At 34.5% G+C, this 123,174-nt stretch overlaps 4 protein-coding genes, 1 long non-coding RNA gene and 3 pseudogenes across 7 annotated transcripts; 6 read left to right on the top strand and 2 right to left on the bottom strand.

The window, feature by feature from the left end:
* Nucleotides 1-8,708: 8,708 nt before the first annotated feature.
* Nucleotides 8,709-12,210, bottom strand: LOC146914249 (putative ubiquitin-conjugating enzyme E2 38). Its single transcript, XM_085721028.1, has 6 exons — nt 12,160-12,210; nt 10,959-11,366; nt 10,802-10,865; nt 10,563-10,702; nt 10,184-10,474; nt 8,709-8,997 (listed from the first exon to the last, which is right to left on the bottom strand). Exons 1-6 carry the CDS (start codon nt 12,208-12,210, stop codon nt 8,782-8,784), a joined length of 1,170 nt encoding a protein of 389 aa, XP_085577154.1. The 3' UTR covers nt 8,709-8,781.
* A 26,287-nt stretch (nt 12,211-38,497) lies between these two features.
* Nucleotides 38,498-41,562, top strand: LOC146914248 (putative ubiquitin-conjugating enzyme E2 38). Its single transcript, XM_085721027.1, has 6 exons — nt 38,498-38,548; nt 39,623-40,045; nt 40,188-40,242; nt 40,328-40,467; nt 40,541-40,846; nt 41,253-41,562. Exons 1-6 carry the CDS (start codon nt 38,498-38,500, stop codon nt 41,352-41,354), a joined length of 1,077 nt encoding a protein of 358 aa, XP_085577153.1. The 3' UTR covers nt 41,355-41,562.
* A 13,549-nt stretch (nt 41,563-55,111) lies between these two features.
* Nucleotides 55,112-57,023, top strand: LOC146914247 (cationic amino acid transporter 8, vacuolar pseudogene; annotated as a pseudogene).
* Nucleotides 57,024-57,664: 641 nt separating this feature from the next.
* LOC146914246 (cationic amino acid transporter 8, vacuolar pseudogene) lies at nt 57,665-60,220 on the top strand (annotated as a pseudogene).
* A 7,242-nt stretch (nt 60,221-67,462) lies between these two features.
* MFL1 (Mitochondrial substrate carrier family protein) lies at nt 67,463-68,964 on the top strand. The gene has a single exon (XM_085717118.1). It carries the CDS (start codon nt 67,509-67,511, stop codon nt 68,634-68,636), a length of 1,128 nt encoding a protein of 375 aa, XP_085573244.1. The 5' UTR covers nt 67,463-67,508; the 3' UTR covers nt 68,637-68,964.
* Nucleotides 68,965-75,218: 6,254 nt separating this feature from the next.
* Nucleotides 75,219-78,604, top strand: LOC146914244 (receptor-like protein EIX2; annotated as a pseudogene). The gene has a single exon (XR_015014047.1). The product of XR_015014047.1 is annotated as a receptor-like protein EIX2 (transcript).
* Nucleotides 78,605-84,182: 5,578 nt separating this feature from the next.
* On the top strand, nt 84,183-89,958 carry LOC146914243 (receptor-like protein EIX1). 2 transcript variants are annotated; one of them, XM_085717132.1, is made up of 2 exons: nt 84,183-87,584; nt 89,778-89,958. In XM_085717132.1, the coding sequence occupies exon 1, from the start codon at nt 84,228-84,230 to the stop codon at nt 87,579-87,581; it is 3,354 nt and encodes a 1,117-aa protein (XP_085573258.1). In that variant the 5' UTR covers nt 84,183-84,227; the 3' UTR covers nt 87,582-87,584; nt 89,778-89,958. The 2 variants fall into 2 exon arrangements, with proteins under 2 accessions (XP_085573258.1, XP_085573257.1); XM_085717131.1 differs by lacking the exon at nt 89,778-89,958 and adding an exon at nt 87,974-88,165.
* Nucleotides 89,959-90,802: 844 nt separating this feature from the next.
* LOC146914242 (uncharacterized) lies at nt 90,803-91,674 on the bottom strand. Its single transcript, XR_015016497.1, has 2 exons — nt 91,552-91,674; nt 90,803-91,428 (listed from the first exon to the last, which is right to left on the bottom strand). It is a non-coding gene; the product is annotated as an uncharacterized LOC146914242 (long non-coding RNA).
* Nucleotides 91,675-123,174: the final 31,500 nt, after the last annotated feature.

Below are 123,174 nucleotides of genomic sequence, written 5' to 3'. Positions count from 1 at the left end.
GTTTTTCACTAATTTGGATTATAAAATTTCAACATAATACGTAGTTTGGATTTTATAATCCGAACACCCCAAATAGTAGAGCGCGTTTTTTTTCTTTGGATTATAAAATCTGAACACTCCATATAAATTCCTCTTGTGTCAATAATTCATGGAAAACTAGTTCAGATTATATCATCAATCATATGTATTGTATCAGCACAAAGATTATGCCTATTTATAACATGTATAGTCAGTTTATGGACCATACTAACTATCCTAACCCCAACCCTTTTGTTTTAGGCCATTATTAGTTGTTCCCGTTGAATCCCAGACCGAAATCTAGTTTCAAGAGTATTTTATCGTAATACTCTGAAACTTTATTAGAAAATCAGAAGAAAAAAAATCAAAACTCCCATAAAAGGGACTTCTTATAGGACTCCTGATGAAGTAGTTTTGCATCAAACAAGATAAGTATTTGTGTATCGTCTCCACAGGGAATAGTGCGTTATCAAGGACATTTCCACATCAATTATCATTCCAAGTATTAAGAGTACTTGTTTGTTTGAATTGTAATTAGCTAAACTAAATTGCAAAAGTAAAAGTTTGAGATTAATAAGGATTGAAACTTGTTAGGAGTAGAGTTCCTTAACCAAGCGTCACACATAACCTGCCGATCCATACGAATTCTAGCTTTATAAACAACATTATCACAATCAATTCTAAACTATCCTTCGTGTCCAAAGCGATATAATTAACTCTAAGGTATCGTTTAAACATTCATGTCCAAATCTCTTAAACGATAACAAAGTCGATCGGATAACTTAATCGACCGTGTCCAGCCTGATTAAGTATCCGAAAGCATTAAACTCTTGATTATGGTGATTATCAAAGATTAACAAACTTGTCAAGAATGAAATAACCTAAGATAGATTGCTACTCTAGCTCTAGATTCAAGAGTTTGTGTCCAAAGCATCTTGAATCTCATTGAAAGCATTAACACAAGAATAACAACAACATTGAATATAAATTGCTAGAACCATATATTGTAAGATCAAAAGATTACATGTTTAGCAAGGATCAAGTACCTCTCATCCTAACAAAGAGTATTTAGCTACACATCATCATGGAAGCCTTGCAAGGATGGATTGAAAAGGAAGGAACCATTACACCTTGTGATATCTCAACAAAGGAAGAAAGATCCAACTTCCAAAATCACTCTCACTCTATGAAGAACTACCCTATTTCTCTCTATAAAATATCTTACAAGTGAAGAACTAAGAAAAGCTATGAAAAACTAACTGAAAAGGAATATCTAAGATAATCCCAACATAATATACTCAAGGAATAGCAAGTGGGCCATTTATAGAGGTCTGCTCTGCCTGAGCTCACAGCTGCGAGCTACACCACTCGCAATTGCGAGTTGAGAAAATACAAAGGTCTCCAAAGAGATACGCTATTGGCGTATCTGGTCAAACCGCCCTAACTCGCAGTTGCGAGTAAGGGAGCTCGCAGTTGCGAGTTGCTCGCATTGGCACTCGCAGTTGCGAGTTGAGTGCGAGTTGCTATGCCTCCTGGATCAGCTTCTGCCCAATTGCACTTTTTCATGATTTTTGGTCTTTGATTAGTGTCTTGGGGTAAATTCCTGCATAAAAGGATAGAGTAAGATATATAAAGCGTAATAAGGCATTTAACACTTATTTCTCGGCTTTTCCTTCAATAACTTGTAAAACAAGTAACAAAAAGTGCATGAAATATAACATGAAATTAACACTTCTTGGCACTTATCAAACTCTCCCCAACTTAACTCTTTGTTTGTCCTCAAACAAAAGATTGAAAATCAAACAAATTAACAGGACAAGACACAAGTACAAAAGGCTTTTGAAAATTATTTCAGATGAGTGATTTAAAAGTGAATGCGCGGGCAAGTCTAAGTTTCCAACTAATCTAAAATTCTACTACCAACATGGGATGAGTCCTAAGTAAAAAGTTCATGTCAAAAATTTCAAGACAATAATACATTTATTTACGAACCACACCTAACACACTTCTTTGAAAGTAGATAAACAATTGAAAACATATAAATGAGGGTTATGAACACACATCCGGAAATCAAGTTTACATTCCCAATCAAGTTATCTGTCCATCCAAATATCATTTCAAAAGGCATAAAAACATGGATCAAAAAGATCTTTGAGGGTTATAACTTGGCTTGGCTACAAAAGAAATGTCATATGTGGGGCCATTGAAATCAAAAAGCCTATCAAAGAGGAACATTCCTTGTATCAACCATTAAATTCCACAATCTTTCCTACCAATCATTACAACCCTTGGTGTTTACACATGAAGCACTTTGATCTTGACAACTTATTCTATTTTTGGATTTTTCTTTCTTTTTCTTTTCTCTTTTTCTTTTTCATGTACACAATGTTTTCTTTTCTTTTTCTTTTTGTATATACAACAACATGTCGTCTTGATCAAAGATAAAATTACACCATAGTACTTGACAAAAGATTTACATCTACCTTCTCTCCCCAACTTGAATCAAAATACCCTATTTGAATGTTCCTCTACTCTAAGGCAAAAGGGACAAATAAACAATGAAATTTTAGGGTTCAACAATTAAAAACATATCAGAGTCTTAAAGTGCGTCAAGAATGAACTGAATTTTGAAAAATTTAAAGGCAACTTCATCAAGCATTGTGCTTATGAATTGACAGTTCATAATTGATGACTCCGATTCATTTGGCTCAAGTGGGTTAGCAAGTACTCGCTCTTCTCACAAGGTAGGCTATTTGTGGTCAAGTATGTTTCTCTCATTAACAAAAATGTGCCTTGATCACTTCCATGCCTTCACACAATTTAAAACAATTATTGGATTTAAAATAACACAATCGAGTTAAACAATGAATTCCGGTCTCCTTGCATATGTACAAACACTTGAGGTTTCCTCACTTTTAGGCTAGAACTAAGTGGTTCAAAAATAAATATATTATTGTGAAGAACTAAATGGAATGAAATTTGCACAAAGTACTCGTTCCATATTCGAGTAAAAACCTAGAAAAACTGGAAACTTGTACCTTGGCTTTGCGCTTTAATCACAACTATGAATCATTATCAATCATCTGAGAGTTGAAAATTAAGCAAGAGTGATACGCAAGAAACTTCCACAATTTTTAAATTAAAACCAAATGAAGTACTTGAAAAATGCTAACACATTATTTTACTACAAAATAAAATTAAACACTACTAATATAAATACGAACATCACAATACTAATTAAAAACAAATGTCATCAAACATCGATATCCAAAATAATTAAACAACGTACTAATAAAACAAAATACAAAATGAGTCCATGTGCTAAAATGAAACAACAACCGAAACAAAATATTGTTCAAAGCTAACAAAAGAGAAAGCAAAATAAAAATAAGGAAGACAACAAGAATTGATTGAAAGCTTGATAAAATATCACTCAAAAAGGAATAGCTTTCAAATCTTTTCTTCCTCCTCAAGACTGCATATCATCATCTGAGCCATCATGAGTTGATGTAGCACTCGGAACTCTATCTGGATCATCTCGGTCATCATCATCACCTACACCACCAATATCCTCCTCCATGTTTGCATCCTCCTGACCTGCAAAGAAACTACCCCCTCCATAGGGACCTGGCATGCCCTCAGGCCAATTCACGTAACTCTGAAAAGCGGGAGGTGTCATAAACTGGTCCATGATCTCTGGAGGGTAGCCAGACTGCTGCTGCATCAGATACTGAGACTGCTGGAAGTACATATTTGCTCGGTTAGTGGCTTCCAGCATCTTCCAAGTGTGCATGTTGCTCTGATGTTGCCACTGAGCGTAGCTAGCAAAGTCAAAATCAGCCGTGGGCTGCTCGGAGTGTAAGGGAGGTGCCCTAGAAGATGAAGCTTGCTTACCCTTACCCTTATCCTTCTTAGATTCACCCATGATGTAACGGGTGATGAAAGTATCATTGATGGGGTTTTTGATCTCTTCATGAAAATCAGAGGGCATCCGCATGTGGGTATCTTTGATCAGACCCATGATTAAACCAGGAAAGGAGAGGCGGGTTTTTGGCTCACCATGGCCTTGAAGCACAACCAACCTTATTTGCCAAGCAATGGTTCGGGCTATGTCTACCTTGATGCCTTTGAGAATGTAATAGATTAATGGGCATACATCAACGGTGCAATCGGTCATATGGCTATTAGGTTTGACATTGTGGAGGATGAACCGAAAGATAAGTTTGGTCGGTTTAGTCATAAGCTTCTATTGGGCTATATGCTCTCTCCCCGCCTCACTTTTATCATAGCTTTCCCCCTCTAACATTATGTACCTCTTTATTTCCTCATGGGTGGCATCATCTAGAAAGTGACCCAAGTTTTGCTTCTTATGAAATTCATCAATCCCATCCTCAGCCTCAACATCTAGGTCAAAAGGATTTCCTAGGAAAGTGTTTATGGCATCACGATCAAACTTGATTTTCCGACCTCTCACAAAGGTTTCAAAAGTGAATGGGTCGGTTTGGGGATTCTCTGGAAGGGCGTTAGCATAAAATTCTCTCACCAATTCTTGGTTGATTTTGGTTATTGGGTTTAGGAGCCTAGTCCACCCTTGCTCAAGGAAAAGTTGGTGAAAGTTGCCATATGGTCCATCCGGTTTGATTTGAAATACCCTCTCAGTCCACAAGGACTGTTTGAGCAAGGCATTGTACCTATTCTGGTGGTATCTGGACCTAAATCTCTCCCTATCAAAGGACTGGTTTTGGGGTGGGGGTTGAGTTGCGGATGTTTCGCCTTGCTTATGTTTACCGGTGTTAATTCTTTTTGGTGCCATGAATGCAAAACAACCAAGAAAATGCCATACAACATAGAATATATAATTAAAACCAGTATGGAACAATATAAAACAAATGCAGGTTGAATCACAGAAACATGCAGCAAGTCCTGCTCTAACTCGTAGTTGCGAGCAGTGCCACTCGCAGTTGCAAGTTCAGTGAATACTCACTGATGCAAGTTGATTCACTCGCAGCTGCGAGTTGCCCAGAAAACTGTAGAACTCAAATTTTTTCAAAATTTGTTCAGTGCTGGCATGTCCTAACCCTAATTAAAGCCTTTGCGACCCTGGTGTTAATAATGAGATAAGCAAAATCATGTGTTAGGCTTTGAAATTCGAATTGGTCCACAAACCCTAATTTTATTGAATTATTTTTACAAAAGGGTTAACCAAAAACAGTGGATGAAAGGAAAATGAATCTGCATGATTTTTGGCTCATCTCAAACATTTGGGCATTTTTTTACAGATTTAGAATCAACAAAACAGTCATCTACCCTAGGGTTTGGATAAATATTATGAAATTAAAGAATAAAGGAAAAAGAATCAACAAACCTAGTGATGTTACACAGAAGTAGAATGTAAGTGCAGAAAAAGAAATTGCAATGGACTTGACTTGACTTGGTTTGAATGAATCTTTGAAGCTTTGAAAATTTTAGGGTTAGTGTTTCATGTTGGTTCACCAAAGTTGAGAGAAAAATTTGTGATTTGTTTGATGAGAGAGAAAGCAAAACGAAAATGATAAGGTAATTGGTGGTAATGGGTGGTTAAAGTGAGTTAATGGGATTGGATTTCGTAACTGTCAGAACTGCAGCTACTCGCAGTTGCGAGCAGCTTTACTCGCAGTTGCGAGTGAATTGGTGGTCAACCTGGTCAAAGACCAGTTTGCTCGCAGTTGCGAGTTATGACATTCCAGAATTATGCTCTCTGTTTGCTTTTGTTTTGGGGTGTTGTAATGCATGCACATGACTCTAATACCTAATATGCCTCAAAAACACAAAAAAAAAAAGACTTACAAAGTTGGGTTGCCTCCCAACTAGCGCTTGTTTAACGTCGTTAGCTCGACGCCTTTTCCGTTAGGGTGGCCAAAATGACATGGACAATACATCATCCTTTGAAACCCTACGCTTTGGTAAAAATTCCATGAACTTTAGGAACAAATGACTTAGAGTCCATAACCTCCCTAATTTTGGTTTGTTGAACAAGGTGCATATTTCATCAATTACCCGATCGATTTCTACCTTGCTCATCTTCTTCCCCCTTACTTCCATTAAATCTTCCTTGATTAGTAACCGTTCCTCTTTCTCAACCACCATTACTTCTTCAATATCAACAATTTTGGCATCTTCACTAAGTGACCTTTCTTGAGGAAGTTCTATTTCATGTGATGCACCACATTCTAATGTTGTAACTTCCTCATTTTGAACAACAACTTCTTCAACAATCTCTCCGACTCTCTCAAACATATTTGGATTATTTTCTTGTTCTTCAAGAGTGGATTGATTGTTGGCTTGGTTATCCATGATTTGTGCTTGAATCAACCCAATTTGAAGTGATAAATTCTTCAATCTTTGGTTGGTGTCTTGCATGTTTATCATGGATTGTTGCATGAAGATGTTCAAAGTATTTTCTATCACCAAATATCTCTCATCTTCATAAGAATGTTGCTGATACTGTTGATAGGATTCATACTCGGGTGGAGTATAGAAGTTGATGTAACCATGATCAGCCATGATTTTGGCTAGGTGATGATCCTAAAACGGAAACAACTAACAAGAAACTTTTCTTTGTTCATCAATAAGAGGTTAGTACAAACAACTATCAAATAAAGAAAACAATTTACGGATTATGTACGAATGCTTAAAATGATAAATCAATCGTTCTATCTATGATAACTAAACACCATTCCCCGGCAACGGCGCCATTTTGATGAAGTAGTTTTGCATCAAACAAGATAAGTATTTGTGTATCGTCTCCACAGGGAATAATGCGTTATCAAGGACATTTCAACATCAATTATCATTCCAAGTATTAAGAGTACTTGTTTGTTTGAATTGTAATTAGCTAAACTAAATTGCAAAAGTAAAAGTTTGAGATTAATAAGGATTGAAACTTGTTAGGAGTAGAGTTCCTTAACCAAGCGTCACACATAACCTGCCGATCCATACGAATTCTAGCTTTATAAACAACATTATCACAATCAATTCTAAACTATCCTTCGTGTCCAAAGCGATATAATTAACTCTAAGGTATCGTTTAAACATTCGTGTCCAAATCCCTTAAACGATAACAGAGTCGATCGGATAACTTAATCGACCGTGTCCAACCTGATTAAGTATCCGAAAGCATTAAACTCTTGATGATGGTGATTATCAAAGATTAACAAACTTGTCAAGAATGAAATAACCTAAGATAGATTGCTACTCTAGCTCTAGATTCAGGAGTTTGTGTCCAAAGCATCTTGAATCTCATTGAAAGCATTAACACAAGAATAACAACAACATTGAATATAAATTGCTAGAACCATATATTGTAAGATCAAAAGATTACATGTTTAGCAAGGATCAAGTACCTCTCATCCCAACAAAGAGTATTTAGCTACACATCATCATGGAAGCCTTGCAAGGATGGATTGAAAAGGAAGGAACCATTACACCTTGTGATGTCTCAACAAAGGAAGAAAGATCCAACTTCCAAAATCACTCTCACTCTATGAAGAACTACCCTATTTCTCTCTATAAAATATCTTACAAGTGAAGAACTAAGAAAAGCTATGAAAAACTAACTGAAAAGGAATATCTAAGATAATCCCAACATAATATATTCAAGGAATAGCAAGTGGGCCATTTATAGAGGTCTGCTCTGCCTGAGCTCGCAGCTGCGAGCTACACCACTCGCAATTGCGAGTTGAGAAAATACAAAGGTATCCAGAGAGATACACTATTGGCGTATCTGGTCAAACCGCCCTAACTCGCAGTTGCGAGTAAGGGAGCTCGCAGTTGCGAGTTGCTCGCATTGGCACTCGCAGTTGCGAGTTGAGTGCGAGTTGCTATGCCTCATGGATCAGCTTCTGCCCAATTGCACTTTTTCATGATTTTTGGTCTTTGATCAGTGTCTTGGGGTAAATTCCTGCATAAAAGGATAGAGTAAGATATATAAAGCGTAATAAGGCATTTAACACTTATTTCTCGGCTTTTCCTTCAATAACTTGTAAAACAAGTAACAAATTGTACATGAAATATAACATGAAATTAACACTTCTTGGCACTTATCAACTCCCCTCAAAAATCATTGTAGTAATTAAAAAGTTTAAACTTGTTACCAACCCTTGATTTTTTTATCCTGCTAGCATGTCCCATGGAATAATGTATTAATGTCATGCTTTTTTTCTTCTAATTTTCCAAGTATGACAAAGGTGGCCATTTATACAAAGGATGACAAAAAAACAAACATCTAAACGTTTTAAAGATGGCGACCAAGAACACAAAATTATGACATTTTCAACATTTGAAACAATAATGATAATATGTAAAACTAAAATGAATATGGTAACCCAAAAAAAAGAATATGAATGAGTTCAGATCCATACGTAAATGATGAGCCACTCATAATATAGTATAATTTAGGCAAAATACCTATTTTAGTCTGTAAGTTTGACAAAAATACTAGGTTAGTCTTCAAGTATTTTATGTTTCAAATAGATCCTTATTACGTCTTTAAGGACCTATTTGAAATTCAGAAAAATTTAAAGGACCTATTTGAAGTTTAGAAAAACTTAAATGATCTATTTAAAACTCAAAAAACTTGAAGAACTAACCCAATATTTTTGTCAAACTTAAAGTACCAAAAAAATATATTTTGCCTATAATTTAACAGTGTTACATGCCAACATTATTTAATTACTAATTAATAGTTTTTTTTAGGATTAGAAAAATAACTAAATGGAAGATCTGTTAACTAAGGAATTGCTCACATTCCTTAACTCCAATTCTCGCAAACTCTCTAACAAGCTCTTTCATACGTTCTCTTAAATTATTCTTAAACTTGAAGCTCTTCTCTTTGTCACGCTCAACAACAACATGAAAACCACCTTCCATGCATCCCTTGCATGCCTTCAGAATATCATGAGCTCGGTCGACAAAATGATTCACAACAAAGTCCTCAAAGTACTGAAACCAAAAATAACATATATGAATTGTATGGCGAAGGAAACAAAGTCCTCATACAATAAATTTTATTGTATGAGAAGGAAACAAAGTATGAGGGAATCATTGGTTTCAATTGTAATATAAATTGTTGCACTCAAGTAATGACATATATATATGGCGACTTAAAAATTTATGAAATAAAAGTTTGCAATGCAATGTTTTTTTGTTGAAAATAGAGAAATAATTTTTTATTGTATCCTAGGGACAAGGTAGTATGATACTTGGGATTTGATAAATTGGATTGCTAAGGAATTCAATATATGATTTCCTTTTTATTATCCTAAACTTGGTCATGATCATGAAAAGCTATATATGTATATGATAGATATAACCTCCTAATATAATACATGTTTGTAAGTCTAAAAGTGAATGACGGTTGAGTATTAGAGATCTAAGATTGGTTAATCTTGCCTTTTTGAGAAAGTGGCATTCGAGGTTGATTATTCCGAGGTGAGGCTTTGAGAAAAGATATAAAAAGGGTATCAGTGGGATCATCGTGGAGGATGGGTGGTGGGTTTAAGAGGTGTCTAAAACTGGTGGAAGGAGATCTCCTTATTGGGAATCTTCAGGAAGGTAGTTTACTAATTTTTAGAATAATTCATGGTTGAGTGCTACTCCTTTGAGGATTCATTTTTTCATGTCGTTTCAGGTTTCTATTAAAAAAGAAGTTAAAGTGATTGATATGATTGTGAGATAGGGATATGGGGGGTTATCTTGTTGAGTGTGGGATTGGGGGTTATCTTGTTGAATGTGGGATTGTGATTTTGGGAGAGTTGTTCCAAATTTATAGAGTCCGATCATTTCGGAAAGTGTAAACTTATCATTATATTCTCTAAGGTCAGATTATAGGTTCCTTCGTAGAAGAGTTGGTGAGGTGGATAGGAGGTCAAAAGAAATTGTGTCCCTTCATTCGAGGGTGTGAGTGTCTTGGTCTCCTCTCAAGGATAAGATTCTGACTCGTCAGAATCTCTCTTCACGGAGGATTATAATTGACCCTAGGGATATGGAGTCAGCTTGTCACCTTTTCGTCAGATATCATTTTTTATCTGGACGTATGATCTATCTTTATAATATATATCTCAAAGATACACAACAACAACCAAATGTGGTAAATATAAAAAAAATTGAACCAAAATTAGAATCAAACCTTTGGCGGGCGTCTTAACATATAGGTCATTCCCCGCAATGTACTAAGGAACACCTCCTCGTTATAACATCGGGATTCATTTGGAGCTACTCCTCTTTGACTGTCCCAATTATTTAGGGAAGGATTTGCAGTCAATACTAGACCTTGTATGGAAACCAGAACCTGTAGAGTTGTGGAAACATGTGGAATCCATGTTTCCGTCCCATAGCTTGGATGAGTGTGAAGTAGACTAAGGCATATACTATGGGGACCAACCCATGGATTATTTACACCTGATTTGAAATTGACTAGCTGCCATAAAAAAAGTCACTTTTATCATAATACAAAAAGTGTGACAACAACATAATGTAAGTATGATATAGTTTCCACAACCACTTACCGGCGGTACGATGGGATAATTACTCGGAAAGTAAAGATCTAAAACGAAAAGACCGTCATGGTAAGGAGTCCCTTCTGCTCCAATAATAACAGCCCTCAACAGATCCATCCTTGATTCATAAACTCGAACAAATATTGAATCTGATGAGGATAAAATAAAGAGTCAAAGAAACGACGAGATTAATTGAATAAATGTGAATATTACAGCCTATTTATAACAGAAATTCTAAACAAACTAACCTGGCAAACAATCCTCCAAAATCTTCCATTCTTTCTGGATGATTTTAGCCCACTTCTTTGTACGCTGATCAAGAAATAGGTTAATCTTAAACTGATATAAATAAAAGAAGACAATAAACAAATTTTTTCTTTTAAAGTATCAAGAATATAAAGTTACCGGCTTCGTCGAGGATTTTTCATGAACATAGTAATGGTCAAACGTATCACTAATAGTGTCAAATTGTTTAAAACTTTGGAATTTCCTCGTTTTTTCATCTTCGAAATTTGCATTACATGAACTGCTACTTCTACCTTCTTTATTATCACTTTTAGATTTGGTGGCAGCCGGTTTCTTGCCTGCATGTAGAAGCTTACCGACATTTGGATCGTCGACCAAGCTAGTAGACTTGGACGCTTCTACTCCAAATGAAAGATTAAAATCATGATCATTGTGTTGTGATGCAACTTGATGTGTGGCTTCAATTGTCTTCGCCTTGATATTTTTACTGACTTTTTCACCGATTATAACAAGGTCATCAGAGTCATTATCTTCGTCGTCAATGACAATCACGTCGTGTAAAATGGCCTATAAAATTAAAATACAGTTATGCTGCAAAATAACGCTCATTGATGAAATAAGAAGTATAGTTATTCCAAAAAGCAAATATTATTTTCAAATTGAAACAATCAACCATAGGCCTGTTTCAACTTATTTTCATAAACTCTACAAGATAACTCTTTTTAAGTCCATGTTAGACCTTTTTGGTAAAAAAAAACTCAATTTTTAAAATAAAATTTTCACTTTTGGAAAATGAGAATCGAAAAAAAATGTAAAAACACTTTTGGCTTTTATTACAACTGAATTTTTTTTTTCTTTCTAAAGAAGTGATTTCCATTATGACATAAAACAGTTTCTGTTTTTTTAAAAAATCTCTAAGATTAAACTCTAGATTATTATAATCCATGGAAATAGTTTATACATAAAAAGCACTTATGCTATAAGTTATAGATTGATTCCATCATCCCAACAAGACCTATGTTGCCCCTAATCCTTAAATTTAATCATCCCACCAGTCCTAAATAAAGTCTTTTTTTGGCAGTATCCTACCATTCCCTACCAATGGAAATTTTTGGCAGTCAAGGGATTCAAACCTAACACCAGTCAACTTATTGTATTTAAAACCCTAACTAAATTATAAGGACACAAAACAACTTTCTAAACATATGACACAGCAGTGGAATCACTGATAATCCAACCGAAACTAGATTTAGTGACGAGAAATAAAAGCCATGTATTGCAGTTATCTCATAATAATGAAATTTAAAGAACAGTGAAAGTAAAACGCAAAAGCAATGAAAATAGAAGCATGCATGCATACAGGTTTATGCTTTTTGAAGGGATGAATCTCAACAATGTCATCTTCATCCATTTGAAACTGTCGCTACCACCGTTCTTCTCAAAGTCTCTTGATTAGGGTTTCCATTGAAAAAACCTATAAAAACATGTATGAGGGAGGACGAAAAATTATTGAAATTTATTTCTTAATTCAATTTTTTTAAAAGATTAGGAAATTCAAAGAGTGGAATGGATATACACTTGCAATGTAAATTCAACTTTACACTATCATTCAATCAATGTTTCTTTTGAATACATCAGCATCCAATATGGAAAATTATTTTACTTAAATAATATAATTACCCAGATCAAAGTTCCATATTGTTTCGCAAATATGGAACTATTCCTTACTATATTCTCTTTGTCGCGATGCTGTTGTTAATGGTACAGCACGAAAATAAGTACGATTATCTCAAGTGAGTAAAGCTACGATTTTGAAGAAAAGAAAGACAAAAAAACATACCTTGAGAAAAAAGAGGGATGGAAACGGTGAGCAACCCTAGAGAGAGAGAGGGAGAGAGAGACAAGTATATTCAAATGTGAGCTAAATGAAATTTTAGAGCCGCCCAAAGCCTCCCTCTATATAAATTTAAGGCTGTTTGCGGTGCGGTTTGGTTCGGTTTTGAGCATAAAAGTCATCCAAACCGCGAGATAAAAAAGCATGCGGTTTGGTTTAGTTCGGTTGATTTTTAAAAAGTCATCTAAATCAAACCAATGCAGCTTGGATTGGTTCGGTTTCTGCAGTTTATCGCGAGATAAAAAAAATTACATTAACTCTAATATTGCCAACTTGTTATAAAATAAACATATGACATTTTATTTTGTTGTTTATATGATAAAATATTAGGTAAAACTTATATCAAAATAGGTAAAATTAAGAAGAAACATAAGCATGAAACAAATTATTGGGAAGTAAAGGAAACAAATTCATCACTTGAAATGAATTGAAAGAGATGGAAAGGAATTAGAATCGAACTTGATGGTGCAACAATGGAAAAATCGAATTGAAAGAAATTATTCTTGAGCTATGTAATTGGGCTAGTACATGTTTAAGAATATTCATTATTCTTGCGGTTTGGTTTGGTTCGGTTGCTGAGATGCAAACCGCAAACCGAACTCAACCGCGCGGTTCAGTGTAAAAGTTATCCGAATTCATCTGAACCAAGTGCGGTTTTTTGCGGTTTCGGTTTGGTTTGGTCTGCGTTTTTCTTATTGGGTTGGTTCGGTTTTGAACACCCCTATATAAATTAAGGCTTACTTTTCCTACCCATTTTTCGCGCGCCTGTGTTTCTTCCTAAAATACACTTTGCTTGGAGAATAAATTCCGAACCGCATTTCGAACTGTATTTGCTGAACTGTCCCAAGGTTAGCAAACTGCATAGTATGATTTCTTGTATTTGTGGATTCAGCAATTTTTCAATATATAAAATAAAATAAAAGACAATGAGATCATAAATATATCAAAAAATAATCATATATATCATTATATAAAAAAAGTTGACTTTATAACACAGCACATTTCAACTAATGATATATATTTCAACTAATTTATCCCAAAATCTATGCTACGGTCATCAAGATTTAGGATTTCATCCTTTTCAATCTCAACTTCATCTCCAACCTTCTTATCATCAACAACCTTCTCTTCAGGATCAAGGTTTTCAACATACAAATCATCATCTCCTAATACCTCACAACCCGCCGCCCTTCATCAAATTTTCTGCGTTTGTCGAAGGTGTTGTCTCCATAATGGGTAAGTGGAAGAAATTGGTCAATTATCCTTCAAATATATCGTCATAAAATGGTTGTCATTCACATGTGTTAAACACATCATTCGGTTTCTATGCCACGGTGCACCGGATAGAGGGAAAAAGATTTCTGATCGCCCTTTCTTGATGGACGGTAGAACAACCACATGTTTGTATCTTTGTGCAATGAGAAAACATTACCAGTGTCCCGAAATCATATGCAATTGATCTAATACTCCTCTGTTTTGCTGGTAAAATGTACTAAAATAGACTAAAAAACATGATAAGAATAAACGTAAAATGACATGTCATCAAGGTGTTAAACTCAACGTGAGTTAAGTCACGTTGACCTGTAATGAGCGTGAGTTAGCTCATGTTGGAGTTCAATGTGACTTAAGTCACGTTGGGTTTAATATCTGCTTGACTTAAGTTACGTTGGGGGTATTTTTGTCGGTTTGTAAGGGAGTGAGCAAATCTTGATGGGAAAAGAGTAATTTTTTATTTGTGGCTCGTCATTTAATGAATATAGCTGTCACCCTTCATCTTCTCTATTTCTTTCCGGTCTTATTTTCCACTCCTTTGACTTCTTCTTCCAACATGTTAATTGCCAAACAAACTTCACTTCTTTTCTTCTTATTTTTATTTCTTTATGAGAGAAGTAGTGAGCCACGGGTGCAAGATGAAATTTCCAGGCTGTGCAAATTGCAATAACTATAAGGTTATCTTGGAAAATTTTGAAAGTTCATAGTGTGCAGGTGTACACCCTCACCTGCATGTAAATCTGCCCCTACACATGTTAGCACAATAAAAACAACGGGAAAGATGGGGCGCTCGTTTGAACGCTAGTATATATAAAGGGAATACATTATTTTGAGGTAGTTTTTTAACTTTCAATTATTCACGTGAGCAAATTTACTTACAAGAATGTAATTTATATGAGAGTCTTTTTCTAAAAACCAGAGGGTTGACAAAAAAAGTAAGATTTTCTGACAGTGTAAACCACTTTACAGACTTGTGCAATAGTATTCTACCACGTCACTTATTTTTTAAAATATGTTTTTTGATTAATAAAAAGAGTAAATTACACTTCCATCCCCTAATAGAAGCTTGAATTACACTTCCCACTCCTCTTATGTTAAAATATAGAGTAAATTACACTCCCCTACCCTCAAAGAAGCTTGAATTACACTTCCCACTCCTCTTATGTTAAAATATAGAGTAAATTACACTCCCCTACCCTCAAAGATGCTTGAATTACACTCCCCTCCCCTCTTATGTTAAAATATAGAGTAAATTACACTCCCCTCCCTTCAAGGGTGCTTGAATTACACTCCCCTCCCCTCTTATGTTAAAATATACACTCCTCTTCCGTGAAAAGTAAAATTTATACTCCCCTCCCCTAAAAGATGCTTGAATTACAACTCTCTCCCCTAATAATTAAATATGGACTACAATTTAATCTATTTTAACACAAATAAATATTTTATAATATATATTAATTTTGAATCACCATTTAAAAAATATAAATTCGTTTCTTTATGTTCTTTTTTTTTTTGAACAAATCATTTCTTTATGTTCTAAATGTCAATGATAATTAAATTTAAATATTTTGTGATTAATTTTATAATTTAGATCAAAAAATTCACATTTAAATAACCATACTTAATCGACTTTAGTAATTTTTCATATATTTTAATTTTATTTTGAGTTGTTTCATATTTTATAATAGGATTTAAAACTATATGTTAATGAAATTGTGAATAAAAAAATAGAGAAATATATGTATTCAAAATTTAATTATATTAAAATAAACCCACATAGTTATTTTTCTTAGATTATTTTTTTGCTAGATTATTAGAAATAAAAAAAATTATGGAGGGACTAAAGCGTAGATTTTAACATAAGAGGGGAGAGGATGTAATTGAAGCTTCTTTCAAGGGAGGGAAGTGAAATATTTTCTGAAATGTTTTGAATAAGAGGGGAGGGAAATGTATATTTTAACATAAGAGGGGATGAGGGATGTAATTCAAGCATCTTTGAGGGAAGGGGAGGGTAATTTACTCTAAAATATACAATTTCCTCCCTTTAAAAGTAAAATTTATACGCCCCTCCCTATCAAATGTTTGAATTGCAACCCCTCCCTTAACAATTAAATATGCGCTACACTTTAATCTATTTTAACGTATATAAATATTTTTATAATTTATACTAATTTTGAATCACCATTTAAAAAAAAACAAATTTGTTTCTTTATAATTTAAATGTCAATGATAATTAAATTAAAATATTTTGCAATTATTTTTATAATTTGGAGTGTAAAATTCACTTTTAAATATCCATACTAAATTTAATTTTGAAGGTCTCAAGATTCCCATAGGCTTTGCGGTCTCCTTCTTGTCTTTATGGTCGCCTTTTTTTCAGTTTATAAATACAAGTCGAGATTCTGATTGTGTTTTGATAGGTTTTTTTTTTCTTTTTCAAATTAAACCCTAATCAAGAGACTTTGAGAAGAACGGCGGTAGCAACCGTTTCAAATGGATGAAGATGACATCGTTGAGATTCATCCCTTCAAAAAACATAAACGTGTATTGATGCATGCTTCTATTTTCATTGCTTTTGCGTTTTTCTTTCACTCTTCTTCAATTTCATTATGAATTAACTGCTATAAGTGATTCTCTAGCTTGCTATGTGTTGTATGCTTAGAAAGTTGTTTTGTTACCTTATAATTTAGGGTTTAAAATAAAATAAAAGTTCACCGGTGTCGCGTCATTTTTCGGAGATCAAGGCTATTTGGTTAGCGTTTGACTCACCTTTTATTTCACGACTTTAAAAAAAATTATTTAAATTGGGGGGTCCGGGGGTTGGTTATATTTAGGGAAGGTATTAGCACCCTAAATATTCGTAGTACTCTACGAGAACCTCTTGATTTTATTTAACTTTTTGTGCTATAAACTTGCTTGCTTTTTTAAAAAATGAAACTTTGAAATGATTAAAAAAGGAAGACCTAATTATCTACATTTTATTGATTTGGAAGGACGAGTGTCCTCTGCCTACGTACCCGTGAGGGATCAAAACCTCGTAGTTCGGGGTTAAAAAAATGACGTTTGATTTGTTTTGTGTTTTTTATTGGTTTTGAAAAAAGGTTTTAAAATAAAAAGCCAAGTGGCAAATGAGAATTGGTTTGTATTTTTTATATTGAAATAAAAATGGACTCAAGGTATGATTAAATTGATTGAAGTTTGATTAAGAAATAAAATAAAAAAGAACGATCACTTGATTGAAAATCAAGGTTTATTATGAAAATATTTTTGTGATTTTTGTTATTTGAATGTTTTTGTTGTTTTGGAATAATAAATGAAAATTAAACTAACGGAGCAATAAAAAATAAAAGCGCGTGGATTTTTGTAGTGACGTTGGGTCACCACAAAATCCCTAATCTAATTTTTTTGTATTTTTTTGATATATATAAAGCGGTAAGGAAATAAAAGACACACACACACACTTTTCTCATTTATATTTACATTGGACATAAATACATTCTAATTGATGGAAAATAAATGACAATAATTAAAATGCTAAATAGAAATAAAATAAAATGCTAACAAGAATAAAATGCAAGAAAATAAAAGAAAGGGACAACCGAAGGGACAAAAATTACCGAAGGGACAATTTTCCGAAGGGACAGAAAAAAGAGGGAGAAGAAAAGAATAGCTCGTCAACACAAGCTAAATGAAGGAGAAGAGAGAAAAGTTCTTTGACAACTCAAGAGAACTTTTGGTGTCCAATTGTGAAGGATGAGAGCTCTATTTATAGGTTCTAAGGTTGATGAAAAATGGAAAATTGGTTTAATGCACTTTGATGGGGATTTGAATGAGATTGATGGTTTTGGAATGTGATTTGAATGATTTTTTAAATGGGAGAGTTGACATGTAAAAATGGCATGATTGGTGGCACACTTGAGAAAGAAAAAAAAATTGGACCTTGACACTATATTTTTTGACAATTTTTGGACTCATTAAAAAAAAGTTAATAAAAACCTAAAGAAGTAATTAAACGAAAAAAATAAAAACAAAATGATAAAATGGAAAAAAAAAAAAAATCAAGACTGAACAAAAATGAAAGATAAAAATAAAAACTAAAAGTTTAAAAAAAATGACTAATAAATTAAAAGAGTGAGAAGATGTATTGATGATGAAACGCGTTCCTGATGAAAAATGGGAAGAAAGTTTTGACTCTGCACTGATTATGGCATGGCTTGGAGGAAAAATATTTTGGACCCCTGGTCACTTAATTTTGGACTCATTGACACTTTGGTTTTTTTTACTTGGACAATAAAATAAAAGTGACTAAAATAAAATATGAAAAATGACTAATTAAAAGCTAAAATAAAAATTGGAAATAAAAACTAAAATTATAAAATTAAATAAAAGATGGAAATTAAAGAGTAAATAACAAATAATAAAAAAATAAAGAAAACTAAAATTATAAAAATATAAAGAGCGAAGAGGGCTCGACTCGGAACCAAACATGAGGTATTTTAAGATACCTTTCTGCTGAAATTTCCTTTGAAAAGTCAAAGACTATTCAGGGTCAGAGGACATGTGTCAGTGGGACCTTAGGTCAAAAATTGGGGTATGCAGATGCCCCTATTTAAGTTTCTTCGTCCGGAGATTTGAAGATGAAATCTTTGATTTGACGGAACGAAGAGACTTAAATACAAAAGTACACCAATTTTTGACCTAAGATGCTGTGAAATGCTCATGATGCAAGTATGAATGCAGGACGACAAAGACGATTTGACTGGGGTGGAAACAACAATGGGATACCCAAATTCATCAAAGAAAGGGATCCGACTCTGCTGGGGAATTACAGTTCCACTGTGGAAGAGATTGTCTACTACCGTATCGGTTTGGAACGATAGCTTAATGAAGACAAAACTTTTTGGCGACATCACTTGAACAGATAAACTGGGGATGACACTGGAGAGAGAAAAAAATGTGATTTCAAACTGAAACTTGGCGAAAGGTAAACTCAAGCGGTCCGTTGTTTAGGACTGGCAGCTTAAAATAAGACAAAAAGGAAACTCAAGCGGTCCGTTGTTTAGGACTGGCAGCTTAAAATAAGACAAAGATGAAACTCAAGCGGTCCGTTGTTTAGGACTAGCAGCCTGAAATAAAACAAAATGTAGAATCAAGCGGTCCGTTGTTTAGGATTGACAGCTTAAAATAAGACAAAGAGGAAACTCAAGCGGTCCGTTGTTTAGGACTAGCAGCCTGAAATAAGACAAAAGGTAAACTCAAGCGGTCCGTTGTTTAGGACTGACATCCTGAAACAAGACAAAATGTAGACGCAAGCGGTCCGTTGTTTTGGACTAGCAGCTTGAAACAAGACAAAAAAAGGTAAACTCAAGCGGTCCGTTGTTTAGGACTGGCAGCTTGAAACAAGACAAAAAGGTAAACTCAAGCGGTCCGTTGTTTTGGACTGGCGGCTTGAAACAAGATTAAAAGGTAAACTCAAGCGGTCCGTTGTTTAGGACTAGCAGCTTGAAACAAGGGAAACGTTTGCGAGAATCCACCCGGCTTTTGATAAACATTTGCGAGAATCCACTCGGCTTTTGATAAACACTTGCGAGAATCCACTCGGCTTTTGATAAGGTTTGCGAGAATCCACTCGGCTTTTGCGAGAATCCACTCGGCTTAGTAAACATATGCGAGAATCCACTCGGCTTGGTAAACATATGCGAGAATCCACTCGGCTTTTGCGAGAATCCACTCGGCTTTTGCGAGAATCCACTCGGCTTTTGCAAGGTTGTGCCGGAATCCACCAGGCTTTGTAAAAGATTGTCGGAATCCACCGGGCTTTGTAAGAGTTGGCCGGAATCCACCGGGCTTATAATGAGTGACATCTCTGGACCAGACACACTGGGGATGACACTTTTGATGATAAGAAGGTAAATGTCAGATGTTCATGTGTAGAAACTTGCGGCTTGACGCAATGATAAGTAAAGACCGAACAGAGAAGACATGACCGAAACAAGATTTTGGTGACTAATGCAATCATGTGTGAATGATGCCGTGTGTATGTTATGTATGCATGAGTGTATGAATGTGTGAAAGTATTAACGTATGAATGTATGATTGTATGAATGCATGAATGTATGAATGTATGGACTGGATTGTGACAGGTGACTTGACAAACAAGACAAAACAGGTAAGATGGGAGGCGGACTGACATCGTAGTACAAACACTCGGCAGACTTCCTTGGGGATGATAGTATTGCGAACAAATCGAGCCATTGACGGGTTAAAACCTGGCACAAGGTAGCAACTGATGCCTCCTGGGGATAAAGCCCATTGTTAACCAAAAGTCTGGAAGAAGTCGCCATTTGTAAATCAGGGAGTGCTTTTACCCTGGCATGCTTCAACAGTCATTTTTTTGTATATTTTTTTGTTTTGAAAATCCCTAACTTTTGCCTGGACCGCCCTTTCAGGTTTTCAGTCCACCGGGAGTATATTCTTTTTTATGCCCCTAATTTTTGCCTGGACCGCCCTTTCGGGTTTTCAGTCCAACGGGACGCTCTCTATTGCCTAAGCCGCCCTTTCGGGTTTTCAATTTAGCGAGCTTTGATTTTTTTTATTATTTTTTGTATATGACTGCGTCTTGCAAAAGCAGGAGTCCTCTCCATTGTGCGAAGCCATGTTTCTCTTTCGGAGTGTAACCGTTTTCGAGGCGGATGCTGATGTACGCTTCAACTACTCACAAGTTCAAAGAGAGTGTGCTTGTTGTTCACACTTTTCAAAAGATATAAAAAGTTTTTGTATATTTTTTTTTGAAAATTTTTGCTTCAGGTATTGCCATCAAAAATAGAAGAAATTTTGCAAATAGAATAAATGAGAGTTCCAAATAAATGGGCACAGGCTCAAAGTTTGATGAATTGAGTGGTGACCTGCCAATAGCATGGCTCCACGGATCTTTGAAAAATTTAGAAAATGGTAAATATATTTGGAAGGTACATTGAACACAATAACCGTTATACTCTCTAACAACTTTGAATGCCCCTGATTCGAGTCTTTGAATGCAGATGCTTTGAATCGAAGGTTCTTTTGATAGCTGGATGCCCCAAGCTTCGAATTGGAGGTTCTTTGATAGCATGTATTCCCCAAGTGGACTGTGCTGACTGATGCAGTTACTTGTCATGATCCTTAATTTTTGCATAGATCTCCCTTTTGGGTTTCAATCTATCAGGATAATCATCATCATTTTTTTTTGTCTCTAATTTTTGCCTGGACCGCCCTTTCGGGTTTTCAGCCCACCGAGACGCTCATTTTTGCCTAAGCCGCTTTTTAAGATTTGCGACTTACCGAGCTTGTATTTTTTGATAGAGTATTTCTTGACTGCACCAGCATTCATAGGATGTGCGAGTTTGTCACCATCCATAGTTGTAAAAGTCATTGCACACGAGCCTTCATAGATAGACGCCCACTTGCCCCTGGAGTCTGGTGGGAAAGTAGTACATTTTTAGGCATGAAGTCTCCTTGAATTTCATGGGGACGAACCTTCTTGTTAGAAGCTTGTTTCAAACTTCTTTTGATATATTTGCACCAGGTCGTCATTCGTTTAAATTCGATGAAGCTTGGACTTTAGCAGAACTCCTATTGACGGGACTTCGACTTCCATGAGAAGCACGACCTCCATGTTGCATATTGGGGAAGGAGGGGGGGTTGCCCCTGTTGAAATGTGTACTGAAGTACGATATCCATGCGAGGCAACGGTAACATCTCATGTCAGTCTTTGAAAGTGACCACCATCTTCTGGACAATATTTTTGTTTGTAGCTTCAACAGCCAAGATGCCCCAGCATGCGAGAGATCTCATCGGGAGTGTCTTTATTCTTCCCTTCAGCTTCGGATACAAGGAACTCAAAGTTGGAAGAGAGTACATGGTTAATGTGTTCAACGGGTTTATTGATGCATGATTCGATTAATGATTTTGACAAGTAAGTATAAGTTATGACTATGCAGATATTTGAGAATGATTAAAGAAGAATTTTTTTTGGTTTTTTTGTATTACCATTTTTCCAGAAAAGCATAAAATAAAAACAAAGTCGGGATCAAAACGACCTTTTTATTAATGATGGAAAATACATGAAGCAAAAAGCCCTACACAAGTTCACTTTCGTCTCGGGCGGGACAAAAAGATTTTTTTGAAAAGCAGTGAACAATAAACATATCATTTAAACAAATCGAGTAGTGGAAGAAAACATCAACATCGACTCAATTGCAGCTAATTCCTCTTTGTGTTGCAACATCAGACACCATGATCTAGTAGTAGATTGGCTTGCACATTTGGAGTCAAGACTTAGAAAGTCAGGCGGTTGGTCCGGATCAAATTCTGGACTTCTTTCTTCAGTGCATTACAATGTTCAATATCATGGCCAGGTGCCCCTTGATGGAAGTTACAGAAAAGGTCAGGTCTCCACCTAGCCGGCAATTTCTTAGGTATCGGCGGAGGTGGTCTGGACAAGGTTCCTTTTAAGCAAAAACGGAAGCAACTCTGCGTACTTCATAGGAATCGGATCGAATTGCAGTGCTTTTGGAACCTGTTGGTGAGGCTGTTGCATGTACAGTGATTGAGGTTGTTGTTGAGGCCTTTGCTGGACAAGTAGCTGACCCTCAGGGGACAGGGTGTTATCTTGGATTAACCTCTGGACTACAGTCCTGAAAGCAAAACATTGCTCGATATCGTGACCTGGTGCCCCTTGATGAAATGCACAAGAAAGGTCAGCTCTATACCCCATTGACAATCTTTTGGGCACCAGAGGAGGTGGTCTAGTTTGGATTAGGTCCTCCTTAAGCAGTGTGGGAAACAGCTTCGCATATTTCACAGGGATTGGATCAAACTTCGGTGCCCCCTGAGCCTGATTTTGAGGAATAAACTGTTGCAGAGCCTGTTGTCGAGGTTGTTGGGGACATAGTGGCTGAACTTGTGTAGCCATCAGTGAAGATACTAAGTTAGTTAACTTCTCTACCTCGGCCCGAAGTGTTGTTACCTCTCTGCGAAGTTCGTGGACCTCTTGCTCAAGCTGATCCGTCTTTTGTGTTTGCACGAATGTCTGCATATGCGGACTGAAGTTGAAGGACGACATCGGACCACTTTTGAAATGGGTTGACCTCTGTTGGAAAAGACAACTTGTGTGATACTTGGGTTTGAAACTTATGAATGCAAAATGATGCATGATGTTATGCAAAAAAGAACACATTTTTATTTATCGAAGGACTTGTTAAAGTAATTGTAAACATCATAAGGAACATTTAAAATATTGCAAACAATTCCTTTTTTTTTTAAAGCAGAAGCAAAATCAAGGGGAAAGTCCCTAACAAAGCTAAAGTCTAGTTAAGACTTTTGAAATTGTATTACTTGATGTTCCTTTTTACAAGGTCCATACCTCTGATGTTTATAAAAACTTATCTAAGTCCTTCGGTATTTAATGAGAAAAAGTTTATGAATGAATGCATGTATGCATGATTATGCAACAAGAACGGTGAAAACATGGTGAGGTTTAAGTCCATATGTTGGAGTCAAGGGTAACAACGCCATTTGGTAAGGACTATGGTTTCAAATGTACCTGTATCACGGGTTCTACCAAGTTCCCAAAATTTTCAACCACTTCCGAATATTGGTTAGGTGACGAGAGTACTCTCGTTCCAACAACATTCGTAGGTTAGTCTCGTTTGGGTGTAGTATCGCGTGTCAACCAATACGAGAGTACTCTCGACTAGCCACCGCACTACGTCCTAGAAGGCCAAGATGGGTTAAGGGTTACTTAAGGTTCTCAACTTCGACGGTCACTTGAAAGTAACATGCCATACGCGAGTACTCACGACGACAAAAGTATACCTCCAAGATCCCTCCATTGAGTGGGTTATCACATGTACCAATACCGAAGAGTACTCTTGGCATGGAAACTATGATTATACCCGGTCCTATCTTAATTTCCCTCAAGTCCGGGTGTAGGACTTATCTCACCACTCACGTTAAGAAAAGAAGAAAGAAGAAGGGAGAACATATACACATGTATTTCCATCTTTTTTTTTTTAGCAAGTAATAGCACAAAAATTTAGATAAAACCAAGTTAGGCTCAACCCTCTCAGGGGGACCCCCAGCGGAGTCGCCATTTATGTCGCGTCATTTTTCGGAGATCAAGGCTATTTGGTTAGCGTTTGACTCACCTTTTATTTCACGACTTTAAAAAAAATTATTTAAATTGGGGGGTCCGGGGGTTGGTTATATTTAGGGAAGGTATTAGCACCCTAAATATTCGTAGTACTCTACGAGAACCTCTTGATTTTATTTAACTTTTTGTGCTATAAACTTGCTTGCTTTTTTAAAAAATGAAACTTTGAAATGATTAAAAAAGGAAGACATAATTATCTACATTTTATTGATTTGGAAGGACGAGTGTCCTCTGCCTACGTACCCGTGAGGGATCAAAACCTCGTAGTTCGGGGTTAAAAAAATGACGTTTGATTTGTTTGGTGTTTTTTATTGGTTTTGAAAAAAGGTTTTAAAATAAAAAGCCAAGTGGCAAATGAGAATTGGTTTGTATTTTTTATATTGAAATAAAAATGGACTCAAGGTATGATTAAATTGATTGAAGTTTGATTAAGAAATAAAATAAAAAAGAACGATCACTTGATTGAAAATCAAGGTTTATTATGAAAATATTTTTGTGATTTTTGTTATTTGAATGTTTTTGTTGTTTTGGAATAATAAATGAAAATTAAACTAACGGAGCAATAAAAAATAAAAGCGCGTGGATTTTTGTAGTGACGTTGGGTCACCACAAAATCCCTAATCTAATTTTTTTGTATTTTTTGATATATATATAAAGCGGTAAGGAAATAAAAGACACACACACACACACTTTTCTCATTTATATTTACATTGGACATAAATACATTCTAATTGATGGAAAATAAATGACAATAATTAAAATGCTAAATAGAAATAAAATAAAATGCTAACAAGAATAAAATGCAAGAAAATAAAAGAAAGGGACAACCGAAGGGACAAAAATTACCGAAGGGACAATTTTCCGAAGGGACAGAAAAAAGAGGGAGAAGAAAAGAATAGCTCGTCAACACAAGCTAAATGAAGGAGAAGAGAGAAAAGTTCTTTGACAACTCAAGAGAACTTTTGGTGTCCAATTGTGAAGGATGAGAGCTCTATTTATAGGTTCTAAGGTTGATGAAAAATGGAAAATTGGTTTAATGCACTTTGATGGGGATTTGAATGAGATTGATGGTTTTGGAATGTGATTTGAATGATTTTTCAAATGGGAGAGTTGACATGTAAAAATGGCATGATTGGTGGCACACTTGAGAAAGAGAAAAAAATTGGACCTTGACACTATATTTTTTGACAATTTTTGGACTCATTAAAAAAAAGTTAATAAAAACCTAAAGAAGTAATTAAACGAAAAAAATAAAAACAAAATGATAAAATGGAAAATAAAAAAAAATAAAAATCAAGACTGAACAAAAATGAAAGATAAAAATAAAAACTAAAAGTTTAAAAAAAATGACTAATAAATTAAAAGAGTGAGAAGATGTATTGATGATGAAACGCGTTCCTGATGAAAAATGGGAAGAAAGTTTTGACTCTGCACTGATTATGGCATGGCTTGGAGGAAAAATATTTTGGACCCCTGGACACTTAATTTTGGACTCATTGACACTTTGGTTTTTTTTACTTGGACAATAAAATAAAAGTGACTAAAATAAAATATGAAAAATGACTAATTAAAAGCTAAAATAAAAATTGGAAATAAAAACTAAAATTTTAAAATTAAATAAAATATGGAAATTAAAGAGTAAATAACAAATAATAAAAAAATAAAGAAAACTAAAATTATAAAAATATAAAGAGCGAAGAGGGCCCGACTCGGAACCAAACATGAGGTATTTTAAGATACCTTTCTGCTGAAATTTCCTTTGAAAAGTCAAAGACAATTCAGGGTCAGAGGACATGTGTCAGTGGGACCTTAGGTCAAAAATTGGGGTATGACAACCGGTATGAAAGTTCTAAGCCTCAAGTTGGAATACAACGACTGCCAAAAATTCCCCTTACTACTGAACGGTGGGATTGGTCTCTCGGATTAGTTGGTCTTTGTGTCGGTACTGAGTTTCTGAAAGAAAAAAAAAAAAACTACTTTATTTAGGTCGGTTGGGATGATGGAATTTAAGGATTTTGGGGTAACATAGGTCCTGTTTGGATAAACATTTTAATTTGTAGCTTATAGCATAAATGCACAAAAGCACTTGTTGTTATAAACTATTTCCATGGATTATGTAATAGGAGAATTGATTAGTTTTAGAAATATTTTAAAAAGCAAAATCTATTTTATGTTGTTTAGCGTAGTGAAAATCACTTCTTTGAAAGATTTTTTTTTTTTTTTTAAGAGTAGCAGCCCTAAGCAACTTCTCATTACTTGTCACTTTTGTTTAGGTTTGTGGAAATTTGTTAATGGAGATTCCTTTGGGACTCCTTTTTTTTTTCTTTTCCAAAGCTCTGATTTCTGTAGAAACTACAAGCTGAATTTTAACCATGTGTCCAATTTATTTATTTATATATTTAATTGAAATACCAATAGAAAACTTACTTGTAGTATTTATATTTAAAGCAAGTGGGGTGCATTGACAAAAATACAATATAAGAAAGATGATCTTACCAAAGAAGTATTATGCTTTTTTGTTTATTCTGAAAGATGCACAATCACTGCAAATTTCTTTATCTAAACCAGCCTTTTTAGTTTGTCTACGCTTACAAGTGTTTCTGAAGTTTCAATTATTCTGAAAGAAGTTTCAAGTGGTCTTATATTATATGAAGAATGTATTTTACATTTGCAGGCCATTTTGCATATTGACAGTTGTGATGACTCTAAGGATTTAGTGATAATTGGTGAAAATGTTGGTAAAAGTAACAAGAGGGAGGCAGTGGCGGATCTTGACTTAAATTTTTGGGGGTGCCAAACTTCTATGGAATATATATTAAATGGTTTCAAACAATAACAATAATTAATAATTGGCCTGGTGGTATGAATTGTTTGAAAGTAGAAGGAGAATGTGGGTTCGAATCCCATCAAAATCGTTATTTTTAATACAGTTTGTAAAAATATGTGAAAAAATATGTGAAAAAGAAGCCATGCAGTGTCGAACCAGCGACCATTACCACCACTTTACCACATTGTGGCACCCCCAATACCACTGCAGCGGATAGAATATTTCGTTATTTTTAATACAGTTTGTAAAAATGAAGGAGAATGTGGGTTCGAATCCCATCAAAATCGTTATTTTTAATACAGTTTGTAAAAATATGTGAAAAAATATGTGAAAAAGAAGCCATGCAGTGTCGAACCAGCGACCATTACCACCACTTTACCACATTGTGGCACCCCCAATACCACTGCAGCGGATAGAATTTGTTGGACATATTACATCTAATATACTATATAAGCAAAACCTGGGGGATGCCGTGGCCCCCGCCGGCCACTGAAGAGATCCGCCACTGGAGGGAGGTAATTTAAACCATTCATCAAGTTGTGGTTTGTATACGATGTTATTTTTCGCTTCTTGCAATAGATTGATGTTATCTTTTCGAACTTGTTGGGAAAATATTTGGAGCAATAAGTGGAATTGAATCTTCTAAGTGTAACTCTTTGGTATCATATGAAGATGATGATTGCATTAATATATAAATGTAGATTAATATGCTTTATCACAAGAACACTTATATAATATAAGACCACTTGGGTTGGTCTGGTCGTGATGACTTGGGTTCTTATAGTGTGCTCCTCTTCGAGATATAGGGTTCGATTCTCCTCGGCGTCAAAAAGTGTACTAGTTTTGATGTGGAACTATTGTTTTCTAATTCTTTAATATAATTTTATGCTCTTTTATTTTCTTTATTAGGCCTTATGAATGTGTCCCATAATATATCCTTTTTGTTTCTGATAAAATGTGATTGTAATTTGATATTGTAGGGGATTCAGCATGATGTGATTGACATCGATGACAGCGACGACTCTGATGATCTTGTGATAATTAGTGAAGACGTTAGTAAAAGTAACAAGGGGAAGACAATTGGAACCATTCATAAAGTTGTGGTATGTATACAATAATATCATTCATAAAGTTTAATTATATGTTTTGCTTCATGTTCTTGAAACCTGGTTACCCTTTGATAACTTATCATAAGTATGCTTTATGACAGGCACACTCGGATAATGTCGACATATCTCTTGGAATTGCGGCACCAGAATTTGACCTAATCGTAAAGGAAAGTAAATTTGAAATGCAACCAGAAGCTACAAAAAGTCATGTGAAAGATATCCAAGTACCTAAAGAGGACAATGTTTCTCAATCCTCTAGAATAGGGTTGGCTACTCAATTATTTTCACGAGCAGGCCCTAGTAAAAAGAAATCAACTACATCAAAGCGCAGAGGGGATGATTCGAATACTCCATTAGGAGATCTAATTGCTAAAGCATTGAATTCCAAGACTTTTTCGAAATCTTTACAACTCAAACACAAAGCTGTTCAAAAGATGAATAGAAATGTCTTTGGTATTAACTAACCGCAATGGCGAAGATGAATGAATTTATAATGTTTTCTTTCTTTACTGTTCTTCTGATATACGCTTCTCGGAATTTTCTATTCAATTAATTGGCAGAGAAAATACTGAGGCGTATGATTTACATTTTACTTGACGATCACTTTTAACTGTTTTCCAATACTTTTGCAATGTTGTTGGTTACAACATTTATGCTCGATGTCATCAATTCCTCCAATCTGTTTCAATCACATTATTGGAAGCTTGGTTCATTTGTTTAGTTTTTTAGTTTAATATTGTCTGTCACAAAGTTTATTGCCAACCTTTATTCACACAAAGAAGAACTGAGTTTTTATTTTCAAGCTTTATTGACGTGGGACACCAAAGTTTATCAATTCAATTATTCATTTATTTGATTTGGTTAAGAAGAATAAAATTCCTCTCAATTTGGTTTGCCATTGACATAAAAAATGTCCCCTCAATTTTGCTGCTCATGTTGGCTTGTACTAGCAAACTCTCGTTTCTAAGTTAAGGGTTTTACTTTTCTCACCACATTCATTTCTCATGCGTACTATTTTGTTCCGAAAATGCCTTTGGATTTTTCAGATTATTGAATCCGAAATGAGTTTTTCGCCTATTTTTTTATTTTTTTAATTCAAGTAATTTCAGGCGTGACTTTAAAAATAAAAAATGAAAATCAGGATATACACATTTGGCCTGCCAGCGCGTTTAATGAGGTGACAAATCAGCGTTGTCTTGGTCAAAATTGGCCAAAAGGATCAAAGTTGCAAAAGAGCTAAATTTTAAGGGGCCAAAATTGTAGTTTTTGTTCATAGGAGGACAAAATCGCAACTTTTTAAAAGTTAGGGGTGGAAAAGTGCACTTCAGCCTACATAAAAAAATGCATCCAATAATGTATTTCTATATCAACTAATAAATATGAAAATACAGGAGTTGTCACATTCATTAAATGATGTGTATGTGTGCAAAATAACTATACACTGAAGGAGAAAACTAATTAAACTCCTAATAATATGAAAATTTTATTATTCAAATAAGAGTTTTTATTTGCACATCTTGCAACTTGCAGAGAGTAATCCCTCGAGCTTTGCAGGACCTAAGTGAGCAGCAAAGAGTTTTAAAGTTTCAGCATGTCCAAGACTGAATTTGAACTTGAGATCTTTGTTAAGCTAGAATAGACAAGTGTTGTGTCATCTCATCTAAACACTCTTGAGTATTCAAAGAAGTGTTTAATTAAACAAAGTAATTTTTTTTACAATTAAACAAAGTAATTTTTTTTTGTTGTACCAAAAAAACAAAGTAATTTTTTTTTTTTTACAATTAAACAAAGTGTGACTAAACTCGAGTGGTTAATAAGCTCCCACTAAAACGAATTGTTTAAGAGAACTCGTTTCTTACTTAACTCCGGATGATTATAGTTTCTTTTCCGAAAATTGTTGATGACACATTTGATAAGGCTGATAAACACTGGTAAAATAGTGGTAGAAATTCTTGTCGTTTGAAAGAAGATAAAAATAATAATAATAATAATAATAATAATAATAATAATAATAATAATAATAATAATAATAATAATAATTTTTATACAGTGTAAATGTCACTAATATTTATTTATTTTTGAGCAAGCCACTAATATTTCTTGACTTATAACAATTTATTTCATGAGTTATTGTTTTCCAGTTTATCCGTATGATCCTTCAAGATTTATCAAATTTCTTCCATTCTTTTTCGTAAAAATCCTTCAAGAATAACTTGGCTTTGACTTCTCTTAATAATCCATTTATTTTCTTTATACATGCAAGTTGACATGGATGGAATCAAGAGAATTAATTCTGATTGATGCCATTCAATGGGTGAATTAATTCTGATTATTGCCAAAAAAAATCAATTATCACTTTAGTAAGTAGAGCAATGCTACTTAACAAGAAAATGAATTCACGGGATTCACGAAACATTCACAATATAACTACAATAAACATCATTTTATGCTAAGTATAGCGAAAGAAATTATGCCGAATGCTTCACGAATGCATTTTATTGGTTAATTAACACCAACTGCGGGGGTGTATTCCACAAATACCGGAATTAAACCACAAAAGCTGTTTTGCCTATTTCTTATTTTATTTTAATAATTACCTATTCTATGTATTTTAAGATGCCCACGTCATAAAAAGTTACCAGCTTTGCTTCGTGAAAATCCACGAAAAACATATTCGCTATGTATAGCAACGCCCTTTTAATATTTAAAAAAACAAAATCAAAGACGTTTTTGGCGGAAAAAACGGCAAGGCTAGTGTTATTCTTGTTTTTCGTTGTACCACTGTTCATGGTAAACAGCATTTTCCTAGTAAATAATATTAAAATAAATTTTTTTTGAATAAATTAAAATAATTTTTTTAATATGGTCAAATATGGTTCATGTTTTTATTTTTTATTTTTTTGACAAAAGTAAACGATATTCATTCATTCAAATTGATAGAGTACATCGATACAATACAAATCCAAATTTGCTAAAAACAAAAAGGATGAATCTGTGAACAAACTCACAACATCCATGTTAATAGCATAAAACGGTAAAGTATCTATGCCTACAAATATGACTAATATGACTATATTCAAGTCTCCGAAATACTCATGTCTCCGGATCTGCAACGTTGACGACGCCAAAGTCATTGTCATTGATCGGATCTGCACTTGCTCAAAGCTAATTTATCAACCTGAATCAAATAAACACCGCACTAGGACGGGAAATCAAAAACACACCGCACAAAAACGGGAAATCAAAACAAACAGTCGTTCAGAGACGACGAAATCACAAAAACAAACGAAAGAAAATAGAAAATATGTGAAATCACTTATTTAATTAGGATAGAAGGAAAAAACAAATCGGAGGGGTGATTTTTGGGTCAAAATTGACCCTAAATCACCCCTCTGACAAGAAGAAGAAGAAAAAAAGGGTGACGACTAAGGCTTGAGAAGGAGAGGGGAGAGAGAGAGGAAGAAAAAAAATTAAAATGAAAACTTGGTTCATGTTTTTATTTGTATGTGATTTAATTGTTTTTAATTAATGATTTAAATTGTCCTCGTGAGCTTAGCTCAGTTGGTATGGACAATGCATAAAAATATGCAAGGTCCAAGGTTCAAACCCCGGCCACCACAAAAAAAAAATTAATGATTTAAATCAGCAAAGATATACAGCCTTGATTGATAAAATCGAGTATTATTTCTTTGAGTCAAATTTTATTTTCATTACACTTCTTTGAGTCAAATTTTAATTTCATTACACAATATATACATCCTTGATTGATAAATTAATTGATAAAATCGAGTATTATTTCTTTGAGTCAAATTTTTTATTTTTTTTTTGGATAACAAGAGGGCCTAAGCCCAACAAAGAAAGAAACTACCGCCTAACAATACGCGGAGTACAAACACCAGTTAAATCAGCTAAAAACAACATACTAATTTTAGCAGGACAATGCTCATATAACATCAAAGTGCTTTTATTGTTTAATGTAATCTTTATACTAACAATTTAGAGTTTTTAGAAATAGCCTATTCTTCTCTCAAAAAAAAAAAAGAAATAGCCTATTCTAAAATCCTCTCCTCTAAAGATGTCCACATCATCATAATCCTACTTGGCCTTTGTTCCAAAAATTCCTCCTAATTTTTAATACAAGCTTAATAATTATAATTATTATTAAAAACCATTTTTTATTTAACATTAAATTGTACATAAAAAAGATAGTTGGTTACAATCAAATAATTATTAATATAATTATTGTTTCGATTAAAATTTATATGTTACATTAAAAAATTGGTACGTTACAATCCAATAATTATTAATAAAATTATTGTTTTGATTAAAATTTATATGTTACTTTAAAAAGTTGGTACGTTACAATCAAATAATTATTAATATAATTATTGTTTCGATTAAAAGTTATATGTTACATTAAAAATTTGTACGTTACAATCAAATAATTATTAATATATTTAGTATTCGATTAACATTTATACGGTACATTAAAAATTTGGTAAGTTACAAAATTATAATAAATAACTTGAATAAATTATATTTTGAATTTTGGTCCGTTACACTATAACAGTAACCTACTAATTAAAAATTTAATTGTAGTAATTAGTTTTTAAGGTTATATAATTAATTTTTATTCGTTACAAAATTATATTACTTAATATTAATAAGATATTATTAAATTTCAAATGTTATAAAGTTAATTTTTTGTTGGTTACATGAAATATAATCTAATCTTTAATGCACATTTTATAATATTAAAGACGTTGATAATATTAATTTTAAAACGGTCAAATTAATAATTAATAGATATTAACCGTTATGGAACTATTTTTCTATATAAATAGTAGCACTTTTGGGTACGAGTACACAACAATCACAAAATATAGTTCTTCTTTTACTGTTATCTGATATCTATATTCTAAGTTATTTCTGTAATTTTTTCTATTGCAATGGAAAATGTCTACGAAACACGACTTCTTCTTTGATGTTTCGCCAAGAAAACAATCGTGGACATTAATTGTGAGGGTTGTTCGTGTTTGGTTTGTTCAAGACTACAAAAATAAAAAACTACCATTTTCCATGGAGTTGGTTCTAATGGATCGAAAGGTATTTTTTTTCATATCGTTTTTGTTTTTTTTGTATTTTTTTGTTTAAGGTATAATGTTTTAATCTTTGTTATCTAGGGTGATCGAATTGGTGCGTCTATACGAAGAATATTGATCTACAAGTTCATGGAGCAACTCCAAGAGGGAATGATGTTCACGATTTCCTCATTTGATGTTGCATGCAACAGTGGTTCATATCGACCATCAACTGAATTTCACAATCAACAAAAAAGTCAAACTATCTAAAACTGCTTTAGTCCCAACAAACGTGTATTCATAACACATGCATCTGATGTTTTCAATGATTTTTACAACAACTACTTGGTTGGTAAGTGACTATCCCTTTCTTCGTATCAATTGGATTATTTGATATTGTTTATTTACAATAATACAATAATAAATTAATTACTTTTTGGTGAAAATAGTTTTATTTTTCAATATATTTTTTTTTCAACCTTGATTTTTCTCATTCATATATATTTTGTTTTTTAATGATATTTCAATGTTACACATTATTTTTAAACGTTGTATAATTACCTTAAAGGTTGAATTAATAGGTTTAATAATTAAGTAACCGTTTAGATCTTTTTTTAATGCTAATAAAACGTTTTGTTTAATATGATTCAAGTATACATTATATTCTTATAATATTAAATTGTAATTTAATCAATATTTTAATTTGTGTTATATATGCAGATGTAATTGGAGTCATGACTAGAGTGAGTGTTGAAAGAGAATATGAAGAGATGGTGGAAAAACTAAAATGAATGTCATTGAACAGGATTCAAATTGCTAAGCTTTATTTTTTGTATGTTTTTTTTTTTAAACGTGTATTATTGGTAAGCTTAAATGTACTCTTTTGACAATTTTTATGATAGGATTTAATGGATAAGTTTTCTGAAACAAGTCCCACAACTCCACAGGATGTAAACGCGAAAGATGTTATTGACTCATATTCTTAATCATTTGCACCTCCTAAGAAGAGAACGTTGCCAATAAACGAAGATCGCGGGACATCTGACGCAATTGTTCAACTGGTCAAAAAGATTGTGTAGATAGAGAAATAATATTTACAAGTGACTTGGTTACGTTTAAGTTGTTTATCCATTATGTCAATGTTATGTGTCTGTTTTTAATGTAGTAGAATAAAGTCCATGTTATAGACAACGGAATTACGATTTTCAATTGAATAAATCAATATTGTTGCATGTATTGACACTTCAATGAAAAATATTTCAGTTTTCATATTATCAATTTACGTTTTACTTATGTCTTAAACTTTACACAAATTCAAAAATAAATATAATAATTAAATTAAGGATTCTATGGAAAAAGTTATATATTGAACAAGATACACCTTATCTCTCTTAATCCAATTAACCTTTCTAGATTCCTTACTCCCTCCTCACAAAAATAAAAACAAAAAAAAATAAGGATTCAATGGAAGAAGTTATACTTGTGGGAGCCTTAAAGAATGAAATAAATTAAACCAACTGAGGTGGTATTGAAATAGAATACAAAAGATATAATACAAGAACTAAAATGAATGTCATTGAATTGAATTCGAATGAGTGACCTTTATTTGTTTTTATTTTTTATTTTTAATATGGAATAGACTATGGTATTTAATTATAATTTTGATTATTTGTCAATTTCATTTTAAGATATATCGGTTTGAATGTACTCTCTGTAGATATTATGTTGAGGAATTAAACTCTTTGTTTATAATTATCAACTTGATTGTTTAATATGATTGGAAAGTAAAAATCTATTCATTTACTTAAATCGTTTTATTTGTTTCTTTAGGGATAGGAAAATCAATATTATAAAATCTTTTTTCATCAACTAGGATCACGTTCAACCCTGAAATTATAGAGACAAATGAACTAAAGAAAATGTATTATTATTTTAGTAGAGAGAATTTTTTGGTCACACTTTACTTATGTCTTTTTTATGCTCCATATTTTGGTCACACTTTAACTTCAAAAGGTTCCATATAGATTATGATATTAGATGAGTTCAGTCTTTATAATGAAAAACAATTCTACATTCAATCGAGGGAGTTGACACATATCTTATACCTTTTTATTCCCCGCGTTTGGGTTTGTCGGTTTCAATTAGGAACTTTGAGAAGGAGGGATTGTTCTTTTTGAAAAATGGAAAATAATGATTGGAATATCAGAATTACGGTAAAGTAAAAGGACATTAATTTAGAGTGTTTTAATTTGTGACCCTTTGATCTCCAATAAAATAAAATTGAGGGAAGATATTAAAGAAAATTGTTTTCTCATTTTCTCTCTCTTCATAGATAAGTTGTTTCTGAGAAAAATACTATCTCCAATATTTTTTTAGGGACTCTTTCCAATCTTAAATATAAATAAATAATTAATTTTTTTAATCTCAAATCAAATATAACTTACTTTGTCTCTATTTAATGTTGTTTATCCTATGTGGTATTGTAGAAATAACCAAATTCAATAATTCAAGACTTTTGTAACCAAAAAAAAAACCAAGACTTGCTAGAAATGCAATTATTGCTATGATCACAACTCAGGCTTCTCTATCTGGTAGGACAAAGCTAACAAATGGTCCAACTATCTTTGATTTTGTTATTTTGAAAGCTTTTAAAATGGATACTCATCATCAAAGAACACAAAAATTATTGAGGTTATTTGACAACCACCTATCCATAGTTGGATAAAGTGTAATACTGATGGCATAACTTAAGGCTATCCAAGACCAACAGCTTCTGTAGGCATCTACAAAAACAATCATGGAGAGAGTTTTGGTTGTTTTGTTTCAAACCTTGCAATTTGTAATGCTCTGTTTACTTAGATTATGGCAGTCATTCTTACAATGGAATGTGCTTACCAGAAAAATTGGCATAATATTTGGATTGAAAGTGATTCAAAAATGGTTACCTTAGGCATCAAGTAATTCAAATTGTTCCTTGGCATATCAAAAATAGATGGTTTAACTGTCTTACTCCACTGCAATCAATGAATTTCATGATGTCATGTTCAGATAGGAAAACTGTTACGCAGATAAGTTGGGTACTTTAGGTCAGTCTATCAATGATTTTATTTGGTGGTCTTTCACACATGTTCAGATTAGTGAAGATTTAGTTAAGAATATACTTGGTCTTCTATGTTATAGACTGTCTTAACATTTTGAGGGTTTGGTTTGCGCGCGCACACCCCCCCCCCCCCCCCCCCCCCCCCCCCCCCCCCTCTTATCCTACTTTTTATTTTAACACATCTATGGCGTGTCCTTCATAGGCCGTCAATTTATCCTAAAATATATTTTAATTCATGTAAGTTTATTTTTAATGACTTTTACATTCTCATGAAAGAAAGTTTTAATAGATTAACTTTTGAGAATGTTGTATTATTTATGAAATCCAGAATAATAATTGATACAACTAAATTTTTGAATTTAGGTATTTTTGTTTATAATTGAGATCTGAGAGAGTATTGAAATTAAGTATTTTTTTTTATTATGAGTGGAAAATTAAAACATAGGTAATCAAATCCATTTGATAAATGGATATATTGAATGACTGATAAATCAAATCTAATATGAACTCTTACTAATTTCCCTTAAAAAAATGAACTTTTACCAATTGGTTAATTTTTTGGGAATATATTAATTATTTATAGTGTTTTTATCTTTTAGGCTTAATTGTACTTTTGTTAAATATTTTATCCCTTTCACAAAAATAATCATCGCTTTATAAAATTTAACATTTTTTATCTCAATAAATGATGATTTATTGTTTCAATTTTAAATATAAAGATAAAATACCACATGACGCCGAAATTATGGATGAAAAGAAACAAAAACAATAATATTTAAAAAATATGTTAATATGTAAAACCTGTTAAATAATTTTAAATAAAATGTATCTCGTGCTTGGCACGGGGCATTACACTAGTGCAAGACAAAAGAGTGTTGATTATGTTTCCTCACAGAATCACAATGAATTAAATAGTATTAAAATCAATAAATATTAATGATGACAATATAAGGTTTTTGTAAAAAAAATAAAATAAAAAAACTAAACTTATGGTCTCCTCTCTCTTTGTGGTCGCCTTTTTTCAACTTATATTCTTTTTTTTAGGAATTCAATTCAATTTATATTCGGGATGTGATTCACTGCAGTCATAAAGCTGATGCAGTCATGCAGTCAAAATAAATACAGTCATTTGATCAAAATAACCGTCAGGATTCAACTGCTCTTTTTTTTCCACTTTAAACTCAAAACACAGGATTGAAAAAAGAGAAAACTCAGAACGCATACTTCATCTCCTCACTTTTAAAGATTCTTCTTCTTGCTTCCACTTCTCCGGCACCTCCTTGACACCTCATAATCTTCCTTGGTGAACATGAATGGTCAATTCATCAAGCTTTATAACTCCGGCGGATGCAATACGATCCACCTCCGCCAACAACCGCTCCACTGTCAAATTCCATACCAACAGTGGGTGTTGTAATGATTGTCATTATTATACCAAACCTGTGGAATTCAAATAAAAATAAAATTAATCAAAACATAAGTAACACTATCTGCTAGTGATAATGGAAAACTATATCAACGTGATAAAACTACAAGAAAAGAGAGTAAAATATGGAAATAGAAAGCTATGGCAAAAACAAAGTCATCCATGTTTAAAGAAACAAAATCGATGGCAAAAACAAATTCACCCATGTTTAAACTAACAAAATCAATGGCTATACAAAAAAACAGCCATGAATGCACAAACAAAAATAATCGAAAAAGGATGTGATGAAACATAACAAACCTGGAAAAAATCACAAAGCTTTGAGTTTAACCAACTGGCGTAGAAGAAGGTGAGGTTCATTTTTGGCTTGAATCTCAGAACAGATGTGAAGAAACGCTGTTTTGAATCTCAGAACAGATGTGAAAAAAATCACAAAAGGGCTTGAATGCGCCAATAATATCTCTGTATTGGAAAGTGGAGTTTTGCTTCGTTAGCCTGTTTTGTGCATTTTAAGGGGAAATGAATCTGGACCACTATTTTGATCAAATGGCTGTATTTAATTTGACTGCATGACTGCATCAACTTTATGACTGCAGTGAATAACGTTCCTTTATATTCATTCATCGTTCTTCGTATGTTAAACTTATTTTTCACTACCAAAAAAATGTTAATACAAGTCGAGATCGTGTTTTGATATTTCCTCAAAAAAAAAAAAAGATCGTGTTTTGATAGGTTTTTTTTCAAATGAAACCCTAATCAAGAGACTTTGAGAAGAACGGTGGTAGCAACAGTTTCAGATGGATGAAGATAACATCGTTGAGATTCATCCCTTCAAAAAGCATAAACCTGTATGCATGCATGCTTCTATTTTCATTGCTTTTGCGTTTTTCTTTCACTGTTCTTCAATTTCATTATTTTGAGATAACTGCAATACATGCATGGCTTTGATTTCTTGTCACTAAGTGATTCTCTTGCTATAATTTGTACAGGTTCTTTTGTTTCCTTTTAATTTAGGGTTTAAAATAAAATAAAGGTTCACTGGTACGGAAGCCTGGGACCTAGGAGTGTACTCATCTTTAAGCCTCATGTTTGAATACCTTGAGTGCCAAAAATTTCCCTTACTATTGATTGGTGGGATTGGTCTCTCGGATTAGTCGGTCTTTGTGCCAATATTGAGTTTTAGAAATGAAAAGAAAAAAATGACTTTATTTAGGTCTGCTAGGATGATGGAATTTAAAGGATTTTAGGGTAACATAGGTTATGTTTGGATAAACACTTTAATTTGTAGCTTATAGCTTAAACGCGCACAAGTGTTCATTATGTATAAACTATTTCCATGGATTATAAAATAGGGAAATTGATTATTTTTAGAGATTAGTTTTAGAAAATTTTAAAAAGGAAAATCTATTTCATGTTGGTTTACCTTAATGAAAATCACTTCTTTGAAAAAAATATCATTTTTATGAGAAGCCGCCCTAAACAAGTTCTCACTTGAATATGTTTTAAGATTTTCTTTTTTAATATATGTAACAAATAGATGAAAACTCCTAGAAGTGATTATTTTACTTTAGAATGTGATTTTCTTTTTTTAGAAAAAAAGGCGTAACATGGGCTCAAAATAAGATTAAACTATTTTGTATTATCTATAAACTGTTTTTCATATGCTATCTAGGAGAGTTAATGAAAATAAATTGAAAACAACTTATGAAAACGTCATAAGTTGTTTTTATAAGTTCTTCCGAACTCTGTAACAACAAGTGCTTATATTAATTAGTAGATAAGTTCAAATAAGACAATCCAAACAAGCCTATAGTTGATTTTTTCAATTTGAAAACAACAGTTGCTTTTGGAATAACATTACGTCATTGTTGATCAATGATTGCTATTTTACAGCTTATAATTATTGTATTTTAATTTTTTAGGCCATTTTGCACGATGTAATTGTCATTGACGATGAAGATAAGGACTCTGATGATTTAGTGATAATTGGCGAAAAAGTCTGTACAAGTAACAAAGGGAAGGCAATTGAATCCACTCGTGAAGTTGAATCAGTTGAATCACAACCCAGTGGTCATGGTTTGAATCTTTCATTAGGAGTAGAGGCATCCGAGTATGAGAATTTGTCGAAATCTTTCCAGAGTAAAATAAAGTCTACTAGCTTGGTCGATAATCCAGATGTCGGGAAGCTTCTACATGCAGGCAAGAAACCGGCTGCCACCGAATCTAAATGTGCTAATCAGGAAGGGAGCAGTAGTAGTTCATGCCATGCAAATTGCAAAGACGAAATTACGAGGAAATTCCAAAGTTTTAAGCAATTTGACATTATTGACTACTGTTACTCTTATGTCCATCACTATGCTTATGAAAAATCCTCGACGAAGCCGGTAACTTTATATTTTTTATACTTTCAAAAACCCATTTTGTTTATGCTCTTATCTTATTTATACCAATCTAAGAATGTACCTATTTCTTGATCAGCGTACAAAGAAGTGGGTTAAAATAATCCAGAAAGAGTGGAAGATTTTGGAGGATTGTTTGCCGGGTTAGTTTGTTTAGAATTTCTGTTATAAAATAGCTTGTTCAATTAATCTCGTCGTTACTTTGACTCTTTATTTTATCCTCATCAGATTTAATATTTGTTCGAGTTTATGAAACAAGGATGGATCTGTTGAGGGCTGTTATTATTGGAGCAGAAGGAACTCCTTACCATGATGGTCTTTTCTTTTTCGATCTTTACTTTCCGAGTAATTATCCCATTGTACCGCCGGTAAGTGGTTGAGGATACTATATCCGACTAAGATTATGTTGTCGTCACACTTTTTATATAAGTCTGACAAAAGGGCCGCATCTTTTTATGGCAGCTCGTCACTCTCAAATCATATGTATATAATCCAGTTTTCACTACTGATGGTATTATATGCCTTAGTCTACTTCACACCACGAACAAGGGCTTCGGGACGGAAACATGGATTCCATATGTTTCCACAACTCTACAGATTCTAGTGTCCATTCAAGGTCTAATCTTGACAGAAAATCCAACCCGTACCCTTGGACTCGTAGCTGCACTAGTTCTTCAGGACAGAATGTTCCATAGTTTCCTTAGTTCGTTGGAGACAATGATATCTGCGTTAGAATCCCCTCCAAAGGTTTGATTCTATCCTTGGTTCAATTTTGATATAATTTAACAAGTTTTCTTTGCCATGTTCACCTGTAGTGCGTCGTAGAAAGATGACAAAAAAAATACTGGAAAATGTAGGGAACACAATCTTACATGTATTATATTAGGAGGATACATCATATACAAATAAAGCTTTTCAAAACCTATTTTAGGATAGTAAAAAGGAAATCATATGTTAAATTCCTTAGTATTCCAATTTATCAAATAACAAGAATCATACTACTTTTGTTCCTTGGATACATTAAAAAAATTATTACATAATGTTATACGTCAGTAGCATATATATTTCACTTACTTAGTGCAAAAATATATATTACAAATCAAACCAATGATCCCCTCATACTTAAAATTTAAACTCTTATTTTTGGTTTCAGGAATTTAAGGACTTGGTTGTGGATCATTTCGTCAGCCGAGCTCATGATATTCTGGGGGCTTGCAAGGCTACATGGAAGTTGTTCCTGATAAGAATTGGTTAAGTTCATGCATGAAAAGCCTTGTTAAAGAGTTTGCAAGAATTGGAGTTAAGCAATGCGAGCAATTCCTTAGTTGAACAAGAACAAAACATTCTGTGTGAAAACCCAAATTTTGAGACTTCACTCAAAACTACTAATTAGTAACTAAACAATGTCGGTATGTGACACTTTGTTGGGTCATCATTTGCTTATCGATCTGAACTCATTCGTATTACTTTTAGTTTTACATATTATCATTAATTGTTATTGCAAATGTTGAACACCGTCGTAATTTTAGACCGAGTCATGTACTTTAGGTCGCCATCTTTCAGACGTCTAGGTCGTTATCTTTGAGACATTTTGATGTTTGTCTGAATCCAGCATAAGTGGTCACCTTTGTCATCCTTGGCAAAGAAAATGTGTAGAAGTATTCTCTACATGAAAGAGAACTCAACTGAAGTAAAATAATATCACAAGAAAGGAGGTTGAATTGTGATCTATTAAAAAATTATCGATCAAACTTTTTCAAGTATGACTTGGAATTGATGTCAGCAAAAAATATAGCTAGTGTGATGTGTGTGTTTTTTGGAAATTAAATGAGATTTCGAAAGAGAGATCATACACAAAAAATTATTCTGATTCACCCAACGTGGGCTAGTCTAATCTTCACAATTTTGTGAGATTTTCTACTAGATAGTTGAGTTTTAAATTAAATTTCGAAATTGTATATATGCTTTTAAAAAATTGTTGTATTCTTGCTTGTATTCATTCACTTGAGAACGATTTCTTGGAGAGGTTGAGACAAGGCTTTAAAGAAAAGGTGTTTTGATGTACTATTGAGAGTTGCACAAAGAGGAAGACTTTTTGTTGTACCTTTGTCTTCCATCATAAAAAGTTCTTCCATCACTTTAATGGTGCCTTGGATTTTTTTTTCCATCACTTTTTTACTTCTCCTTCGGTTTGGAACAAGAAAGTTGTTGCTTTTTAAAGTGGTGTGTGGGTTCGCCTCTATCAGGTACCGTTGCATGCATGGAATGAGAGGTTTTTTAAATTATGTATTTTTGAGTGTGGTCGTTCCTTAGGACGGATAGTCGAATGCCGGATAAAGAAAGGTTTGATTATGCACGTATCTTATTGGCTATTTCATCTTTGGAGGTGGTCAATGTGGTTGATAAGATAATGGTTGATGGAGTTTTGTTGGAGGTGAAAATTGTTGAAGAGTGGGGATTCTTTTTGGTCGAAGACACTTGTTCGTTCGAAGATGAAAATGATTCCGAGTCCGCTCATATTCAACACGTTTTGGCCAAGGCGCACCATTGAGAAGTTGTATTACATAAAGTGTGCTCAGCTGATGTTAACTTTAACAAGGTGTTGCATCACGTTAGCTCTAATTAACTTGCATGGGGTGGACAAGAGCAGTAAGTGTCGGTAATTAAGGAAGCTTTTTCTTCTTGTAGTGTTCCGCATGTGCATTCTAGAGTTGAGACTTTTAAGCGTGTTTAGCGAACTAATTCTTGTCCTCCGATTGGGTCTCGTCGTGGTGTTGGGCCGTGGAGTTTGGAATGGCTCAATGTAAGGTTTTACAACTTGAGAGTTTACCTCAACTCGTTTTACTTATGTAAACTCGAATCGTAGATTCGTAAACTCGTACGAGTTTATCTAAAATTAAAATTATATAAAATTTATTATATACATGATATATGTAAACTAATATAATATTATAACTAGGTTAATAGTGCAAAATATGACTTAATTATCAAGACAAAGTATACATAACCTTCATAATAAAGAGTTATGTTCAACTTAACATCAAAATACAAAATTAACTTGCAAAATCATAAGTTTCATAAGAATCTAAACAATCCAAAAAAGCAAGTTTCATAAGTTTCTGAAGTTGTTAATAAACCTATCCAAAACCATCATATACCTCCCCTCTGTTACATTCTATTAAGTCTCCGCTAGAAATCAGCATAATTAGGTCATGTGGCCTTTGTGTTTCCTCTCTCTCAAAACCGCCAAAAATCATGCGATTCTAATAGAAACCTTTTGTCTTCTCTCCATAGTTGTTCATCTTCACCCTCACTTGTCATTGCCATCTCTGATCATCCTTCTTCATCACTCACTACTGACCACTGTTCCTGTGTATTCTCTCTATCGATGTCTTCGTCGCACTCAATGGTTATTGCGACATTGTTCTTTCTGGTTTCTGGGGTGTTGTTTTCGCTCACAATTCTTTTTTTTTTTTAGTTGTCGATCGCTGTCATATCACTGTTTCGTGTTTGCTCTCCATAGTTCTCGTACTCATCTGTGTTTAAATATATATTTTTTTTCATCAGAAATCGAGCTTCATAAACTCTTAGTTATGAATTGATTTTTCGTAGTATTGGTTATGAAATTGTTATCTATATTTTGTTGTGTGTTTATACTTATTTTTCATTCACAATTTCTTCTTATTCTATTAGGTTATGAATTGATGTATTTACTCAATCTTTAATGTGATTTTATTCCAGAAAAGCTCGGAAAATGGAGAACAATGGCTATGGTTCACCTAACACAGGATGTTTACATTTGTCGGTTCATTTTGGTGGAGAAAGAAGTATATCTTTGTTGAATGCTGATCTTGATCAATACTCTTATTTGGATTCGGTTGATGACATTAGTGAATCCCCATCAAAATTGATTATCATGTTCTTGAGATATTCAAGCTTTATAAGATGTGTATTTGTATCCATGTTTATTCAACATTGCTTAATCATGAGCGTGTTGAAGTTGTTAGTCATGTCCATGATACTATAATTAGCGAGTCTTATGCTGAATGGGAGTGGTGAGCCTCATAAAAATGAAAGTGATAAAATTCACTTAGGTTCTAGTTACATAAATGAAAAAAAAAAAAAAAAAAAAAAGGATAATGAGACTAATTTTGATGAACTTAGTGATTTTAAAGAAAAACACGATCTTATTGCTTCTGAAAATTCTAATAAAGTGTTGATTTATTCTGATAGCGGTATCAAAGGAAAAATATTTGCTCATGACTTTGATCGAAAAGGGAACCTTGAAGTTGGTCTATTATTTAGTGATGTGAACCGCTCTTAGAGATTTTGTTATACAAGAGGGGGTTCGAGATTATTTGTTATACTAGTATTTCAGAGAAGTTAATGGTTTATATAATTTGGATAAGTTTTTTTTTTTTTTTGAGAGAGTAATTTGGATAAGTTATGTTATACTAGTATTTCAGAGTATTTTATAAGTTATGACAATATTCATTATAGAAGTGCTTGACACAATTTTGGGCACATTGTTCTTCCAAACCTGTGAATGAAATCTGGAAAGTATGAGAAGAAAGGTTTATGTTTTGCCTATGTATCTTGATGAGAAGGTTTGAATAATGCCTTGTTTGTGGGTCGTGTGACAATTATACTGAATTTGAGTTTCTGTAGACCTTCAATGTTTAAAAAAATGAGAATTATTTTCTTGCAAAAAACAAGCGATACACTATAAAAAAATGGAGTAAGATACTAGTTGATTGTATCATCAAAAAAGAAAAAAGAAAAAAAAAAACTACGGTGGAAGCAAAAGATGTATGATGTGATGATAAAGCACCCTAGCATATGGAAGTTGCATGTTTACACATGCATGGTTTTTTTTATCAAAAAAATAAAAAAGGTTAACGGACAATTTAACGGTGTTAACTAAGAAGGGATGTGTTTATCTATTTGTTGAAAACTTAAGGGATGTTAATGTTCATTTTGAAACTAGAGGGGGTGTTAGTGTCATTTTAATAAATCTTAGGGGAGGTGAGTGCAATTTCCTCTAATTTCATCAAAAGTTCAATCATTCTAAAGTTTCTTAACATCATTATCATCGGTTATTTATCTCCAACTTCATCAAATTCTCCTTCGGATGATAAAGGATTTTCAATATTAGAACAAAATACATGGCTTGAACTCACTTTAACATTAATTTCAGTACCTTGGACTGAAAAAAGAATTGGGTTTGAAAGAAAATGGTCCCAAAAAAATGTTTCTTTAAACGTAAACTCGGTCGAATTTACACGAGTTTAATACGTGTTAACTATATCAAACTTGTCAAACATTCCGATTTAATCAAAAACCGAGTTTACCTTAGAGTTAACACTTTTTTGACACCTAAAAACGTAAACTCAAACTAATTTATGAGTAACACTCAATTTGTGGAACCCTCTCACCGATCATAATTATGGAGATGTGAGAATCACTTTTTCTACTAAAAAATGTCTCATAAACAAAAGGATAGTAGTGACGGTCGAAGAAAATGTAAAAAGAATACACGTGGTTTATCAATGTAGCTCTGGCCATATCACCTCTTTTTAAGCATTTTTTTTTGACAAGACCTCTTTTTAAGCATTGTTTTTGAGATTTTTGGTGTCATGTACAATCATATATATATATATATATATATATATATATATATATATATATATGTACAGTGGCAGAATTTGAACAAATAATTTGGTGGCATCAAAGTAAAGATAAAAAAGAAGTCGTAATTTTTTTTAAAAAAAAAAAAAAAAAGAAGTTAAATTTAATGATGTATAATAGTGTGCATAAAATTATATGTGAAGAAAGACATTTATGTGTAGCATACAAATAAATCTATAAAAAAAAACCTCATGACACAGTAATAATAACAACTTTTTTTTTTCAAATTGAACAACCTTTTTTTTGGTAGTGAAATTGAACAACCTTTTAAACAAATAAACAACCAACTAAAATGTTGTAGTGGTTGTATATGTTAGAACACACCTGCTAGTTTTTATGTGGGAGTGTTTTAGTAAGTTATGCCTTAGGGTGCACTTAACCACTTTTTAGTTATCACTTGCTAAAACACTCCAAGTAAAAAATAAGTGGGTGTATTTTAACAAATGTCTATAAGAGTTGGTAACATACACCCACTTATTTTTTAGAACCTCAAGGTGTATTTATCAACTTTTTAGTTATAACTTGTTATAAACTCTCACATAAAAATTAATGGATGTGTTCTAGAAAATCCATATATTCAAAAAGTAAACTATTTAAATGTTATTAAGAAATTAGTAATTACAACATTTAATATTCTAACTCACAACAATTGCTTGAGTCATTTATTAAAGAGAATCATTATAAAAACTTATCGAACCTTGATAAATACATGCTTTGTTAATTAAAGAAAATATTAAAACATAATTATAAGTAGGAGTCGTGGTTTAAACCCCGTGAGTTTAACTCGATTGGTAGGGACATTGCATAATATATGTGAAGGCTGGAGTTCGAATTCTAAACACCAATTATTCATCTTAAAAAGGTGAATTTCTAGTCACTAATCTACTTGAAAAAAAAACATAGTTAACACATAATGAATTTTAAATAAAAAATAAACTTTAAATACTAGATAACTCAAACAGAATTGATTTTTTTTAGGGAAAATCAAACACAATTGATATTTTCTCATTCTCACTCATTATTCATGTATTAAATATGAATGTTAGATTCATGCTTTTGACAACAAAAAAATACATAATTAACACATAATGAATTTTAAATAAAAAAAATAAACTTTAAATACTAGATAAATCACACACAATTGATATTTTCTCATTCTCACTTATTCATGCTTTTAAATCGCAACGAACGACACCCAACAATATGCATAAACAATCAATATGTTTTGTAAAGAATACACATCTCTCTCTTTTTGGTGTGTTAAAAATGACTTTGAGTCATGCATGTCATATGAGAATAAATATTATATATGTTAGAGATCGTAAATTTTATCCCATGTTACATTTATGTATTATGTATATATTGTCTATCAAATAATTGATTTTTTAAAAAAAAATTCACATAAATTTTTAAATGTTCTATTATTATATGGAAAATTGATATATATTACATTGTTTACCACTTTAAAATCAGACGAGAAACATAAACAATGTTAATTATTTATTTGGCCTCTCATTTGTTTTCATCTATTCTTTTGTAATTTTTTTTTTCCTTTCACATATGCATATAATAAAAGACATTTTTTCAAACCCACAAGTTCCAACAATTGTTTTCCCTTTAACTATTAACCAATTTTTTTTTTAGATAGGCGAAATGACAAAGCCATTATAAACTCACACACAAGTGGAGGTACCGGGGTTCGAACCCCGGTCATGACATCCGGCTTAACAATTTCGGCATTTTGCCAGTTTAGCTAGGACTTCTGGATATTTATACATTCTATATGGAAGGAATTGAAGTTGATTTTAGGAAGAGAAATCTAGAGAAGGAAAATTGAGATACCAAGAAGATGTGAAACACCCATTCTCCGGCGTAACGTTATCTCTCCGGCGTTATTCCGGTTAGGGGTGTAAGCGGTTTGGACTAATCCAACGAAACCGAAAGTCCAAACCGAACCAAACCGAAAAAATATCCGACCTTGCTTGGTTCGGTTTGAAACCGATCCGAACCAATTAAAACCGATCTAGTTTGGTTTGGTTCATGGTTTTTAATTTCGAGATCCGTGAAACCGATGAACCAATCCGATGATAACCACACTCCTTATTTTACTAATATTATCCTACCGCACACTCACACAAACTTATGGTTAGGCGCAAAATTAAAGTACAACATAAACTTTTTTATCATGTTTATGCCATTGATTTATACTCATTATATTTCATTGTTTTCCATGTTCATTTTCTATGCCATTGATTTATATTCATTATGAATCTTGGATCATATGTATGAAATATTGAGTAAGGTTAGTTATAAAAAGTTGTATGAAAAAACAAAATATGAAATACAAATATACATAGTTCTATGAAATATTTTGTGATAATATGAATTTTTTTTAATTGTATTTTTAAACAAACCGATCAACCGAACCAATCCAAACCGAACCGATTGATTTGGTTCGGTTTCTTTTTTGAAAAATAGTGAAAACCGAACCAATCCGAACAGATGAAAATTTCATTGGTTCGGACATTTTTTTTGTTGAAAACCAATCCAAACCGAACCGTTACACCCCTAATTCCGGTGATGTCTTTTCACCACCGATTCCTTCCAATCTGGTCTCGTTTGCATCAATTCAACACCAATTTACACTCTTCTCAACTCCTTTCACGAAAAAACCACAGATCTAAACATCCAAACCCAACCCATTTTCTGTTTGTTATCCCTCTCTGATCTGCTTCCTCCGGTGGTCAGGGTTCATCGCTCTGAACTGCTTGAGGTTCCTTTCTCTGTTCTGCTTTGAGGTTCCTTCTCTGTTTTATGGCTCCGCTTATTTGCTCCTGGCCGTGTCTCTCGTCACCGAAGACGGCGCCTTCGGGACCCAAATCCTTCGCTCAAGCTGTATCCGCTGATGGGGATGACTGTTTGCCTTCGCTCCCTCCTAAGGTCATTATCGGCGACACCGTCCGCATCCGAATCACACAACGTGAATATGAAGCTGAACTTTCAGAGTGCCTTTGTAACCTTCATGGTCGTGTTACACTTCAGAAATGTGATTCTCCTCTGTCATCGAAGTTCTTGAAGCATAAACTGGAAGGCATGTGGCCGAATTTGAAACCCTGGTCCATTACTTCGCTTGGCAAAGGTTACTTCAAGTTCAATTTCCACTCCATTGAAGAGATGAAGAAGGTTTGGGCGTTGGGTGCTGTTCAGTTGAAGCCTGGGATACTGATATTCTTTTGCTGGTCTAAAGATTTTGATCCTCAAAATCAGAATCAATCTCACGCTCAATTGTGGGTAAGGTTTATGAATCTCCCCCAAGAATATTGGAGGAAGACCACTTTATTTGTTGTGGATGTGGCTGAGATTGCAGCAACCCAGAAGAGTGGTAACTCTTCAACACCACCTCTTCACAACTCTTTTGACCTGCTACTTGAAGATGGTGAACTTCCTTCAGGGGAGGTAAGGTTAGCTGACAAGGATCCTAATCACATTACCAATGTTACTTTGTTGGAGAGTGCGGAAATTGTTGATAAGGTGTCTAAGGAGACAGTTAGTTTGGAACAAGTTGCACACTCTAAGGTTTTTGTCAATGTTGAAAATGATTCCTATGAGCCTGCAGCTATCTTCACTGAGAATGTCAATTATGGTACACCCATCATCATGTCTGTTACCACTTATGATGAAGTGTTGGGGCCTGACAAAGGGAAGACTTCCAAACCTGTTAACAATACTAATAATTCTGAAGCTTGCAGAAAAAGTGAAATAATTTTAAGCAAGTTCTGGGCTGATGATTTGGACACAGATCAGGGTTCTGACAGCACTCTTGAACCTGACATAAATGCTGAGATTGAAGGGGATATTGAGGATGGGAGTTTATTTACTCCTTTTATGTCGAAAAGGTAGAAGAAGTCTAATAAGAAGAAACATGCCAATAAGCTAAATGATACAGTGGTTCAAAGCACAAGTATTGAGCACATACAAACTCGTTCCAAGAAGGGTGTGATCAAAAGCAATCCAAAATACTTGTAGAAGTATATCCAAAGCTTATAAAAGTTTCTGTTATAGGATAGAATTCTAATATGCTTCTGTTTGTTTGGCCTTAGTTTGGCTTTGGTGTAATACTCTTGTGTACATGGGTTCAGGTCCCAAAATCCTGACTTTTTAGTATTTTTGTGCCTTATCAAAAAAAAAAAATTGATGTCCTTTATGTATGTGGCTCTGGGTGGCTCTGGGTGGTTCCTCGCCCCGACCTTGCTCTAGGCAAAAATTGCTTTTCTAATTTAGTCCATAAATTATATAAATAAATTAAGTATTGCATAAATTATTTGAAATTTATCAATTTAGTCCTTCTAGTATATGAAAAAATTTCCATTTAGTTAGTAACATCTCAATGATAGGGACTCAATTGACATATTTTACATACATTAATAACTATTTATTATATTTATATAGTTTGAAATTAAATTAAAGGAATGACAGCTTAGAGACTAAGGGCCCGTTTGTTACGGATTAAAATAAAAATGATTTTGCCATAAAATGATTTAAAGATTATTTTATAGAGATTTTATGAAAAATCAGAATTTATTTTCCATTTGTTTACCCTAATAAAAATCACTTTTTTTAAGAAAATTATTTAGTTTGTTTGGATACAGCTATATAAAAGCGATTTTCTGTATAAAATTAGTTTAATCTTTTGATCCATATTTTCTCTCTCCTCTAAAAAAATCTATTTTTTGAAAAACTGCTCTTAAGAGCATCTCATTTGAAGCAGTTTTTAGATTTTTTTTAGATTCTGATTTTTTTTTCTAAGTTGTAACAAATGGATGCAATAATCTTAAAAGTGATTATTTTTTTAAAAAAATGATTTTTTTTTCTTAAAAAAACTATAACAAACAGGCTCTAAATTGACGGGTTTACACGTGCACTATATTTTCCCTTATAATATAATTTTAATTCCTATAAAAAAAAATAGAGAACTCCGTGGAAAAGTCATTGATATAGTTTATGGATATTATTAAAGAAAAAGTTAAGGGTTAATTATGTTTCTAGTCCCTATAAAATAGCGACCTTGTCAGTTTAGTCCTTACTTAATTTTAATAGCATTTTTAGTCCCTAATTTTGTTTTTTTGCCCTGAGTATTAGTCCCTACTCAATTCAAATTTGTTTAATTTATGCTTAAACTCTTAAATTTTTGAACAATTTTTTGCAGACATGTTTAGAACATTACTAAAAGTTCCTCCGCAAAAAATTATCGCAAAATTTGATTTCTACATCCAGATTTTATTACTTTTTATCTTTAACTTTTGTCGTTTTAAAAAATTCATATTTAATTCATTTCATGTCTGAAAATTCTAAATTTTAGTAAACGAACCTTTCATAGTGTTCTAATCTTGTCTCAAAAAAATCGTTCAAAAATTTAAGAGTTTAAGGATAATTAATCAAACTTTGTTTTAGCAGGGACTAAAATTATAAGTAATTTTTTTTTATAGGGACTAAAAATGCTATTAAAATTAAGTAAGGACTAAACTTACAAGGTCGCTATTTTATAGGGACTAGAAACATAATTAACCCAAAAGTTAATGAAGCTCTTTAATCCAATTCTAGATTTTGGTTGGAGTATATGCTTAACAGTACTGCTATAGAACCTATGACACAAATCGTGTCTCTCATCTATCACATGTGGGAAGCCAGAAATTACTTCATATTTAGGATTGGACATACCTGCAATTGAGGTTTGTCGCAAAGCTCAAGCTGCTCTTTCGAACTACAACCTTGTGAATACTCATCAGCAAGCGCATAGTGATCCTCAAGCTCTTGGAATGAACCGCCGTAACATTGGTTGGAGTCCTCCGGCGAAGGGTGACCTAAAACTCAACGTGGATGCTCACTGTTTGGGTGATGGCCGTTGGGGATTAGGCTTCATTATTCGTCGTGAGGATGGGGACCCGTTGTGGTGGCGACCAAGGAGATTCTGACGACGGAAAACGCTATTGATGCTGAAGCTTATGGGATTTTTGAAGCTGTAAAACTCATTAAAGCGAAGAACTTAAGCAAGGTAGTGATCGAAACAGACAATCAATTGGTGGCAACAACTCGTGGTATTTTATAGATGTTTGAGCATCCACAATGGTAGTTCCTTAACAAGGACTCCTTAAATGGACACCACGTGACACATCACTTATTTATAATTTTTTAATAAAAGTACCTATTAAGGACTCAATGACTCCAATGACAATACACTAATAAGGACTCCAATGAAAAGTACTTAAATATGTCTCACTATCTTTACATCATTAAACAAAAATAATTTATTTATTACTCCTTTTTACAAGTGGGACCAAGTAGTACACATTTTATTATTCCTTTATGCAAGTGGGACCAAATAGTACACATTTTATTACTTTTTTAAACGTGGGACCCGTTAGTTACTCAGGAGAGAGAGTCTTTATATAGTTGCACGTTCCTTAACGGGGACTCATTTTTTCTTCCTCCAATGGAGGGTCCTTAACGGGGAGTGGTCCTTGTTAAGTAAGGACCCCCCATTGGAGATGCTCTTATTGGGGTAGAATGTTGAAAGACAGCCATGCAGAGATGAAGAAGATGAACAGGGTGCGTGTTAGATGGGTTAGGAGATCTAGCAGTAGCACATCTAATAACCAAATGGGTCGGGTTTAAACCCAACAAGGAATGGACCTGTTATTTTCCAATTTGTACCCATATCCAAAAAGATATGGATCTGTCTAATTCTTAATAAATTTGTTAATTTTAGTGTAAAAAAAAATAAAAAATAATAATTGATTAATAAAATCTTCTATCAAAGAGGGTTTGAAATATTATCAAATAACGCAAGAAAAACAGACATGTCTTAAATTAAACTTTTTTCTTTTTAGGAAATGCCTTAAATTAAACTATAAACTAATAAACTAATGTTATTAATTTTTATGTTAACATATTTACAAGATCTCGGTTTTTTTTTTTTTATAGTGGTCGGTGTTTGAACCCTGACTTTATATCATGCATTGTCCATGTCAACCGAGCTAAACTCACTAAGACAACAAGATCTCAATTTAAATTCATTTGAAAAGAACAAACCTCAATTTAAAATACGCTTTAAACTTATAAATGCATTTAAAAAAAGGTTTGCAAAAAAAAAAAAAACACATAGGACAAAAAATGAAAAGATGATGTTGTTTGATTCCACTCACACATTGTTATGTCTTCATCCATGGAGTCTAAAATCTCATCCTCTCTTACACTTCCATCTCCAAAACCAAACTATCTCTCATTCAATCTCAATCTCAATGGTCTCATCACTCTCACTAATCCAAACCCCTTCGCTTCAATCTCCGACTCAACCCGGTTCAACCACCCCGATCCAACCAAACCCCTCTTCAAAACCCTAACCGTCTTCGAACGCGCATTCATCGGCGCAGGTGCCGGCGGAATCGCTGGCGCCTTCACCTACGCCTATCTTCACCTACTTAGATGAAAAAGTCTAGAAAAAATTTTATCCCCAAACCCGACCGTCCCAAACCCGAACCTACTACCAGAAATTAATATCCACAACTTTTTATTAATCTAATTCATTTGAGGTAGGAAAACATCCAACACCATATTTGATATCAAACGGACCTCTCCATGAGGTAATTAATCAATTTCAAACCTCAAAAGTAGAGATGATATTTAGAGACTTGCATGTTACATATTAATATATTTGTACATTCAGTACAGGTTCGAAGGGAGTATCTATATCCCTATTATCCGCCCCGCACTCGTACTTTGAAATTGGGGAAAATCAAAACCCAGTCAAAGGGGAAAACCCGTCAAATCGAGATGAGTTTAGTAGGGTATCCGCGTGTACAAGTTTTATTGTCATGTTTAAGTTCCACAAGCCAATCATAATAGGAGCATGGGCTACCATAGATCTTATCATAAAACCATTTTCAAAAGGTGAATTTGACGATAATAAATATAATTTTTTTTTAAATGTCAATGTATTTTTGGTGCAAATATTATTAAGTTGGAGAGTTTGAAACAATTGTCTTTTTTTGTACGACATATGTTAGTCATTAGTTATTAAATTAATATTTATTCATTGGTTTAAGTTTGACCCCAATATCTTTTACTCCTTTTTTTTAAGGAATCTTTTACTCCTTATTTATTAACTCAAACATTATATTTTAAATAAAATACATTTGTAAACTACATCTATAATTTTATTTTTACCAGGATTAAAATGTGCGATTTTAATTTGTATGAACTAAAAATAAAATTTTAAATATTTATCGATCATTTACTTAATTAACCAAATATTTTATTTACAATATTTATATAGGGATCTGAGCTACAAAGTTCGTACAGAAAGCATATCCCATTATTTACGGTGTTTGTTAGCCGATTTCATCAGTAGTGGGTGGACAGTCCATTCATGACAGAAATCAGTTAACCATGAAATCACCGACATCCTCCTCCTCCTCAGGGGCGGATCTGTGTGAGGCTGAGTGTGGCTATTGCCACACCAGCCCAGCCCATTCTTTTTTTTATTTTTTATATTTTTTATATACAGAGCATAATTTTTTTTTGAAATATACAGAGCATAATTATATAATATATATGTTATATTTCGAAACATAATGTGACATTATTCTTTGGTCTAGTGGTGCGACATTTGTGTTTCTGTTTGTGTTTGGTTGTTGTTGGTTCAACTTTTAACTTTTGCATTTTTTTGATAATTTTTTCATGATAATATAAACAACATAAAAAAAATAAATTTACTTGTAAAAATAAACTTAGTGAGAGTCGAACTTGTGAACTCCAAACAAATTGATTGACTTGATTATCTTCCAATAAGCTATAATGCTTGCAATGTTTTTTTTTTTGCAACTTATATATATATATATATATATATATATATATATATATATATATATATATATATATATATATATATATATATCTGTGTGTGTGTGTGTGGCGCGCGTGCGTGTGCATGAATGTGTGCGCGTGCGCGCGCACGAGTTTTAAGATAAGATTTTGTAACTTACGTTGTGCATTATCTATTAAAATTTATTTCTCCAAAAAATTTAGTCTTACTTCCTTCAAAAAAAAAAATTAGCCCCACTAATAATTCAATCTCGGATCCGCCCCTGCTCCTCCTCCACAAAGCCACGAAGATACTAGCGATGGAGCAAGCAAGATTTCTTCCCAGAACCATCTTTCCAAACCGGAAAATCCTACCGATCCACCTTAAGAAACATCTGCCCATGCCTCAAAGACCGCCTCTTCAACCGCTCAACAGACTCTCATGAACTCCTCGTTCTTTAAAAAGCCAGTGAAAATCCCATGTCTCGTTGCCTCACTTGGTGGGACCTCACCTGACTCGCTTTCGGCGCCATCCTCGGTTCCGGTATCTTCGTTATTACCAGTCACGAAGCTCGTTCTGTTGCCGGTCCTTCCATTATCCTCTCTATACGCCGCTTCAGAATTCTCAGCTCTTCTTTCAGCTTTCATCTATGCTGAATTCGCAGTTGAAGTTCCCGTTGTCGGTGGTTCGTTCTCATTCCTAAGAATCGAACTCGGTGACTTCCTCGCTTTCATTGCCGCCGGGAAGCTATTGTCGGTGCTGCTGGTCTTGGTCGTTCATGGTCATCCTACTTTGCTACAATGATAAAAAACGATTCGGATTACTTTCGGATCCGAATCAATTCTTTTAAAATTGGTTTCAGTATGCTTGATGTATTAGCCGTTATAGTTCTGTTGATCACTAACGGAATCGCGGCTAGTGGAACACGAAAAACATACATCTATTTTAACATGGTTAAGTTCAATTGTTACAACTTTTGTTATTGGTTTTATTATTGTAATCGATTTGATTTACGAAAAATCATCAAATTTAACACCGTTTTTTCCTTACGGTGTTAAAGGTGTTTTTAATGCTGTTGCTGTTGTGTATTGGTCTTATACCGGTTTTGATATGGTTGCAACTATGGCTGAAGAAACTAAAAACCCTTCTAGAGATATACCTATTGGTTTAATTGGTTCAATGTCTATGATAACGGTTATTTATTGTTTAATGGCATTGGCACTTGTGAATAAGGTTAAGTACAGCGAGATTGTGTTGGAGCTGCTTATTCAGTTGCCTTTGTTCAAATTGTTATGAAATGGGGTAAATTTTTAGTGAGTATTTGTTCTTTGAAAGGAATGACAACAAGTTTGCTTGTTGGGTCAATGGGACAAGCTAGGTACACTACTTAAATTGCAAGGTCACATATGATTCCACCCTTTTTTGCACTTGTTCATCCCAAAACTGGAACACCTATTAATACTACACTTTTGACAACTTTGTCAAGTTGTGTTGTTGCTCTTTTTACTAGTGTGGATGTTCTGTCTGCTGTTTTTTCTATAAGTGCTCTTTTCATTTTTATAAAACCGAAATAACTGGTTATAGTGGGCATAAGGAAACTAGATGAAATATGTTCTTTTTATACATATGTTTATAAAGCACTTTCCTAAGTTTCCATTTATTTTTGAGATAAAAATAGGAAAATAACCAAAAAATACCACTTGAAAGATACAATTGAAAATAATTGATTCATGAATCAATTATTACGGACAAACAAAAATAAAAATATAGCTACATAGGTACGAAATCAATTCATCATCTGTGACATCTACCCATCCTGTGATTCCAAATCAACAGATTTATTGATCAACTCGTGAGTTGAGTAAACTAATCGAATGAAAATATTTTCATTTTTTTATTTTAATTTTAATAAAAAGCTCCTTATGGCTATTGTGTTGCTTGTGAGGAGATATTATGTGAGGGAAGCAACGGATAAGAGTGATTTATGGAAGGTTCTTTTGTGTTTGTCTGTTGTTGTTGGTTCGTGTTGTTGGGACTGGGCTATGGAATTCTGGGTTGTTTGGTTGGATTGGGTATACCGTGGCTGCTTGTGTTTGGTTTTCGGCTACTTTGGTGATGAGTTTGCTTCCGAAGAAGAAGCAACCGAAGGTTTGGGGGGTTCCGTTGGTGCCATCATTGTCAATTGCGACGAACCTTTTTCTTATGGGATCATTGGGTTATGAGGCTTTCTTTAGATTCTTGATTTGTACTGGTGTGATGCTTGTGTATTATTTATTTGTGGGTGTTCATGCAACTTATGATGTGGATCATGGAATTGGTCAAGAATCAAACAATGATGAGAGAATGGAAGGTGTCAATGTTGTTGTGTTTGCATAGTTTAGCCCTATTTGTTGTGGGGGTAAAGATCCTCTCCATTTATAACTTCTTCCATTTGTTGCAATTTGGAGAGAGATAGACATAAAAAATAATGATGGTGAGATCCACTTAGTGGTAGGACCCACCATAGATCTTATCATAAAACCATTTTCAAAAGGTGAATTTGACGATAATAAATATATTTTTTTTTAAAATGTCAATGTATTGTTGGTGCAAATATTATTAAGTTGGAGAGATTGAAGCAATTGTCTTTTTTTGTACGACATATGTTAGTCATTAGTTTTTAAATTAATATTTATTCATTGGTTTAAGTTTGACCCCAATATCTTTTACTCCTTATTTATTAACTCAAACAATTTGGACTACTTATATTTTAAATAAAATACATTTGTAAACTACATATATACTTTTATTTTTACCAGGAGTAAAATGTGCGATTTTAATTTGTATGAACTAAAAATAAAATTATAAATATTTATCGATCATTTACTTAGTTAACCAAATATTTTATTTACAATATTTATATAGGGAGCTGAGCTACAAAGTTCGTACAGAAATCATATCCCATTATTTACGGTGTTTGTTAGCCGATTTCATCAGTAGTGGGTGGACAGTCCATTCATGACAGAAATCAGTTAACCATGAAATCACCGACATCCTCCTCCTCCTCAGGGGCGGATCTGTGTGAGGCTGAGTGTGGCTATTGCCACACCAGCCCAGCCCATTCTTTTTTTTATTTTTTTTATTTTTTATATACAGAGCATAATTTTTATTTTGAAATATACAAAGCATAATTATATAATATATATGTTCTATTTCGAAACATAATGTGACATTATTCTTTGGTCTAGTGGCGCGACATTTGTGTTTCTGTTTGTGTTTGGTTGTTGTCGGTTCAACTTTTAACTTTTGTGTTTTTTTGATGATTTTTTCATGATAATATAAACAACATAAAAAAATAAATTTACATGTAAAAATAAACTTAGTGAGATCGAACTTGTGAACTCCAAACAAATTGATTGACTTGATTATCTTCCAATAAGCTATAATGCTTGCAATGTTTTTTTTTTTTTTTGCATCTTTGATATATATATATATATCTGTGTGTGTGTGTGGGGCACGCGTGCGTGTGCATAAATGTGTGCGCGTGCGCGCGCACGAGTTCTAAGATAAGATTTTGTAACTTACGTTGTGCATTATCTTTTAATAATTATTTCTCCAAAAAATTTAGTCTTACTTCCTTCAAAAAAAAATTAGCCCCACTAATAATTCAATCTCGGATCCGCCCCTGCTCCTCCTCCACAAAGCCACGAAGCTACTAGCGATGGAGCAAGCAAGATTTCTTCCCATAACCATCTTTCCAAACCGGAAAATCCTACCGATCCCCCTTAACAAACACCTGCCCACGCCTCAAAGATCGCCTCTTCAACCGCTCAAAGAACTCTCATGAACTCCTCGTTCTTTCAAAAGCCAGTGAAAATCCCATGTCTCGTTGCCTCACTTGGTGGGACCTCACCTGGCTCGCTTTCGGCGCCATCCTCGGTTCCGGTATCTTCGTTATTACCGGTCACGAAGCTCGTTATGTTGCCGGTCCTTCCATTATCCTCTCTATACGCCGCTTCAGGATTCTCAGCTCTTCTTTCAGCTTTCATCTATGTTGAATTCGCAGTTGAAGTTCCCATTGTCGGTGGTTCGTTTTCTTTCCTAAGAATCGAACTCGGTGACTTCCTCGCTTTCATTGCCGTCGGGAAGCTATTGTTGGTGCTGCTGGTCTTGGTCGTTCATGGTCATCTTACTTTGCTACAATGATAAAAAATGATCATGGTCATCGTCAAATTTAACACCGTTTTTTCCTTACGGTGTTAAAGGTGTTTTTAATGCTGCTGCTGTTGTGTATTGGTCTTATACCGGTTTTGATATGGTTGCAACTATGACTGAAGAAACTAAAAACCCTTCTAGAGATATACCTATTGGTTTAATTGGTTCAATGTCTATGATAACAGTTATTTATTGTTTAATGGCATTGGCACTTGTGAATATAGTTAAGTACAGCGAGATTGATGCTGGAGCTGCTTATTCAGTTGCCTTTGTTCAAATTGGTATGAAATGGGGTAAATATTTAGTGAGTATTTGTTCTTTGAAAGAATGACAACAAGTTTGCTTGTTGGGTCAATGGGACAAGGTAGGTACACTACTCAAATTGCAAGGTCACATATGATTCCACCCTTTTTTGCACTTGTTCATCCCAAAACTGGAACATCTATTAATGCTACACTTTTGACAACTTTGTCAAGTTGTGTTGTTGCTCTTTTTACTAGTGTGGATGTTCTGTCTACTGTTTTTTTTCTGTAAGTACTCTTTTCATTTTTATAAAACCGAAATAACTGGTTATAGTGGGCATAAGGAAACTAGATGAAATATGTTCTTTTTATACATATGTTTATAAAGCACTTTCCTAAGTTTCCATTTATTTTTGAGATAAAAATAGGAAAATAACCAAAAAATACCATTTGAAAGATGCAATTGAAAATAATTGATTCATGAATCAATTATTACGGACAAACAAAAATAAAAATATAGTTACATAGGTACGAAATCAATTCATCATCTGTGACATCTACCCATCCTGTGATTCCAAATCAACAGATTTATTGATCAACTCGTGAGTTGAGTAAACTAATCGAATGAAAATATTTTCATTTTTTTATTTTAATTTTAATAAAAAGCTCCTTATGGCTATTGCGTTGCTTGTGAGGAGTTATTATGTGAGGGAAGCAACGGATAAAAGTGATTTATGGAAGGTTCTTTTGTGTTTGTTTGTTGTTGTTGGTTCGTGTGTTGTTGGGACTGGGCTATGGAATTCTGGGTTGTTTGGTTGGATTGGGTATACCGTGGCTGCTTGTGTTTGGTTTTCGGCGACTTTGGTGATGACTTTGCTTCCGAAGAAGAAGCAACCAAAGGTTTGGGAGGTTCCGTTGGTTCCGTGGGTGCCATCATTGTCAATTGCGACGAACCTTTTTCTTATGGGATCATTGGGTTTTGAGGCTTTCTTTAGATTCTTGATTTGTACTGGTGTGATGCTTGTGTATTATTTATTTGTGGATGTTCATGCAACTTATGATGTGGATCATGGAATTGGTCAAGAATCAAACAATGATGAGAGAATGGAAGGTGCCAATGTTGTTGTGCTTGCATAGTTTAGCTCTATTTGTTATGGGGGTAAAGATTCTCTCCATTTATAACTTCTTGTTGTGGAATCAAGAAGAGTAAGTCTTTATAGTAATTGAAGAACAAAACTATGAAGCGATGGGCAATTGTGAATTACAAGTCATAACAAGCTCTTTAACGGATCCACTTAGTGATAGGACCCATGTAACACCCATACCAGACGTATCTAGAAAGTCTAGCACGTGCGTTGAATTTAGTACTGGATACATTAAAATATACAACATAAAAAGTTCGAATGAATTTATATACAATAAAACGCGTTCGTACAATATCAATACATCATAACTTGTCTAATTTGGAAATAATACATCCTTGAGATCCACGTTCTTCATGCTTTAGTACGAACGAGCTCTTGCTGAAAATCCATCCGGCTGCTACCTTGACGTCCATACTGATATCTGAAACAAATAAGGATTGGGATGAGACATAATGTCTCAGTGAGTTCCCCTAAATCCTAGGCTATAGGCAACCTCAAGGGGAAACCTATGGTCACCACGTGTCTACACTACAACCTGACGGTTGATTATACGTGTGTGGTCATGTTTCCTAGACGGTAGTGCATGCTAGACCCGTCATAGGCTTATCTCACTTGTTATAGGCTTCACTTCCTATACGTGTCATGGCGGTCGAGAGGGAACCTAGAACCGCATTGCCAAGAATACGCTCTACGTATCAAGGCCTAAACATAACATATCATGACACGAGTCTAAACCGGACGATTAGGGGAACCTAAGATCGTCATCGGTATCATGTTCTTTACTTGCTCTAGTCCATGCCTTGTACTTATCATATAGCATCTAATGCTCTTATTCTTAAACATAAACTTGCATGGGTTCACTCTTGCATAATCATGAACATAACATAATCATAATCATATCATACATAAACGTATCTAAGTTCATTCATTAGGTTAGCGTTGAACAAACAATCATTATCTTGGTTCATTTTACGGAAAGTCCCGGGTGGAGTAACCCCGAGTACAATCCCATACATGACCGATGTACATACATCGGACTCCCTCGGTGTCGTGCGGGTCCCTTGCGGCTTAAACCGTTCCCCTTAGGTCGAGAACCTCCTGTATCCCCCTGGCGTGGATAACAAGAGACACGAGCACCTACGTCTTGCTTATTTCAGTGACATGCGAGTCCCTTACGGCTTGAATCGTTCCCCTTAGATCGAGAACCTCTTGTATCCCCCTGATGTGGATAGCAAGAGACATGCCACCTACTTATTAGTCATAGTCTTGTCGTACGTATACATAAACATATTCATACTTGCTTATTACCTCGGACCCTTGAGTCGATCCGATTAGTGGTAAACTTAAACTTGTTCATACTAGTACTTGATCATGGCAGAGAGATTATCTAATCAATCCTTGACTTAACATATATGCTATCTTATTCTTGTTCATGTGCGAAGATAATAAACTTCGCGTCTTATCATTCTAGGAATCTTGCTAACTAGCTAGTTCTCGACAGCTATGTCGAGGCTCTAGTTTTCCCTTGCTTATGGATAACTTGCTACCCGATTCATGACTTGATTTCTCTAGTATGCCATGCCTTACTAACATGCTTATTACTTGCTCATTTATCATAAGAATTCTTGCATACAATGATCATTATTTAGGACCTTAATTTGAGGGGTTTACATTCGTAAAAAGACACCACGGAGAAAACCGCTTCGCGAATCCCCATGCCTGCCTGAAGCGAGCAAAACAATGAGATTCCTCACTGTCTTACTCGCCTAGGCGAGTAGATTTGCTGGGGAGGCGAGTGGTAACTCGCCGTGGCGAGTTGGGGGCGAGTAAGACCCCCCTTTCGGAGTTCTAACTCGCCGTGGCGAGTAATAACTCGCTGTGGCGAGTTAGGACAGTCCAGAACACTTAAAAATGGTATTTTTGACCCAAAAACCTCAAACCAAGTGTCTCTATGTATGTTGGAACATATTTGATCATTGGAAACTTATAAAACATTCATTTGGCAAGTATAAACATGTTTTGCATGCATGGCAAGAAAATGGGCAACTATCACAATACATAAATCCTAGACTTTTCATAGTTTTCATAATAAACTAATATGTCAAAAACATGATCCCAAAGGGTAGGAAAACTAGCTATGGAACCCACCTAAACATAACCTTGCTAATTCTTCAAGCTCCAAGCTCAAGCCATCAAACCCTAGTTTTGCTTCCTACTTTGAATCTTTTCTTCTTTAATTCTTAACCTTCAAGAAACCATACCATGCTCAAATTCATGCTCCAATCCTCACCTTCCCAAAACCCTAGCCTCTTGATCAATAACCAAACCCTAGCTTCCACAATCACATACCCTTGAGAACCAAAGAGAAGGAAGAGTTCAGTTGCTTCTTGCTTATAAAGTTGCTAACAATCCATGCTTGGTTCACTTCTAACAAACTTGGGAGAATTGTTTCAAAAGAGGAGAGATGGGTTGAACTTCATGAGAGGTGGAAAAAGAGGAATTAATCCTTAACCAAGCTTCTAATTGTACAAGAGATCATGTGGGAGAAATATTAGTTCACTTGCCATGGAGAGGAAGAAGATTTGGTGGGGAGGAAGAGAAGAGAAGGCGTGAGAAGGAAGAGAGAAGGGAGAGCAAAATCCAATTCAAAACCTAGAGAGAGTCAAAGAGGAAATGAGATATTTTGCCCCAAATCCTTTCCACGTGAAATTACCAAAATGCCCTTGCCTCAAGCGTGTTTAAAACGACTCTGATACTTTCCCCGTATAAAGCTGACATCTTATAAAATATTTCCATTAACTTACTTTTCATAATTTTAATTCCTCTGTCGTTATCGACTGGTAAAACACCGATACTGCCAGGCGGGATATTACAACCCACCACTTATTTTTTTGTTTCTATCTCTCTCCAAATTGCAACAAATGAAAAAAATTATAAATGGAAAGGATTTTGACCCTTGCTGTGGAATCAAGAAGAGTAGGTCTTTATGGTAATTGAAGAACAAAACTATGGAGCGATGACCAATTGTGAATTACAAGTTATAACAAGCTCTTTATTGGAAAAGAAAATGTGGTTAGTATAGTCCATCTACTCCCTCCGGTCCTTATTATAAGAAACAAAATCAAAAAACATCAAAACCAATACAATCATTGATTAAAGAAACTTTTTGAATATTTTTACAAATATACCCTCATAAAAAATTGTGAAACATTAAATACACACAATAATATTAAAAAGAGAAGCATTAAATGAAGGATATAAAAGTTTTTTAAACAATAAATACACCCTAAAAGTTGTGAAATTTTCTTATAAATTGGACCAATTTTTTTTTTGAAAATTTTCTTATAATAAGGACCGGAGGGAGTATTAATATATATGTCAAATGAGGACCTAAATGATTAGGTTCATATATTTATTGATTAGTGTGCTGTGTTAAATGGAATAAGATATGTCAAATGAGGACCTAAATGATTAGGTTCATATATTTATTGATTAGTGTGCTGTGTTAAATGGAATAACGATTGTACATATAATGGTTATATTTGATTGTTTTTAACATAAAAAAAAAAAAAAAAAAAAAAAAACATAGACTATGCTCTCGAATTCTTATAGGATTGGTTATTTGTGAAAGTTACTTTATTTATTGTTGGCATTCTATTTTGCATAGCTATTGTTGCACGAGTTATTCCCCAAACAATGTCAATAATAAGCATCCAAGGGAAGGGTAACAGTGAGAATTTTCTTGGCCAATGCGTCATTTTTTTTATCAGATATCTAGGAATGTTCATATCACATAATCAACCACCTTTTATGTTAAGGCCACAATGCAAGTTCATTGGAATCTCTTGAGTTTCAACAATTGGCTTATCCAGCAATCCATCTGTCCAGAAACTGAAAGTATTTTCATTGCCTATAGAACTGGAGGAGTGTTCATATATTAAAGGGTTAATAGGCTTTTACCCCCTGTAATATAGGTGACTTTTGGTTTTGCCCCCTAGGAAAATTTTTTTTTAGATTCCGTCCTTGTAAAATTGAGATTCTTCAGTTTTGCCCCTGACCCAGTTGAGTGGGCAGAATCTCCTACGTGGCACGAGACGTCAGCAGATTCTGCTGACGTGGCACGCTGACTGTATAATTATTTTTATTTTTTTTATTGGGGTACACGTGGCATTTTTGATTTTTTTTAAAAAAAAATTTAAAAATTCTGGAAAATTGAAAAATTAATAAAAATGAAAAAAATTTAAAAAATCTGGAAAAATTAATAAAAATAAAAAATGATTAAAAAAATAAAATAATCTAATAAAATGATAAATAATGAAAAAATTCTGGAAAAAAATCTGGAAAATATTTAAAAAAAATTCGAAATTTTCAAAAAAGATTAATCATTTTTAAAAAAATGAAATTTTTGAAATTTTCATTCGTATTTTTTGAAATTTCGAAATTTTGATTAGTATATATGTCGAGCTTAGGTTTTTTCAGTGTATTTTTTCCCTTATTTCATTGTATTTTTTCGAAATTTTTGAGAAATACTAATGAAAATTTCAAAATTTCGAAAATTTTTCATTAAAATTTCATTTTTCCAGAATTTCATTTTTATTTTCGAAAATTTAAAATTTCATTAAAATTTATTTTCCAGAATTTTTATTTTCGAGAATTTCCAGAATTTCATTAAAATTTCGAAAATTTCATTTTTCCATAATTTTAATTTTTTTAGAAAATTTTGAAATTTTATTTTTTCCAGAAATTTTTAATTTTTTTTATTTTTTCAGAATTTTTTCATTATTTTTCATTTTATTAGATTATTTTATTTTTTTAATCATTTTTTATTTTTATTAATTTTTCCAGAATTTTTAAATTTTTTCCGTATTTTTTCAGATTTTTTTTATTTTTATTAGTTTTTCCAGAATTTAAATTTTTCCGTATTTTTTCAATTTTTTTCATTTTTATTAATTTTTCAATTTTCCAGAATTTTTTAATATTTTTTTTCAATTTTTTTATTAATTTTTCATTTTTCTAGAATTTTTTAATATTTTCGGAATTTTTTATTAATTTTCTGATTTTTTTTTCAATTTTTTTATTATTTTTCATTTTTCCAGAATTTTTTAAATTTTTTTATTAATTTTTCGATTTTCCAGAATTTTTTAATATTCTTTTTAGTTTTTTTTTAAAAAAAAAATCAAAAATGCCACGTGTACCCCAACAAAAAAATAAAAATAATTATACAGTCAGCGCGCCACGTCAGCAGAATCTGCTGACGTCGCGTGCCACGTAGGAGATTCTGCTGACTCAACTGGCTCAGGCGCAAAACTGAAGAATCTCAATTTTACAAGGACGGAATCTAAAAAAAAATTTCCTAAGGGACAAAACCAAAAGTCACCTATATTACAGGAGGTAAAAGCCTATTAACCCTATATTAAACTAAGATACAATTTCATACCAGACAAAATTGAAGATCAGACATTGAAGTTGATAGACTTTCCATACTTTAGATATGTGTCCTTGCACATTTTTTGAACTCATTGCTTTTCGAAAGTTACTAAAGACCAACAAAGTTGTAAAATGGAGGGCTGAGTTGACCAATCTAGAATCTAAACCTCCTTTCTCCTTTGGTTTACACAGTCCACTCTAAGCTACAGTGCATATTTTTTGACTGATTAACGTTACCAACAAAGTTTTGAAGCATTTTAGTAAGCTTTAGGCTCTGTTTGGTAAACCCAAAAAAAGAGCTTTTAGCTCTTAACTTTTAGCTTATAAGCTCATTTGACAAAAAAAACTCTGTTTGGTAACACTTTAGCTCTGTTTGGTAACGCTTTTTTACAACGAGCTTATAACTTATTTCAGGAGCTTATAAGCTATTTTTCAGAAGCTACTTCAAGTAGCGTTTGTGCTTATAGCTTTTAGCTTCTCATTTTTTCTTCCATATTTACCCTTATTATTCAAAGCAAAATCTATCAGCTAATTTTACCAAACACTTCAACTAGCTTATCAGTCATCAGTCATCAGCTATCAGCTAAAAGCTATCAGCTAGCTTATCAGCTATCCGCTATTTTTAGAAGTGTAATTGCCTATGGTATACTGTGTAAAACTTACTATTGTTTATATTAATAATATATTTGCCCCGATTATTGTCCATATTATTTAAAAAGTTTCTTGAGGTACTTACATTACATAAGGCCTTACAGAACATGAGAATATCATACGCATAAAGACAGTAACTCGGGACCAAAAAGTCAATGGAGTTTAAGGGAAGTAGTTAGACTCACATTCAAACTCTTATATAAAACGATATGTATTTTAACGACAAACATTCACATTCAAACTCTTATATAAAACGATATGTATTTTAATGACAGACATGTCTTACATTAAACTTTTTTCTTTATAGGAAATGCCTTAAATTAAACTTTTTTTTTTTTTGTGGTGGTCGGGGTTGAACTCCGGACCTTGCATATATTATGCATTGTCCCTACCATTTGAGTTAAGCTCACGAGTAAGGGTGGGAATAGGCCAGGCCAGGCTTTGATAGATCTGAGCTTGGCCTACGAAAAAATTTACAGGCCTAAGCCTGGCCTATGGCCTATCATAGGCCGTTTTTCTTGGTCTGACCTAGCCTATTTAAAAGCATGGACTGGCCTGAAAGCCTACTTCAAGGCCTACTCTGCATTAAGGCCATCAAATAGTCATTTGGCCTACTAAATAAGCTAAACAAGCCTTAAAGCCTACTTAAAAGCCTATTTCAGTACAAGTAAATTTTAACTAGATTAAAGCCTACTTAAAAGCCTATAACAACAAAGCCTATTAAGAGACTAATAGATAGAGAAAAAGGTGTTTATATTTTTAATGTATGCAATTATTTTAATATAAAAAACATTTTTTAATAAATAGGTATTAATAGGTCGGCCTATTAGGCTTAATAGACTTTTCTAGAAGCCTAAGTCTGACCTATTTAATCAAACAGACTTTCTAAAAAGCATAAGCCTAAGCCTATCTACTAAACAGGCCAAGCCGTAGGCCCCTGTAGGCCGACCTAGCCTATTCCCAACCCTACTCAGGAGGACCTTAGATTAAACTATAAACTAATGTTATTAATTTTTATCTTTTTGTGTTAACATATTTACAAGTTCTCAATTTAAATTCCTTTCAAAACAACATATCTCAATTTAAAATTCACTTTAAAATTATAAATTCATTTAAAAAAAGGTTTGCAAAAAAAATAAATAATAATAATAGGACAAAAAAATGAAAAAGATGATGTTGTTTGATTCCACTCACACATTGTTATGTCTTCTTCCATGGATTCCAACATCTCATCCTCTCTTACACTTCCATCTCCAAAACCAAACCATCTCTCATTCCATTTCAATCTCAATGGAATGAAATGGAATCAAACAACATCATCTTTTTCAAACTCAAACCCCTTCGCTTCAATCTCCGACTCAACCCGGTTCAACCACCCCGGTCCAACCAAACCCCTTTTCAAAACCCTAACCGTCTTCGAACGCGCATTCATCGGCGCAGGTGCCGGCGGAATCGCCGGCGCCTTCACCTACGCCTGTCTTCACCCACTCGACACAATCAAAACCAAAATGCAAACCAAAGGCGCTTCACAAATTTACAAAAATGCCCTTGACGCAGTTTCCAAAACCTTCGCCAATAACGGCATTCTCGGCTTCTACAGTGGGTTTTCAGCCGTTGTTGTCGGTTCGACGGCTTCCTCGGCTGTTTACTTTGGTAGCTGTGAGTTTGGTAAGTCATTTTTGTCAAAACAAAATTGTTGTCCCAAGTTTTTGATTCCTCCGATTTCGGGGGCGTTGGGGAATGTTTTGTCGTCTGCGATTATGGTTCCGAAGGAATTGATAACGCAGCGGATGCAGACGGGTGCGAAGGGGAGATCGTACGAAGTTTTGATTAAGATTTTGCAGAATGAAGGTGTTTTGGGTTTGTATAGAGGGTATTCAGCTACATTGTTGAGGAATTTGCCTGCTGGGGTTATAAGTTATTCGTCGTTTGAGTATTTGAAATTAGCGTTTATGAAGCATACGAATAAGGATTGTTTGGAGCCGGTGCAGAGTGTGATTTGTGGGGCGTTGGCGGGGGCGATATCGGCTTCCATAACTACGCCGTTGGATGTTGTGAAGACAAGGCTGATGACGCAGGCGAGGAATGAGGCGGTTGGGAAGGTTGCGGAGGTTATGTATGGTGGGGTTAAGGATACGGTAAGGGAGATTTTGAAGGAAGAAGGATGGGTTGGTTTGACTAGAGGAATGGGTCCTAGGGTTCTTCATAGCGCTTGTTTTTCGGCGTTGGGTTATTTTGCGTTTGAAACTGCTAGAGTTGCTATTTTGAATGAGTATGTTAAGAGGAAGCAGTTGGAGGATGTGGATGTTGTTGTTTCTAGTAGTAGTTGAGTTTCGGAAATGGATTCGAATTTGTTGCGATTTTGATCTATGAAGCTTTTAAACATACTTGGACACCGGACGTGACACTGAGTAATATGAGCAAATGGAATAATTGAATGTAACCATGTCAATAACACCTGCCACACCTTCAATCTGAGGTATTAGTGCTACATAGATTTTGACCGTTGATGAGATTCTATAGTTTTAATATTGATTTGTGTAGTTTGTGATATAATAAACCTGTTTGATCTGGATATGAATGATGTTGTTTATTTGTATGGATTGTTGATTGCAAGTTTATATTATAAAGTTTGGGAAATGGATTCATTTGTTGTAACCTTGACCGTTGGTGAAATTTGATAGGTTGAAAATTGTTGTGTAGTTTATGATAGGAATTGCTTAATTTTACATGGATGGTGTTGATTTAGATACTTTGTGTACGTATGGATCACTGATTGCAGTTCTAAGTTTGGAGCATTGTATTTGTTTCTATCTTCCTTAATTGTTATGAGGAATTAAGTTACTTGATTTTTGTAACGTTTTTTAATCGTATAAGTGGATTTTTCTTTGGAAATTTCAGTTATATTGGTGCATCATAATATGAGTGTATATTATGGCAAATGTGCCACTAGAGTGCTGTATATGAAGCACGGATACGGACACGACACGGACACTGACACGCCGACATAGGTAGTAATTTGAAAAAAAATCATATAATTAAGTGTAATTACAAGTGTCTGTGTCAGACACGTCGTATCCGACACCGGGACACGCCTAATCCGAGGCGTGTCCGTGCTTCATATATATCTAAGCTGAAATCACCTCTCTTTTTACATTGAATTGCTCGCAGTTGCAAATTCATGTTGTTTCATATGTGGACCATTTGATCAATTGACCGAACATCTGTTTTCTAATTTGGTGTTTTGACTGATTTTGCAGAGTTGATATACAAGCAGTTTGCATCGATAATTTTGTAGTTTTTTCTTTTGAGTAGGAACCATTTGTGGAATATCCATTTGTGGTATACACTGCTGCTTCTGCTTGCAGAATTACCATTTGATTCACAGAAATCCATCTCCACAAAACCAAATTTCATTTCATAATTGGACAACTTCAATTAGTTTCTCAATTCTTTCCCCCTAATTTGGATAAGACTAAACAATTTCATATTTTATAATGCAACTGTTTTTCTTTGAGTTTTGCAAGAAATTCACACAAAAGAAGCAATATTCTAGGGATCAATTGAATTAAGTATAAGTTTGTTCGTGCAGTGATCTATAAAGCACTGGATTTTTTAGGCATCAATTAAATTACGTATCAGTTTGCTTAATTTTCATGAGGAGTTTAGTTACTTTACTTTGTAAGACTTTTTAATCATATAAATGCAATTTTTCTTTGTACGGAGGGGTTAAGGATACAGTTAGGGAGATTTTGAAGGAAGAATGGTGAATTGGATTGACAGTTGATATAATGAATCGTTTGATTTGATATAAATATCTAAATATTGTTGATTTTTTTTATCGTAAATAGATTCATTTGTTGCGATCTTGACAGTTGATGAAATTGATTTGTGTAGTTTATGATATAATGGATCGTTTGATCTGACATGAATTGTGTTGATTTTAGATACTTTGTATCTGAATGGATTGCCAATTGCAGTTCTGAATTTATGGCATTGTATTTGGTTCTATATTGCCTAATTTTTATGAGTAATTAAGTTACTTGATCTTTCTTTGGAAATGTTAGTTAAATTGGTGAATCATAACATGATTGTATATTATGGAAAACGTGCAACTAGAGTGTTATACCTAAGCTGAAATCACCTTTCCCTTTGTAAAATGAATTACTTGCATTCGCACATTCTCGTTGATGCAGATATGGACTATCCAATCTTGACCAGACAATCTGTATTTTGACTGTGTTTTAGATTGGTTTTGCAAAATTGAAATACAAGTAATGTGATTAAGATTAGGCAGGGCGAACGTGTGATTACATGAATGCGTGTTTAACCTTACTGTAGTGAAGTGAGTTCCCTCCTTTTCTTGTGACCCTGTTGTATTTTTGTTAGGAAAAAACTTAGCTACAGTACCTTAGGCATTGTGCATCTGGTTCTTCACTAATCTTCAGAGAAACTACCAAAAACAATTGCCGACCGATGCATTTTGATTTCGCCTAAATGACACTGTTTCATATTATTTACGTTAGGAACAGAATGAACAGTGTCTAAGGCTGTCTAAGTATTCTCCTTTTTGTTATTGCAATGAAATATTGATACCTCAAAAGATCAAAATGATGCCGGGCTTAGGCATAGTTACCACAACCACAATGTTAATCTATTTCTAAGAATTGTATAATTGAATCATGTTTATCTATTTGTACATAGGTATTGCTTTTTGTCTGAATGTTCAAACATCTAACATATTAGATGCTTATTAGTATCTCTACAACCTTTTCTTAATTGAGATGGATGAATCATATCATTACCTTTGATTTCTGATTAACCTATAAATGAAACCACCCTTTTCTGTGTTCTTTTTCTTGGGGTTAGTTTGATACCCAAAAAATGATGCAAGGTTTGTGCTGAAGTTTAGTCTAGGTTGGACATAGTTAATTTATTTCTCTATAGATAGATATATATTGCCATTCAAATTCAAACAATAATGCATTGCATGCTTGTTGGTAGCTTGTCTCAGCCCTTTACATAGATTGGTCATATTAGTATATATATGGTTTGCAAAGGTATACCAATTGTGCTTGCATTGATATATTTTATTGATACCTCTGAAAAAACAAAAACAAAAATGATGTATAGCTAATGGCTTATGCTGAAGTTTAGGAAAGGTTTGAGGGAATTGAGGCTGCAACATTATATATTGTAACTGAACTATGAACTATAAATACTACTTAGTCACTTAGTTACGATGATTCAGAGACTAAACTGGATAAATTATGAAAATGTCAGAGACTAGTTTAGTCCCTTATGAATTGGGCCGAAGGAAATCGCGGAAGACGAAATTAGGTTTTTATTCTTTATTTTATGTTGTTGGTTGTTGGGAGTGTGAAATTGGAGGGTGTTGGGACTTGAAATTGGTTTTATTTTCTGAATGAGAACAACTCTAACATTGTTGGAATTGAAACTTTTAAAAACTTATAGCTTCCTTGCATTATTCCTTACATTTTATAGAGTGGTTTTATGCCAAGTCTTGATATAGAAAATTGAAACTTTTAAAAACTTATAGCTTCCTTGCATTATTCCTTACATTTTGTAGAGTGGTTTTATTCCAAGTCTTGGTATAGAAATGGAGAAGTAGAATGACAAATAAGTTTTCTGCTGGTTTTTGCCCTTACCTGTCGGAGAGGTTCAGGTTGTTTGCTTTGGGTTTCTTGTTACTAGCATCGTAATGTCGGGTTTTGGTGTGTCATGTGCTCGGTTGTGGTCATAGAGATGCATTTGATGTATCTACCTATGTGAGTTTGAGGGCATATGCCACCTTCTATAAAAGACTTAAACAATCTTTCTAGAGCGCTCATGAAAAACCCAAGGGAATGTTTTGATGATAACAAACTAACAACTTGAACTAATAATCTTTTTAATAATCAAGACCTATTTGTGATAAACAAACTAACAACCAATAATATTGTTATGTTATTATGCAGTTTAACATAATCAGATAGTAACATACATGTGAGGTAGTACTCTGGAAAATTAATCTGTTGATTACAGAACATGGGTGGAATTTATCCCAACACCTAGTGAAAGTGCTTACTTTAATCTTGAATTTTATGTAATTGTGTTCCTTTGAGACTTGCTTAGTGGGAATAAGAGTAGAAGCTTGATTATAAGTTTTGATTTTAGGGATAATATGACCTGGATGGGTAATCATTCGTTTTAATATGATTATGTTTTTTTTTAATTAATTGAGTAAACAGTAATAATACAATAGTCTTTTTAATTGTTGCTGGTTGGGATTTTGAACAATACTATTATCACTGCATAATTCCTCAAACTTTTTTGTTGATATTGAAATTTATAAAAACTTGTACCATAGTATAATGTGATGATCAAGTGATGTTATCACAATTTATGCCAAGTATATGTAGGGAAATGGAGAAGTAGAATACTAACAAACTAATTAGAATATAACAGGGCAATTAACCCTTCAACAATTCTCTTACAAACTTTTGAAGTTCTATTTGTGATGTTGTCAGATTTGAGTTCAACTTGAGGAATGTCATAAGAGAAAAAATAAACTGAATTGAATTAGTAAACAGTGGAATAAACAAACTATATGGAACAATACAGTTGTTCTAGGCCATAATACATTACATAATTTACACCAAAAGATGTTGTTATAGGCCAAAGGTGTCTCCATTACATAACAGAATTTCGATCTACTCGAATGTCCTCCAACTTCCTTCTCTCTGAAGTATACCAACTCCCCTTGACCTGTATATCACGAATTAAACTTTCTCTGAATATGTGTACGATATTATAGACGATGAATCTGCTATGACAATTAACAGAGGAGTCAATGTATATTTTAATTAACCGAAGTAGGAATGTCAAGATTTTCTTAAAAAATTTCACACAGAATAAATTGTTCAACAACTAAATGACATATCGCAATTTTTTTACTTTTTTTTTCCGAAAGAATAGCGCCAAAATTATTTAGAAAGACATGTATAAAATATTGGTGTGTTATATTATTACCCCCTTAAAATAGTTTCGTCCCCGACACTACTAAGTATAAAAAGATCAAGGTAGAGTTCCTTCATTTAAATAAGATCATATGATACTAGAATCATTTTATCAAAGAGAATGGAGATAAAATATTCTTAAACATAAATAGAATAAAATAATTATGAATATGTTAAAATTTGTCAAGATCATGGAACTCTATTTCATTACTTGATTAGCATGCCACTATAAAAAAAAAAAAAACATTGGTCGGATAATGAGACAACACTTGCCTATTATTCAAACGTGTCGTACTTCTTTTGTCAATACAACATTTATGATTAATGATGTTATTTTAGATGGATTCTAGCAACAATTATTTGGTTGTATACCTATTATTCAAACGTGTTGTACTTCTTTTGTCGATACAACATTTATGATCAATGATGTTATTTTAGATGGATTCTAGTAACAATTATTTGGTTGTATACCAATTTTAAAATTAAGTCCTAGCATAAAATCACATAGTCAATGAAACAATGTTCTATTCTAGACGTATGTGGACTTTACGCATAGCTAATGTCCAACTTCTTGGAAACCTTCATATTCAACAAATATGATATTAATATCTGGTATCATATACATATTGATGCAAATATAGAAAAATTTACTTTCTATATTAAGAAGTGTGAAGAGGAAGTGTTTTTTTTTTTTTTTTTGTATCAACCGTGTTTAACCATCCTAATATAGAGGAATAAAATGTCAGGTTCCTGTTCAAAAAAAAAAAAGAAATCGAGGTTCATTACCATATCATTTTCCATCATGATTAATTGCATCTATGAGATATCTTATATCTATCTATTCCACCCCATGCTTCTGACAAGCATTTTTTCTAATCTAGATATAGCAAGTTGTCTGGAATTTATTTCTCGAGAACATACAATTTTGCTAATTCTTGAGAACAATTCTCAATTTTTTTTTTAAGAAGTTAAAATGGAATATATTACCGAATGGTGCTATATGTCGAGAAAAAATTTACAACGAAGGGATAGCGAAAAAAATTATAGCCACCGATGGTTTAAATAGGTATTTCATTTGTTTTGAGTCACCGATGGTTGAATTCTCAAAACTTAGTTCTTTAGATAGAAACTCATTCGTATTTTAAATTAATTGGGTGAGTATTTACTATAATTAGCCTAAAAAAAACTCCTTACTATAATTTATGATAAAAATGTTCTCAAACATTATTTCTAAATTTATTTTAATCTTATTCAAATAATTTAGTTAAATTAGACCCAATACAGTTGGGTAAATGGGAAAATTTGCGGTGCTCTAATATTTTTGTTAAAAATCATTTCAAATATCCATCCTAGGAACTGATTATAATTTATGTTGATCATACATATATTTTCTCTGGTGCCGATTTTCTAACTTGCTTTGCGGGTTGAAATTATTTGGATTTTATATTTGTCATACATATATTATCTAACTTGTAGAAATTATTTTGATTATATGATGGATACATATAATTTCTAATTCGCTTTGTAGGGTAGGAATTGATTATGATTTATGTTGATCATACCTATATTTTCTCTGGTGTCCGATTTTCTAACTTGCTTTGCGGGTTGAAATTATTTTGATTTTATGTTTGTCATACATATATTTTCTAACTTGCTTTACGGGTAGAAATTATTTTGATTATATGTTGGTCATACATATAATTTCTAACTTGCTTTGTAGGGTAGGAATTAACATCCACACAAGTCAATTTCTAACTTGCTTTTCTTTTGGTTTTTTTTTCTTTTGGTAGTGCCTTTTTCTTTTGGTAGTGCCTCTTTTGGTCAGGGGAAAGAGACATCCACTCCTTCGTGTAATCAATCTATATAAATCTATCCCATGAGTTTTTATACTTCACAACTAAAAAGAAAAGCTTTAACAAAATATTTAACAGAAGCAAAATGAGCAATTATATTCTCAAAATATTTTATGTATTGCAATTGCTTTTATTGCTTACCTCAGGATCCACTCATGAGTTCAAAAATACTACAATTGAAAGTGTTGAATCAAAGTGCATTGAGAGGGAGAAACAAGCACTCCTCAAGTTCAAACAAAGCATCGTTGACGACTCTTACATGCTGTCTACATGGAAGGATGATAACAAAGATGGAGACTGCTGCAAATGGAAAAGAATTGAGTGCAACAATAAAACAGGTCATGTGAAGAAACTTGATCTTCGTGGTGCTGATACACAATTCTTGGTAGGTTCAATTGATTTCACTTCGTTGATTGTCTTACAAAATATGGAATATTTGGATCTTAGCTATAATAGCTTTGATGGCAATTCTATTTCAGAACAAATAGGCTCACTTACCAAGTTAAAGTATCTCAATTTCTCATATTCTGCACTTGGTGGGAGGATTCCATATCAAATTGGAAAACTTTTAGAGCTTGAATATCTAGATCTAAGTGAACTGTTTTATGGTACAAACGGAGAAATCCCTTCTCAACTCGGGAATCTTACACGTTTACGATATCTCAATCTAAGATATAACGAAAATATTGTTGGAGAAATCCCTTGTCAACTTAGAAATCTCTCACAACTGCAGTACCTTGATCTTGAAGGAACTTCTCTTTCTGGAGCAATCCCTTTTCAACCAGGGAATCTTCCCGTTTTGCAAACTCTTAAACTTGATGTGTATATTGATCTCACACATGATAATATAAACTGGTTGTCTACACTCTCTTCTTTAACAAGTCTTTCTCTGAGAGGACAATATCGTAGGTTTGTCTTTTTTCACTACTTGCTGCAAACAATCATGAAGTTTATTCCAAACTTAAGAGAGTTGAGGTTAGTTGATTTTGGTCTTATAGATACTGATGTCGCGTCTTTGTTTCATTCTCATTCTAACTTTTCCAAGTCTCTTACCATCCTTGATTTCTCTGACAATATGTTGACATCATCAACATTTCAATTCTTGTCAAATATTAGTCTTAATCTTCAAGAGCTTCGTCTTTCTCAAAACAATATTGTTTTATCATCTCATCACTATCCAAACTTTCCTTCTCTTGTCATCCTTGACCTCTCATATAATAATATTTCATCATCCCAATTTCCAGGTAGCCGCAGTTTTAGCTCCAAATTGCAAGAGCTTTATCTAACAAATTGCATGCTTACAGATAAAAGTTTTCTTGTGTCATCTACTTCAGTTGTGAACTCTTCATCTTCCCTTCTCATCCTTGATCTTTACTCAAATATGTTGAGATCATCGGAAATATTTTTATGGGCTTTTAACTTTACCACTTGTCTTCAGAGCCTTGACCTCGATGGTAACTTGTTAGAAGGTCCCATTCCAGATGGATTTGGGAAAGTGATGAACTCTCTTGAATATCTTTCACTCTCAGAAAACAACTTAAAAGGAGATATTCCATCTTTCTTTAGTAACATGTGCACATTGCATACTTTAGACCTATCAAATAACAACTTGAGTGGTGAAATTTCTAGCTTCATCAACAAAAATTCAGGGTGCAATAGAAACACATTTAAACATTTGGATTTATCTCATAATAGAATAACAGGTGCGCTACCTGAATGCATCAACTTGCTATCTGAGTTGAAGTATCTAAACTTGGAGGGTAATTCTTTGGAAGGTGAAATCAATGAATTACATCTAACCAATTTTTCCAAATTGAAAGAATTATACTTATCATACAACTCATTATCCCTAAAGTTTCCCCTTAGTTGGGTTCCTCCTTTCAAATTAACATATTTGAAGTTGGCATCTTGCAAGTTGGGTTCAAGCTTTCCAAGTTGGCTCCAAACACAAAGATCCATAGTGAAACTTGATATTTCTGATACAGGGCTTAATGATGGTGTACCCGAATGGTTTTGGAACAACTCGCAACATATGAAATTAATGAATATGTCGCACAACAATCTAATCGGTACAATTCCAGATTTTCCATATAAGCTTCCTCAAAGATTGGCTGTAATTTTGAATTCAAATCAATTTGAGGGTGGAGTTCCGTCCTTTTTGCTACAAGCTTCATATCTTATGCTCTCAGAAAATAAATTTTCGCATTTGATTTCCTTTTTATGTGATAAAAAAGCACCAACAACAAACTTGGTCACTCTAGATTTATCAAACAATCAAATAGAGGGGCAGCTTCCTAATTGTTGGAATTCTGTAAACACATTATTGTTTCTTGATTTGAGAAACAATAAACTATCGGGGAAGATTCCACAGTCCATGGGCACCCTTGTTAAATTGGAAGCTTTGGTTTTAAGAAATAATAGTTTGAATGGTTACTTGCCTTCCACTTTGAAGAATTGCAGAAATATAACGTTGTTAGATGTGGGTGAAAATTTGTTGTCTGGCTCAATTCCAACATGGATAGGAGAAAACATGCAGCAATTGATAATCTTGAGCATGACAGGGAATCATTTCTCCGGAAACATTCCTACCGACCTCTGTTATTTAAGGAAGATTCAACTTTTGGATCTTTCAAGAAATAACTTATCAGAAGGAATTCCAACATGCTTAGAGAATTTTACATCATTGTCTGAAAAGAGCATCAATACTAGTGAAACTGAAAGTCAAATATATTCGACAAGTCAAGGCTACTTTTACAATTATGGTCTAATTTTCAATGATTATACGTTTAACATACCTTTATTCTGGAAAGGTATGGAACGTGGGTTCAAGCATCCAGAGATACGTCTTAAGGGCATTGATCTTTCTAGTAATAACTTAAGAGGTGAAATACCAAAGGAGATTGGATATTTGGTTGGATTAGTCTCTTTGAATTTATCAAGAAACAATTTGAGCGGAGAAATCCCATCTGAAATTGGAAATTTAGTTTCACTTGATTTCCTCGACTTATCAAGAAACCATTTCTTTGGTAAAATTCCTTCCACTCTTTCCAACATCGACCGGCTGGAAATTTTAGACTTGTCAAACAACTCTCTCTCTGGAAGAATCCCTTTTGGCAGACAATTGCAAACCTTAGATCCCTCAGGTTTTGAAGGAAATCTTGATCTTTGTGGTGAACCACTTGAAAAAAAATGTCCTGAAGACGCGACAGCAGTAAATCCTCAAGGGTCAGAAATTCATGGTGAAGATGACAATTCAGTTTTCCATGAAGGATTTTACATGTGCTTGGGGCTAGGCTATTTCACAGGTTTTTGGGGATTATTAGGGCCAATACTACTTTGGAGACCTTGGAGAATTGCTTATATAAGGTTCTTGAACAAGTTGATAGACTATATATATGTATTGGTGGCAGTCAATGTGACAAGGTTCCAAATGTGGCTCAACAGTAGAAGGTACATAGTGCTAACGATTTTTATATTTTGTCATTTAATTTCTCAGTAAAGTTTTAAACCTTACAACTATATATATTTAGTACTCCAATAATTAATTAGGAGACTAATTTGTATGTAGTTACGATGTAAAACCTTTTTAGACATGCGTCCAATCAAATCACTCTAAAATGTCATTTTTATAGGTTAGTTCTTAAAATATCTACATGACATGATATAATTAGATGCATGTGTAAAAATGTTTTACATTGTCAACATAACCAAATTAAATCCGTTAATTATTTGGTTGGGAATATTTTTAATTAAATTTATTTGATCACCAACATTTGATCACTCTAATTTGTTTCTTGATCACCATTAAATTAATGTTTGTATTGCACAATGTAAATTTTGCAGTTTACAGCATCCGTAGTAGCAAGCATTAAGAGTTGCTGGACTAGAAGGGAAAATATTCTGTTGTAAAATAATTGTTCCGTGAAGCTTGTTAGTTCTTTCTTGAATAATGTTTGTATTCGAGATGTAATTTCCATTTCTGTCGAATCTGTTAAAAGTATCAAACACTTTGTTTTTCTATTACTCAAATAGGGTTTAATCACACTTAAGCACTAAAACCTTAATAAACTATAAAACTAATAAAGTATTCAGATCCGTAATTTTCATCTAAAATAAAGGAACCCAAATGAAAAAAAAAACGTTGTAAGATTCATAATATGTTCCATTACCTTGCTCGATCCACTCAAAATGAAACTATGCGTTGAAGGATGCGAACTCAAGTTGTGTAACAACAACCACACGAAAATGACAACCTTCCTCCCGGTCAGTGATTGCAAATCCAACATTGGAAACTATAACTAGATTTTGTAACAATTTATGAGGAGCTAAGTTGTAAATGTTTTTTTGTTTTGAGAGGTAATATATTAATGTTTTGAGAGGGATCATGTAATAATAAAAGATTTATTGAATACACCTGCTTTAGAAACTTGAATATGTAACTAAAAAAGAAAAGATATTTGACTTCTGCAAGAAAGAAAATGTATTAAGTTTGATGACATGGCTTATTGAAAAAATACCGCTTTCTGATTGGTTGGGAGCGTTGACGGATTTAAATCCGTTAAAATGTGACGGCATGATAGAATCTCCCTATTACTTTTCCTAATCCCTTTTTGAATTCCGCTATGGAAGAGACATTCCAGGTTCTGATTTGGATTCTGTCTCAAGTTCCAATACTTTTTATGTAGTTGAAGAAAATAACTTAAGTTAAATTATTAAACAGATCATAATGTTAATGGATTCCACTCATATCATTATTATTTACTAACTACTTAATAATGACGTTATTATTCTTATTGGTGTTTGTGGAAGATTTGGTGCAGTAACACAATTTTGGCTTTCCCAAATTAATTCATTGAAAATTGTCAAAGTATATTAAGTTATCAATAGGGTGTTGATATGTTGTTGCTTGCCTATTTAATAGTCCAGCTACCCATTGAATTTATCTTGGTATGCCTGTGATTTCAAGGTGCCCTTCTAATAAGGTCTTAGGGACAAAATTAAACTAAAAATGAGTGCCATTCATTTTCATTGATCTGTGCTAGTTGTGTTCTTGAATTACATAGCCTAGAGTTTTTGAAGGATGACTAGCTTGTGCTGACTATAGACAGTAAAGTAAAATAGTACAAGTTGTCACTGTTGGGTTCTTGAATTATAGTATCTTGTTGGTAGAAATGGACCAACTGATAATGGATACTCTGTTGGTATTTTTCTCGATTTAAGGTGCATTTTACTGCATTGTGTATGTACTATACCAAGCTTTACTTTATTTATAAAAAAGTATGTTGACATTGTCAGTCCTAAGTGTTAACTGCTTGTTTGTGTTTTCCCCTGATTTGTTGTTTCACAGTTTGGCATTTGTGGAAGGTTTATGTGTATTGAAGCCACATATATTCTAGCATTGGGTAAACCGATATTCATTGTAGCTCATCTGGGAAAGTGACAGTACATTCTAGGCCATCTGGTGGATCTGACATTACATTATCCAGTTCTGATGGCAAATAAACTACTTTTTTGTGGCTTCCAGGTGACTAAGTTGTGTGACTTAGGGCCTTATGATGGTGTATATGCTCTGTCCATGTGTTTTGATGGCTGCAGTGATGATGTCAGATTTTGAGCAAGCTTCAGGATCATTATGGTTTGAAGGTTTTGGAAAGAAAATTATTGAATGTTGTCTTTAATTATCATGCTTAACAGGTCTTAGACTGTTAGTCAAATAATTTTTGGTGCTATGCATATGTTTTGATATTTTCTAGTAATAATGTGTTATTGGAATGATAGATTCTTAGGGAATGTGTAAATTGATAGTTTGATTAATTGTGGTGGAATATATATTGTTACAACTAGATCTCCAACCCGTACGATGCATGGGTCCTATCGAATAAAACATGTGCGAATAAGTTATAACGTAATAAAAAAAAAATAGTGAAATAAATCATGATAAAAACGTATAAAAAATATAGTGAAATAAGTCATGATAAAAACGATAAAAACGTTAAAAACATATTACATTAGTCATATTATCTTGACATTAACAAAATTTGAAAACCGTACATTATACATCAAAGATCATACATTATGAAATACTTCACACATTTGAAGTCACGTTAGTATTTTCACCATCTTCATCAACTATAAGTATCTTCAACTCATCTTTTTTTTTTTTTGAAGTATTCAACTCATCTCTTGAAGTAACTGTTTTTTTTTTTAGTCATTGTAAATAAAACAATTAATAAAAATTATGTCGTTTGAAACTCGATCGAAGCGTTATGTCAATTCCTTATCAAATGAGTCAACCTTAATCGACATGACTTAATTAATATAATCCGTTGAAGTTTGCTGTTTTAAGTTACAATTTTTTTATTGGTCATACATATATTTTCAAACATGCTTTACGGGTAGAAATTATTTTGATTTAATGTTGGTCGTACATATATTTTCTAACTTGCTTTACGGGTAGAAATTATTTTGATTATATGTTAGTCATACATATAATTTCTAACTTGCTTTGTAAGGTAGGAATTGATTATGATTTATGTTGATCATACATATATTTTCTCTGGTGCCCGATTTTCTAACTTGCTTTACGGGTAGAAATTATTTGGATTTTATGTTTGTCATACATATATTTTCTAACTTGCTTTACGGGTACAAATTATTTTGATTATATGTTGGTCATACTTATATTGCTTTGTAGGGTAGGAATTGATTATGATTTTTGTTTATCATACATATATTTTCTCTGGGCCCTATTTTCTAACTTGCTTTACGGGTAGAAATTATTTTGATTATATGTTGGTCATACTTACATTGCTTTGTAGGGTAGGAATTGATTATGATTTTTGTTTATCATACATATATTTTCTCGGGGGCCCTATTTTCTAACTTGCATTACGGGTAGAAATTATTTTGATTATATGTTGGTCATACTTATATTGCTTTGTAGGGTAGGAATTGATTATGATTTTTGTTTATCATACATATATTTTTGTTTATTTTATCATACATACTTATATTGCTTTGTAGGGTAAGAATTGATTATGATTTTGATTTATGTTGCTCATACATTAGTTTATAGTGTATCATAATTGGTTTCAACGATGATCTCTAAAGTAAGACTTATAATAAAGGTCAATACCTACCAAAATCTCTAAAGTATACATTAGTTTATACTTATATTGCTTTGTAGGTTCTGAATTGACACCAGGGAGAATTGAACGTAAGACTTTGAGGAGAAACACACTTCCATACATTTCACAAGTCAATACCATCAGACGAACCCAGGTGGGTTTTTCCATTTCTTATTATTATTGAATTCAATTTTACTATAAATAATTCGTTTTTTACTAACAATAATAAAGGCCAAGTTTTAGGACATTTTTTGGAGTTGCATATTAGACACATCCTCATCTAGTACTACTATACCATAAGACAATCAATCTCAACCAAAATTTTATAACAAACCTCGGTTAAACTCATAATCTTTTTGAAAATAACTCATAATCTTCTTAATCTTATGGGTCTAATGACCATTTTGCAAATTAAAAAATCTAATTTATTATGACATAAATATAGAAAAATTGTTTATTCTCCTCTCTTATACCATACTTGGGAAAACATATTTTTCTCCTCTCCTTATGTCATAGATATATGAAAATAGTTTATTCACATGTCTTTTAATCCCTTAATCTCACTGATTTACATATAAAATAAAATAAAAAATATTTGATAGAAACACTACATTAATGTTGATATTTTGAAAATAATAATGAGTTTTTAATATTTTTGTCATATCAATACATAAAAATTGTCTTCCACGGACGAAAGTACATAAAATTGGCAACGAGTATGGTGCAGATATTTAACGATGTTTTACATATAAATTAAAAAAATATTTAATGCAAACACTACATTAATGTTGATATTTTATGGAAACACAACATTCATTCAGCAGACCCCTCAACCATAGTCGACCACTTTTCTCGGTTTGTTACTTCATCAAGTCTTGCAAAATCGCGGTACTCTTTTATGACTTTAATTTGGTTTGCAAGTTCTTGGTGATCTAAAAGGAAAGGAATGCTGGAATTTTCTGTGCAAAATAAGCTACTCCTTTTCAGCTTTTGGAGAACATAAAGCTACTTTCCTTTTGGTAGTTTAAAGCTCAATTTTCAGCCTATCACTATAAATTCCATGATTGGTGTCATAATCCATTTTTATGTTTGGGTGCTGGCTAACTGTTATTACTACTGTTTGAAACTCTGTTGTAACTATTGGTTATTCTCTTTGACACACCTTATGCTGGAGGGATCAGCCATTGGTTTTTAATATAATCAAACTTTTGATTGATCTAGGTAATTGGAATCCTATGGATGAAGACATGGTCTATGTGGATCCCACCCATTTTGATTTGTTCAAAAAAAATATTGATATTTTCAAAATAGTCACGAGTTTTTAAAATTTTATCATATCGATTTTCTCATACTAGTACATAAATATTTCTCTCAAGTGATATTAGCATATAAAATCCACAATGAGCACAGTGAAATATATAAAGATGTTTTGCATATAAAATATTAAAATATTTCATTAAAGCACTACATTTGACAATATTATAAATATGTTTATTTTTTACCTAATTACCGCAATGTTTTAAAAAACCACATGTTTTTTTTTAGGGAAAAAAAAACCACATATTGAAGTTTACTTTTTTTTTTTCTTCTTTCCACTCAAGTTGAATTTCAGTTTAATGACTGAGAAGCATGTGGCATTCCAGTTTACTTCATGTTTTATTTATTTTTCATTTATAAGTACGGTAAAAATTTAGTACAAAAATAAGTTGGTTAAATCTGTTTATACAAGTCTTGCCTAACTAATATCCACACAAGTCAATTTAAAATCATGATAAGATAGCAATTGGACATCCACTCCTTTGTGGTCAGTAGAAAGAGACATCCACTCCTTCGTGCAATCAATCTATATAAATCTATCCCATGAGTTTTTATACTTCACAACTAAAAAGAAAAGCTTTAACAAAATATTTAACAGAAGCAAAATGAGCAATTATATTCTCAAAATATTTTATATATTGCAATTGCTTTTATTGCTTACCTCAGGATCCACTCATGAGTTCAAAAATACTACAATTGAAAGTGTTGAATCGAAGTGCATAGAGAGGGAGAAACAAGCACTTTTCAAGTTCAAACAAAGCATCATTGATCACTCTTACATGCTGTCTTCATGGATGGACGATAACAAAGATGGAGACTGCTGCAAATGGAAAGGAATTGAATGCAACAAAGAAACAGGCCATCTGAAGAAACTTGATCTTCGTGGTGGTGATACACAATTCTTGGTAGGTGCAATTGATTTCACTTCGTTGATTGCCTTGCAAAATATGGAATATTTGGATCTTAGCAATAATTTCTTTTATGGCAATTATATTTCCGAACAAATAGGCTCACTTACCAAGTTAAAGTATCTCAATTTCTCATATTCTGCACTTGGTGGGAGGATTCCTTATCAAATTGGAAAACTTTTAGATCTTGAATATCTAGATCTAAGTGAGATTTATGGTACAAACGGAGAAATCCCTTCTCAACTCGGGAATCTTACACGTTTACGATATCTCAATCTAAGATATAACTTTAATATTGTTGGAGAAATCCCTTGTCAACTTAGAAATCTCTCCCAACTGCAGTACCTTGATCTTGAAGGAACTTCTCTTTCTGGAGAAATCCCTTTTCAACCAGGGAATCTTCCCGTTTTGCAAACTCTTAAACTTGATGTGTATTTTACAAATGATAATATAAGATGGTTGTCTACACTCTCTTCTTTAACAAGTATTTGCTTGAGAGGACAATTTCTTAGTTTGGTCTCTTCTCACTACTTGCTGCAAACAATCAGGAAGTTTATTCCAAACTTAAGAGAGTTGAGGTTAGTTGATTTTGGTCTTATAGATACTGATGTCGTGTCTTTGTTTCATTCTCATTCTAACTTTTCCAAGTCTCTTACCATCCTTGATTTCTCTGACAATATGTTGACATCATCAACATTTCAATTCTTGTCAAATATTAGTCTTAATCTTCAAGAGCTTCGTCTTTCTGAAAACAATATTGTTTTATCATCTCATCACTATCCAAACTTTCCTTCTCTTGTCATCCTTGATCTCTCATTTAATAGTTTTTCGTCATCCCAATTTCCAGGTAGTCGCAGTTTTAGCTCCAAATTGCAAGAGCTTTATCTAACAAATTGCAGTCTTACAGATAAAAGTTTTCTTGTGTCATCTACTTCAGTTTTGAACTCTTCATATTCCCTTCTCATCCTTGATCTTTCCTCAAATATGTTGAGATCATCAGAAATATTTTTATGGGCTTTTAACTTTACCACTAATCTTCATGGCCTTAACCTCTTTGGTAACTTGTTAGAAGGTCCCATTCCATATGGATTTGGGAAAGTGATGAACTCTCTTGAATATCTTTCACTCTCAGAAAACAATTTAGAAGGAGATATTCCAACTTTCTTTAGTAACATGTGCACATTGCATACTTTAGACCTATCAAATAACAACTTCAGTGGTGAAATTTCTAGCTGGATCAACAAAAATTCAATGTGCAATAGAAACATAATTAAACATTTGGATTTATCTCATAATAGAATAACAGGTGCGCTACCTGAATGCATCAACTTGCTATCTGAGTTGGAGTATCTTGACTTGAAGGGTAATTCTTTGGAAGGTGAAATCAATGAATTACATCTAACCAATTTTTCCAAATTGATAGTATTATCCTTATCATACAACTCATTATCCCTAAAGCTTCCCCTTAGCTGGGTTCCTCCTTTCGAATTAACATCTTTGATGTTGGCATCTTGCAAGTTGGGTTCAAGCTTTCCAAGTTGGCTCCAAACACAAAGATCCATAGTGCAACTTGATATTTCTGATACAGGGCTTAATGATGGTGTACCTGAATGGTTTTGGAACAACTCGCAACATATGATATTAATGAATATGTCGCACAACAATCTGATCGGTATAATTCCAGATTTTCCATATAAGCTTCCTCAAAGTTCGGCTGTATTTTTGAATTCAAATCAATTTGAGGGTGGAGTTCCTTCCTTTTTGCTACAAGTTTCACGTCTAATGCTCTCCGGAAATAAATTTTCCCATTTGTTTTCATTTTTATGTGATAAAAATGTACCAACAACAAACTTGGTCACTCTAGATTTATCAAACAATCAAATAGAGGGACAGCTTCCTAATTGTTGGAATTCTGTAAACACATTATTGTTTCTAGATTTGACAAACAATAAGCTTTGGGGGAAGATTCCACAGTCCATGGGCACCCTTGTTAAATTGGAAGCTTTGGTTTTAAGAAATAATAGTTTGAATGGTGACTTACCTTCCACTTTGAAGAATTGCAGAAATTTAATGTTGTTAGATGTGGGTGAAAATTTGTTGTCTGGCTCAATTCCAACATGGATAGGAGAAAACATGCAACAGTTGATAGTCTTGAGCATGACAGGGAATCACTTCTCCGGAAACATTCCTATCCACCTCTGTTATTTAAGGAAGATTCAACTTTTGGATCTTTCAAGAAATAACTTATCAGAAGGAATTCCAACATGCTTAGAGAATTTTACATCATTGTCTGAAAAGAGCATCAATACTAGTGAAACTGAAAGTCAAATATATTTGACAATTCAAGGCTACCGTTACATTTATGGTGTAATTTTCGGTGATTATATGTTTAACATACCTTTATTCTGGAAAGGTATGGAACGTGGGTTCAAGCATCCAGAGACGCGTCTTAAGGGCATTGATCTTTCAAGTAATAACTTAACAGGTGAAATACCAAAAGAGATTGGATATTTGGTTGGATTAGTCTCTTTGAATTTATCAAGAAACAATTTGAGCAGAGAAATCCCATCTGAAATTGGAAATTTAGTTTCACTTGATTTCCTCGACTTGTCAAGAAACCATTTCTTTGGTAAAATTCCTTCCACTCTTTCCAACATCGACCGGCTGGAAATTTTAGACTTGTCAAACAACTCTCTCTCTGGAAGAATCCCTTTTGGCAGACAATTGCAAACCTTAGATCCCTCAGGTTTTGAAGGAAATCTTGATCTTTGTGGTGAACCACTTGAAAAGAAATGTCCCGAAGACGCGATGACAGTAAATCCTCCAGGGTCAGAAATTCAAGGTGAAGATGACAATTCAGTTTTCCATGAAGGATTTTACATGTGCTTGGGGATAGGCTATTTCACAGGTTTTTGGGGATTATTAGGGCCAATACTACTTTGGAGATCTTGGAGAATTGCGTATATAAGGTTCTTGAACAAGTTGATAGACTATATATATGTATTGGTAGCAGTCAATGTGACAAGGTTCCAAATGTGGCTTAAAGACTAGAAGGTACATAGTGCTAATGATTTTGATATTTTGTCATTTAATTTCTCAGTAAAGTTTTATACCTTACAACTACATATATTTAGTACTCCAATAATTAATTAGGAGAGTAATGTGTATGCACTTACGATGTAAAACCCTTTTAGACATGCATCCAATCAAATAACACTAAAATGTCTGTGTCATTTTTCATAGGTTAGTTTTTTAAATATATACATGACATGATTTAATTAGATGCATGTATAAAAAAGTTTTCAATTGTCGGTGTATGCAAGTTAAATCCATTGATTATTTAGTTGGGAAAATTTTTAATTAAATTTATTTGATTACGAACATTCTGATCACTCTAATTTGTTTCTTGATCACAATTAAATTAATATTTGTAAATTTTGCAGTTTACGGCATCCTAGTAGCAAGCATTGAGAGTTGCTGGACTGGAAGGGAAAATATTCTGTTGTATTATAATGACAAGCTTGTTAGTTCTTTCTTGAATGATGTTTGTATTTGAGATGTAAGATTATGTGTTTGTTAGTCTTATTGACTAAATAAATTATGTGTTCGTAATATTTGTTAGTTCTTTCTTTGAACTACTTAATTGCCACATCAAAAAGTATCCCAAATCTATTTGGATAAACTACAATAATCTCGCATTATATTATATATTTTCTATTGATAAAAGAAATTTCGGCAGTTGGGTCTTGAGGGCTCACATTGTTACTTACTTACAATCACATATTACTCATTAATGAGATTCTTACACTAACAGCAGAAGTTGAACTTACATCCTTGTAGAGTATGAGTCAACTTCTTACCGGTTAAATCAATATATGTTATTTTATACAAATACATAGGAAAAAAGGGAAAACTTCAATTCTCTTCGGTGCCAATTTCAATGGGTAAGTTTGGCTTATTAAAAAAAAGGGAAACTTGTTAGAAAATCAAATCTCCGTGAAGGCCAAAAGCAACCATGCTCGAAGAACGACTAACAACAAGGCTGAAGAGAGACCATGTTTGTGCATTGAACAGGGCTGAAAAGAGGTCTTGTTTTGAATTCGGACAAAATCACACCAATGAAAAACAAAGACATGTGGAGCTAGCAAAGGAAATGGTAATCAATGGATAAAGTGTCTTCAAGCAACAACAACAAAAAACAGTCCTAAAACTAAGTGTAAAGCATCACCACAAGCATACTCAAAGCAACAAGATAAGAAAGCAAGAAAGAAAACAAACACACACAAGATGCTAACCCAGTTCAGTCCAATATGACCTACTCTGGGGAAGAGAGCAGCCCTCCAATCCACTAAGATGAAAGTGATACAAATAGGTTACAAGAAATTAGCTTGCAAGCTCACAAAGAACAAATCCTAATTTCTACCCATTTTCATGTCACCCACACTCACAATGAATCCTAAGAGAAAACACAAAAGGAAGCTTTTTGATCCTTCCAATGGTGAAATCTCACTACCCAAGGTGTTTACAATGTTCCCCAACCCAAGAGAACCTCACTACAAAGACACTCAACCCTAAAGTTACCTCCTTTGTAATCCAAGTTTCTCTCTTTTCAAGCTCTCCTTCAAAAATTAAACAGAAACACTTATATATCAGTCAGGCACAGGGAAAATTGTGTCACGATTGAAAAAATAGTGTCACGATTGATGCGTACGACCAACCTTATCCTGAAAATGTGCCAAGCATGCCAAAAAAATCATGTCATGATTGAACACCCAGAAAAACATGCTTCCCAAGAAAATTGTGACACGCTTACAAAATCGTGTCACAATTCTAAACTTTCTCAGAATCACAATTGAAGGCAATAACAACATTTCTCCACCTTGACTTCAAATTGGTGATGATGTTAATTTAACCATCAACCACCATGCTGCTCTCTCCAAAAGGGAATTACTCTTCAACGAATTTGATCAAGTCCAAGCAATGCTTGAACCTTGATCTAGGCAATGACTTGGTAAACACATCCGTCGGATTCTCTTCCGATGCAACCTTTTCCACCACAATCTCTTTTGATTCAATCATGTCTCTAACAAAGTGCAAGCGAATGTCAATGTGTTTTGTCCTCTCATGATACACTTGGTTGGGAATATTTTTAATTAAATTTATTTGATCACCAACATTTGATCACTCTAATTTGTTTCTTGATCACCATTAAATTAATGTTTGTACTGCACAGTGTAAATTTTGCAGTTTACTGCATCCTAGTAGCAAGCATTGAGAGTTGCTGGACTGGAAGGGAAAATATTCTGTTGTATAAAGAGTTCAAATAAATAAGCTTGTTAGTTCTTTCTTGAATAATGTTTGTATTCGAGATGTAATTTCTATTTCTGTCGAATCTATTAAAAGTATCAAACACTTTGTTTTTCTATTACTCAAATAGGGTTTAATCACACTTAAGCACTAAAACCTTAATAAACTATAAAACTAATAAAGTATTCAGATCCGTAATTTTCATCTAAAATAAAGGAACCCAAATGAAAAAAAACGTTGTAAGATTCATAATATGTTCCATTACCTTGCTCAATCCACTCAAAATGAAACTATGCGTTGAAGGATGCGAACTCAAATTGTGTAACGACAACCACACGGAAATGACAACCTTAGCTTCCTTCCCGTCAGTGATTGCAAATCCCAAATCCTATTGTTTGTTATTACTAGTCAAAAACCCTGTAATTCATTATCCTACCCAATCTATAAATCCAATATTGACATGGATGTATTTACACTAATCTCTGCTATAGATTCCCAAATTACAATTTAGATGGTGTGTAATTTACTCGACGATAACAAACAAATCAATCAGCATAAAATGGCAAGGACTTTACTTTTCCGAAGATTCATCACTTCCAGGTGACTATTGACTATGAGTAATAACAGTAAGAGTTAAAATTTTACACGAGTAATTTGTCTCAATCCTATAGATTTTTTTATCAAATAATCTATAAAAAACCAGCTTGTTATTGTAATGATCAGATATAACTTTGTACTTGGTAATTCACATTACAGTTGTAAGGATTATATGAAAACCTTAACAAAGAGAAACTCTCTGTAATGCCCTTTCTGAAACCATAGATCTAACTCGGAACCAATCATCTATAACTTTCAAGACTTAAGTATTGTAAATTTTTTTTCCTTGAAAAGTAAGGAGAACCATTCTAAGACTGCCCAAAAAATCATCTAATAGAAACTGTTATATGAAATTTCATCCAAGACTTCCCAAAAAAATCAATGGTTTTAGAAAGTGAAATTACCCTTCATTGTAGAGGAATGACATTATATTTTCCAATATGCATATACCAATATTCCACTAACCTAAGTGGAAGAAGTAGGACTAGGTAGCAAAGAGTTGACCCTCAATTAAATCATTTGCCTTAGTGTTTCTCTGCCAATTAGAATGAAAAAAATAGAGTACAAAAACAAATTAGAAAAATATAATGGAAGAGAAAATTCAGAGAAGCATAAATCACAAGAATTTGTGTTCTTGGCACTTATAGATTTGCTGGAAGATGGTGGCTTGCGATTATGGAACTTTTTCAATTTCAAACCAATTTTATCTCAGATTTGAATTGGAATGGAAAAGGTAGCAAATAAGGATTGGAATTCAATGCATTTGCGATTAGTTCTCCCAACAGATTATCCGAATCATCGCCACTGTGTGTTGATGAAGTTGATTTCTCTTTACTAGGGCCAGCTTGTGGAAATAATTGAGGAGTATGCAACCCCATTCTAGAGGAGTGATCAACATGCTTCCCCTTATTAGTTTTACTAAATTCTTCTCAATTATCACTAAATCATCAGAGTCGTCACTATCATCGATCTCAATCACATCATGCAGAATGGCCTACAATAAAGAAAATAAAAGAATATTAAATAGTTACAATTATAAGACTGAATTCTACTTACTGTTCGAAAAGAAAATATCAATCTAATGCAAGAAAAGAAAAATAACATCTTATACAATTACCTCCCTCTTGTTACTTTTACTAACTTTTTCACTGATTATTACTAAATCCTCAGAGTTATCACCATTGTCAATATCAAACACATCATGCAAAATGGCCTACAAATATAAATAAAACAGAGAATTTTAGAAACACTTGTAAAGCATAGACAAAATAAAAAGGTTGATATACATATCTGTTGAAATATGATGCACATTTCTAGATATTTCTAGAATACATTAGAGAAAACTAGAATAAGCTTAAAGTTATTATATATTTCTAGATTGTTCCATTAATGTTTAGGTTAAGTTGTAGCCTAGAAACATCCATAATATTCTAATGTAGAAAAGGCAAATAAAGGCCTAGATTATTCTAGTTCTAGAAACATCTATAAGCACCTATAAATACACTTATATGGGTGCAATTGTATTCAAGCCTTTAAGTCTTTGAGATGCAATGTCAATAATATTGAAGGCTTCACCATATCACTAATGTGTCTCCTCCTACAATATGCTCATCACTAATGTGTGTCCCTACCACTAGCTCCCTCACACTCTATATTTTCCAACAATGGTATCAGAGCTGCGTTCGGTCATTAACAGGGCGTAGCAAAATATAACCTCGTGTCACCAACTATATGTTCTTCTATAACATGAATTCTACAAAAGTAGAAATTCTCAGTCTATGACTCAAACACAAAAGGAGTACATGTAGCCACAAGGCTCTACTCTGTTTGAGTTCAAACAAAAAAAACTAAGAAGGCTATAGAGGAGTTCAGGTAGCCTAACAGCCCGATCCTCTAAAGTTCAAGTCCGACTAATGTCGAAGACCTATGGCGAATAAGACACTCAAGTTCGAATGGAGCACAAGTCCATGCAATACATATAAATGGAGACCTGTGACCTCTGATGCTTAACTTGAGTACAAGCATAGGTAACTACTAGAGCAAGAATGGGTCCCTGTCAAGAATCTGCTACATGAGTGACAAGGAGACTCACAAGCAACTATGAACAAGAAATTCTCCCTGTCAGAAATCTTCAACAATGTCGACAAGGAGATTCACATGCAACTAAGGAGGAAGAATGGTCCATGCAGAAGTCTTCAACAAGACCGGCAAGGAGACCAATAACAAATATTATGGCAAGAGGTGGCACAAATTTTCTATCATGTCAAATTGATCAATTATGAAGAGTATCAATGCAGGAGGAGATGATAGCACAAATCTATGTTTGAGCAACTACGTACTACATTTGAAGTTTTCGAAATATGCATCAAGGAGGAGTGTTGAAATATGATGCACATTTCTAGATATTTCTAGAATACATTAGAGAAAACTAGAATAAGCTTAAAGTTATTATATATTTCTAGATTGTTCCATTAATGTCTAGGTTAAGTTGTAGCCTAGAAACATCCATAATATTCTAATGTAGAAAAGGCAAATAAAGGCCTAGATTATTCTAGTTCTAGAAACATCTATAAGCACCTATAAATACACTTATATGGGTGCAATTGTATTCAAGCCTTTAAGTCTTTGAGATGCAATGTCAATAATATTGAAGGCTTCACCATATCACTAATGTGTCTCCTCCTACAATATGCTCATCACTAATGTGTGTCCCTACCACTAGCTCCCTCATGCTATATTTTCCAACAATATCAAATAAATTTGTAGTACTTCGATATTTTTGTTAAAAATCAGAACAAAAACATGTGCACTAGCTGTCTCAACAAAAAACTAGCAACATGTTTTTCAATTCATTTCAAATTTTAAGGTTATCATGTTTGTCTAGAGTTTGTGCATGTAATACCTTGTTTCTAAAAAAAATCATAAAAAATCCAAAATGGTTACTAAATAAACATTTGTTCATATCTTATAAAGCTAATTTACAGCAGAATTGTTGGTTTAAGACCAAAATACAAAAAGAGCTCTCATAAACTCTACACACAAGCCAGATAAAGAGTGAGATGTGTGTGACTGTGTAGATGAAAATCAATAATACAAATGGTGGTTTTCCTTCAAATCTTTTCGTTGTTGTTGGAAGCAATTAGGAACGATCAAGTGCTTTGATGAAGTCGTTGTTTAGTTCTCAAGAAGCCTGAGTTATTTTAGAATGGATATCAAGAATTGGAGTGGATCCAACAGATGCACAAAAAGCTATGTTCAGATATTCAAAGAAGAAGGATTGCAAAGCTTTGTTCTACATTCAACCAAATGTAGACTCTCACCACTTTGAGAAAATCTCAAAAGTAAGGAGATCATATGAAGCCTATGAAGTCGGGATATACTAGAGAAATACAATCAGATTAGTTTGAAAATTTAGTTGCATATTATTTTCTTAAATAATTTTTTCTTTCTCTGGGACATACAATATTAAATCAAACAAATGAATCAAGCTTTCAATAATCACTACAAGAAAATATCACATTAGCTACCAAAATTATGCTACAGTGCTTTGCTCTAGTTAAACTATCTTTAATTGGCTTTGCTCTTACCGCAAATGAAGTTTTTGTTGCTGATGCTTAATTAGGTTCATTACTGTACATAAAATAAAACTAATTGTTTTGTTTTATTTTTATTTTTCCTTAAAAAAAAGTTTTATGATTATTTGAAGTATTCATTAACGAGTAATTGTATGTTTGTATAGAATTTCTAGATTTGTGTTGATCTGGTTCTTCAATACATTCAAAATGATAATATGAAATGCATTGAAACATGATGTGGTAGGTAAAGTTGAACCTATGTTGCTTTCTATATTCATGGTGTGTGCTGTTTTTTACCATCTAGCTTACTTGCTTATAACTGTGTCCTGTCTTGTCTGTTTGAGTTATATCTGTTGTTCTATTGATTTCAGCAGGCCAGAAAAATGTGAATGATATGCATTGTTCAGTGATTTTAAACATGCCATTTTTTGCATATTGTTCTTTTAATTATCCCTTTTTGAATTCCGCTATGGAAGAGACGTTATTCTTCTTATTGGTGTTTGTTGGCTAGTTGTTGTTATTGTCCTGTTTAGTGGAAGATTTGGTGCAGTAACACAATTTTGGCTTTCCCAAATTAATTCATTGAAAATTGTCAAAGTATATTAACTTATCAATAGGGTGTTGATAGAGTTGTCAACACAACTCTCAGTTGAAAAAGAATCTGAGTTATCAATAGGGTGTTGATATGTTGTTGCTTGCCTATTTATTAGTCTAGCTACCCATTGAATTTATCTTGGTATGCCTGTGATTTCAAGGTGCCCTTCTAATAAGGTCTTAGGGACAAAATTAAACTAAAAATGAGTGCCATTCATTTTCATTGATCTGTGCTAGTTGTGTTCTTGAATTACATAGCCTAGAGTTTTTGAAGGATGACTAGCTTGTGCTGACTATAGGCAGAAAATTAAAATGGTACAAGTTGTCACTGTTGGGTTCTTGAATTATAGTATCTTGTTGGTAGAAATGGACCAACTGATAATGGATACTCTGTTGGTATTTTTCTGGATTTAAGGTGCATTTTGCTGCATTGTGTATGTACTATACCAAGCTTTACTTTATTCAACTCATCTTTTTTTTTTTTTGACGTATTCAACTCATCTCTTGAAGTAACCCTTTTTTTTTAATCATTGTAAATAAAACAACTAATAAAAATTATGTCGTTTGAAACTCGATCAAAGCGTTATGTCAATTCCTTATCAAATGAGTCAACCTTAATCGACATGACTTAATTAATATAACCCGTTGAAATTTGCTGTTTTAAGTTACAATTTTTTTATTGGTCATACATATATTTTCAAACATGCTTTATAGAAATTATTTTGATTTAATGTTGGTCGTACATATATTTTCTAACTTGCTTTACGGGTAGAAATTATTTTGATTATATGTTAGTCATACATATAATTTCTAACTTGCTTTGTAAGGTAGGAATTGATTATGATTTATGTTGATCATACATATATTTTCTCTGGTGCCCGATTTTCTAACTTGCTTTATGGGTAGTAATTATTTGGATTTTATGTTTGTCATACATATATTTTCTAACTTGCTTTACGGGTACAAATTATTTTGATTATATGTTGGTCATACTTATATTGCTTTGTAGGGTAGGAATTGATTATGATTTTTGTTTATCATACATATATTTTCTCTGGGGCCCTATTATCTAACTTGCTTTACAGGTAGAAATTATTTTGATTATATGTTGGTCATACTTACATTGCTTTGTAGGGTAGGAATTGATTATGATTTTTGTTTATCATACATATATTTTCTCTGGGGCCCTATTTTCTAACTTGCTTTACGGGTAGAAATTATTTTGATTATATGTTAGTCATACATAATTTCTAACTTGCTTTGTAAGGTAGGAATTGATTATGATTTATGTTGATCATACATATATTTTCTCTGGGGCCCTATTTTCTAACTTGCTTTACGGGTAGAAATTATTTTGATTATATGTTGGTCATACTTATATTGCTTTGTAGGGTAGGAATTGATTATGATTTTGATTTATGTTGCTCATACATTAGTTTATAGTGTATCATAATTGGTTTCAACGATGATCTCTAAAGTAAGACTTATAATAAAGGCCAAGTCAATACCTACCAAAATCTCTAAAGTATACATTAGTTTATACTTATATTGCTTTGTAGGGTCTGAATTGACATCGGGGAGAATTGAACGTAAGACTTTGAGGAGAAACACACTTCCATTGTACAAGTCAATACCATCAGACAAACCCAAGTGGGTTTTTCCATTTCTTATTATTATTGAATTCAATTTTACTATAAATAATTCGTTTTTTTACTAACAATAATAAAGGCAAGTTTTAGGACATTTTTTGGAGTTGCATATTAGACACATCCTCATCTAGTACTACTATACCATAAGAAAATCAATCTCTACCAAAATTTTATAACAAACCTCGGTTAAACTCATAATCTTTTTGAAAATAACTCATAATCTTCTTAATCTTATGGGTCTAATGACCATTTTGCAAATTAAAAAATCTAATTTATTATGACATAAATATAGAAAAATTGTTTATTCTCCTCTCTTATACCATACTTGGGAAAACATATTTTTCTCCTCTCCTTATGTCATAGATATATGAAAATAGTTTATTCACATATCTTTTAAACCCTTAATCTCACTGATTTACATATAAAATAAAATAAAAAATATTTGATAGAAACTGTAACACCCAATTTGAAAATATCTAGAATATTCAAATGTGCGTTAAAACTGATATTGGATACATTAATTATACAATACTGATTTGTCATTCAGACAAATTTCCACAATCCAAAAACTTCCAAAGTCTTATGTTACATTATAATACATAGAGTACACCGAACAAAGTCTAATTACATAGTTCATTACATGCATCTATAATATAACATATGCTTCTCCTAGTCCATCACCAAGAAGGTTCCTCGTGAGCACGATCAATCCAAAGCTTTTTCTTTACCTTTTCCACGTGAAACCTGAGAACCTGAACAAATAAGGAGGGGGATGAGACATAATGCCTCAGTGAGTTCTATCTACCCCTAAGCTAGTGATAACCTTGGGGGAAAACCTACAGTTATCACGTGTCTACAATACAACCTGACGGTTGATTATACGTGTGTGGTTATGCGTGTCTAGACGGTAGTGCATACTAGTTCCGTCCTAGATTCCTTCTTAATTGTTTTAGGCTTTCTATCTCTATACGTGACATCGCGGTTAAGGGGAAAGTCTAAGACCGCTACACCAAGATACACTCTATATATCGAGGCCTGTATATATATAGTTATGTCACGTTACTACGTCGGACGATTAGGGGAAAAGCCTATGATCGTCATTAACATAATTATCTTTAACTATTCTAGTCATAAACTTGAACGTATCTAACGTCATCTCGTAACCAAATATAATTAAGTTAGGAGTTAGCGTTGAACAATAACATATCTGAATTCATTTTACGGAAAGTCCCGGGTTGGAGTAAACCCGAGCACAATCCCTATCTAACCGGAGGAACCTATCTAAGGTATAACCAACGGTACTCCCTAAGCGACGTACGGGTTCCTTACGGCTAATCCCGTTTCACCTAATGGAAACCTCTTGAGACCAACCTAGTGTGGTCACGAGAGACACGGCACTTACATGTTATTAAACATTCTTTGTGAATAAAATATCTAATCTTATCACATTCTATCATACATCGTCTCTATGATGATGTTCTATTTTCGACAAGCTATGCCGAAGCTCTATGTTCAATCCCTTTCTAAGTTTATTACTACCCCATCATGCTAAAACTATCTCTCTAGCCATCCTAGTGTTACATGCTAAGATTGCCATGGTTTTCGATTCAAAGATCAATGGACTATGTGTGCAAATTTTCAACGTTTTCTAAAGATCAAAAATGCCATAACCCAAGTTCTAAGCCATTTATAAAACTCCATAATTTGATAAACCAAGTTTGTTCCAGTAGGTAAACAAGTGAAAACAGCAAAAGAACACTTCGAAACGATCGCTACGGACCCCCACACGACTGCCCCCAAGCACCCGAACGCAAAACAACGCGGAGGTTGTCCTGTCTGGGGCGCCTGGCGCCAGGAGCAAGGCGCCTAGCGCTAGCTCTCTGTGGGTGGGCGCCTAGCGCCCTTGTGCAGGCGCAGCGCTCCGAAGCTTGCGTTTTCGCGTGTTTCGGTCGCGGGTTTTCGCCATTTTCGACCCAAAACTCGTCCAATTCGACCCTGTAATGCACCAAATACATCCAACAACTTGTATAGACTTATTTAAACATATCTCATGGCAATTTTTAGCATATAAACAACAAGGATCACTTTAGGGGTACTAGAGTTTCATAGTAGCTTACTAACATATATCATGATATCAACATAAGATTGAACAAACCCAATGGTAGGTTATCTATCTAGAGAACTCACCTTGCTCAAAAGAAAAGAAACACAAGTATTCTAAGCTCAAACCATCACCCTAGACATGTGGTTTTTCAAAAGAAAATAGCTTGCTTCAAGTTCCTATGTTACTTCAATCAAAGACTAATCAACCATCCTTACATGCTTGCTTGCTTGCTAGAAGTAGAGATTTCAAAGTGAAGATGGATTGGAACAAGGAGGGAGATCGAATTTCTAGGGATGGAAGAGAGCAAAAATGTTTGAAACCCTAGTGAGAGAAAGCTAGTAACATAATGAATATTTTGGGCTAATTTTACTTAAATACACTTCTCGCTCAAATACCAAAATTGCCCCTAACTTAAACGAACACTTTGCATCGTTAACAGGTATTGCGTCTAAACATAAAAGAGCGGGATGTTACAGAAACACTACATTAATGTTGATATTTTGAAAATAATCATGAGTATGGTGCTCATATCGATACATAAAAATTGTCTTCCACAGACGAAAGTACATAAAATTCGCAACGAGTATGGTGCAGATATTTAACGATGTTTTACATATAAAATAAAAAAAATATTTAATGCAAACACTACATTAATGTTGATATTTTATGGAAACACTACATTCATTCAGCAGACCCCTCAACCACACTTTTCTCAGTTTGTTACTTCATCAAGTCTTGCAAAATTGCGGTGCTCTTTTATGTCTTTCATTTGGATTGCAAGTTCTTGGTGATCTATGTAACGACCCAGATTTTTCAGACGATAATTAAAACTCATAGTGAAAAAGCGAATATTTTTTTCTCTTTTTAAAATAATAAAGGTAACGTAAAACTCATCGAATTTAAAATAAACCAATAAATTAGTTTCTCTTTAAATTTTGAAAATAGTCGATCATAGTTGTTTTACATCAAAAATATAAATTTTCCTATGAACAAGGCACTGTTATACCCTAATTTTGGACCTAAAAATACTAACTCATTTCCTCTCTTTTTGTATTTGATATGTCTCTGATCAATTGCATCTTTCTCTGCATTCTATTTCAATGTTATTTGCAAAATTCACATGAAAAAGGGTATTTTAGTCATTTCCTGCATTCAACTCATTTTAATCCTTGAAAATTGTTTGAGTCTTTTAATTTGGTTTGTATGAGTCCTTGTTTCAATCTCATGTCAAAATTCATTTCAAAAATATCAGTTGAGTCGTTTTTTAGTCAGTTTAGCCCCTAGGGGCATTTTAGTCATTTCCTGTGTTAAAATTTCTTTCAGTCTTTTAACAATTTGGTTGAGTCCTTTCAAATAGTTTGAATAAGTCTTCATTTCAATTCTATGTCAAAATCCATTTTAAAATTGCATTTGAAGTCATTTTTGAGTCAGTTTTGCCCCTAGGGGCATTTTAGTCTTTTCATGTGTCAAAACTCTGTTTAAACTCTTAAAATTGTCTCTGAGTCTTTTAGCTTTGCATGTATAGGCTCTTGCTTTAATTTCCTGTTAAAAATCCATTTCAAAATTGCATTTGAGTCGTTTCGAGTCGTTTTAGTCCCTAGGGGCATTTTGGTCATTTCACATAATATTTCTGATTCGTTTTAATCTGCTTTGTTGTTTTTAATCGTCTCGCTTTACGTTAATTTTTCAATTTACTTTTTTTCAATTCAATTTTAGTTTCAATTTTCATTTCGGTCCTTATACTTTTGTTATTTACATTTTAATCCCTTTTAAGTTTGTTAGAGTCCAAGTGCCATGTGTCCAAATGCTATTGGTCCTTAAGAGTTGTTACAAGTCCAAGTACACATGGCATTGTCTCATTGGTCCAAGGCTTACCACATCACCTATATAAGTCAAACTTGTGGTCAATTTTCAACACCAATCATTATTTCACAAAAATCCAAAAAAATCACAAAAAATCTTTTTTCTCTTCTTCCTCTTTTCTTCCTCACGTGGCCTTTTCTTTTCACCACCATAACCAACATTTCCTCCACCACTCCTCCACCATAACAACCTTCCCTCCACCACCTCAACCACCCTAACAAACTCTAACAAACTTCCTCCACCACCTTTAACCACCCTAACCACCTCAAACCACCACAATTTCACCACAAAACCACCAATCTTCAAATTCAATCACCATAACCTTCACAATCCAACAAACTTCGAACCATACATTCATCTCCAATCTTGCAAATTCTTCATCTTCACATTCATCATCATCATCATCCATCAACAACGCTGTTTCAGTTTTTACCAATTCATCAACAAACGGAACCAAAGCTTCAAGGTTCGAACCAAACCGAAATCAGAAGTATCGCAAGAAAGAAGATAAAGGAAACCGTTCACACAACGACCAGAATCGAAGCAAGAAGGAACAAGGATAAAGGCGGATTCAGAAGCCAATTTCGAAGAAGATCAGAGAGCATTCCTTCCTATTTCCTCCGATTGAATCATAGGTATCAACACTTCCTCTCACTTAGTTCGATTGGTGTTTGAATCTTTCTTTTGAAGTTGTGATTGGTATTGTGTTGTTAAACCTTTCGCCTGAAATCGATTTCTTAGAATCCAGATCGGTGTTCATCTATGCTTGCGTTTATCTTTCTCTGTTTTTGCGTTGATTTGAGTTCTGAGCGAATTTCTATGTTCTCGTGTTAATCTGCTTGCGTGTTTGCTTACGAAATTCGGGATGAAGTTTAGGAGGAAGAACGGAGTGATAGTTGTAGGATTGATGTTGTTCAAATTCGCTTGTATGATTCATCTGTTATTGTGTTTGCGCGTTTGAAAAATTAAGAAGAAATGAGAGGATTAGAGGCGTGTAATTTTGTTAGTTTGGTGAAGTTTCGAAGTTCCGACGCGGTGGTGCCGCCACCGGCCACCACGTCGGAAGAAGGCTGGGGGCGTTTTCTATTAGGTGAGGAAGAAGGAAGATTGTTATGGTGTTTAAGAATGGAGAAGGAGAAGTTCGAAAATACTGAGAGAAAAAGAGAGGCTGTGCTGCGTGTGTTTTATGAAGAAGAAGGATCCAAATCCAACCCATGGGTCAACCCATCCATTTGACCCGCTCCACTACCCACAATCTTGACCCAGTCTTTCACCTTGAAGTGGGCTTGGGCCCTTGTGTAACCTTTTTTCGTTTTATATGGTTTTTTCTTGCTGTTTACACCATAGGACTTGCTTCTTACGCCCTCGTTTGTTCAAAACTTCTTTAGAAAAAACTCCAAATAATTTTCTATGAACTCTTGATAATTTTCTTGGTGTTTTTGCAACACTTTTGCACAATAAAATTTGATAAAAAATGTGTGTATATAAATTCTTGTTACTTTTTGCTTTTCTTGTTACTTTTCAAGGAATTTTGCTATGATTTTGGTCATGATGTATTGATGCATGCTATGGGTACTTAATATGTGATTTTAAGATGTGTGTACTACTGTTTTGTCATGTCCATTCCACTGATGTATGAGTGATTTGTTGGCTTCTTGTTTTGTAAGTCTTGTAAAAATAAAGTGTCAAATGTGTCTAGAAAATGCATCCTACCTTTTGGCTTGGGTATATTCCTATAATTCCCATATTATGGCTACAATAAAACTCTTTGAAAATTACCATAATAAGAGAATTATAGGTCATGCACTCATTGAGATGTTATGATAAATTTCCACTACATTTTGACACTTTATTTTTGGCATTTTTACCATTCTTTGTCTTAGTATTTCCTTGCCTACCTTTCTATTCTATTATGCCTTATTCTCACTAACCATTCTATTTCATGCCTCATACATTTCATAAGCATTCCACATTCCATCTCCCTCTCCACTTTAATTTCTTGCACTTTAAGTTTCACCAAAGATTAGAATGTAACACTTAGGGGTTCTTGTAATATTTTACTTTCATGTCATTTTAATTCTTGCAAGACCATAGAATGTATCTAGGCCAATGATGTAAAGGACAATGGACTCTAATAATGTACACCGACACAAGCACCGACACATGCACACACCTCACTTTAGATATATAGCTAGAATATGCATGTTTAGATGTATGTTTAGGATTGTATGTTTAGATGAATGTTTAGGCTTTATACTTTGAAAAATCATTTTCCAAAAAAATGTGAACAACATCACTCAAATCTTTTTCCTAATAAACCTTGGGGTCAAAACCCCATTGATTTTCCTTTTCATTTTCTTAATCAAATTTCAATGAAAAATAATCATACTTGACTTCTTTTGCAAATCACTAATTCAACCTCACAATTTCATAATCTCATGCCCTTGAGGCCTCTTTCTATTCTTCAAAATCCAATTTTCAAACTTAAAATCAATCAACAAAAACAAAAACATTTTTGGAAGAGAACTACGGTGGATTTGATCCCTTAAACGGGTACGTAGTCAAGGAACAAAATTCCTTCAATTCAACTAAAATAAAAATCAAAAAAACATTCTTCTCCCTCCAATTCTTCACTTAGAAACTCTTAGGTGTAAATATCATTTTCCAAAATAGCATTTAAAAATAAAGCGCGCGCGTAGAAATTAAAGACGGTTCCTATAGGATACTATAGTCGTTATGGGTGCCTAACACCTTCCCGTAGCGAAAACAACTCCCGGACCTCGATTCTCAAGGGTTTTGCTTACTTTTCCCTTCCCAAGAAAAAATAAGATATCACCGGTTTAAAAGGTTCAAACGTAATCAATGTTTGACACCCGAAAACCAAGATAAAACAGCTGGCGACTTCACTGGGGAGATTCGAGAGTTACGCCTAGTCTTTATTTCCACGCTTGCGCTATTTTTTACTTGTTCTTGCTTTCTTATGTGAATAAATGTTTAAATTCTTGCAAACGTGTGGGGTGAGAATATCAAAAGTCCTGCACCCGGGCTGAGTGAACTTAGGATTTAGGAGGGATATAATCGACAATTCATTCCGGGGGTTGCCTCGTGTTTTGGATTATGCGATCAATCCCACATAGCTAAGGCATTTTGGGGGTGATGTTGTCGGCGCGTGTTGTCGCGTTTAGGCACTTTACTTCTAATTGTTCTATGACGCTATGAACCGTAGATAACCAAACCCAACCATGGCCATTTTCTAGGACGTAGTGCGGAGGCTAAACCGAGTGTTGTCTCGAATTTTAGTCGTCACGCGATACTACACTCAAGTTAGACCTTCCACGGATAATCATGGAGCGAGTGTTGTCTCGTGACACCATGATATACGTCGGAGAGGTTGCAACTTGGGAACCTTTTTAGAACCCGGTTACTACTTCCTAAAGCCCTAGTTTCACTGGACGCCGTGTCCACCCGTGACTCCTCGACTTTGAACTTCAACCCACCATGTTTTCTCCGAACTTGAACATAATCATGCATTCATGCATACATGCATACATGCATAAACTTTTTTCCCATGCATTTATCGGAGGACTTAGACAAGTCATCTTTTGAACATCACGGATGTGAACACCAAGTGATACCATCTCAATTAAACTTCTAGTTTTGCTCAAGATCTTCAAATAAAACAGTGTTTCTCCGTGATGTTCACAACCACTTAGACAAGTCTTCTGACAAAAAAAGAGTCTTTTTGCATTTGCATATCATGCATCATATGCATCATTCATCGGTCACAAATGGCTTCCCGTGCTCATTGTCTCCTGGTTCTTCTGCCGCAGTCTAAAAAGTGGCTCATGCTCGCAAGTTTCACCAACCAGATAGAGTTTATCAGACAAGATTGTACAAGAGAAGAAACATGGCTAACCTTGAGGAAGAGAATGCCAGCCCCTCGGGCCAGCCCATTGAAGAGTCTAATCTGGACAAGGTCTTGAGGCTCATCAAGAAGAGCGATTATAAAATTGTTGACCAGCTGCTGCCAACTCCATCAAAAATATCCATCTTGTCTCTGCTCTTGAGCTCAGAAGCTCACAGGAAAGTGTTGATGAAGGTACTGAAGCAGGCCTATGTTGATCATGAAGTCTCTGTGGATCAGTTTGATGGAATAGTGGGTAATATCACTGCTTGCAATAACTTGGGGTTTGGTGACGATGAACTCCCCGAAGCAGGGAAACACCACAATTTAGCTCTGCATATCTCGGTGCACTGCAAGTCTGACATGATATCCAATGTGTTGGTGGACACTGGATCATCCTTGAATGTAATGCCTGAATCTACACTAAGACAGTTGAGTCATCACGGAATTTCTCTGAGGGGAAGTAGCTATCTGGTTAAAGCTTTCGATGGATCCCGCAAAGATGTTCTTGGGGAAGTAGACTTGCCAATTACCATTGGTCCTGAGACATTTCAGATTACTTTCCAGGTCATGGACATCAATGCTTCTTACAGTTGTCTCCTCGGAAGACCGTGGATTCACGACGCTGGGGCAGTAACTTCTACTCTGCATCAGAAACTTAAGTTCATGAAGAACGGTAAGATTGTCACTGTACATGGTGAAGAAGCATATCTGGTTAGCCAAGTGTCATCTTCCTCTTGTGTTGAAGCAGGGTCCGCTGAAGGGACGTCATTTCAAGGCTTGACTGTTGAAGGTGCAGAACCCCGGAGGGCTGGTACTGCTATGGCTTCATTGAAAGACGCCCAGAAGGCTGTTCAAGAAGGGCAAGCTGCTGGCTGGGGCAAAGTGATTCAGATTCTGGAAAACAAGCGTAAAGACGGCCTTGGATTCTCTCCAACATCTGCTGTTTCAACAGGAACTTTCTACAGTGCTGGGTTTGTCAATGCTATTGCTGAAGATGCTGCTGAAAGAGGTCATGTGCCTACATTTGTTATACCAGGAGGCACTGTGAGAAATTGGGAGGCCATTGATGTTCCTTTAGTCATGCATGCTTCCATGTAATGTGTTTTGTTGCTCATGTGTTCTTTGTTTTCAAAATAACAATCTTTTCGCTCTGCCCAAGGCGAAAGTGATATCATTGTAAGGGCATGTTTGTTTCGGCATTGCCGTTATCAATAAAAGTTGTCGTCTTTCTCACGACTCTTTGTTTTTTTTACTTTTTAGTGCCTTTTTCTTGGAAATAATGGTAATGCCAGAAAAAACCAAAAGATCCATATTTTTCTTATTAATTTCAAAAGTCTGCATAAAAAACATTTTTCTAAAATCATCCCAATCATATTATGCAGATCGAACCATAATAAACCCGTTGAACACAGTGACCCTATGGTTCCTCCAAATTTTGAATTCCCTGTATATGAAGCTGAAGATGAGGATGATGATGATGAAGAGATACCGTATGAGATCACTCGACTTCTTGAACAAGAAAGAAGAGCCATTCAGCCTCACCAGGAAGAGATTGAGCTTATCAACCTGGGTACTGAAGAGAACAAGCGAGAGATCAAGATTGGTGCCGCACTCGAGCCGGAAGTGAAAAAGAAGATCACTCAGCTTCTCCATGATTATCCAGATGTCTTTGCATGGTCCTATGAAGATATGCCGGGTCTAGATCCCAAGATTGTGGAACATCGGATACCGACAAGACCTGAATGTCCTCCTGTCAAACAGAAATTGAGAAGGTCTCGTCCAGACATGGCCCTTAAGATCAAGGCTGAAGTACAAAAGCAAATTGATGCGGGTTTCCTCATGACAGCTGAATACCCTGAGTGGATTGCCAACATCGTACCAGTACCAAAGAAAGATGGGAAAGTTCGAATGTGCGTTGATTACAGAGATCTGAACAAAGCCAGTCCGAAAGATAACTTCCCATTGCCTCATATTGATGTGCTTGTTGACAGTACTGCTCAATCCAAAGTGTTCTCCTTTATGGATGGTTTCTCTGGTTATAATCAGATACGGATGTCACCTGAAGATAGAGAAAAGACGTCCTTCATCACTCCGTGGGGAACGTTCTGTTATAAAGTGATGCCGTTTGGCTTGATAAATGTTGGTGCTACCTATCAAAGGGGTATGACCACTCTGTTTCATGATATGATTCACAAAGAAATTGAAGTATATGTTGATGATATGATTGTGAAGTCAAGTGATGAAGAGCATCATGTTGTGTATTTGAAAAAGATGTTTGAAAGATTGAGAAAGTACAAGCTGCGATTGAATCCTAACAAGTGTACATTCGGTGTAAGATCTGGAAAGTTGCTAGGCTTCATTGTCAGTCAGAGAGGCATTGAAGTTGACCCTGACAAAGTCCGAGCCATCAGAGAGATGCCGGCCCCTCAAACTGAGAAGCAAGTCAGAGGTTTCCTCGGACGTCTGAATTACATTTCAAGATTCATATCTCATATGACTACTACTTGTGGACCAATTTTCAAATTGCTCAGAAAGAACCAGCCTGTTGTATGGAATGATGAATGTCAGGAAGCTTTTGATAGTATTAAAGAATACTTGTTGGAGCCACCTATCCTTGTCCCGCCAGTGGAAGGAAGGCCTTTGATTATGTATCTGTCAGTGTTAGATGATTCAGTGGGTTGTGTTCTCGGTCAACAAGATGAGACTGGTAAGAAAGAGCATACTATCTACTATCTGAGCAAGAAGTTCACCGACTGTGAAACTCGGTATACGATGCTTGAAAAGACCTGTTGTGCTTTAGCTTGGGCTGCCAAATGCCTGCGTCATTATATGGTGAATCATACAACTTGGTTGATATCCCGAATGGATCCAATCAAGTACATCTTTGGGGCCATCATTGTAACTCCGCAAGGGCACCACATTCCTTTTACTGCTCGAATAACCTTTGAATGCACGAACAACATAGCTGAATATGAAGCATGCATCTTGGGCATTGAAGAAGCCCTTGACCTGAGAATCAAACACCTTGACATCTATGGAGATTCTGCACTTGTTATTAATCAGATAAAGGGTGAATGGGAAACTCATCATGAGAAGCTAATCCCTTACCGTGACAATGCAAGACGTCTGTTGACATACTTTACCAAGGTTGAGCTGCACCATATCCCTCGGGATGAAAATCAGATGGCTGATGCTCTTGCCACTTTATCTTCTATGTTTCGTGTCAATCACTGGAATGATGTGCCCGTGATCAAAGTGCAGCGTCTTGATAGACCCGCTCATGTGTTTACTATTGAAAATATGCCAGATCAAGCTGATGAAGATGTGAATGATAAAAAGCCTTGGTATTACAACATCAAACAATTCTTGCAGAATCATGAATATCCACCTGGTGCTTCCAACAGAGATAAAAAGACTTTGAGACGATGGGCTAGCAGATTCCTTCTGGACGGAGAAATCCTATACAAGAGGAATTATGACATGGTCTTGTTGAGATGTGTTGATAAATAAGAAGCTGAGAAGTTGATGCATGATGTACATGACGGTACCTTTGGGACCCATGCTTCGGGTCACACTATGTCAAGAAAACTGCTAAGAGCCGGCTATTACTGGATAACTATGGAGCGTGACTGCCACAAACATGCTAAAAGATGCCACAAATGTCAAATTTATGCTGACAAGATTCATGTGCCTCCACATGCCCTCAATGTTATATCTTCCCCATGGCCTTTCTCTATGTGGGGCATTGACATGATCGGAAGAATTGAACCGAAGGCTTCCAATGGGCATCGTTTCATTTTAGTGGCAATTGACTACTTCACCAAGTGGGTTGAAGCTGCTTCCTATGCAAATGTGACCAAGCAAGTGGTTGTCAAGTTTATCAAGAATAACATCATCTGTTGATATGGTGTTCCCAACAAGATCATCACTGACAATGGCTCCAATCTGAACAATAGCATGATGCAAGCCTTATGTGAAGAATTCAAAATTGAACATCACAACTCTTCTCCTTATAGACCTCAGATGAATGGTGCAGTTGAGGCCGCTAACAAGAACATCAAGAAGATTGTTCAGAAGATGGTCACTACTTACAAAGACTGGCATGAAATGCTACCTTTTGCCTTGCATGGTTACCATACTACAGTGCGTAATTCAACTGGGGCAACTCCCTTCTCTTTGGTGTATGGTATGGAAGCAGTTCTCCCTCTAGAAGTGGAGATTCCATCTCTTCGAGTGATCATGGAAGCAAAGTTAACTGAGGCTGAATGGTGTCAAAGTCGGTATGACCAGTTGAATCTGATTGAAGAGAAACGTATGGATGCTATGGCTCATGGACAGTTGTATCAAGTGCGAATGAAGAATGCTTTTGACAAGAAAGTCCGACCTCGAGAATTCAAGGAAGGCGAACTTGTATTGAAAAGAAGGATAAGTCAGCAACCCGACCCAAGGGGCAAGTGGACACCTAACTATGAAGGTCCTTATGTTGTCAAGAAGGCTTTCTCTGGTGGTGCTTTAATTCTTACACGCATGGATGGTGTTGAACTCCCAAATCCCGTCAATGCCGATATAGTCAAGAAATACTTTGTCTAGAAAGAAAAGAACAGCGTGGTAGGTCGAAAACCCGAAAGGGCGGCCTAGGCAAAAATGCGCTTCCCGGTGGATCGAAAACCCGAAAGGGCGATCCAGGCAAAAGTTAGGGACAAAAAAAAAATGAATATGAAAAAGCTCGCTGAGATTGTACGCAACTCAGGCAAGAATGAGCGCCTCGATGAGCCGAAAACCCGAAAGGGCGGTTCATGCAAAAATGAGGTTGATAAAAGACAGGTAACTATATCTGGCAAATCACCATCACCCCTTGGGGCATCTGCAACTGTCAATGATCGTCTTCATCAGAGGCTTCTGTACTTGTGAATTCAAAATTTCTATGAAATGTAGCGGTCATCGTGTTCAATGTATCACCAACCAATAAAATTACCATTTTCCAAGCTTTGTAAATCCGCGGAGTCATGCCTTTGGCTGATTCTCACTCTTCTACGTCAATTTGAGCCTGTGCTATTGTTTGAAACTCTATTTTTCTTTCTACTTTCAATGCTTTATACAAAACATTTTCTTTCTATTTGATAATATCAATGTCTGAAACAAACATCTTTTGAAAACTAAAAATCCTTTCCTGTCTATTTTGAAAGCAAACCTGAGCAACATGGTACATTTCAATGAAACATGCATGAATAAATGAATGTCAATGTCTATTTCAATACATGTTACAAGCAGGTTACTCCCTAGGATGATCTGTGGTCAATGGCAAGAATGAAAAAACAGAATGAAAATGAAAAGAAAAATGAAGAAATGCAAATGAAAAGCTCGCTAAGTTGAAAACCCGAAAGGGCGGCTTAGGCAAAAATGAGCACCCCGCTGATTGATAACCTATGAAGGCAATTCAGGCAAAAATGGGGCAATGAAAAGAATTTGTTCCCCGGTGAATTGAAAACCCGAAAGGGCGGTTCAGGCAAAAATGGGGTTTGAAAATGAAAAAATAAAAATATAAAAGCATTGACCACAGATGCGAACATCCAATGTTTACCCAGCACTGACACGCCTAGCAACGGCGACCTGTATCCAAGAACTTTCCAAGGATCTCTCCTCTACAAGTTTTATTGCCCTCAGCCATGGTTTTGATACGTCTCACAACGACGGTCTCTCCAAAGAGGTTTTCCCCTGTGAATATGTAGCAGCACGAGCCACTACGTGCCCAATCTTCCAATGTTTTGTCTGCCTTTGTGAAACTTCTCTGTCAAACTACAAACCAATCATGCATTCCAAGCATTCATACATGCATAATCATGCATTTTATGTGCTCATACATTCAATAATCTTGTTATACCATACATACATGATGCATTTCCAATTTCAACTTTCAATCCAACTCAGTTTCCGTTTTCAATCCAGCTCAATTTTCACTTTCAATTCCAATCTTCAATCTCAATTTCAACTCAATCCAAATTGCAACCGTCAATCTCAATTTCAAACTCAAATGACAAATTCAACTCAATTTCAACTGTCAAATTCGATGCAATCTCAACTCTCCAATCTCAATTTCAAATCATGTCAACTGTCAAATTCGAAGCAACCTCAATTTCAATTTCAATTCAATCTCAAATTCGAAGCAATCTCAATCTCAAATTCGAAGCAATCTCAATTTCAATTTCAATGTCAATATCCAATTTCAATTTCAATGTCAATCTCCAATTTCAATTCCAATTTCAATGTCAATCTCCAATTTCAATTCCAATCTCAATGTCAATGTCAATATCCAATCTCAATGTCAATGTCAATTTCAATTTTCAATTCAACTCCAATCCAATCTCAATGTCAATTGCAACTCTCCAATCCAATGTCAACGTCTATGTCTCAATCCAATTTCAATCTCCAATGTCTCTTTCAATTTCAATCCAATGTCTATGTCTATGTCTCTGCTCAATCTCAACTTTCAATTTCTCTTTCAATGCCAACTTTCAATTCAATTCAAATCAATGTCAATTCACTCTCAATTTACTCTTGGGCCAACCAAAATGGTCATGTCTATTTTCAAACCAAGTCAATGACAATTTACCCTCAATTGGTATCTTGTTAAACCAGACTTTCAATTTGTATCTTGTTACTGGTCAAGTGCCAGGTTCGATCCAAAAAGAACCACTTGTACCTGCTTATACCCCTATGCTTCCGGACAAACGACAAGTTTAACTCAGAGAACAGTTTGTACCCAGCTTATGCTTTGTTATCGGTCAAACGGCAAGTTCGATCTAAGAGAACAGTTTGCACCCTCCCACATGACGTGGTGATAATCCAGCGACAAGTTCGATCCAAAGAACAGTTTGTATCAACCCTTTTGTCTATACCTCCGTCCAAACAGCCAGTTCGATCCAAAGAACAGTTTGTGTCTGTCTATCTGTTTGTATTTTCAATCAAGTGTCAAGTTCGATCCAAAGAACAGCTTGTATCTGCCTATATGTCTATGTTTCCGGTCAAGTGCCAAGTTCGATCCCAAGAGCAGCTTGTACCTATCTCTTGTCTTGTATTCCTTGGTCAAGTGGCTAGTTCGACCCAAAGAACAGCTTGTACCCTTTTTCTATCCCCTGGTTTGTCCACCCTGTCAATGTCCATCTGAATCCCCAGTGACATGACATGTTCCATGGGCTCCAGTTGTTTGTCTTGCATTCATAATCAAAGTATTGCATGGCATTCATGTTTCTGAAAATCTGAAAACGTATTTTTATGTCCAAAAGCAGTGCAAATGTTAATATTTAAGTATCTTCGTCCCGTCAACTCTAAGACTTCGTCTCTTGACTCTCTGGACAAAGAAACTTAAATAGGGGCAGCTGTTATACCCTAATTTTGGACCTAAAAATACTAACTCATTTCCTCTCTTTTTGTATTTGATATGTCTCTGATCAATTGCATCTTTCTCTGCATTCTATTTCAATGTTATTTGCAAAATTCACATGAAAAAGGGTATTTTAGTCATTTCCTGCATTCAACTCATTTTAATCCTTGAAAATTGTTTGAGTCTTTTAATTTGGTTTGTATGAGTCCTTGTTTCAATCTCATGTCAAAATTCATTTCAAAAATATCAGTTGAGTCGTTTTTTAGTCAGTTTAGCCCCTAGGGGCATTTTAGTCATTTCCTGTGTTAAAATTTCTTTCAGTCTTTTAACAATTTGGTTGAGTCCTTTCAAATAGTTTGAATAAGTCTTCATTTCAATTCTATGTCAAAATCCATTTTAAAATTGCATTTGAAGTCATTTTTGAGTCAGTTTTGCCCCTAGGGGCATTTTAGTCTTTTCATGTGTCAAAACTCTGTTTAAACTCTTAAAATTGTCTCTGAGTCTTTTAGCTTTGCATGTATAGGCTCTTGCTTTAATTTCCTGTTAAAAATCCATTTCAAAATTGCATTTGAGTCGTTTCGAGTCGTTTTAGTCCCTAGGGGCATTTTGGTCATTTCACATAATATTTCTGATTCGTTTTAATCTGCTTTGTTGTTTTTAATCGTCTCGCTTTACGTTAATTTTTCAATTTACTTTTTTTCAATTCAATTTTAGTTTCAATTTTCATTTCGGTCCTTATACTTTTGTTATTTACATTTTAATCCCTTTTAAGTTTGTTAGAGTCCAAGTGCCATGTGTCCAAATGCTATTGGTCCTTAAGAGTTGTTACAAGTCCAAGTACACATGGCATTGTCTCATTGGTCCAAGGCTTACCACATCACCTATATAAGTCAAACTTGTGGTCAATTTTCAACACCAATCATTATTTCACAAAAATCCAAAAAAATCACAAAAAATCTTTTTTCTCTTCTTCCTCTTTTCTTCCTCACGTGGCCTTTTCTTTTCACCACCATAACCAACATTTCCTCCACCACTCCTCCACCATAACAACCTTCCCTCCACCACCTCAACCACCCTAACAAACTCTAACAAACTTCCTCCACCACCTTTAACCACCCTAACCACCTCAAACCACCACAATTTCACCACAAAACCACCAATCTTCAAATTCAATCACCATAACCTTCACAATCCAACAAACTTCGAACCATACATTCATCTCCAATCTTGCAAATTCTTCATCTTCACATTCATCATCATCATCATCCATCAACAACGCTGTTTCAGTTTTTACCAATTCATCAACAAACGGAACCAAAGCTTCAAGGTTCGAACCAAACCGAAATCAGAAGTATCGCAAGAAAGAAGATAAAGGAAACCGTTCACACAACGACCAGAATCGAAGCAAGAAGGAACAAGGATAAAGGCGGATTCAGAAGCCAATTTCGAAGAAGATCAGAGAGCATTCCTTCCTATTTCCTCCGATTGAATCATAGGTATCAACACTTCCTCTCACTTAGTTCGATTGGTGTTTGAATCTTTCTTTTGAAGTTGTGATTGGTATTGTGTTGTTAAACCTTTCGCCTGAAATCGATTTCTTAGAATCCAGATCGGTGTTCATCTATGCTTGCGTTTATCTTTCTCTGTTTTTGCGTTGATTTGAGTTCTGAGCGAATTTCTATGTTCTCGTGTTAATCTGCTTGCGTGTTTGCTTACGAAATTCGGGATGAAGTTTAGGAGGAAGAACGGAGTGATAGTTGTAGGATTGATGTTGTTCAAATTCGCTTGTATGATTCATCTGTTATTGTGTTTGCGCGTTTGAAAAATTAAGAAGAAATGAGAGGATTAGAGGCGTGTAATTTTGTTAGTTTGGTGAAGTTTCGAAGTTCCGACGCGGTGGTGCCGCCACCGGCCACCACGTCGGAAGAAGGCTGGGGGCGTTTTCTATTAGGTGAGGAAGAAGGAAGATTGTTATGGTGTTTAAGAATGGAGAAGGAGAAGTTCGAAAATACTGAGAGAAAAAGAGAGGCTGTGCTGCGTGTGTTTTATGAAGAAGAAGGATCCAAATCCAACCCATGGGTCAACCCATCCATTTGACCCGCTCCACTACCCACAATCTTGACCCAGTCTTTCACCTTGAAGTGGGCTTGGGCCCTTGTGTAACCTTTTTTCGTTTTATATGGTTTTTTCTTGCTGTTTACACCATAGGACTTGCTTCTTACGCCCTCGTTTGTTCAAAACTTCTTTAGAAAAAACTCCAAATAATTTTCTATGAACTCTTGATAATTTTCTTGGTGTTTTTGCAACACTTTTGCACAATAAAATTTGATAAAAAATGTGTGTATATAAATTCTTGTTACTTTTTGCTTTTCTTGTTACTTTTCAAGGAATTTTGCTATGATTTTGGTCATGATGTATTGATGCATGCTATGGGTACTTAATATGTGATTTTAAGATGTGTGTACTACTGTTTTGTCATGTCCATTCCACTGATGTATGAGTGATTTGTTGGCTTCTTGTTTTGTAAGTCTTGTAAAAATAAAGTGTCAAATGTGTCTAGAAAATGCATCCTACCTTTTGGCTTGGGTATATTCCTATAATTCCCATATTATGGCTACAATAAAACTCTTTGAAAATTACCATAATAAGAGAATTATAGGTCATGCACTCATTGAGATGTTATGATAAATTTCCACTACATTTTGACACTTTATTTTTGGCATTTTTACCATTCTTTGTCTTAGTATTTCCTTGCCTACCTTTCTATTCTATTATGCCTTATTCTCACTAACCATTCTATTTCATGCCTCATACATTTCATAAGCATTCCACATTCCATCTCCCTCTCCACTTTAATTTCTTGCACTTTAAGTTTCACCAAAGATTAGAATGTAACACTTAGGGGTTCTTGTAATATTTTACTTTCATGTCATTTTAATTCTTGCAAGACCATAGAATGTATCTAGGCCAATGATGTAAAGGACAATGGACTCTAATAATGTACACCGACACAAGCACCGACACATGCACACACCTCACTTTAGATATATAGCTAGAATATGCATGTTTAGATGTATGTTTAGGATTGTATGTTTAGATGAATGTTTAGGCTTTATACTTTGAAAAATCATTTTCCAAAAAAATGTGAACAACATCACTCAAATCTTTTTCCTAATAAACCTTGGGGTCAAAACCCCATTGATTTTCCTTTTCATTTTCTTAATCAAATTTCAATGAAAAATAATCATACTTGACTTCTTTTGCAAATCACTAATTCAACCTCACAATTTCATAATCTCATGCCCTTGAGGCCTCTTTCTATTCTTCAAAATCCAATTTTCAAACTTAAAATCAATCAACAAAAACAAAAACATTTTTGGAAGAGAACTACGGTGGATTTGATCCCTTAAACGGGTACGTAGTCAAGGAACAAAATTCCTTCAATTCAACTAAAATAAAAATCAAAAAAACATTCTTCTCCCTCCAATTCTTCACTTAGAAACTCTTAGGTGTAAATATCATTTTCCAAAATAGCATTTAAAAATAAAGCGCGCGCGTAGAAATTAAAGACGGTTCCTATAGGATACTATAGTCGTTATGGGTGCCTAACACCTTCCCGTAGCGAAAACAACTCCCGGACCTCGATTCTCAAGGGTTTTGCTTACTTTTCCCTTCCCAAGAAAAAATAAGATATCACCGGTTTAAAAGGTTCAAACGTAATCAATGTTTGACACCCGAAAACCAAGATAAAACAGCTGGCGACTTCACTGGGGAGATTCGAGAGTTACGCCTAGTCTTTATTTCCACGCTTGCGCTATTTTTTACTTGTTCTTGCTTTCTTATGTGAATAAATGTTTAAATTCTTGCAAACGTGTGGGGTGAGAATATCAAAAGTCCTGCACCCGGGCTGAGTGAACTTAGGATTTAGGAGGGATATAATCGACAATTCATTCCGGGGGTTGCCTCGTGTTTTGGATTATGCGATCAATCCCACATAGCTAAGGCATTTTGGGGGTGATGTTGTCGGCGCGTGTTGTCGCGTTTAGGCACTTTACTTCTAATTGTTCTATGACGCTATGAACCGTAGATAACCAAACCCAACCATGGCCATTTTCTAGGACGTAGTGCGGAGGCTAAACCGAGTGTTGTCTCGAATTTTAGTCGTCACGCGATACTACACTCAAGTTAGACCTTCCACGGATAATCATGGAGCGAGTGTTGTCTCGTGACACCATGATATACGTCGGAGAGGTTGCAACTTGGGAACCTTTTTAGAACCCGGTTACTACTTCCTAAAGCCCTAGTTTCACCGGACGCCGTGTCCACCCGTGACTCCTCGACTTTGAACTTCAACCCACCATGTTTTCTCCGAACTTGAACATAATCATGCATTCATGCATACATGCATACATGCATAAACTTTTTTCCCATGCATTTATCGGAGGACTTAGACAAGTCATCTTTTGAACATCACGGATGTGAACACCAAGTGATACCATCTCAATTAAACTTCTAGTTTTGCTCAAGATCTTCAAATAAAACAGTGTTTCTCCGTGATGTTCACAACCACTTAGACAAGTCTTCTGACAAAAAAAGAGTCTTTTTGCATTTGCATATCATGCATCATATGCATCATTCATCGGTCACAAATGGCTTCCCGTGCTCATTGTCTCCTGGTTCTTCTGCCGCAGTCTAAAAAGTGGCTCATGCTCGCAAGTTTCACCAACCAGATAGAGTTTATCAGACAAGATTGTACAAGAGAAGAAACATGGCTAACCTTGAGGAAGAGAATGCCAGCCCCTCGGGCCAGCCCATTGAAGAGTCTAATCTGGACAAGGTCTTGAGGCTCATCAAGAAGAGCGATTATAAAATTGTTGACCAGCTGCTGCCAACTCCATCAAAAATATCCATCTTGTCTCTGCTCTTGAGCTCAGAAGCTCACAGGAAAGTGTTGATGAAGGTACTGAAGCAGGCCTATGTTGATCATGAAGTCTCTGTGGATCAGTTTGATGGAATAGTGGGTAATATCACTGCTTGCAATAACTTGGGGTTTGGTGACGATGAACTCCCCGAAGCAGGGAAACACCACAATTTAGCTCTGCATATCTCGGTGCACTGCAAGTCTGACATGATATCCAATGTGTTGGTGGACACTGGATCATCCTTGAATGTAATGCCTGAATCTACACTAAGACAGTTGAGTCATCACGGAATTTCTCTGAGGGGAAGTAGCTATCTGGTTAAAGCTTTCGATGGATCCCGCAAAGATGTTCTTGGGGAAGTAGACTTGCCAATTACCATTGGTCCTGAGACATTTCAGATTACTTTCCAGGTCATGGACATCAATGCTTCTTACAGTTGTCTCCTCGGAAGACCGTGGATTCACGACGCTGGGGCAGTAACTTCTACTCTGCATCAGAAACTTAAGTTCATGAAGAACGGTAAGATTGTCACTGTACATGGTGAAGAAGCATATCTGGTTAGCCAAGTGTCATCTTCCTCTTGTGTTGAAGCAGGGTCCGCTGAAGGGACGTCATTTCAAGGCTTGACTGTTGAAGGTGCAGAACCCCGGAGGGCTGGTACTGCTATGGCTTCATTGAAAGACGCCCAGAAGGCTGTTCAAGAAGGGCAAGCTGCTGGCTGGGGCAAAGTGATTCAGATTCTGGAAAACAAGCGTAAAGACGGCCTTGGATTCTCTCCAACATCTGCTGTTTCAACAGGAACTTTCTACAGTGCTGGGTTTGTCAATGCTATTGCTGAAGATGCTGCTGAAAGAGGTCATGTGCCTACATTTGTTATACCAGGAGGCACTGTGAGAAATTGGGAGGCCATTGATGTTCCTTTAGTCATGCATGCTTCCATGTAATGTGTTTTGTTGCTCATGTGTTCTTTGTTTTCAAAATAACAATCTTTTCGCTCTGCCCAAGGCGAAAGTGATATCATTGTAAGGGCATGTTTGTTTCGGCATTGCCGTTATCAATAAAAGTTGTCGTCTTTCTCACGACTCTTTGTTTTTTTTACTTTTTAGTGCCTTTTTCTTGGAAATAATGGTAATGCCAGAAAAAACCAAAAGATCCATATTTTTCTTATTAATTTCAAAAGTCTGCATAAAAAACATTTTTCTAAAATCATCCCAATCATATTATGCAGATCGAACCATAATAAACCCGTTGAACACAGTGACCCTATGGTTCCTCCAAATTTTGAATTCCCTGTATATGAAGCTGAAGATGAGGATGATGATGATGAAGAGATACCGTATGAGATCACTCGACTTCTTGAACAAGAAAGAAGAGCCATTCAGCCTCACCAGGAAGAGATTGAGCTTATCAACCTGGGTACTGAAGAGAACAAGCGAGAGATCAAGATTGGTGCCGCACTCGAGCCGGAAGTGAAAAAGAAGATCACTCAGCTTCTCCATGATTATCCAGATGTCTTTGCATGGTCCTATGAAGATATGCCGGGTCTAGATCCCAAGATTGTGGAACATCGGATACCGACAAGACCTGAATGTCCTCCTGTCAAACAGAAATTGAGAAGGTCTCGTCCAGACATGGCCCTTAAGATCAAGGCTGAAGTACAAAAGCAAATTGATGCGGGTTTCCTCATGACAGCTGAATACCCTGAGTGGATTGCCAACATTGTACCAGTACCAAAGAAAGATGGGAAAGTTCGAATGTGCGTTGATTACAGAGATCTGAACAAAGCCAGTCCGAAAGATAACTTCCCATTGCCTCATATTGATGTGCTTGTTGACAGTACTGCTCAATCCAAAGTGTTCTCCTTTATGGATGGTTTCTCTGGTTATAATCAGATACGGATGTCACCTGAAGATAGAGAAAAGACGTCCTTCATCACTCCGTGGGGAACGTTCTGTTATAAAGTGATGCCGTTTGGCTTGATAAATGTTGGTGCTACCTATCAAAGGGGTATGACCACTCTGTTTCATGATATGATTCACAAAGAAATTGAAGTATATGTTGATGATATGATTGTGAAGTCAAGTGATGAAGAGCATCATGTTGTGTATTTGAAAAAGATGTTTGAAAGATTGAGAAAGTACAAGCTGCGATTGAATCCTAACAAGTGTACATTCGGTGTAAGATCTGGAAAGTTGCTAGGCTTCATTGTCAGTCAGAGAGGCATTGAAGTTGACCCTGACAAAGTCCGAGCCATCAGAGAGATGCCGGCCCCTCAAACTGAGAAGCAAGTCAGAGGTTTCCTCGGACGTCTGAATTACATTTCAAGATTCATATCTCATATGACTACTACTTGTGGACCAATTTTCAAATTGCTCAGAAAGAACCAGCCTGTTGTATGGAATGATGAATGTCAGGAAGCTTTTGATAGTATTAAAGAATACTTGTTGGAGCCACCTATCCTTGTCCCGCCAGTGGAAGGAAGGCCTTTGATTATGTATCTGTCAGTGTTAGATGATTCAGTGGGTTGTGTTCTCGGTCAACAAGATGAGACTGGTAAGAAAGAGCATACTATCTACTATCTGAGCAAGAAGTTCACCGACTGTGAAACTCGGTATACGATGCTTGAAAAGACCTGTTGTGCTTTAGCTTGGGCTGCCAAATGCCTGCGTCATTATATGGTGAATCATACAACTTGGTTGATATCCCGAATGGATCCAATCAAGTACATCTTTGGGGCCATCATTGTAACTCCGCAAGGGCACCACATTCCTTTTACTGCTCGAATAACCTTTGAATGCACGAACAACATAGCTGAATATGAAGCATGCATCTTGGGCATTGAAGAAGCCCTTGACCTGAGAATCAAACACCTTGACATCTATGGAGATTCTGCACTTGTTATTAATCAGATAAAGGGTGAATGGGAAACTCATCATGAGAAGCTAATCCCTTACCGTGACTATGCAAGACGTCTGTTGACATACTTTACCAAGGTTGAGCTGCACCATATCCCTCGGGATGAAAATCAGATGGCTGATGCTCTTGCCACTTTATCTTCTATGTTTCGTGTCAATCACTGGAATGATGTGCCCGTGATCAAAGTGCAGCGTCTTGATAGACCCGCTCATGTGTTTACTATTGAAAATATGCCAGATCAAGCTGATGAAGATGTGAATGATAAAAAGCCTTGGTATTACAACATCAAACAATTCTTGCAGAATCATGAATATCCACCTGGTGCTTCCAACAGAGATAAAAAGACTTTGAGACGATGGGCTAGCAGATTCCTTCTGGACGGAGAAATCCTATACAAGAGGAATTATGACATGGTCTTGTTGAGATGTGTTGATAAACAAGAAGCTGAGAAGTTGATGCATGATGTACATGACGGTACCTTTGGGACCCATGCTTCGGGTCACACTATGTCAAGAAAACTGCTAAGAGCCGGCTATTACTGGATAACTATGGAGCGTGACTGCCACAAACATGCTAAAAGATGCCACAAATGTCAAATTTATGCTGACAAGATTCATGTGCCTCCACATGCCCTCAATGTTATATCTTCCCCATGGCCTTTCTCTATGTGGGGCATTGACATGATCGGAAGAATTGAACCGAAGGCTTCCAATGGGCATCGTTTCATTTTAGTGGCAATTGACTACTTCACCAAGTGGGTTGAAGCTGCTTCCTATGCAAATGTGACCAAGCAAGTGGTTGTCAAGTTTATCAAGAATAACATCATCTGTTGATATGGTGTTCCCAACAAGATCATCACTGACAATGGCTCCAATCTGAACAATAGCATGATGCAAGCCTTATGTGAAGAATTCAAAATTGAACATCACAACTCTTCTCCTTATAGACCTCAGATGAATGGTGCAGTTGAGGCCGCTAACAAGAACATCAAGAAGATTGTTCAGAAGATGGTCACTACTTACAAAGACTGGCATGAAATGCTACCTTTTGCCTTGCATGGTTACCATACTACAGTGCGTAATTCAACTGGGGCAACTCCCTTCTCTTTGGTGTATGGTATGGAAGCAGTTCTCCCTCTAGAAGTGGAGATTCCATCTCTTCGAGTGATCATGGAAGCAAAGTTAACTGAGGCTGAATGGTGTCAAAGTCGGTATGACCAGTTGAATCTGATTGAAGAGAAACGTATGGATGCTATGGCTCATGGACAGTTGTATCAAGTGCGAATGAAGAATGCTTTTGACAAGAAAGTCCGACCTCGAGAATTCAAGGAAGGCGAACTTGTATTGAAAAGAAGGATAAGTCAGCAACCCGACCCAAGGGGCAAGTGGACACCTAACTATGAAGGTCCTTATGTTGTCAAGAAGGCTTTCTCTGGTGGTGCTTTAATTCTTACACGCATGGATGGTGTTGAACTCCCAAATCCCGTCAATGCCGATATAGTCAAGAAATACTTTGTCTAGAAAGAAAAGAACAGCGTGGTAGGTCGAAAACCCGAAAGGGCGGCCTAGGCAAAAATGCGCTTCCCGGTGGATCGAAAACCCGAAAGGGCGATCCAGGCAAAAGTTAGGGACAAAAAAAAAATGAATATGAAAAAGCTCGCTGAGATTGTACGCAACTCAGGCAAGAATGAGCGCCTCGATGAGCCGAAAACCCGAAAGGGCGGTTCATGCAAAAATGAGGTTGATAAAAGACAGGTAACTATATCTGGCAAATCACCATCACCCCTTGGGGCATCTGCAACTGTCAATGATCGTCTTCATCAGAGGCTTCTGTACTTGTGAATTCAAAATTTCTATGAAATGTAGCGGTCATCGTGTTCAATGTATCACCAACCAATAAAATTACCATTTTCCAAGCTTTGTAAATCCGCGGAGTCATGCCTTTGGCTGATTCTCACTCTTCTACGTCAATTTGAGCCTGTGCTATTGTTTGAAACTCTATTTTTCTTTCTACTTTCAATGCTTTATACAAAACATTTTCTTTCTATTTGATAATATCAATGTCTGAAACAAACATCTTTTGAAAACTAAAAATCCTTTCCTGTCTATTTTGAAAGCAAACCTGAGCAACATGGTACATTTCAATGAAACATGCATGAATAAATGAATGTCAATGTCTATTTCAATACATGTTACAAGCAGGTTACTCCCTAGGATGATCTGTGGTCAATGGCAAGAATGAAAAAACAGAATGAAAATGAAAAGAAAAATGAAGAAATGCAAATGAAAAGCTCGCTAAGTTGAAAACCCGAAAGGGCGGCTTAGGCAAAAATGAGCACCCCGCTGATTGATAACCTATGAAGGCAATTCAGGCAAAAATGGGGCAATGAAAAGAATTTGTTCCCCGGTGAATTGAAAACCCGAAAGGGCGGTTCAGGCAAAAATGGGGTTTGAAAATGAAAAAATAAAAATATAAAAGCATTGACCACAGATGCGAACATCCAATGTTTACCCAGCACTGACACGCCTAGCAACGGCGACCTGTATCCAAGAACTTTCCAAGGATCTCTCCTCTACAAGTTTTATTGCCCTCAGCCATGGTTTTGATACGTCTCACAACGACGGTCTCTCCAAAGAGGTTTTCCCCTGTGAATATGTAGCAGCACGAGCCACTACGTGCCCAATCTTCCAATGTTTTGTCTGCCTTTGTGAAACTTCTCTGTCAAACTACAAACCAATCATGCATTCCAAGCATTCATACATGCATAATCATGCATTTTATGTGCTCATACATTCAATAATCTTGTTATACCATACATACATGATGCATTTCCAATTTCAACTTTCAATCCAACTCAGTTTCCGTTTTCAATCCAGCTCAATTTTCACTTTCAATTCCAATCTTCAATCTCAATTTCAACTCAATCCAAATTGCAACCGTCAATCTCAATTTCAAACTCAAATGACAAATTCAACTCAATTTCAACTGTCAAATTCGATGCAATCTCAACTCTCCAATCTCAATTTCAAATCATGTCAACTGTCAAATTCGAAGCAACCTCAATTTCAATTTCAATTCAATCTCAAATTCGAAGCAATCTCAATCTCAAATTCGAAGCAATCTCAATTTCAATTTCAATGTCAATATCCAATTTCAATTTCAATGTCAATCTCCAATTTCAATTCCAATTTCAATGTCAATCTCCAATTTCAATTCCAATCTCAATGTCAATGTCAATATCCAATCTCAATGTCAATGTCAATTTCAATTTTCAATTCAACTCCAATCCAATCTCAATGTCAATTTCAACTCTCCAATCCAATGTCAACGTCTATGTCTCAATCCAATTTCAATCTCCAATGTCTCTTTCAATTTCAATCCAATGTCTATGTCTATGTCTCTGCTCAATCTCAACTTTCAATTTCTCTTTCAATGCCAACTTTCAATTCAATTCAAATCAATGTCAATTCACTCTCAATTTACTCTTGGGCCAACCAAAATGGTCATGTCTATTTTCAAACCAAGTCAATGACAATTTACCCTCAATTGGTATCTTGTTAAACCAGACTTTCAATTTGTATCTTGTTACTGGTCAAGTGCCAGGTTCGATCCAAAAAGAACCACTTGTACCTGCTTATACCCCTATGCTTCCGGACAAACGACAAGTTTAACTCAGAGAACAGTTTGTACCCAGCTTATGCTTTGTTATCGGTCAAACGGCAAGTTCGATCTAAGAGAACAGTTTGCACCCTCCCACATGACGTGGTGATAATCCAGCGACAAGTTCGATCCAAAGAACAGTTTGTATCAACCCTTTTGTCTATACCTC

This window comes from Medicago sativa, chromosome 6 (genome assembly GCF_051527215.1).
Source record: "Medicago sativa cultivar Bolivia chromosome 6, Bolivia_mono, whole genome shotgun sequence".
NCBI lineage: Eukaryota > Viridiplantae > Streptophyta > Magnoliopsida > Fabales > Fabaceae > Medicago > Medicago sativa.
This window is presented reverse-complemented; position numbering and strand designations above follow the sequence as displayed.

Excerpts from the sequence above, each read along its gene's own strand:
- LOC146914249 (XM_085721028.1), bottom strand. The coding sequence starts at position 12,210 with ATGGATGAAGATGACATTGTTGAGATTCATCCCTTCAAAAAGCATAAA. Across the intron at positions 10,866-10,958 it reads AAAAATCCTCGACGAAGCCG|CGTACAAAGAAGTGGGCTAA; the intron begins GTAACTTTATAT and ends TTTCTTGATCAG. Across the intron at positions 10,475-10,562 it reads ATTATCCCATCGTACCGCCG|CTAGTCAATTTCAAATCAGG; the intron begins GTAAGTGGTTGT and ends TTTTTATGGCAG.
- LOC146914248 (XM_085721027.1), top strand. The coding sequence starts at position 38,498 with ATGGATGAAGATAACATCGTTGAGATTCATCCCTTCAAAAAGCATAAA. Across the intron at positions 38,549-39,622 it reads CCTTCAAAAAGCATAAACCT|GCCATTTTGCACGATGTAAT; the intron begins GTATGCATGCAT and ends TTAATTTTTTAG. Across the intron at positions 40,847-41,252 it reads CGTTAGAATCCCCTCCAAAG|GAATTTAAGGACTTGGTTGT; the intron begins GTTTGATTCTAT and ends TTTTGGTTTCAG.
- MFL1 (XM_085717118.1), top strand. The coding sequence starts at position 67,509 with ATGTCTTCTTCCATGGATTCCAACATCTCATCCTCTCTTACACTTCCA.
- LOC146914243 (XM_085717132.1), top strand. The coding sequence starts at position 84,228 with ATGAGCAATTATATTCTCAAAATATTTTATATATTGCAATTGCTTTTA.